The sequence below is a fragment of the Lepidothrix coronata genome, unplaced genomic scaffold (genome assembly GCF_001604755.1).
Source record: "Lepidothrix coronata isolate B3197 unplaced genomic scaffold, Lepidothrix_coronata-1.0 Scaffold90, whole genome shotgun sequence".
NCBI classification, from domain to species: domain Eukaryota; kingdom Metazoa; phylum Chordata; class Aves; order Passeriformes; family Pipridae; genus Lepidothrix; species Lepidothrix coronata.
The window spans coordinates 379,274-495,912 of record NW_016690270.1 but is presented as its reverse complement, the minus strand read 5'-3'; the positions used below and the strand labels follow the sequence as shown (position 1 = coordinate 495,912).

The window sequence follows — 116,639 nt, the reverse complement described above, 5'->3', positions numbered from 1 at the left end:
AGCCAGGAATTCCTTCCCAGTATCCCATCTAACCCTGCCCTCTGGCAGTGGGAAACCATTCCCCCTTGTCCTGTCACTCCATCCCTTGTCCAAGTCCCTCTCCAGCTCTCTTGCAGCCCCTTTAGGCACTGGAAGGAGCTGTAAGGTCTCCCAGGAGTCTTCTCTTCTCCAGGCTCAGCACTCCCAGCTGTGCCAGCCTGGCTCCATGGCAGAGGTGGTGCCCCTTGCTCCATCACTCCCTAGATGAGTTTTGGCTCCCCCATCCCTGCCGTTGCCCTCAAGGAACTGCAGGACAGGACTCCCAGAGCCGACAGAGTGCGGGGAGCCCCAAGGCACCCCATTTCTCCCGAGATTTCCAGCCACACTCCCCTCCGTCCCCTTGCTCCGAGCTGGGGCGGGTGATGCAGCCGGCGGGAGAAAGCTCCGTGCTTGGGAAAACCCCCGAGGATCAGGAGCCCGAGTCCTGCAGGGCCGGCTGGCGGCAGGTTGGAGCTTGCCCGAAATGAAATCAGGTTTCCTCGGAGCCAGACGGCTCGTCCTGGTGTTTCACAGCGCTGGAGAGGCTGCGGAGCCGCTTCCCTCGGCCGACAGCGCGGGGCAGCACCGGACCTCGGGATCGTTCTGTCGCTGCTTTCTGGCTTTCTGTGGATTTGGGATTTGCACGTTTGTTTCAGCTTCTTCCCTCTTATTTTTTTTGTTCGGCAGGCGAAGAGCAACAGCACATCGCTGCAATGCCAGAGCCGTAAGTAGCACGAGGTCCCCTGGGATTCACTAAACCCTCTCCTGGCTGCTCGTGCAGTCTGAGCTTGGAGGGGTTCAACTGGGAGCCTGGCCCCGGCTGAAGACTACTGTGGCATTCCCCTTGCAAAAAACTGTCTTTAAATAACACTTATTAGTGATTTCGATGTCCCAATTCAAACCTTTAAGCTTTCCCGCATCCTAGAACGTGGATCTGAGGTGGGCAGCACCTCACTTGATTTGCTGTGAGGCTCCTCACAGCACATTGTACAAATAGAACATATTCTCTGGTGTGCAGAGAAGGGAGAAACCTCCCTTCAAAGCCCCAGCCCTTCAAACCTGAGCAGGATCCAAACATCCCTGGCTGCTCAGGGAGAGGGTGGATGAGAGTGTTGTGGCCCGAACTGCAGGGACTGAGCTGGGATTGGCAGGGTGGGCACCCTGTCGGCTCACCTGAGGCATCTGAGTGGCATTTTGGCTTTCTGAGCAGTGGCTCTGAGCTCCCACTGCATTTCCAGCGAGCACCATCTCAGACCTGGCTCACATGCTGGTGAGCCAGAAATAAGGAACATTCCAGAAATAAGGAACCAACTGGAATCACACAAGATGCTTTCTTTAACTGTTCCCTCTTTTTTTTTACTCTCACTGATGCCCTGTTTTCTTCTCTTGTTTCTTATTGTTCCTTCCTGGCTGCTCACCTGCCTGCAGGGAGGTAAGTGCCTTTCCCTTCAGGAGTGATCTCGATGCTGCTCTGCGTTTGTTGTGAGTTTGTTTTCAAAGGGTGTTTTCTTTTTCCTCCCCTTTCCCCTAGAGAAAATCCAAGATCACAGCCTCACGCAAACTCTTGTTGAAGGTGAGTCCTGAGGGTTGGAAACTCCCTGGGATTTGTGTTGCTGGGGGAAAGGAGCTGGGGTTGGAGTGCGTGGTTGGGGGGGCAGTGATGAGGAATGGCACAAATATGGGCCGTAGGGAGCAGCTCCTATCCCACCACTTGTCTTCTCACTCATGTGGGCTTTGTGGTCCAAGCACCAAACAAACCTCCCCTCACCTCCCCTTCACTAAGATGGGGAGAGGCTCTGACACCTTCAGCTCTGAAGCCACAGCCCCTGTGTTGGTGCTCCAGCAGCTCTGCAACATAAACCTGGGCGCTCCCCGGGATGTGGCTTGGGATAAACATTTAGTGCCCAAGCAGAGCAAAGAGAGTGCCAACGTCAGCACCCATCGGGACCACAGCCCCAGGGGGTTCTGCTGCTCCCTCTGCCTTTGGGGTCCCCACACAAAAGGTGTAGGGAAGTTTTGATGTGTGTTTGGGCCACAGCTATAGCAGGGAGGAGGTTTGGCAGACGGGACTGTCCCATCCTACAGATGTTGAACAAGTAGGCTCGGGGTGGGGGGAACAAAGGAGCCTGTTCACAGTTCTGCCATTGACTTGTGCTCGTAGAGTTTGATGCTGGCAAAAGCGAAGGAGGAGTGGGATCAGGAGATCGTGGACAAGCAGTCAGAAAAGGAAAGATACCTGTCGGAGCGGATTACACCGCTGCACACCAGTGGGCTTTCCTTGAGCCAGCTCCAGGTATTTCTCAGGTCTAAGGGTCGAGTGAGCTCCTTGGGAGCATGGAGGGGCCTCACTCACTGCTCTCTCGTTGTGCTTGGCCCCCAGGACCTGTGCAGGGAGCTGCACGAGAAGGTTGAGATTGTGGATGAAGAGAGATACGACATTGAGGCGAAGTGCAACCATAACACCCGGGAGGTAGGAGGCGGGACGGGCTGTTTGCCTCTGCAGAAACTCCCTCCCAGGGGGTAGCTCTGGCCTCCATGGGGGTCTGACAGGGACTGGATTGAGCTCAGATGTGGGACATGCACCAGGGTTATCTAAGGGCTGGTGTTTGCTCTGCAAGGCACCACTCAGCACAAGGTCCATCCCTGCCCAAGGGAACTCAAACTGTCCACGGGGTCCACAGGCAACCTCCTCGCTCTCCTGGTCATGCTGTGTGGGTCTGAGAGTTTCTTGTGGTACAGCTGCCATCTGAGCCAGCTGGGATGAGGCCATGATAGCAGCTCTGTGCTTGGGTGGACAGTCCCTTGGTGAGGAGGGTCCTCATGGCTGCAGGAGAGGCACAGATCCCTCTGGGGCTCAGTGTCGGCAGAGACTCCTGCTTCACACACCTTTTCGTGCAAAGCAGCCACGCAGTGACCTCCCACTCACCCTCCTTCCCTCAACCTGCAGATTAAAGATCTGAAAATCAAAGTTCTTGATCTCCGAGGGAAGTTCAAGCGGCCCCCCCTGCGGCGAGTCCGTGTCTCCGCCGATGCCATGCTGAGGGCTCTGCTGGGCTCCAAGCACAAGGTGTCCATGGATCTCAGAGCTAACCTGAAGTCTGTCAAGAAGGAGGACACGGAGAAGGTGGGTGACTCTTCTGGAGGCCGGAGATGGAGATACTTCCTAGGAATGCCCTTGCCCTTCTCCAGGGTGCCCTTGTCATCCCTTGTCAGCCTGAGAAAGAGCCTTGTGAGGCACTGCCCGTTGTGGGATGTCATAGGATCACGTAGGAGCACTTTGACCAGGCCAGGTGGATGGTAACAAGTGAGATTTGGGGCTATGTCCATGGTGCTCTTCCTTCCTAGAGCACATGAGTGTCTTTCATTTGGGCCCCCTTGGCACGACTGTTGAGCTGCATGTGCAGAGAGTTTGGTCTCTGATTTTCCAGGGAACCAGGAGAGCTCCTGTTGGGAGCAACAACATCCAGAAAACTCCCAGGGACCTCCCAGACCCAGATTAGATAAAACAAAGCAGCCCAGCAAGCACACTTGACCTGAGATAAACGGCCGAGTTCCCACCAGCTTGGCAGAGGTGTGAGAGGGAAAAGTCTCAATACCAGTGATGAAGAGGGTTGCCCAAACCTGCCTGGGGTGTGCAGGTGCCCCAACAGCAAGAGTTGTGCTGCTTTCCTAGGGGCCCTCCCCAGAGGGCTTTTACCCTTTGGTCCCAGCTCAGCAGACTGGATGAGATCTCAATTTTCAACTATTCTTCCTTTTTCCTCCTGTTGCTGGTCTAGTACTTTTCCAGTCCTTTGGATAGAAAAGTGTGCTCACAGCCCTTAGCACCAGGTGGTGAATGGATCTGGGTTTATTTTAGATGTCATGAGATGATGTCAGGGCACAGCTTGTAATCTGTGAATGCTGTGGATTGGCAGAGCAGACACCTGCACATGGTCCCAGAGCTGCCATCACCTCCCCTGTCTGCTCTAGAAGTGGCTGCCAGGCTCTCACTGCCACAGCAGCAATCCCAGTCCCCTCTGAAAGCTTGGGGAAGGTGGAGGTGGGTTTTATGGGAGCTGGAAGGTCAAGGCAGGAAGTGAGTGTTTACCTCTGCCCCAGTGTGTTGGTGTCGATCCAAAGTCCCAAGTGCTGCTTTTCAACTCCTAAAGAAATTTTTTTGGGACTTCTGTGACTTCTAGTGCATGAATGCAATCTAGCCAGGCTTTGAGGGAGGAGTATCCACACGAATCCAGATATCTCCAAGGAGATCAGACCTTCCCAGTGAGCTCCACATGCAGGGACACACGGCAGAGCTGGATCTGCAGTAGAGGGTCTCTGCAACAGGGCAGCTGCCTCCCCCAGCTCCTTGTGCTCCAGGGCCAAGGGCTCTGTGCAAGGGGCAGGGACAGCGTGGGGCTGCTGCTCCCCCCATCCCACAGCCCCCACATCCCTGCATCCCTCCTGGCAGGAACGCCCCGTGGAAGTGGGCGACTGGCGCAAGAACGTGGAGGCCATGTCGGGGATGGAGGGGAGAAAGAAGATGTTCGACGCTGCCAAGTCCCCCACGGGGCAGTGAGAGGTAGGGCCCTGCTCCTCCTTTCCCCTGTGCTCCCTGCAGCATCCCGGTCTGTGCTTATGGCCAGGGAAATGCAGAAACCAACCCCACCCTTACAGGAAAAGAAAGGCATCACATCCCCCTGTCCCACCCCACACTTGGGACAAGTATCTGTCCTGCACATCCCTGCCATGGGGCCCCTGCCAGCAGCTGTTCTCTTCCAGCTTGTCCATGCTGCCCGTGTCACACTCGTCCTGTGCATCATGGGCATTGCTAACATTGACTTCAGGCTGCTGAAAGCAGCCCAAAACCTCCTCTTCTGCCCCACTGCTCTGTTTCTTTCCCACAGGAGCATCGGGAAGAAGAGCTGCCCCATCCCTGCTGCCTGCCTCCCTTTCCCTCACTGCCCCTCCGTGCTCTTTCCACCCTTACCCTGAATTCACCACTGAGCTGAAACACGTGGACAACTGTGTGGGAAGGAGACCTGAGCTTCCTTCTTTCAGCACTGCCATCAGCCCTGCTCCTGCTCAGCCCTGGCACAGCAGCTCCCCAGTATCACCTGCACGGGCCATGCTGTCTCCAAGGGCCCACTGGCCATCCCTCCCCTCCCACCACTGCAGAGAGGCCTCAGAGATGGCTCCTGGTCCTCCTTCTCCCCCATCCTCTGGCAGGTGCAGCCTGAGATGTCCCTGTGTGGCTGCACATGTATTAAAGGACAGTGTCCCAGGCAGAGCATCGCGTGGGCTCATCACTGGGGACACTGGTCAGGGGCAGGGGCTGCTCCACAGTGGGGAGGACACCCTGGTCCTTTCCTGACCCCCTGCACTGTCCCCGTGCTGGCCCCCAGGCCAGCAGCACATGCTGGGCTCAGACTGGCTTTGGGCTCATCTCTTCCAGCCCCCAGGCTGCTCCCTCATGTCCCACCATCCCTGCTGAACCCCCCGGTCCTGTGCATGGGCCACCCTTGCTGGGCTCCAGCAATGCCCCAACCTGCCAACCCCCAACTGGGGGGTCTGTGAAAGAGCTGCCTGCTGGCTCCCCCAAACCCCCCTTTCGTCTGGTTTTAGAAAAGCCCTCAGAGCTTGCTCCCCAAGACACCAACTCTCCCACCAGCTGCCCCATCACAGGTCTGGGAGCTGTGGGAACTGGGGCAGCCCCATTCCAAGGCTTCATTCAAGCAGTGTTTCAGGAGAGCACGAGACAAATCCACCTTTCAGGCCAAAAATCTCATGCTCCCCCCCAGCCCCATCATTTCCTGTATCACAGCTCCCCAGACTGCATCTGGTTGAGTGAAAGCAGCTGGGAATGTGTCAGCTCATCCCCAGAGCAGGGCAGGAGGGGTGAATTAGTGAGCATTCACACCATATTGGGTCTTCTGGCTGGTTGCAGTGCAGGAGATGCTCAGGCCCCACAGAGTGCTGGTTTTGGTGTGTGTAGCAGTGCCTTGTCCACGTTCCCAACGTATCCAGAGGAATTACAGCATCCATGGTTTCAAACCCACACCACACTGTGGGTGTGTTGCAGCACACCCCATCCCTTTGTAGTGAGCTTGTAAAGTGCAGAAAATGCAATAAATTGGGAGCAAAGTACAGGTCTCTAGATGGCTGGAGGGAAATAGCATCAAAAAGTATGTGGCTTCCAAGGAACTCAGTCTTCCCAGGAAAACATTAAATTCCTTAGGGATAGAAAAGGGTGTCCCCATGCAGATGGCTCCTGCAGGACTCTCCACAGCAGACTCGTGGCTGACAGTGCAAGCAAGGAAAGGTGGGGTTTGGTTTGGGAGCTGGATTGCTCTGGGCATCACATCCCCTCCTTTGGCCAATTCAGGGATACTGAGCTGAACTGCTCACTTTTGTCCCCGGACACAGAGGGAGAGGGTAGGTGGTGACTGATGGGAACCCTTCTTTCTAGCATGGTCACTGGCACTCGGGCTGCCACAACACCCAGCAGCTCCTTCACAGAGGATTTAAAACCCATATGAAAACTCATCCCAGAATCAGGGTTAGATCAGAGGTGGCTGCCAGCTGGAAAATGCACATTTGTTCCATTAGCAAACACTGATGCATGATCTTTGTCATTCCACCTGACCCTCCAGGCCCTCCGCATCCTCCTGCATGACTGGAGCAGTTGCATGGCACACAGAGCCTTTTCCACCCATTTTTTTCCTAATCAAGCTTGATTTGGCTAAGCAGCTGCAGCCTGGCACGGCTCCAGGACTCAGTGACCCCTTGTCCTCACCCCACACATCCCAGGACAGGCTCTGGGCAGGCACAGCTCTGGGAATTGAGTCTGTGTCTTGGCCAACCCAAGCAACTCCTCTCTCAGAGGTGATCAGATATCGTTCATGGTGAGATCCCAGGATCTGCCATGGCCCAACCTGTCCCACCACTGGAGGCAAAAGGTTTTTTGGCTACGATCTCACCCCTCCGAGCTCAGTGCCCAAGTGGGAACGGTGCCCAGGCAGCGTCCTGGGATCCCGCCGTGTGCACTCTCCCAGAGGGAACTCACACACTCGGCAGCGATCCTGGCACAGGAAGAAAGATGTGCAGGGAGAGGTAATAACTTACCTGACCAACTGGTAAAGCTGGAAAATGCAAGAGAGGATTCATGGAAACGAATCCTTCTTCAGGCCTGGAACATAAGCAGAAAATGGCACACCAAGGGTTGAGAACAGTTGCTCTGAGCTTAGTGCAATTATGCTAATTTGGTAATTAAAGAAAAAAAAAAACAACAAAAAATGGGGTGGTGTTTCTGAGGTGGGGAGGGATGGAAGACATTACAGGTGATGGGTGCTGTGGGACCAGGCCCCAGTTGATGCAGCCAAACTGTGCCAGTGCCCGTGCCCAGCTCATCGTCAGATCCTGCACACCAAGAGATCCGAAACTGCTGCAGAGGAAAACCTCAGGGCTTCCCAGTGTGACTTGAGGGCCAGGCTGGGTGTGCTCAGCAAGGTCCCGGGGCCCACATGCACTCAGTGTCAGGTGGCTTTGTGTGGCTGCCTCGTGTTTTAGATCGAGGGGGAGAGAAAAACCCAACCCCAAAACTCTTCGCTCTCCAAGTTCCCCTACTTTGCCAACATATGATGCTCCCCAGTCACCATGTCCCATTTTCATCCCTCTCTGGTGGAAAACCACACTGACTGTCATGGGAAAACAAAGGTTTATGGATTTCAGTTTTATTAGGAACATGAAAAAAACACGGGGGAAAAAACTCTTCAGTGGGATTGAATCTCAAGGTGAAGATGCCACTGTCTGCTCTGAGCATGAGGCTCTCCTGGTTTTGGATCAGGGGACTGGGAGCCAAGTCTTCTCCACCTCTGGAGCTGCTTCTGTGGCTTTGGGCCAGCTGGGAGCCCAGCTCTCCCCTTAGCAAAGGGGGAAGGTGGAACCTTTCATCCCTGGATGCCCCTGGCTTCCCTCACGCCAGGCCAGCTCTGCAGTCCCACGGTCATTTCCCTCCCAGATGACAATAATCTCAATTTCTTCTCACTGAATTAGAAGGCAACCCTACAATAATCCCCTTTTACTGAAAATTCTGCCCAAATAGGGGATTTACAAGGCTTTTCTTAGGGAGAGAGACTGATGCTGGAGGAGTCACTAATGAAATGATGTTTCTTTCAGTAGAACTGGAAGTCAGTCCTGTTTCCTTGAGCTGAGGAACTGTCCCACAGTTTGCTCCATTGCAGCCCAAAGCCCACAAAGCAAAGCACTGGAAAGTTAGAACTGCACAAATTTCAAATGAAATTGGACAGTAGAAAAAAAACATTGATCAAGCCAATGATTTTCTACTGGAAAAGTTTTGCCAGGACAACTGCAATGAGGGAGATGCAAGCAGCTTGGTCCAATGAGGACCTTCCAGAATTTCCCTCCTGGTCGGTTGTAAAATGGTCCTTTCCTCTCCTACAGTGCTCTTGCTGACCAGCCATGCTTAGAGACATCTGAACTGTGCCCAAATATTTCCCTGAGTGTATTTGCAGCTCAGCTGGAGGCTGGACCTGTGGAGGGAGGATGGGGAGGAAGGTTAGTGGTGATGGGCAACCTCTAGGTGGAAAGGGGTAAAGTTTGTCCCACGGCCTCTGGCTGTGGCTGTGGCACCCTGCCCTGCACAGGACTGACACCAGGCTGCAGTCCCCTGTGGTAAAGGTTAAACAGTACCCCTGTGACCTCTGTGGCCTCTGTGGTGCAGGATTAAACCCCATGACTGAATCAGCAGGTCTTGGCACAACCCTGGGACTTGTCCCATGGCACAACCATCTTGTCACCCTGGGCACTGCAGCCTCCACCCCAAGGACAGGCCGGTCCTGTGTGTTCTCCATGGTATAAAATGGGAAAAAATTGGTTTCTTCACCCCCATTTTCACCTGAAGCCTCCCAGGCTGGGGTGCTGCAGCCCCTGGGAGAAGCAGGGCTGGGTTGGGGTACAGTGCTCGCTGTGAGCGGGGTGCATCTGTCTTGTCCATCTTCCCTTCCTGTGGCCTGAGCCCTCTCACTCCCTGCTCAGAGATTTTTCATGAATTGCAACTAATTCAGTGGTGCCCAGTGACAGGACGAAGAGTGATGGCCATAAAATAAACCACAACAAGTTCCACTTCAACACGAGGAAGAACTTCTTCCCACGGAAGGTGGCAGAGCCCTGGAACAGCTGCCCAGGGAGGGTGTGGAGTCTCCCTCTGTGGAGACATTCCAATCCCACCTGGATGTGTTTTCCTGTGTCACCTGCTCCAGGTGACCCTTCTTTGGCAGGAGGGTTGGACTGGGTGATCTCCAGAGGTCCCTTCCAGCCCCAACCATCCCGTGATTCTGTGATTCCCTGTGCTCTGAGGGGTTCAGTCTGACAGGCAGCTGCTGGCAGTGAGCCAGGCTGGTTCTGTCCTTGACCGGAAAAGTTTACACTGACGTCACTTTTGGGGGATGTCCACTGTTTGTCACTGTTAGATCTGGGGAATCACAGGGGTGCCATCTGCCGAGAAGGACAATCTGCAGGGAATGGAGTGGGAACCTGAAGGATAATTTAGCACCTGTGAGGCACCATGGTGGAATTTCTGAACCAAGAGTTGTCTTTTTTTTTTTTTTTTTTTTTTTTAAGTTAAGTAATAGATAGAAAAAGGCCCTTTGTGAGGTGGGTGTGAGGCACTTTGGACAATGGTTATTCCTTTCCTGCAGGAAAGTCTATGGTCAGTTTTTGTCCAGTTTCTGAGCAAGCACGCACCAATTTCAGGCACTCCCCGACTTTCCTCTCACAGCAGAGGTATCCCTGCACCATCAGTGCATGGCACACCTCTCTCCAAAAGCTGAAGGAATTGTAGTGGAGGAAGGAGAGCCCTGGACCATCCTGGTGCTGCAGAGCACCAGCACAGGGATACAAGGAGAACAGAGGTTTTTGAAGCTGGTGGGACCTTTGGGAGCTGTGGCACCACTGCAGAGATGGGAGGGAGCTGAGCAAGGGTGAAAAACCCCTTTTCATGGCCATTGAATCCAGTGGGGAAGCCTGGGCAGATGATGCTCCTCCACCACAGCAGGTATAAGCTTGAGGAGCTGAGGGAGGAGCTGAGCCACAGCTAATGCTGAGGGACCGGCACAGCACAGAGGGTGGAGGTGGAGGGTTCACTGCTGGGCCTCAGGAGAGGCTGAGGAATGCCCTAATTACAGCACAGTTGTGGAAACTGGAAGCTCTCCACTGCCCTGTAGCCAAAGAAACAGGATCTGTGTCGGGATGAGACACAGGACACTGTTCCCAAGAGAGAAATACCCTCTGTTGAATCTGATCTAGCTCCTAAGTGGGTATAAATGAGTGTCTTCTGCTGATCTGCATCAGGTGAAGGTCTGGCCTCCCTGAGGCAGATGCAGGTCCCCCGGGCAGAGCGAGTACCAAGTGTTTTGGCCCTGGAGCTTTCCTGCTCACAGTGCAGTCCTGTGGTACCCAGAGCACAGAGCTTTCCTCTGCAGGTTGTGGATCTGGAACAGCAGATACAACATTCTGGTGCATGGAGTGGATCAGGATGAACATCAGACTGGTCCCCCTGAGCATCCCTTCCCCCACAAACTCACCCCTCTGCCTTCATTTCATCACCTTCAGCTCTGGGGACCTGCAGGTTGGGCTGGGCTTGGGTGGTGAGCTCAGGGCAGCCAAAATAGCTTTGTTAAGGGAAATCCGGTTCCACAAAGTGACTGGTGTTTGCTGAAGGCATCAATGAGCTTTCCTGAATTTCCAGAAGCAAAGACCTTTAGGTCAGACACAGCTAAGAGGGAAAGTCCAAGCAAAGCTAAATAATCAACCAGCAGATAGGAAACAGTAGTGAGATAACAAACTGCTGCTGATAATTCCTGTGGACTCAGCACAGCAGAGGTGAAGACTGGTGACACAGACTTCAGAAGGATATGGCAGGACTTGGAGTTTGGGGATAAAATGGCAAAGGATGTTTGGAGGAGTATAAAGTAACACATAGAGGGAAAAATCCAACAGGGCTTCATATATGAGACGACAGACTTGGGGCTGGCTCTTGCCTGCTTGGGATGGGTATCTTGGGAGTATGGTGGGCATGAAAACACCTGAGGAACATCAGGGCAAACATGAGCTCCATGGCAGCAAAAATCCCTAACCACGAGAGATCAATGCTTTGTGCTGTTGAACAGCTCAGCAGGACTCATCCAAGTTAAAGGAGGAGTTTTTTCCAGCAGTGAGGAACAGACCTTGGGAACTTCTCGCTGAAGGATATTTTCTGTACGAAAAATTTTCCTGGGTTTGAGTGAAACTGGGCAAATCCATGGAGGAGAAACCCACTGAGAAATCTCAAAGAGTTTCTGAGCTGAAAATAAAATCTGGGGGAGTGTGAGGAGTGAGTGTCACAGAGGCTCATCCTCTGCCTAATCCCCAGACACTAAATGTCCGTCTAGAATTGCTCCATCTTATTAATATGGGGAATCACAAACTGTGAGGTTTTATATTCCTTTGCTGTGGAGATCCTGGCTGGGGGTGTTCTTTCACTGCCACGTTCAGTCTAATCCTTTTGAAAATCCTGCTAAATCCTGTGCTCCAGTGCTATCCTTTGGCAATGAGTTTTGCAAGCGCAGTGCTTGCCATGCATTAATCAGAATGCTTTATTGCTTTATAGTAGCTCAGTGATGCTCCACTGCTATATATAGTTTGTTAGCAATTAGCAGGATGCTTGCGAGGTCATTTAAGTAATTTTTTTCCCCTTTATGCCACAACTCATGGAATTTTCTGTACGTATGAAAACATTTGAAAGACAAGCAGTTGCTGCAAGAAGAAAGAAAGACAGAGAACAAGCCCTGCTCGGAGTGGATGGCTCATTTGACAGGGTTATCTTTTAGAAATGGGATTTTAATCAGGAACCTTTGATTAAAATAGTTGCTCAGGCCACGGTCACACCCCTGTGGGCTGGAGGCGTGCAGGGCAAGCCCAGCCTTACAACCAGTTCCTCGGGCTGGCGAAGAGATGGATCTCCCTGGGTTTAGAGACTGAAGATGTACTCAGGGGGTCCTGGATGACATTTCCTGCAGCAGTGGGAGCACAGGGTCCTGGCCATGCTGTGTGCTTGGGTTGGACCCTGGTAAAAACCAGGCTGGGACCTGCCTCTGCTGTGCCTGGACCCCCTGTCACCCCAATAAGTCAATCACCCCGTCCCCCCAGTAAGACAGTCCCCTCTTGCCTTCCCCCCTGCCCTTGGAAGGCGGGTGTTGCCCTGTGTAAGTGTGGGGGGATGGGGGTCTCAGGGCAAGTCCAGAGGGGATGATGGGTGTGGTGGGCTGGGTCCAAGCATGAGATGAGCCTGGGCACACAGCTCCTCTCTGGCACAGGGCTTTAGCACCCAAAAATTCGATCCCCCCGTGCTTCAGCCCCTTCCTCTGAGACTTTGTGAGTGTTCTCTACTGCAGGAGAGCTCGTAACAGTGGGGAGGCCATGACAGCTCGATCCAAGATATCTGGAAAAGGGCTGGAAGGAGCAGGGAACCCTCCCATGCTCTTTGGAAAGCGCTGGGCTGCACCCAGTCAGAGGTGTTTTAATGACTGTTTTGGATCCCTGGGAGCCAGCCTCCTCCCACTCAGCCCAAGGTAATTCACCTCCTCCACCGGTGCTGGAGGAGTTGTTGACTGGTGGAGGGCGGCTGGTAGAACAGGTTCTCCGCAGGGAGTTGTCTCCGAAACCCTGGGAGACCTGGATGGATCGAGCCCCGAGCGGGGATCTCTGCTCGGAGCCTGGCACGGCAGGAAGCGAGGAGGGAGCTGTTTTTTGCGTGGCACTTCTGGGCTGGGCGTCTTTCGCTCCGCGCCGCTGGTAGACAAATTACAGCCTTGCCTCCGTCAAGGTAGATAAGGAACCATGTGATGCAGCGTGGTGTAAACTGGTGGCAGGCAGGGTAAAGGTGCACAGGGAAATAACCTTGCGAGGGAGTTCTTCCCTCCCTCCTCAGGGGGCAGAGTCTGATCAAACGGCACCTTGGCCTCCATGCGTGCGCAAGTTTTGGGGGCTCTCTGAAACTCCCGGGAAGCAGGAATGTCTTTTAGCAGGAGGAATTGGTCTGATCTCTCCAGGTAGGTGCCGTGGTTTAATGCTTAACCCTTCCCACGGGTGGGAGGCAGGGGGTGAGGGTGGGCTGCTGCACGGCCAGCTGGACAAAGGGGTGTTGGGGAGGATGGGAAGAGGGGCAGCCACCCTGGCGGTGTTGTTTGCAGAGGTGTTGCCAGCCCCATGGAGAGCTCAGCACTGCTGGGGTTTCTTGTGGGTGGGCAAGATCAGAGGCATTTTTGTTTCTGCTGCCGGGGGAAGCTGAGCATTGCATAGGAAAATTACCCTCGAAATGCATTTTCACTCTGTGTGGGATATATTTTTGGTCTGATTTGCCTTTCTTTGGGGCATAGTCTGGCTGGGCTGTGTCTCCAGGCTTGCTCTGGAGATGGCTGGGGGGTTTTACACTCACCCCATGCCCATACAGCTGCTGGGTGTGTGTCCTGGCTCTGCCCCTGCCCATCTGGTGCTGAGCAAGCCCTGATTCAGCGGCAGTCGCTGAGCCATCCTTGCAGCCTTTCCTAAGGAGAGATTATTGGCTCCAATAGGAGCCGGGGTGAGTGAGACTCCTGGGCATCATGGGATGAGTCAGGGGCTCACACAAAGCTGGGGATAACTCCTGACCTCCTGCAGACCCCAGGGCAGCACTGCCAGCCAAGTGCAGGTGGAGTGATGGAGACTCAAACACAAAAATCTCTCACAAATCAGAGAAGAAATCCTGGTTTAAGTTGATGTGATGGCTCTGAGACTTAATTGCAAACCCCGGTAGTTTGTGTAAGAAAGGGGAATCCCAACTGGTTTGGGTTGGAAGGGACTCAAAACTCATCTTGTTCCACCCCCTGCCATGGGCAGGGACACCTTCCACTGGACCAGGCTGCTACAAGCCCCATCCAACACGGCCTTGTACACTTCCAGGGATGGGGCAGCCACACCTTTCTCTGTGCCAGGGCTTCACCATCCTCATTGTGAGAAATGTCCTTATATCTAATTGAGACCCCCCCCCTGCTCAGAGGTTGCCAGCTCACACCCTGCCCTTTCATGAATGGGATGGATTCCAGAGGGCATTCCAGCCCCATCTAGATCCACCTCCTCTGAGCCACAGACCTGCCCAGCCACAAGCCCAGTGGGGTCCTGCACCCTGCATGTTTCACAACCCAGAAGGCACTTCCTGTGCTCTCATTAGATGAGGCAGCACTGAAACAGCAGAAATGTCAGAAATCTCTGCACTAATGATTAACAGGAGAGGACAAGGCAGGGACACTTGCCAAATTTTTTACTCATCTCTTTGAGATTAAAAAAGGTAAGACAGCGAAAAATAAATCCCCCTTTGAAAAGAGGAGGGAAAGGTTGGCGAAGCAAATCCATCGCCTAATGGGTGGATTGCTTAATTAGAAATAACGAGAAGCTGCATGTGGAGGTTACGTGCTGCCTCAGAAAGAGCCAAGGAGGGAAGAGCCAAGGCAGGAAAATCCCATTTTCATTTTGAAGGAGCCTGTCTGTGCGTAAAAACAAAGAAGTAACTGGCTGTCACGTGGATTTAAACCGACATTAGTGCTCTGTGCTGTCACTGCTTGAGGGACTGGAGTGCTGAGCAGAGGCACTGGCACGTGTGTGTGCCCGTGTACCTGCCAGCCTTTCCAGGTGGGAATGTGTGTGCAGGGATTGCTGCACTGGGACAGCAAACACGGCTGTGCTGCCTTCCCAGCCCCTCCGGGCTGTGCACTCAGGGTCAGGGGCAGCCCAGGGAGGGGAGCACAGAGGAGGTGTCCCCACCTGGGGATGCTCATCAGCTCCCCAAGGGCACATCCCAGCCTTTTCCATCCCTGTCTCTCCCGAGGCCAAGCATGACATTAGGGACCACCTGGAGCTCCCCAGCAGTGAGTGTTGGGGTGTGCAGGGTGCTTGGGGGTGTAGGGAGTGATGGGGGCAGTGGGAGGGAAGGGCATCACCCCCCCAGCATTACAGAATCACAGAATCTGCTCAGCTGGAAGGACCCACAAGAATCCAACCCTTAGCCCTGCACAGGATCATCCCCAAGAGTCACACCCTGTCCCTGAGAGCACTGTCCAAAAGCTTCTTGAGCTCTGGCAGCCTCGGTGCTGCGACCACTGCCCTGGGGAGCCTGTTCAGTGCCCGACCACCCTCTGGGGGAAGAACCTTTTTCTAAGATCCAACCTAAACCTGCCCTGACATAACTTCAGGCTGTTCTCACTGCCCTGTCCCCAGCCAGGACCTGCCCCTCCTTGCTCTCCGTTCCGCTTTGCTGGCCCTGCTGAGCTCCCCCGCCTGCCTTGACTGGGAAGAACAGAAGCCACAAATAGTTGCGGGGGGCAATGTGGTTTAATTTATGACCCAGCTCTGATTACACAGTAACTCGTAACCACCGAGAGTCACCCTGTTCACAGCGGGGCTCGCCGTCCTGTGGGCGTGGATGCTGCTGAATTTCACCTTCTTAAAAGTCAAATCCACAGTGCACCCTGAGCCTGGATGACACTGGAATGCCAGGGACAGAGATGGGATGAGGCTCTGGGATGGACCCTGTGCGGAGAAGGCTCTGCCCCAGCAGGCTGTTGGCATGCTGGGAGCTCCATGGTGTTCCCTGCATCTCTTTGAGGCTGATTGAGGTGCTCGAGGTGCATGAACGCTGTTGTGAAAAGCTCAATCTAGCCAATAAAAATGTTTTCCAACACAGTTCATGCACTGGCACAGAGGGTGGGAAGGTTTAGCACAGAGAAAAGACAGGAAAGGTGGTGTTTTCCAGACACCTTTTTATTCAGGATGACATGTTTTAAACCCACACGCATTTGGCTTTTGCAGTATAAAGTGTTCAAAGATGATTATTAACCATGTCTTTTTGGTACAATTTGTGATTGTAAACAATACCCAGTCCAGCCACACGCAGGGAGGAAGAGGAGTTCCTGCCAGCCCTATTCCCAGGCACAGCATCTCAGTGGTTGCCTTCAGCATTTGTGCTTTTGCATCTGAGGCTTTTTCCTCTATAAAAATTAAATTGCCATCACTACAACTTGCTTGCGGGCTAAAATCTTCTGCCACTAGTGGTTACCCTTCCAGTTCATGTGGTTGAGGTCTGTGTGGTGGCTCTTGGGTCCAGGTCTTGCTAAGTTACAGGTTCAATATCCTTCCTCCAGAAGGTTGCTTAACGTAGGGATTCCTTTTGAATGAGTGCTCCCTCCAACAGGAGAAATTAGGAGTTGTAAAGTCAAGTGCTTTTGGTGGGAAATGCCTGCATGAGCTTGGTGGAGTGAGAGCACTTTGCTACACTTGGCTCTTGTTGGCCTCCCTCTCCTCCAGCCCTGTGCAGGGCAACTTCTGTCATCCCCTGGGCCTTGCCCAGCGTGTTTCAGTTTCCTTTCTTGTGTGGCACCAGGGCTGCAGGCTCCTCATGCAGGACACAGCCTCGCCACCTCCTTATGTTTCATCCTAAACAGCCTGGCCAGGCAGAGAACCCTCGAGGATGAAGAAGAGCAGCAAAGGGAGCGCCGGCGAAGGCACCGGAACCTGCTGTCCTCCACATCGACGGATGAAGAGCCTCCTAGCCCTGGGAAAGACCCCAGTCCAGCTTCCAGCAGGTGTGTGGGGTCCTGCTGGCATCAGTCTTGCTCCTGATGCTGACAGCTCACATCTTGCTAACTTGTTTTTCTCAACCTGCTGCTGCAGTTGGTGCGAGTCTCTCCTGGATGAGGGTGGGCTGAGCTGTGGGATGAGCTGGAGTCCTTTGGGCAGAAGGATGGGCTCCACAGGAGGAGTAAAGAGGGGGAGATCTCTGGTGGGCTCAGTCATGGGCCTCAACATGTCCCATGGCACAGGGAGCTGGTGTGCCGTGGTGAGGGCTGGGGCTAAGGCTGAGCTCAGGTGGGTGCTGGCCCTGCCCTGGTGGGGCAGGTTCCCACTTCTGCAGAGCAGGTGAGCAGAGCATCAGAGCTTGTGTGTCCTCCTTCTCTGAACCTTGCAGTTCACACAACAGTGTGACCTTTGCTGCTGTGGGGAGGTGACCCAAGGGCTTTCCAGTGGGGCTCCCAAAGTCCCTGGATGCAGGGAGGTGCTCTGGGACCAGGCTGTCCCTACACAACATGACAAATGCTCTGAACTGAACCTGGAAATGTCCAGTATTTAGATGGGTTTTGTCCACAGAGACTCATGCTGCAGAGTGTTTCTGTGTGTTTCAGACAGGATGGAGTTGGGGTGTTGGGGTTGGATCTGGGTTGGATAGGGGCTGGACATGACTAATATGAACCAGGTGGGTAGGACAAGTCCCCCTTCCCTGGTGCTGGCACAGTCTGCCCATGTGGTTATTGCAATTCAGGAGGAGGGCAATTATTATCCTATCTCCTTCCCAAGCCCTTGTGGATTCCATCTCCATGGCCTTGGCCAGGTGTCCTTCTGCCTCTTCCCAGACCTTGGGCCTCTTTGTTGGTTTGTGAAGGAGGGGAAACAGCTGTTTCACAGGTTGTGTTGGGACTGTGGTTGGACCCTGCCAGACCAGACTGACTTCCAACCAACTCTTCATGCTTAAACATACTGGGATATTTTTCCCAGTCCAGTGAAGAGCCGCTGACACACTTCTCATCCATCAGCAGACCCAGCACAGTGCCCTGAGCCCACACCTCCTTGGCACAGGACTTGGCAGATGCTGGTGTTCTGTGATGAGGCTGCAGAAATGCTTAATCTCTGACACAAAGAGGGGAAAAAAAAAAAGACTTTCAATCCAATCTTGTTCTTGGAGAGCCAGGCTGGGGTGCTGGGGATGAGTATGGCTGCAAGACCTGGTCTGACTGGGGGACTCCAGGACGGTGGTGGGACTTTTATGTCCCCCCCTCAGAGCCTTTTGTCTCACTGCCAGCATAAAAGCCATCCCTCTGGCCCCAGGGTGCTGAGGTTTGCCTCCCAATTTTGTCTCTGTCTCTAGACCTCAGTCCCTGGTGAAACCAGTGTCTCCAGAGGACGGGGAGGAGCGGAAGCTCTCGGAGGTGCTGAAGACACAACAAGGGAGACGGACAAGGTGCCTGCCACCTGTCTCTGAAAAACTGAAGCAGAAGAAAGAGCAAAAGGAGCCAGGGCTGGGAGAAAGCCACACGGAGGCAGGGACACAGCCATGCGTGAGGCAGGAGAGCATCTGGGCGGGAGAGCGGGATCAGGATGCAGCCAAGGGCAGAGGGGACCCACCAGGAGACCAGAACCTGGAGCCTGTCTTGGAGACGAAGGCGGTGGGGAGGGGACGGCTCCGCGACAAAGAAGAACAAGGTGTGGGGACTCCTCGGGGGGAGCAGAGGAAGGAGCTGAGGGAGCTGCAGCAGCCGCCGGAGGTGGGGGGCTGCCGGCTCCGGGAGGTGAAGATCCTGACCAGGCAGGGAAGCCGCAGCACAGAGGAGAAAACAACCTCGGTGGTGACCTCCCCTCTGGAGCAGCAGGTGAGCAGGAATGGACAAAGCATCGAGCCTTGGGGTGTGGGGTCCTGGGCGCGGGAAGGACAGCAGAGAGGGAGAGCCCAAAAGTACCAGGAGGGAAATGGGACCTGAGGGATTTTGGGGAAAGTTTTTCTGAGAGCTGCAAACCACGAGGTGGTGGACAGGGTCCCATCACCTCCTGCCCTCCCTTGCCTGCACTGTTCTGATCAACATGTCCAGCAAGCCCCTACTGACATCACGGTTTCACTGAAGAGATGTTTGGGGCTTTGCATATCCAAGTGAGGCAGCCAGAGTTTGCAGGATTTAAATCTCAAAGTCCTGCCTCCAAACCAGTTCCCACCATGGCTGTTCTCTGCACCTCAGCCTTCTCTGCAGACTCTGCAGGGATGCATCTGATGTCTGCTTTTTCCTCAGCAGCCATCCAGGAATCCCTCAAAGCAGGTTATACAACTGTCTCCCACACAAGATGAACCTGCAGAAAAGCCAGACCCTTCTCCAACTCATGTCACCTACAGCAGCTCCATCAGACGAACCAGCCCAAGAACTGTCTCCTTTCGAGTAAGAGCTGAAGCAAGTGGTGAAAGAACCTCATTGAAGCAGTGGAGGATGGGAGGGAGGAAGGAAGGGTTGCTTTGGCCTCTGGATTATGTTGGCAGAGCCTGTTCCCAAAAGTGTGTTCAAAATCCACCCTTGGGCTGGGCATTGCAGTTCTGCTTCAGTCTTCCCTTCATTTCCATTCTCTGTGTCTGACCTGTGATGATGAACATGCCCACGTTCATATGCTTTGTGCTGGCCAGAAAATTTATGGGAAGTGATGAGAAAACAGGGAGCTCGTTGTCCTCAGAATTTCCAGAGTCACAGGAATTACCATCCACCTTCCAGCCTTTCTAGTCTTATCTGAAAGCACAGGATAAAAATAAAACCCATCTCCCTTCTCGCCCCTTGTTACAACTCTGAGAATATATTCAGTTTCTGCCCTCCAAAAAAGATCTGTGGAATAAAGTGGTTGGAGAGGCTGGGAAAACCCAAGAACTGTTGAGACCCTCCCTGCTGTGGATCAGGGCTGTCTGGCTGTGCTTAATTGACTTTCATGCGGCTTTGTTGGGAATAAAACTGTTATCGCTACAAAGCATCTTTAGTCTGGGGAGCTTTGAGATAGGAGATAAGCTCTGGTGTGGGTGCAAATGGAGCTTGCTTGGAACTGGGGGAGATAGCAGAGATAGTTTGTCCCATGTGTCTCTCTGATAACCAAAGCTGGCTCTGGTGTCTCCTCTCCTTGTGTCTTCCAGATCATGTCAAGAAAGCAGAAAGAAGAAAGCCAAAGCCCTCTCACAAGGAGGTCAGCACCTCCACCATGACAAGGGGGTCATGGTACTTTGGTCTTGCTGGGCAGGAATTGTCCTCCTTCGTTTTCCAAGGGAGGAGGAGGAGGTGATGGGACCTGGGAGTTAGTGAGTGCCCTCGAACAGGTCCCGGGTGCCTGGCTGACCAGGCAGAGGACAGGACAATGTCCAGTGTGCAGCTTGCATCTGTACAAGATCACGGAATCACAGACTGCTTTAGGCTGGAAGGGACCTTAAAGATCTGGTTCTACCCCCCTGCCATGGTAGGGATATCTTCCACTAGCCCAGGTTTCTCCAGCTTCCCCCCAGCAAGGCCCTGCTGTCTCTTGGGTATTGTAGTTTCCTGTCATCGCTCATGTCTGCACAGGAGGGGTTGTGTTGAGTGGTGCAGCACCACAACAGGGTCCCATCCGTGGGGATATCAAAACACCCCTGCAGGTCCACGAGAAACATGACCTGGCTTTGGTGGACAGACCAAGGCATCTTCCACATCTCCATGGGAAGGTTTGGCCAGGTGGCTTAAAAACTGGAGGAACTGAGAGCTCAGATGTGAACACAGGGAGCTGATAGGATGCCCTCTCCTGAATGCAGGGCAGGGGAGTGGGTGTATGGACACCTGGGCTTGCTCCTGTGCTGTAGGCCAACCCAGACTGGTATCAAGGAGGATGCAGTTCAGAGCTGGCAGTGGTCTATTCAGGGATGCAGGGCAAGTTGAGGAGCTCAGAGATGCATTTCAATGTACAGTGTGGCCCAAGTAAGACAGTGAGACCCAGAGATCTTGGCCACCAGCAGGGAATGAGTTGCCTGGGTTCACTTGGCAGATGGATGCAGGAGTGCCTGGGTGGGATGGGGTCTTCTCCTGCCAAGTGCAGTCCCCCAGGACCACGAGCTGAGTCCAGGAGATCCTGAGGGGGCTGTGTTCAAATCTTCCCTCTTCTTCACCAGTGCGAGTCTGAGGATCCCAGCTAGCAGCAGCACCATTGGGGAGAAGCTGGAAAAGTACAACTCAGCCGTGCAGGTACCAAAACCACTGGGCATAGCCTGGCTGGGGCGGGAGGGACGTGCAGGAAGAGAGAGAGGTGGCCTGTAGCTGAGTGAGGAGGGGAAGGACTGAGCTACACTGAACACCAGAGCTAATGGGGTTGAAGAAGATGGTCCCAGGCAGAAAAAGGAATTGGCCTCAGGGTTTAGGAGCAGAGATGTTTGAACTGATAGAACCACAGAACGGTTTGAGTGGGAAGGGACCTTAAGAATCATCTCGTTCCAACCCCCAGCCGTGGGCAGGGACACCTCCCACTAGACCAGGTTGCTGCTTGCCTTGGGAAGGGTCTGCACAGTCCTGCTGGGGGGAGGCAGTGGGGCAAGTCTGTGAGCTGGTGACGGGAAGGGAAGGAGCAGACCCCAAGGGGCTCAGGGTGTCAGCCAGAAGCAGGACGTTGCTTTTTACCCCTTGGGGTGCAGCACGGCCCCGCTGACGCCCCTCTCTCTTCCCAGCGCTCGGAGGGGGTGAAATCCTCCGTACCTGTCCAGAAGAGCCGCCTGCTGTCCTCGGAGGGGGTGGCCAGCAAGCGCAGCTTCTTCGAGGCGAGCGCTCCCAGCAAGGCGGAGCCTCTGGCCGTCAGGAAGGTAAGGGCGGGAGCTGCCCGAGCCAGGACCTCCCGGCAGCGCCCTGTGCCAGGGCAGGCACTAGCTTTTTGGGCAAATTTTCCTCTTTGCATACCAACGCACAGCCTGGCGGGCTGCTGCCGGGACGCGGTTTGGTGGGAGTTGGGTGCCTGTTGAATGGTGCCAGGCAGGGCTGGGCTTGGGCACCGAAACTCCTCAGTCAGTGTGTGGGTTCCTGTCGATGTGCTGGTATTTGAGGAGCTGGGATGGAGCCAGCATGTGGGCTGGTCTCTGCCTGTTGCAGCTTTGCTCAGTCTCCCCGTGCCCTGGGGACTGTCCTGGGTTACATTCGTGCAGTGGGAGAGCTGGTGCTGTAACCCTGGTGTCCCTTTCTGTGCTGTAGGACAACCTGAAGATCCCAGGATCAGTGACATCTCGCATTAATCTGTGGATCAGCCGAGCTCAGGAGCCTGCCAAGGAGGACAATAGCAAGGTACCAGCTTGTGCCAGCTCCTCGGGTGAGAGCCCTGAGGCCAGGCAGCCTGGCAGGACAAGGTCCTGCATCTGGGGTGGTGGGGCTTGAAGGGTTGATGAAGTCTTGGCTGAACCCATTAAAGGGTTTGAGAGGAGTTTAGCCAGGTTTGGAGGTCTGAGTGCTGCAAGGCCACAACGATGAGGTATCGAGGCTCTAATTGTTGCTGTGCCCTGGCCCCAAGCCCCAAATGCCTGAGACAGCTGATTCCAACCTTTGGTGAGGTGAGGAGGGAGCAGGTGCCAGCTGGGTGTGCATCCCAGGACATATGGGGTACCTGACCCTGTCACCTGTGAAAGAGGTCACCCCAGCATGATCCCATCTCTACCAGTGTCTGGAGGACTAGCTCTGGTCCAGGGGCCACTGGGAGTTGAGCTGTGTTCTGTCCTTTTGCACTGGGCTCTGAGGGGCTTGGACACCTCTGTGTGCTCTGAGAGTCCTGATGCATGTGTGATCTGGGGTCATCTGCACCCCCGTGTGTATCCCAGTCTCCCAAAATAGGGTGCCTTGTAGCTGTGGGGGCTCAATGCCCAGCTAAGGGGCCTCAGAGGTCATCACTTTGCCCCTGTGGCTGCTCCATGGATATGGATGCACTAGAGACAGACAGGAGAGTCTTTGGCCTCGGGGTGGTTTTACTGTTCTTGGAAAGGCTCAGCAAGTCCTGGGCAGGTATCACTGCTTGCAGCAATGGGGTGTTTGGCCACTGCTTGTAGCAGTCTCCTACACCCACTGGGGTTCAGGACCAGGAGGGGCAGCTCCAGCCCAGCCCCACATCCAGGGAAGGCAAGCCTGGGCACCCCCAGTGCTGAGCTGCAGAGATCAGCTCTGCCCAAACGTGTCTGTACCGGGCGGCTGTGCTGGCTCGGTGTCTGCCAGGAAAGGGTTTGCTCTGGGGTCACTCCTGGGCAAAGCTTGGGGCTCCTGGATCAGTTTTCCTGTAAAAACACCTGCTTCCTCTCTGTGGGCTGGAACTGCACTTGGTTTTGAGGGTCCACCAACATCTCAGAGCTGGCTGGTTTTACCTGAACAGTGTGTGCTTCAGGGTTTGGTTGAAGTCAGACTAAGGCAACACTGCACCTGATACATGGAGAAAACCTTCCCATGGCACTTATGACTCTCCTGTTTGCAGGAAATCAGGAAAATCAACAGCCTGCCAAAGCGTGATGTCTGGATAAAGCAGCCTGGAGCCAGCCCTGAGGACACCAAGGTAGACACAGAACTGTTCTGGTGCATCCTCTCGAGCCAGGGGCAGAGCCAGGCCCTACCTGCTGGTGCCTCACCCATAGGGCAGGAAAAAAACAGGCTATAGGGGGAGAGGGAACATGAGGGTCATCAGGACCCCAGGACTTGGGGGAGTCAGCAGGAGGAGACAACTGGAGGCATCTGTAAGGGTGAGAAGGAGTCTGGTCTGGGAGAAGAAGGGAAGTGGCATGTGGTAGGATATAGGGGATGCCTGCCTGCCCCATCCCCTCTTAGGTCCTGGTTAAAGCAGCTGCCTTTGGGGGCTTTGCAGCCTCAGGCCCAGCCTCACTGGTTCTCACTTTCTTTTCCAGTTGCAATAATAGCAGTTGTAATATCAGATGATCTGGGAAAAACTGGTTTGCTCTGAAGAACAAAGCCCAGCCCTACCCAACCGTCCAACAGCTCACTGCCATGAGTCCCCCATGCCATGTGGACCACCGGGCTCCTCTGCTTGTGGGATGGGAAGGAAGAAGGCTGGAGGAGTCTCCCTGTGCTCCTGGTCCTCATTCACTGCCTGCCTGGGGTTGTCCAGGCCTGGAGGCTCCTTGCAATGCTGAAGGCAGACTCTTGTCTTGTTTTCCCACAGCATTTTGGTGTTCTGCTCCTGATCTCTGCCTGTGCCCCATAACTGCCCTTGCAAAGGGGATCAGCCCACATGTGTCCCTTGCAGCTGGAAGATGCCAGCAGGGCAAGAAACTGCCTGGCCAAGGGAGTTTCAGCTGCACATCCATGGACATGTCCATCCCTTCTGCCTGGCCCGTGTGGGATGAGGTGGGGCAGGCAGATATTCCCCCCCCATCCCAGGATGTCACTGCCAGAGGGACCCAGCCAAAGGCAAATAGTGTTTGCAAAGTCACACAAGTGCTGGTGTTGCTCAGAGATGCCTCATGGAAGAAGGGTGGACCTGGTTGCCCTGCTGCTTCCCTCCAGTACTTCTGCAGCTGAACCAGAGACTTGTCCTTCTCCCTACCTCCCCTGCCCCTACAAGCAGTGACCCCTCTCATTTAGTGATACAGGGAGGGTGGGCTGGCCCTGACCCTGGCCATGGCCCTGTTTTGGGGGTTGCATGGAGCTGAGCACCCTGTGCTGGGCCCCATTTACCTCTCATCCTTCCCCCGAGCCCTTTGGCCAGTGTTATGCAGGCCCTGATCCTGCTCTGGGAGCTCACCCAGCAGGGATGCAGGATGCTCTCTCAAGGATGGCTTTAGGGTGCCATGGGCAAAGGGCTCAAACACTTGTGCTGGGGCCATTGTATGAGCTTGGGCTGTGCCTTGAGCAACCACTGCGGTGACGAATGTGGTGTGGGACTCTGCTGCTGCCCCTGGATCTGAGCTTGCTTTCTGGGCTTTGGAAAGGACTTGGTTTTCTCTGTGCATTTTTTTTTTTCTAATAAAAGTTGCTCTTTCTAAAACACTCCTGGTCACCTGTCCTCCTGGGCTGGGATGGAGAACTGTTCACTTCCCTTCTCCTGACAAGGGGAAGATAGGGAAAAACCTGAAACGAAAGAGTCCTGAGAGGGTAAAAGCAGCCTGAGAGTCTTCCCTTCTCATTAGAGCATCTCGAGCTCAGTGCAGGGGCTGAGTGAGCCGGGGCCGGGGGTTCCAAGGAGGGTCTGCTCCTCCACTTGTGGCAGCGCTGCCTTATCAGCATCCCCGGCCCTGGGTGACAGCTGGGCTGGCTTGTGTCAGCCCCTCGGGCACTCACGTATCTCGGTACGGAGGGTTTAAAATAGCAAATCTCTGAGGCCACACAATAGCTTGGGCTTATATGGGCTCCTGGGGAGGAAGGGGGAGCGGCGGAGGGGGCCGGGGCCGCGGCTGCCGAAATAGCAGCTCACAAGTGTTGCATTCCTCGCTGGGCGCCGGGCACATTCCTCCCGGCGCTGCCCGCCCCGGGGTGGGCGCTGGAGCCCCCTTAAAGCCTCCTGCCCCCCAAGAGCATTTCCCAGACACCCGCCGGCTTCCCCTCGGCTCCCCGGGACCTCCCGCGGCACAGGTAAGGCTGGGGCAGCCCGCTCCTGGTGTAGATGCTCAGTAGAAGGCAGCACTTACAGACCCAGAAGTGATTCGGCTCGGGGTTCACGATCCTCCCCAGCCCCTTGCTCTGGGCTGTGTTTTTGCCATGAAGGCATTCCCATGGAAAAAGCATCAGGACCATCTCCAGCCCGCTGTGTTTGCAGTTTGTCCAAGGCCTTTTGAACCACCCTGATGTGTGCCAAGGTGGCTGAGATGGATCTTGGCTGCCCTGGTTCTGGGGGAATCTCGTAGATCCCTGATCCCTGTGTCTCTGGAGGGAACAGAAGGGATGTGATGCCTGTGGGAGGGTTAGGCCAGCCTGGCCCTGGCTTGCTGGCAGCCCGTGGGGTGGGATAGGGGTGGGATGCTCCTGGGCATGGTCTGACCCTGCCAGGCAGGACTGGAGCAGTGACATGACCCACAGTGGAGAAACGGTGGGAAATGGGAGCTCCATGTCTGGGCAGCCTGGAGGAAGGGAGAGACTGTGAACCACGGATTAACTCAGCCCCACAGGTGTGACCAGCCAGCCCTGAGCTGAAGGAGAGGGTGATTTTAAGGAGTGGGAGGAATATCTGGGTTGTTTAATACACAGCAAATGATGTGAGATTTTTTGCAGTCAATAATATGTGCAATGTTTCCTCTTTAACTCTGTACTATATCTGCTGGCTCTCCTAATTCTATCAAAACAGAATTTCAAGCTTTAATGGAAAAGTTTATCTGTTTCTGTGCAGAGGATGGATAAATACTCCCCAGAGCCACTTTTTTCTTGTATACTCCCATAACAGTCCTGGGTTTGGTGCTGTTCCCTCTGCTCTGTGGGATCTAGTGATGTATGAGATAGGAGGGGAATGGAAATGTAGGAATAAACTTTCACAGGTTTGCACTGTCATGGCCAGGAGGGGCCCTCCACTCCTGTGTCTTGAGAGGATGATATGAAGCCTTGTGCTTAGAGGCCACATAAAAGATTTGGCCAAACTTGAGGTTTCAGAACCATGCTGAGCCTGGGGGAAAAGCAGGGCCACGAATTGATATTTGAGGGGAAGTGGAAATTGAGGGGATGGTGCTGGAGGGGGTGCTGAGGGCCAGGCCCCACATCCATCAGAAGAAAGAGAAGAGCAATGTCAGAAGCAGGAGGTGATCCCAAGGCAGACAGGGCCGACTTCGAGTCCTGACTTCGTGTGTCTCCAAAAGCCCCTTGTGAGTCATCGCCCAGAAGTGAGATTTGACAACCCCTGGAGCTGTGGGTGTGCCCAAACACCCCTCCTGTAATGCCTTTCCCATGCCTGAGGAATCCAACTCTGGATTCAGCATCTTGAATAAGCAATCCTGAAGCCTGTCCTACCCATCCTGGGTAATAAAATGCTCAACAGATGCAGTCAGGACCAGTTGTTCCCAGAGTCGGGGCAGCAGGAGAAGTGAAGCGTCGTTGCTCTGGGAACAGGTGGTTTAGCACATGAAAGTTATTTCTAGAGCTGCTTTGTGTTGTCCTGAGGCATCTCAGCTCTGCTGAGGTCTGGCACGATCATGAGCAGTGCACAGGCTGGGCAGGGGATGGGGCTGATGCCCTGGGCCGCTCCAGGATGCCCAGGGATGCTGCTGGTCAGTGCAGACCTCACAGTGGAGTGTTGGGTGAAGGTTAGATGAGGTGGGACGATGAGCAAAGTCCTCCTGACCACAGCTGGGAACATAAGCATGGCCATTGCTGCAGAGTTTTTAGTCCTGTTGCTAAACCAGACTGTGAATTATCCCTTTTAGCTGACCTCAGGCCCAGAGCCAGCATCAGGAGAGAAATGCTCCTGCTGAGCCCAGGTTGCCTCTTTCCAGAGCACTTGGAGGGCTGGGAGATCTCCCTGAGGACTTGTGCTGTGCCTTGGCTGTAAATCCAAGATTACAGGTCGTCCCTGAAAGCTTCAACTGAGCTAATAGGAAGCAAAACAAGCTGATCATTATAGGGGTGATTTTCCTGCCCCCTGAGCAAACACAGCCCCCTGAGAGGGCTGAGGAGAGGGGAGCTGTGCCCTGGACATGGCTCCTGACAGAGTTATCAGTGCTGCATGAGGCTGTGTCTAATCTCCTATTTGAGGCGAGCTGTGATCCTGGGACAGGAGGGGAGGGGGGAGCCTTATCTCTGCTAAGATAACACTGTCACAGCCCAGCTGGGGACAGCTCCAAGCTCCAGGTCCTTTGGAGAGATGCAACATCTCTGTGCCCGTGTCCCAGCACTGGAGGACGGACTGTGCTTGTCCTTATCTCAGCTCCTAACCCTCACTTTTTCCAATCTGCCTTGAACTCTGCCAGATAACCAGGCATGTCGGACACTGAAGAGGTCACTGAAGAATATGAGCAGTAAGTGGTGTGTTTTTAAACACACTTTCTTTCCCCCTATTCCCACTTTCCCAGAGTTGTAGTGTTGCTCAGAGGTGCCATTCAGAGGGTACTGGCTCTTGAGGGTGCTGGCACCCCAGCACCCAGCATGAAACCCCCCAACCTGTGCCCATCTACAGCACTGCCCTGGCAGTGCCAGACCCCCAGCAGGGAGGAGTTTTGGGTTAGGAGCTGTATCCACACACATGGATGGGACAAGGGATGGTTCATATATTAAAAAGGCTGCAGTGTAAATCAGTGAGATAGAGCTGGGAAAACCTGATGCCACCAGTCTGTTGCCGATGGGGTCCTGCTGCCACGCCCAGACCATCAATCCCCAAGGCCCAAATTTGAGAGGAGTTTTTGCTGGTGAGAGTTCCTGGGCCATGAGACGTGTTCTGGAGAGATGGGGCTCAACATCTGCACTACACAGTTACAGGGATCAGTGTGAACACAGCTCCTGCTTCTCATCCACCAGCTGAAAAAGCAGATTTGCATCCTTCTCTTGTGTTTCAATGCCACGACAAACTCACATGTCAGCAGCCTGCCCCCTGGGTACACCTGAGAACAGGCTGTGCATCTTCCCCAAGGTCAGAGAAGGACTTTGAGGCAAAGGTGGGATGTGAGATGACTGTTTCTGGGATTACAGGCCATGGTCACTCAGTCTTCTCAAGCTGCAAACTGGTGGTGTGCTCTGACCACTGTCAAAGTGTCAGTCCTGCTGTCCACAGCCTGCAGAGTGACCTGGGTCTTGTCCCTGTCCCCACTGCCACCTTAAAGCCACCCACACAACAGTCCTTGCCCATTGCTATGAGAAAGGGGGAGCATCCTTGAGGAAATTCCAAGTTCCCCTCCCGATGGATGCACGTGCCCCGTTACAGCAGATTGGTGTAACTCCAGATATTTGTGTTGTGCTTTGCAGGGAGCAGGAAGGTAAGAGGACATGGAGCATCTGCAGCTGCACCTGGAGCACCTGCAGCTGCCCTGAGGCCAAAAAGTGATCAGAGAAACTTCAGTAACCGCGTCTTCTTTCTCTTCTCTCTCTCCCGTGCCTGTGTGTGCTCTGTGAAGAGGAGTATGTAGAAGAAGGTAGGTGTTTACCTGCAAGGACCAAGAGACAAGTGCTGTGGGTTCAATGCTTTGCTTAGGGGGCTGTGGGGGTCAACTCCTTGGCTGCAATGGCCAAATCGTGCCCAGGAAAGGCGTGTTCGAGATTTCTCCACCCGAAACATCAGTAGGACCAAAACCAGACTGAATTTTCCCAGGATCTCTTTTGTCAAAGCGAACCCTTGACTAAAAACAGGGGTGGAAATGCTGGACACGGGTATTGGCAGAGGTGTGAGCCCAGTAACCCAGCGGGAGCTGGAGCTTCAGCTGGATGTGTGTCGGTGATGCTCAAGCACAAACCTCCGTCTGCCTCAGCTCGATGAAGACACAAACTGCCCTGTGCACAGAGCTGCTCTGGGGCACAGCTGAGCTGGGCTTTTGGGCTGGGCTGGGGAGCTTGGCTTTGCTGAGCCTCTTGCTGCTTCAGGGCACTGCCAGGCAAAACACCCTGAGCATTAAGAGCAAAGAGAGGCACAAAGGGGAAACGACTGCAGTGTTTTAGTCCTTGTCTAATGCACACCAGAGCTCCACAGCTTCATGGCCTCCAACTAACTCTGCGCTTATTCCTTTCCCTCCTCCCTGGCCCAGAAGAGGAAGAATGGATAGAGGAAGAAGACGGTAGTTATTGCACCTTTCTTTATTTCATCTCTCCACTGCTGCTGTGAATATGTCGTGGGTCATGTGTCTTTTGCCTCTCCCTGGCTAGGAAATGGTTTTCTTTCATTCTTCCACTTCTCTCTCTTGCTCCTTGCACTCACCTCTCCTGCTGTGCTGTGCTGTGTGTGGATCTGCTCCTGTGTCTGTGGCTTCTCTCTTACATCTGCCGATCAAATGCACTCACGGTTTGCTCTCTTTACTATCTTCTTCCCTTCTGTCTTGCTGTGGGACCACAAGTCTTCCCAAGACCTGCAGGCCCCAGCATTGCTCTGACTCCAGTGGAAGACTCTTGTGGGGCCACTGCTCCCTCCAGTGGAAAAATGCTCCAACAGTGTCACAAATAAGATTGTGAAGGTGCCGAAGGCAGGTTCTCTAGTGCCAGCCAACCCTGGGCTTCGCTGGCTAGAGGAGAGCGATGGAAATCACCCCCCCCTTCCTGGGGTGTAAGGGAATGATAGCATGAGAGGGAAGGAGGGACAAGCCAGGAAGTGGCTATAGATCCTTTAATTTCATTAATTTATTTTTTTTTTCCCTGCCTGAGGACAGAGCAGCCCTTGGGTAAAGGTTAGAGCAAAATCTTTTGCTTTCTGAGCCTCTTTCTCTCTCCTGTGGCTGCGTCTCCTCTGTTCTCTCAGTCGGCTCCGTGACACAGTTGTCCCGATACCAGGATGTGTTGGGAGCCAGAGGGAATGGTGCTGTTGGACTCACACTGCCCTTTATCCCACAGGTCAGGAAGAACAGGTAGAGGAGGTGGAGGAGACGACCAGCGAAACCAAGGCAGAAGGTGAGTGGTAGCTTTGCCAGGGAGCTCCCATGGATTGGCAGGAGCCGTGGGAGCTCCAGTGCAGTCCCAAAAAGGGCCTGAGATGTCCCAGCACAGCCTGTGACAGGGGTCAGTAGAACAGAGGGGCAGCTCTCCCCCAGATCTGTGGTGTCCAGTAAGGGGAGTATCAAAGCTGAGATGCCCTTTCCTGATCTGCCTTGGCCCTGCAAGCATGAAGATGTTTGTGTTTTCTGCTGGTTGCTGATCAGTTTGTGTCCAGCCCTCTGAAATAATGCCAAAAATGAGTCAAGCCTGTTCCATCCTGGGGTCCCCACAGGTGGGGTTTCCAGAGCAGGGGTCATGCTCTGATTTCTCTCACCGTCTAAAGAGCACTGGTGTTCATGGGACAGCTTTGGAACATTTGGGGTGGCCTGATGTGTGACCCCATGCTGTTACAGCTGGTTGAGGGGCTCAGATCTCAGCTATGTCCCCCCAGGTTTGAGTGCTGGGACCCCTCTGTGGTTGTCCTAATTCATATTCTCCCCATTTCTTTTAAAACAGAGCAAGAAGATGAAACAAAGGCATCAGGAGAAGGTAAAGCAGGAGCAGAGGAGAGATGGTTTTGCCCATTTCAGTCTTGACCCCAGTCCTTCAAGATACTGGGCCCTTGGAACAGTATTTTTGGTGTTGAATTCATTTTCTGCCAAAGGGAGAGAATCTGTGGTAAACAGGGCAGAGCTGCCCTGGCCTTGTCCTGCAGCAGAACAGGGGCAGCAGGAGGGATGGCTGTGTGCTGCCTAGGAAAGAAATTCACCCAAAATCAGAGAACCAGAGAATCACAAAATTATTTGGGTTGGAAAAGCCCTGTTCCAATTCCTGCCCTGGGCAGGACACCTTCCACTAGAGCAGGCTGCTCCAAACCCTGTCCTACCTGGCCATGAACGCTTCCAGGGATGGGGCAGCCACAGCTTCCCTGAGGATCCTAGAAGGACTGAAGTACAATTTTGAAGTACAAAATACAAAAGGAGAGGGTGGCACTGCTGTTTTTTGGACAGTGCTCTCAGGGACATGGTGGGATTGTTGGGGTGTCCTGTGCAGGAGTTGGACTCGATGATCCTCATAGCTCCCTTCCAGCTCAACATATTCTGTGATTCTATGACTCTGTGTTTTCCACAGGTGGAGAGGGGGACAGAGAGCAGGAGCCTGGGGAAGGTGAAGTATCACACTCATTCCTTTCACCTGTGTAAGGAGGTAGCAAAAACTGCTCTGCCCAGCCAGGAGCACCAAAGTATGTCCTGGGTTTTGGCACATGGATGGACACCTCATTGATGGAGGATGATCCACAGTGCAGCCTGTGCTGCTGGGAGAGAGGGGGAGCTCGGCTCAGGGTGGTGGGTTTGGGTCAATGTGTGAAGGAAATGCCTCTGTGACCCTGACCTTGTCTTTCTGTCCTGCTCCTGGGGACCTGCAGGTGAATCGAAGCCAAAACCCAAGTAAGTGTCAGAGTGTTTTTTCTGGGGAAAGGTCTGAGCTAGGAGCTGTGCCAGGGCAGAGGCTCCATGTGATGGGCTTAGCACCCTGATCCATAAAGGGCATGGGACAGTGAGGCCTCCAGAGCATGGAAACACAGTGGGACTGGGAGATGGAGAGAAAAAGGGAGAGAAACAGATAAACATGGAGCATGAGGGGATCCTGAGGATGAAGTCTTTAGGCAGTTTTGAAGCATTTTGTGTGCTCCCTGGGAGAAGTTCAGCTGCCCTGTGGGCCTGTAGCTGGAAAAAAATCTGTGCACCACAGCCTGGGATAGAGAGTCCATGGCACAGCCAGGGTCTGGCTTCCGCAGTGTGCTCCTGGCCACAGCATGAGTGCCAGCATTCCAGGGACAGAGCACCTGCCCAAAGGAGTGGGGCTGTAAACCACAGCCAGGAACCTGTGAGTCCTCATGGAGCCCTGGAATGCTGTGGTGTGGGAGGCAGATCTGTCCTCAGCCATCATCTCTTCATCCCTTTGTGTCTCTGTGTGCCCCTACTGAGCATCTCCTGCCCTCCCTCAAGCCCACAGAGAGGATGGTCTCCATCTCCCTGTGCCAGGTCACACTGGAGCATGTGGTTCCTCTGTGCCCTTTTGGGTGAGCAGTGGGTTGGCTGCCAGCCCCAGGGTGCTGGCAAAGGGTCGTGGCCACATTGTCTGCAGCTTGCACAGTTATTCCAGCCATGCAGGCGCCTTGGAGCGCTTCCCGGGAATGCCACAGGTCTTCCTCTGAGGCTGTCCAGCTGGCAACTTCCAGCAAGAAGTATTACACTTCCCTGACCCGCAACTGTGATCACTCTTCACCCCTGGGGACTGCAAGGCTCAGGGAGGAGGGCTGGGTGGGTCAGATACCTGCTGTAGGCCCACCATCCTCCTGCTCACCTTCCACTGCAGGGTCTTCATGCCAAACCTGGTGCCTCCCAAAATCCCAGATGGTGAGAGGCTGGATTTTGACGTAAGTTGTGCCCTCAGTTCCCATTCCCACGGGGTGATCCTCTCACGTTGCTCCCCTCACAGTGCCCAGCAGCTCCCCAGCTCCTGGAGGCTCCGCTCATGGGCGTGTTCCTGTTTCTATCCTGTGCAGGACATTCACCGCAAGCGCATGGAGAAGGACCTGAACGAACTGCAGGCCCTCATTGAAGCCCACTTTGAGAGCAGGAAGAAGGAGGAAGAGGAGCTCCTGTCCCTCAAGGACAGGATTGTACGTCTTCACCTTCCCCCTTCACCACTATAGCCACCCCCTCCCCTGTGGGTACATGGCCACCATCCTGTCCTCATAGTCCTGACAGGAAGATCCCTGCAGGACAGAGCCTGAGATTTGAGCCAGATTTTGTACCTCAGTGCCAGGAATTATAGAATCATAGAATCTCCTGAGCTGGAAGACACCTACAACAACCATTGAAGTCGAACCCCTGGCCCTGCACAGGACACCTCAACAATCCCACCCTGTCCCCGAGAGTGTTGCCCAAACGCTCCTGGAGCTCTGGCAGCCTTGGGGCTGTGACTACTGACCTGGGGAGCCTGTTCAGTGCCCAGCCAGCCTCTGGGGGAAGAACCTTTTCCTGAGATACAACCTAAACCTCCCCTGACACAGCTCCAGCCATTCCCTCAGGTCCTGTCACTGGGAAGCCCCTGGTCCATCTGCTGTGGTGCCTATGACGATGCACCTTGCTCGTGGTCACTGTCCACACATTCCCTTGGGAGATGTGGGAGCAGCAGATCCACCCTTGGGGCTCTCAGGGCTGTGAGAATCAGGGATCTGTCCATAGGGACAAAGAGGATGCAGGTTCCCCGGGGTGCCCAAGCCAATGTCCTCTCCTTCTGTAGGAAAAGCGGCGAGCGGAGAGGGCGGAGCAGCAGCGGATCCGCAGTGAGAGGGAGAAGGAGCGCCAGGCCCGGATGGCCGTGAGTGTCTCTGGGGAACGGGGGGCTCGGGATGGGCTGGGGGGGCCTGGGAGCACGAGCTGTGTGCTGGGTGCAAGACAGTCCATGATGTGTCCTTCCATCTGCTCCTGACCCACTCCTGACCTTGGCAGGAAGAAAGAGCCCGCAAAGAGGAAGAGGAGGCTCGGAAGAGGGCTGAGGAGGAGGATAGGAAGAAGAAAGCTCTCTCCAACATGCTGCATTTTGGAGGCTACATGCAGAAGGTGTGTAATCCTACCCCAGGCGGTGCCAATGAAGCTGCTGGTGCTCCTGGGAAGGGCATCACCACGGGCTGACCTCACCCAGTATTGATAGACTGTGGTTTCTAAAAGCAGAAGTCAGGTCACCGTTTCTGGGTCACAGCAGAGGTTACGGGGCCAAAGTGAGCTCAGAGCTGCTGTGAGCTCAGCTTTGCTGTGCAGATGCTGGCCAGGGCAGCTCCAGCCTTGCCTCAGGGACAGGGACAGGGATGGGGATGGGAACAGAGGTGTCTCGTCCACTATTGCCAAAATTTCCTTAAAGACCTCATGTGCTTCTGGAACCCCAAAAACTGAGGGTCTTGGTGGCAGAACTTTGGATGGAGTAGAGCAAAGGCTGGGCAGATTTCCTTCCCTCCAATGAACTGATGGTTTCCTCAGTCAGAGAAAAAGGGTGGGAAGAAGCAAACAGAGCGGGAGAAGAAGAAGAAGATTCTCAGTGAACGGCGGAAGCCCCTGAACATCGACCATCTCAGTGAGGACAAGCTGAGGTGAGCACAAGCTGCAGGAGAGATGTCCAGGGCAGGAGCTTGGTGTTGGGTCTCACCTCCTGGGCTGGAGAGGGATGTCTGTAGCACGATCCTGGCTGTGAAGGGATGTCTGTGGCAGGATCCCGGACTGGGAAGGGATGTCTGGGGCTGGATCCCATTCTTGGAAGGAATGTCTGGGGCTTGCAGCCCAGACAAGAGGGTGATGGCACAGATGGAGATGGGCTCTGACACCCCTCTGGGGACATGGCTCCATGGCTCTGCCGGGCCACCACAGCCAGGCTGCGGCTGGTGGCACCAGCCATCAGAGGGAGCCAGGCTCACACACATGGGACATGTGTGTCCCAAGGGAGCCAGGCTCACATGGGTGGGACATACGTCCTGAGGGACCCACTCTCACATGTGTGTGACCTGCATGTCCCCCTATGCACCGACCTCCACCGTGGCTCTGGTCCACGTGTGGGACTGGCATCACCACCTGGGTAACACATTCCTGTCTGGACAAGCAGCCTCCAGAGCAGGGGAGGTGTTGGCATCACTCCCGGTCCCCTGGGAGCCATGTCCCTTTCCTGCACTGTCATCAGCTGGCTCTTCCCATAGGGAGAAGGCCAAGGAGCTATGGCAAAATATCCGTGACCTGGAGGCTGAGAAATTTGACCTGCAGGAAAAGTTCAAGCGGCAGAAATATGAGGTGAGCCACCAGGTCCTCTGTGACTTGTTCACCCTCCGTGTTCCTGGCTGCTCCTTCTGCTCCCCAGCTGGGAGATGAGGTGGGTTGTCCAACTGGCCTCCCAGCTCCTGCTTGGCACTGCAAGAGGCTTCCTGCTCTGCTGCACAGCACAGCCCCGTTCAAGGCCAGGTTGGACGGGGCTTGGAGCAACCTGGTCTAGTTGAAGATGTCCCTGCCCATGGCAGGGTGTGGGATGAGATGAGCTTTAAGGTTCCTTCCAACTCAAACCATTCTGGGATTCTGTTATTCTAAACCCCACACAAGAACTGCTGGGAAAAAGAAAGCAGTGATGCATCTTCAGCTCGACCCTTGTCCCCAGCCAGGCGTGGGGCCTCTTGCCAGACCTCATCACCCACCTGCATTTTTTCTTGCAGATCAACGTACTCCGAAACCGTGTCAGTGACCACCAGAAAGTGTAAGTCCCTGGGCAGGCTATACCTCCCTTTTCAACATCTCCTGTCCTTCCAGCTCCCTGCAGTCCTGTCCCTCTCTATCTCCCCACTCTCTCGCACCCTCGCTGAGCCACCTCCTCTTCCTCCCACCCCTGCCTCTGGTCCTGCTGGTGCCTGATGTTCACAGACCTGCAGGTCTGGCCCAGAGATATCAGTCTGTGCTATTCTGCTCCCATTGACAGACCCCATGACTTATTACCACCACCAGCTTCCCCCTGTCCCAGAGACCCTGGCTAGGGATGGACTCTGGGGAGACCCCACCTCTGCATGGGGAGCCTTGTGTCCTGTGAGGTCCTTCCAGCAACTCCCATCCCTGCAAGGGCTCTGCCCAGCATCCCAGGAAAGTGCTGGAGATCCCAGCTTGTCTAGGAGGGGAAATCCCATGGGCTATGGGAGCTGTGCAGCCCTGCAAGGGCAGGGGAGCCTGTCCCCATATCCATGTTCCCTGCACGTGACTGGGGGACCCTTTGTAGGAGGGTGGAAGAAGGTGTTTAACCCCCACTCTCAGGAGCTGCTCTCACATCCCCATCCCAACCTTTCTGTCTCCCATGGGAGATGCGCAGCCCACCCCATGTCAGGTGCAGCATCTCCCACCCACTTACACCATCTCTCTCTTCTCTTCTGCCCCAACATGGCCTGTTCCTGCAGCAAAGGGTGAGTACAGGTGTTTTCTGAGCGTTGTGTGTCTCCCACTGCTCGTGTGCTGCATGGACACTGGGACATTGGGGAAGCAGCAGGGCTGAGGGACAAGGCAGTGCCAAGAATTGGCAGCCAAAGCCAGAAATGCCCTTCACTTTCCACCCAAGCCTCCTCCTCCTGCTCCTCCTCCTCTCTGCTGACTTGTGTCCAGAGCAGTGCCTGTCCCCCTAAGCTGGTTAAGGAGAGTGATGTGGTGGGTCCTGAAGGATTCTGCAGGTGTTTTTATCCCTCTGCAGCCAGAGATCCAACTCATCAATTCTTCTCCAAAGGACCCTTAGATGGGGAGAAACATGGGAAGGGAATTGGGGCTCCTTAGAAATGCCTGACAAATGCATGAGCTTGTTCCTACAGAGCCCCAAAACACTTGACTCAGGCCCCAGGGTTTGACCTGAGGGCACTGAAGACCTTCATCCCCATAGGGCAGTGAGCATCAATGGGAAGTATCTCACTCCTTTGCAGGACTGCTGACAGCACCCACCTCACCCCTCCTGTCATGGTCACTAATGCCTTGTACTGCACGTGCTCTTCTGCTTCCCTTCCAGGTCAAAGGGTGCCCGTGGGAAGACCATGGTGGGCGGCAGGTGGAAATAGCTGACTCAGGAGGCACAAGAGGCTGAGCCACAGGGAGGGGCATGGCCTTAGGGCTGCACCACGTGCCCACCCGCCCTTCCACTGCATGAGGCCCTGGCTGCAGGTACAGGGCGGGCTGGGGGGGCAGATGCTTCTCCAGGTGCCGTTTCTCATCTCCACCCCCCAGCTGGTGTTGTGTCTGTAAATAAAGAGAGCGGTGAGGGGGTGTGGGTGTTGTCTCTATCCCGACGCTCTGAGCCCAGAGGGAACAGGCACAGGACAGTCTCAGCAGAGCTCGACACAACCAGCACGGTTGCACACCTGCTCCAACCACCCAGGACCTCCTGAATAACATTGCCACAGAATATTCTGAGTTGGAAGGACCCACAAGGATCATCAAGTCCAACTCTTAAGTGAATGGCCCATATGGGGATCGAATCCACAATCCTGGAGTTATTAGCACTTTAGTTCCCTCTTTTGCTGTACCTGTGCTCCTCTCTGGTCATCTCTATCTCCCACAGTCCCTTGTGGGGCACTGCTCCCAGGTCTCTTGGTCCACGGAGTACTCACAAACTCACCCTCCAGGCCATTCTTACTCCTATTTCCACCACTTGTTACAGGGCCCAGACCAACTGGGTTTGACTCCTCTGCGTGTTTCTGACAACATCCAGTGAAGCCTTGAGATAAGTCACTGTGGAGAGGCCATTTATCTGTGCCTTAGGGGTGTAGATCTCTTCCATCTGGCTGTGGGCATCTCTGTAGCACGTTCACACGTGCAGTGCCTGAAGTGGCACATATCTGGATAACCCCAAGTGCTCCTGGTGGATCTGGACTGTAAGCCAGCTGAAGACACCAGCCTTCCCTGCCCATTTCACAGGGCAAAGTGGCCCATGGTGTTGATAAACAGTATCCATTAAGCATTTCCCAGAGCAGTGAGGAAGGGAGGGACGCACAGGGTGGTGGATCTTCAAAGGCTTCTTGTCCCTCAGCAAGATATTTTGTCTCCCCCTTTGCTGGGGCTGCCTGTCCTCCCCTTCCCCTCCCCAGTGATGTGGGGCTATCCTGCAGGTTGAGCTCCTGTTGGAGGATGATTTATTTTGCCTAATTCAACACGACCATCAGGTTTTGGGGAACAAGGCTCTGGGAGGCCTCACAGTCAGTGAGGCAGCAAATGGAGAACAACCAGCTCCCTGTTGCCCACTTCCTCAAAAATGGGGTGTGAAGGGCTGAACGTGATCCCTTACTGGGACAAAAGGGGAGAGCTGGGGAGGGTGGCAGCGCTGGGACATGAAATGTCTGAAGGTGGCTGAGTGATGGTCCAGCCAGTGACATTTCCACCCTGCCTGACACATGGAGAGAGGAGCACTCGGGACAGACAGCGGTGTCTGGTTTGGAAAGAAAACACCTCATTTTCCCAGGCTCGGAAGGCCCATTCCCCAAACTTTTCTGGCAGGTAAAGGCTGGTGCCGGTGCCCGGTGCCGCACAGCGGCACTGCAGCCGCTCTGCCCGTCCCTGCGGGGCTGGCAGCGCCCAGGGCGGGGGTACCCGGGCACTCCCTGCTTCCCACAGCGCTGCCTGTCTCGGCAGCTCCTGGCTCCTCTCCAGCCCTGCTCCCTGCGCGCCGGGGCCGAAACCTGCGCGCTCCCTCCACGCCCGGCACCTCCCGCCCCGCGCCCGGTGCGCGGTGGCACAGCCGTGCCAGCGCGGCTGAGTCAGCGCCCAGCCCTGCCACCGACCTGCCCCTGCGCCCCCTCCCACCGTCAGTGGGCACGGCAGAGTGCGGGCAGGACGCGGCGATCCTCTGGGACGTGGCAGAGCACGCCGGGGGCTTCCCCGGGGGCTTCCAGGTGCTGGCATCGCCCCAAGCGTGGCATGGGCTGTGTGACGATGGCAGTGGTGCAGCGAGTTGTGCCAGGGATCGCTGGAGCGTGGCTCGGGTGCTGTGTGCTGGTGAGCAGCTCTGCTTTGTCACCCCTCCTCGGGGTCTGCAGCTTTCTCCCGAGGGGCAGCACCGGTCTCTGCTCTCTGTGATCAGCGACAGGACCCGAGGGAACAGCCGAAGCTGTGTTAGGGGACGGTTAGGCTGGATATTAGAAAAAGAATTTTCCCCCAGAGGTTGGTTGGGCACTGACCAGGCTCCCCAGGTCAGTGGTCACAGCACCAAGGCTGCCAGAGCTCAAGAAGTGTTTGGACAGTGCTCTCAGGCACGTGGTGAGATTGTTGGGGTGTCCTGTGCAGAGACAGGAATTGGACTCACTGATCCCTGTGGGTCCCTTCCAACTCAGGATACTCCGTGATTTTATGATCCTGGGATCCAGTCCAACCTGCCTGGTCAAGCAGGGTCCCCATGGCATGTTGGAGCATTGCTTCCCCCAACAGGCACAACACTCCCCACTGCAGGATGGGGGACCCAAGCCCTTTAGGGCTGGAGAGGGGGTGCAGCACAGGATAATGCATCCCCCAACTCCTGAGCCCATGGTGGATCGTGGGTGGCACACAGGGTCCCCCACTGCCCAGGCACAGCCCACCATGGGGTCTGTGTTTTGGGTGACATCCAGGGTGTCCAGGGCAGCACAGCTCTGTGGAGCACAGAGTGGGTGGTACTGGATGCCATCCCTGTGGGCATTGCCCATCCTTGGAAGTGTGCCGTGGGATTCACCACTCCCACCATCCATGAACTCAGACACATGGTGGCCACACCACACTAATCCACTGTCCCCAGGTAAAGTAGGGGGTGCCCAGCCTCCAGCTCAAGCTAAGGCCAAACACCAGCAAAAGAATTGCAGAAAATGAAGTAGTACAACCCCTGATTTCTTGCAGATCAGGGCCAACAACAACCTGTAGTTTAAAAGACTGAAAAAGGATGTAAATGCTGAATTTTGAAACACCTTCCAGACGTGGAGCTCTCACCTTCAGAGTTCCCAGCCATCATGTTGCTGTGCCATGGCCCTCCCCAGCACACTCCCTGCAGGGCAGGCCCATTTGTGCAAGTACCTGACGTTTGCAAGTTTCTTATGATTATTTTTAAATGCCTTATAAAACATCAAGTTTCGTGGAATGTCAGCCCTGTAAAGCACTGCCCATAGCAACTCATTCATAGGTATCAATTAATGGCCTTTAATTGGTTAAAGTCAGCCATGGTTTCTGCTGATTCCACAGCTGTGTTAAGTCATCAATGAAGTCTTTAAAGCACTGCAAATATGGTTTAACATCCACACAATGACCCATGTCTGTGAGACAAGTCTCGCTGACACAGCACCCAGCGATGATCTGGGATGGAAAGGAAGAGGCTTTGGCTGCTGTCTGGAAGTAGCATTTTACTGGCACTTAGTGGAAGGAAAAGAAGCTTCCTGGTGATGTCTGAATCACTGTGTTTGCATGTGCTCTCATGCCTCAGTTTCAGTGCAAGGCCTAAGTGTAAACTCTTGCAGCCACCACTGGCGGAGCACGGAGGTGTTGAGTCATAACAGGAGCTGGGACCTGCCCTCTGCCCAGCACTGGATCCATAAGGTACATGACTGGTAGAGGTGGTGCCTGCCCTGACGTGGTGCTGAGCACCAAAGCTGCAGTGATGCTGCAGAGGTGGCTCTGGCAGTCCCAGGCCAAGACATGGCACAGATCTAGGGAGCTTTGGAGCACTGAGGGAATTGGTCCCCAGTTGCACAGATCCTGACCCATCTCCCCTCCCGAAGGCACTCGGAGACCAGACTCACCCCAGTTTAGCTGCAGCAAACAGTGAGCTGTGAGAAAAGAGCCAGAGCCTTTAGCATCATCTCTCTTGGTATCACCTCTGACAAACTCCTCAGAGCCAGGTCTCAGAGCCCACGTTCGCAGTTCCGAGGCCAAGTATCACCAGAGCATTCCTGCCTCTGCTGCTGCCTGACACAGCCCTGCTACCCAGAGAGGAAGGGGCTGGGAGCTCCCTTGCATACACACACATGTGCAGAGTCCCAGACACATGTGCACAAACACAGTCACAGGTACCTCCGTGCACACCCACACAGAGCTCCCAGTGCCAGACACCTCCAGAGGAAGGTGGAACAGCAGTGGTGGGCACAGGGCAGTTGTGCCCCTGGCACCCCCAAAGCACTGCTGGTGGGTGGGCTGTCCCAGGACAGGGGTGCCCAGGGACAGGGGATGCCTTTTAGGGTGTCATTCATTTACAGTCACCTGAGTCCGTGCTGGGCAGGGGAAGCTGAGGGCTTGGGAGCTGTGCTGAGCTGGCCCAGGGGAGCACTGGGCAAGATGTGTCAGAGATGCAGATAGGGGAGGCTGGTATGGAGGGGATGTGGATGCAATGCTGAGTTTCAGTTTTATTCCCTCTGATCCTCTCAGGTTCCAAGTCTGTTGATGGCCAAAGACCCTCCATGAGTACATTTAATGAAGGATGTGATTTGGTTCACAAGGCGCTGTCACCTCTGCTAAGGGCAATGTCCTGCATGCTGTGCTCTGCCTCCATGAACCCCCACACAGTGTGTGCCCTGTTCCACATGAGCTCCAGTTTGGGTCTGTTGGAATCTGAAAGAGATGGAAATGCCCAGGTGTGAACTCTCAGGCTTTGCCTTTAGACCTGACATGACCCAAGCCTGGAAAAATCCTCATTACCCCAACAAGTCCCTTTGTATTTCCCATGGGAAATAAATACACAAGAAGCTGGGCTGCTGCAGATGACTGAAGTGCATCACCAGACACAGGAGTGCCTGACCCGTGCCCTGAGATGCCACCATACCTCCCTCATCCCTGCCTGCTCTCTGCTCATGTTGCTGCAGCCTGACCCTGCTGAGCAGCTCAGCACTTGCACAAACTAGAGAGAGGTTTTGTCCAGTTTGCCTGAGAGCCTGAGCCTTAAACAATAAACAGGGAAGGAGGGAAAAGCAGCAGAGGAAGGCAGTGCATCTCTTATCTCACAGCTCAGAGGTTACAACACCTGCTGGTGAGGTGGAAGATTCAAGTTCCTGTCCTTGTCTGATACAAGCAAGGCTTTGAGGTCTGGGTTTTAACCCTCGCTGAGCTGCAGCACTGAGTCCTGCCTTTGTGTGATGCTGGTTTACCAGAGAATCCCAGAATGGTTTGGGTCGGAAGGGACCTTAAAGTTCATCCAGTCCCACCCCCTGCTCTGGTCAGGAACACCTTCCACTACTCTGGGTTGCTCCAAGCCCTGTCCAACCTGGCCTTGGACACTTCCAGGGATGGGGCAGCCACAGCTTCTCTGGGCAACCTGTGCCAGGGCCTCCCCACCCTCACAGCCAAGAATTTCTTCCTAACATCCAACCTAAATCTCTCCTCTTTCAGTCCCAAGCTGTTCCCCCTTGTCCTGTCACTGTCTGCCCATGTAAAAAGTAGCTCTTCCTCTCTTTTATAAGCCCCCTTAAAGAATCAAAAGATCACAGCGAGGTCTCCCCTTTGTATCTCAGGTTTATAAAGCTACACAGCCATGTCAGACTGTGGCACAGGCAATACTGAAATGGCTTTGTGGCCCGTGCTCTCCTGGTTTCGGAAGCGCTGTGAGCCACTCACACCTTTTATCTGCACCTGTAAACAAACACAGTTGTGGCTTGGCAGAGTACCTCTGATATCGTGACAAAGAGGGAACACTTTGATCCGGGGAAACACTTTGATCTCTCACTGTGAATCAGATGCTGTTGATTAGCTGCAAAATTTCGGAGAGCAATTACCAGAAGTTTTCCTGTGGCGTGGCACTGCCTGTGCCACATGGCCTGCCCTGTATTAGCTGTGTGCCAGGCCACACCTCAAAAGAAAATTGACAGGACATGAAATTCAAGTGATATGAAATTTGATTGAATATAAAATTCAACTAAGTTATGCCATTCTTAAATTCTCAAATTTTTGGACCAATATATTCCGGAAAAAGAACATTTGGCTTTGAGAGGTTTTCTGCTTCAGGGTTTTCATCCAGGCCACTGTTTCAAGCACTTTGATGTGATTACAATCAGCAGCATCCTGGAAAAGACTAGGAAGCATTTCTGAGTGCTGGAAGAGGTGCTTAAAGGCCCTTGAGGAGGACAGGTCTCCTCCCTTGGGCTGAGCATCTCAGGGATCTCCCCATCACCTCCTGGCTGCCTAGAGCTCATCCTCCATTGCTGACAAGTCGAGTTGGCTGCACCAAGGTCTCCACAGGGAAGAAGGCACAGCATGGAGATCTCACCATTACTCCAGATCTTCCCACAGGATCCCTGGATACCATCAGCTCAAGACCTGCTGCCTCTCCACACGCATGGAGTAAATCAGGCACAGTAGGTCCAGACTCATCCCAGCTCCCAGTGACTCTTAGCAGATGGCCTGATTTCAATTCCAGGTCTCTCCTGGCAGTGGGTAGAGATAAATATCTCCAGAGCGTGGTTCAGTGTTGTGTGACGTGGCAGGGCAGAACCAGGATGGGGTCCTGGCTGGAAGGAGCACACCGAGGTAGGATGAGAACCACCTCTGGTTATTTGCCCGATGGGGCAATTAGCTCTGTATGTTCCTAAGCCCTGTGATTAACTGCAGCCATCCAAACACCTTCATTGGGAAGGATGAGCAACTGAAAGATTCTGGAAATTGTTGGCATTTCTTGGCGGCTGCAGAAAGATCCCAATTGCAGCTCGAAGGTCCTTGGGCTACGGGCAGGACAACCTACAGATAAACAACTCGGAAGGAAGAACTTCTCTTTTAGGAAGAAGGAAAAGTGATGCTAAAGTCCCCAGAGCTTCTGCCCACCAACCAGGTGAGGAACCAACTGGGAGGGATCATTGTCTGCTCCAAGTCCCAGCTGTGGGTGGCTCCACGCAGGTGGGATACAACATAAATACCATCCCGGATGGTTCATGAAGAATCAGGCCCTCAGAGGCACAAAACTCCTCCACAGATTCCAGACCCCAGTGTCCTGAGATGGATATTTTGGCCATCTGGCCCTGTGCTCTATGGAAAAGCATCTGGCCCAGAAGATCTGCCTCAAGATATGAGGGTTACAGCTACAGAGAAGTTCCTCTGAGGCACCTGAATCTTCAGTGGAAGTCGCAGCTTTGAACTGGGCTTTCTAACACTGCAGACACCAGAGAGGAGCAGCAAGTTCTTCATGGCAGGGTCCTCAGCAGCCTGCACATTGGGTGGGATGGATGCCCATGCTCCAGCCACGAGGTTCTGCGTTGAAATACAGCCCCCTTGGGACTGAGGTGTTGTGAGATGGGGCCTGGCATCCCTGAAGGGTGTCCTGGAATTTGGTGTCTCCCTTGGAGAGGCACCTGCCCTCGAAGAAGCCCCATGGCTGCATTTCCTCCCTAGCAGTCCCATTTCCTCCCCAGCAGTCCCATTTCCTCCCCAGCAGTCCCCCACAACCTGAAATTTGCTGAGGATCTGGGAAAACTGGGTTTAATATGGGCTGTCATTCAGAGGTTCTTCCTCAGAGGCAGTCCAGGGATGTTTCCTGCTGGAAATGCAAGCAGTTAGGCAGGAGTGTTCCAGACAAAATTACTGGCCTGAAATCTCTAAATTCTTCTGAAGGGCTGGGTCTCTGACTTCATTTGCCCATAGAAAAAATCCCGATGTTCCCATCTCTATTTTTCCCAAGTAAATGTGACCTACATTCCCCAAAAGAAAGGACCTGCAAGAGAAGTAACATTCTTGTGGAAGCTCAAGAATTTGCCCAAAGCAAGGAACAAGAGAGCTGGGACTTCAACACAGCTCCTCAAGCTGCAGACACAGCTCCAAGGCCAGGTTCACAGCACCCATGGTTATGGTAAAGGAAAGTTAATCCTCCACTAAAGGACACTGGTAAAGTGTTTTCATTCTGAATTAATGGATTTGGGAAAAGGCTGTTTGCAAACAAAGCCTTCCCATGTGGGGCGGGATGAGCTTTGTGGAGCTGTGCAGGGACTGTTAATTCAGCAGTTTCATCTTGCCTGCAAATTAAAAGAAGGAAGCCACACAGTTGGTTTTGGGGCATTCCTGTCAAGGTGTTGCTCTTTTGAAATTGGTGGGGCTTCTCCTGGGCTGGGTCCATCCGTCTGTGCTGCTCATCCCCCTGGAACGTGGATTGGGGCGACCAGTTGGGCCAGTAAACAGACCTTCCTCCAAAATGAGTTTTTACTGAAAACTTGCAAAGAGCTGTTGCAAGCAGATTGACTCACATGGTTTCTCAGCTCTTAGTCATGAGCTTCTGCTCTGGACAGTTAATTACTTTGTTCTTGTGGAGCTCTTTGAAGATGCAAAGCAGGCTGGGAAAGTGAAATGTTATTAGCTCATTACCTGCAATCTTTTTTTTTTTTTTTTTTGTGTCACAGAGCAGTGAAGTCCAGGCTCAGCCTAAGATGCTTCACAGCACTAAAAACCCAACTGTCCACATGCCCAGCTCTGTGCCAAGGCTCAGTGACTCTTTAGACTAAAGCTCCCCAACAGCAGCCAGGCAGAACAGGATGGTTTAGCATCACTGCCCGGGTACTCAGCAGCAACTCTAGGATTTAGCCTTACCCTGACAGAACTATTGAAAATTTGGAATTTGGATGATTAATTTCAACCTTCTTCCTACTCGTTTTCACTTGGATGCAAAAAGGGAGAATGAAGCTAGTAGATTTTTTTCATAATTTATACCCTGATGTGCTGATGGCAGAGGGTATTTGGGGTCAAGTTCAGCGTCTGAGAAGTTAAATCTTTACAGAGGAGTAAAATTAAGCAGCTCAGAAAATTATAAACGAGATGAATTAGCAGTCTGCACAAAGCAGCTCGTGTGTGTGCTGACATTCGAAGAGAAGAAGCAATATTAACAGTATTATTGTTGTGTCTGCAAAGGGAAGCTGTGGAGTGCAGCAGCTCCAGCAGCTCCATCTGCATAGCTGGTCACTAATGGTGCATCAGGAAATTTGGTAATCTCACCACAGGCACTTCCAGAGCCAGGGGGATGTGGGGCTGCTGGAAGGAAATGTGTCCTCACAACCGGGAGCTTCAACTCTTCTCACCCAGTTTCAACCGCCTCCCATGCAAAACTGGGCCTCTTGTTGAATTCTAGACCACCCCTGAGCATAATATCCACCTGTTTCTTAGGGAAAGATGGCATGTGGGCTGCCCTGGTCAGCCTGCAGACCTCCAGCTTGAGCCTCCAGCTTGACCTGAACGTGCTCCAGCAAAGCCACAAGCACTAATTCTGTGGGAAAAGGCCGGGCTGAGCCATGAGCATCATCCTTCAGGCACGTGGAAGTACCTGAACACACACACACACACAGAGGGGAGAGAAGATCTTCCATGACACAAATGTAAATTAAATACCTAACTGCTTCTGCTGGGTGCTCACTTCCAGACTGCAGGTTTCACCTGATAACATCTCCCCACCCTGACCAACCAGACTTCCAGTGCTCACCTTCTCCAAGAGTCTGTGTTATGAGTTGTGTTTCCTTGTGTTGCTGGAGGAGACTGAGGGGAGACCTCAGTGCAGGTACAACTTCCTCGGGAGGGGCAGAGGAGGGACAGGCCCTGAGCTCTGCTCTGGGGGGACCAGGGACAGGACCCAGGGAATGGCTGGAGCTGTGTCAGGGCAGGGTCAGGTTGGATCTCAGCAAAAGGTTCTTCCCCCAGAGGCTGGTTGGGCACCAAATAGGCTGCCAGAGCTCAAGGGGTGTTTGGATGATCCTCTGAGGCACAGGGGGTGACTCTTGGGGCTGGGCCTGTGCAGGGCTGAGGGTTGGACTGATGATCCTTGTGGGTCCCTTCCAACTCAGCATATCCTGGGATTCTGTGACACAAATGATGAATTCATATTATTCCTTGATACCATAATGAATTCATGGTATTCCTTGTTTGGGGAATAAGATGTCTCATTTTCCTTGCCTTTTGTGGCTACTGGCACCATTTATACAATTTCCAGCTCTCATTTCACTGCTGGGTCACAGCACCACCAAAAAAGGCGAGGCTGCACAAACAGATGAAGCTTCCTTTGCCACCCAACCCTTCTCTACCTTGCTGTATGTCTGACCAGAGACAGTGAAAGCAGCCACAAATTGCAAAGAAAATCCAGTTAGAAGGGTTTCCATCCAAAGATGAGCACAATAAACCACACTCAGAACATGAGTCACAGCACCCAGCTATTTACAGTGAAGTCCTCTTAATCCTCTCCATAAAGATACATTACCCTCCAGCACATGGGCGGTGCTGAGCATGTCAAGCTCTTCTCTGAAGGCTTTTGCCTGCAAATAAAAGAAAGCAAATGTCCTGGGTAGCTTAATGACTCCAGGAAGAGGGGTTTTCGGAGAAGTGGTGATGTCAAGACAAAGGTTGGCAGCTCTGTACTGGTGGGTGCCCCTCAGGCACAGCAAGAAGCTGCAGGAGCATTGCAAAGCTGCTGTGGTTTCACCTTCTTTGTTGGTCTGACACCAGTTTCATGCTATGTCAGAAGGACATGAGATGTGTTGTTTGCTATCCCGTTCTGCCAGGGTAGAGCTGCTCTGACATCCTGGGAAGGAGATTGTTCAACACGGCGTTAGAATGGGTGTTGCTGTGTCTGTGCTCTCCCAAGAGATGAAGGGTGAGGCCCAGGCCACCCAGCTACACCTGAGCACCACCTGTCTTAATCTGCACTTCCTTAATCAGCAGTGGAGGTAGAAAACTATTAATTTTCCCCTCTTTCCACCTTTGCTTGATGATGGGGTGAACCTCGTGCTGGGCAGACTATTCCTTTCCACTAGCCAGGCAGGGAACCCAGAGCAACTATCTTAGACTTCAGTCTCTGATTTTAAGCTGCCCAAGTGAAAATCAATTGATTCTTAGAGATTCCTTCTAACAGGGAAGGCCAGGGAGGTAGGAAAAGCTTTTTAGATGCGGTTATTTAGCTCAGTTTATGGAGAGCTGGTATTGGCAGCGAGGAAGTTGTTCTGCCAGTCCTGCAAAGCCCTGCAGATGGGAAGGCAGGTACTTGTGTGCAAATGCCCATGGCCAGAGGGGAGGGGGTGGTAGATCCTTTCCCTCCACACAGCTGCCCTGCACTGCACCACCACTGCTACCACTGCTGGCAGATTTATTATGCTTGGAGATCCCCAAGACAGCTTTAAAAACAGAATCATAGACTGGCTTGGGTTGGAAGGGACCTTTAAGATCAACCAGTTCCAACCCCCTGCCATGGGCAGGGACACCTTCCAGCAGACCAGGTTGCTCCAGGCAGGTATCTGGGGGTATCACAGAGCACCTGAAGTTACATGAGAAGTTTTCTGCCAGGATTTTTGGGAAGGACAATGAGCTCTCAGGGATGCTTGAGCTGCTCAGGACCCAGGCAGGCATCCCATGCTAATGGCCCAGGACGCTCTCAAAACCAGCAGAAGGGCCAAAATATGCACCTGTAAGTGAGATAAACTCACTCCTCGCTGAGCTAAAATGTTGAAGGAGAAGATGAGGAGGTAGAGAGACCACGAAGGATGGAGCCTTAGACAAAGACCATCATGGTGGCAGCACTGGTGTCTCTCTTGCACCCTGCTTCTCTGCCTTCTGTGGTCCCAGAGGAGGGTGACAGGGTGGTGGCAACTGTCTGGACAGTGGAACCTCACGCTCCTGGTCATCCTGGGAAGGAGGAGCAGCCCAGAGGCACATCCACAAACATGGACAGAAATAGCTGCAGTGCTCTCGCATGGGGATTGTCCCTGCAGCATCTTCCCAAATGAAACCTGAAGACACCAACTATTTTGGCCTGGCTCCTCCTCAAGGTTTGGCTTCAGGTTGTGCCACACTGGTGCTCCTGTGGTGAGCAGTCCAGCTTTGCACTGGAGGGCATGGAGGTGCTGCCCTTGAACCACTCCCAGGAAGGCTGCATTCCCCTTTGGATAGTTTATGGAAGGTGCCTGTGGCTCTGCTGCTGCCAGATCACACTCATAATTCCATCCTTGGCATCGAGAATATATTCCCACATCCCATGCTCTTGGCTCTTTCAGCACTGGGCTCTGTTTGACCCATCCCAGGGCAATGCCAAGCAGTCAGCTCCCAGCCCATGAGTATTCTCATGCTCATCCCATCCCTTTCCTGCCTGCTGGAGCCCTGACAGTCACTGTCAGTCTGTCCCTGTCTCAATTGTTGGAGGAAAAGCTCCTCCATCCACCCTCCTCACCCACCATCTGCCCCGTTGGCTAATCTGGGGCACAGCCTCATCCCTGGTTTAACTGCAGTGCCTGGGGATGGGTCTGGGGGCCCCGTGGGTAGGAACCACCCTCTCATGTTCTGCCTTTCTCTGGATGCCTCTCCACGGGCTCTGGTTCCTCCTGTTGCCAGCAAGGTGGGGCTCTGACTCACCTGCAGCTGGGTCTGGCCGTGCGCAGGACGTGCCGCGGCTCCGCTGCTGTTCCCACGGTGGCTGAGCCCTGCAGTGATGTTGCTGCTTCACCCAGGAGCCTGTGGCTGGAAGGCTTCAGGGGCAGGAAGGCCATGGGTGTGGAATTTGCTCCGTGTACCAAGGGAGTCATCACTTCCAACGGCATAAACACTCCTGGAGCCATCTCCTCCTTCTCCCCTTTCTCCCAGCTCCTTAACCTCTCTCCTTTGGTGCATCCTGCAGGAAATAATTCCTATGTTGCTTCTGGGCTACCCTTGGGGAAAAAAAAAAAGTATTTGGGATAGGCACAGCCAGTTTCTCATTGCACAGACAAGAATGAGAGAAACCATTTAGGAGATGTGCTGCTGCCTGGGAAATCCAGAGTCTGGCTGAAATCCTGCCAATGACCCTGCCCCGATCCTTTCCAAAGTCTTCCCCCCTCCTGAATGTGTCTCCTCCCACGAAAAGAAACAAGAATCAGTTTTCATCCTGGGTAAAACATGCTAAAGAAAAGCTAAGGGTGGAACTCAAAGGCGGAACTCAGATAATCTCCAATTTTTTCCTTTACATTTTTTGAACAATTCTTTCAGCCCTGCTGACGTGAGATGATTTTCCTGTTCTGCCAGGAGAGACCCTTGCTGACTGAAGCAGGAGTTACCTGTACTGTGAGATAAAGAAGCTTCCTGGGGAAAGAATAGAAAACATAAGGAAGAAAGCAATAAGATGCACAAAGCAAATCTCTGGTACCCTTCATTGTACAGCACAGTCTGGGGCATCTCCCAGACTGAAACTTGGCCTCAGGACCCAAAAGCAGTTACAGTTATTGCCTGAGCTCAGATCTGTTGGGAAAGATCCTGCAGTGCACTTGTAAGGCTTTTTGTGCAGAGAAGTGCCAGGGAAAGGCAGAAGGAACTCTTGTTCTCAGGGAAACTATTTGGGTTTTGCAGTGCCAGGAATTTCCAACAGATTTATGACCTTCGAAAATTTCTACCTGCTCTTTTTCCCTTGGGAAGCGAGACACGTGTCTGCAATGAGGGGGTTATTCACTGCTGCCCAGGCTGGGGGTATTTTGGCCGTTTTTCTCCTCATTTGCAGAAGTGCAGCCAAGGCAGGTCTCCTGCAGGCTCTGTACCCACGTATGACAGTGTCAAGGTCTGGAGAAGCAGAAGCAGTGCTCAGATCTGGCCATCTCTCAGCTTTGGGACACCTGAGATCTCATCCAAGACCTGAAATATTGACCAAAGCATTAACTGGGACCAGATCTGCTACCTAAAAATGACTGTCAGCAATCCCACTCTCCCAATGACACTCCCTAGCACCCTGCAAAGTTTCCTGCAGTGCTCTTCCTTGTGCTGAAACTCTTTCTTGGTCATCAGCTGGGATGAGGAGGCTGGGAACACCAGGGATCTCATTTCTGCAGCAGGGATCTCATTTCTACAGCAGGGATCTCATTCCTGTCACCACGGAGGGCGGTGCAGGAGGGGGGCAGCAGGGAGGGAATGACATGAAAAAATCTTGTCAAAGCCTTTTCTGCATGAAATTATCAAGTTGCAGAGAGCTGTGATGGGAGTTGGAGCTAAAGAAGCACTCGTGGGGCTCAGCTGGGGCTCAGCAGTGGGTGCCACATCCTGACAAACTGCACACAGTTTACTTTTCTGGGAAATGTTGCTCTGGTTGTCACTAATGGAGAGGATGCTGTCAAGGCTCAGGTAGAGCTGCAACGTTTTCCTGCATCCCAGCAGTGCAAAGTGGACACCCCCTGGTGTTGGATGAAAGGGATATGGTCCTGCTCTTGGGATGCCTTATGGGTGTCCCTCAAAAGGCTTTCCTGAGACAAAGCCAAGCTTAGAAAGCACCAAGAAAGGGGCCAAGTCCAAGCTTGGATATGTAACAACTTCCCTGCTCGGGGAGATTCAATCTGCAAGGATTGTAACTGTGGGGAAGATAAAAACGAGGGTTGTATGATAGAGGAGCACAAAGCCCTGCACATTCCAGGGCAGGTAACGAGGGAATGAGTCACTGTGCCTCACACAGGACTCATCCTGACCAGGCCCCTGGGGCAGAGGTGCCCTGGGGTGTGGGTTCATGAGGGCTGGGGCAGCTCTGGGCTGTGGGTGCCATGTACATCACAGAATCCCAGAATCCCAGAGTATGCTGAGTTGGAAGGGACCCACAAGGATAATCGAGTCCAACCCTCAGCCCTGCACAGGCCCATCCCCAAGAGTCACCCCCTGTGCCTCAGAGGATCACCCAAACACCCCTTGAGCTCTGGCAGCCTTGGGGCTGTGCCCATTGCCCTGGGGAGCCTGGGCAGTGCCCAACCACCCTCTGGGGGAAGAACCTTTTGCTGAGATCCAACCTGAGCCTGCCCTGACACAGCTCCAGCCATTCCCTGGGTGCTGTCCCTGGTCCCCCAGAGCAGAGGTCAGGGCCTGCCCCTCCTCTGCCCCTCCCGAGGAAGTTGTACCTGCAGTGAGGTCTCCCCTGTCTCCTCTGCTCCAGCTGAACACACCAAGTGTTCTCAGCCCGTCAAGGCCCTGCACCATCTTCGTTGCCCTCCTTTGGACACTCTCTAAATGCCAGAGCTCTTGTGCACATGCCTTGCTGTTTGGGGCAGGGCTGTCTGGGCTGGGCTGCCACGTGTCTCCCAGCAGTGCCCGTGTGGGATCGTGGCACTCCCACGTTGTCTGGGATGCCACAGTGGTGCCTCTGTTTGGGGTGATCCCACCCAGCACGTGGGAACCCTCTATCTCAGGATAGAGGGACTTGGTTGAGCGAAATATGTCCCAGCAGGGCCTTTGTGTGTCCCACTGGGAGATGTTGGTACTGTGGGGTTGTTGGTGCTGTTGTGGTGTGTGGCTCGGGATTGGTGTTTCCTACGAACGCCCCTCAGTGCAACGTGATCTCTGTGTCGTGAAACTGGGAACTGCTCTTGGCTGAGAAGTGGTGATCCTCTGGGATGTGGCCCGGGGAAGGCAGGAATTTCTGAGCATGGCTGGGATCTGTGGTGAAGGTATCCCATGAGCATGAAAATGGAGAGTGGGGTCTGCTCTGAAATCTGCTTTATCACGGGCAGGGATAAAGGACTCAAAAGTTGTACTGTGGGATGGGAGAGGGGCCACGCTGGGACTGTTTGCCTGGTAGGATAAGGCTTTGCTGGTGGAGTCCTGTGCATTACTTGAGATCCCATGAGCTGTAGGACCTGTAAGCTTTCCAAGGACCTAGTGCTTGCCCTGTTTGGGACAAGGAGTGCTCTGGGGATATTCTGCACCCTGCAACATCCATTGTCTTCCCTTGAATCCTGCTGCAACACCAATCCCATTTGAGCTAAGTCGGTGCACCCACGACTGTCTGACCCAGGCTCTAGAAGTGATCCATTTTTCCTCACACTTGAATCACACGAGGAGCACCTTGGTTGACTTTTCCTTGCAACCTGTCCTGTGGTCTTTGTGTGTGTCTGCAGACCACCTTGTCCAAAAATGGGCTTTTCTTATGCATTCAAAATAAAAAGACATACTGATTTCTTGGTATTCATTTTTCCATGCTTTAAATAGATTCATAGATTCATAGAATCATAGAACAGCCTGGGTTGGAAGGGACCTTAAAGATCAGCTTTGCCATGGGCAGGGACACCTTCCACTGTCCCAGGTTGCTCCAATCCCCTTCCCACCTGGCCTTGGACACTTCCAGGGATGGAGCAGCCGCAGCTTCTCTGGGCAACCTGTGCCAGGGCCTCACCACTCACGAAGTAAAAGCTTTTTTCCTAATTCCCAATCTTAATCTACACTCTGTCAGTGTGAAGCCATTCCCCCTTGTCCTGTCACTCCAGGCTCTTGTAAACAGTCTCTCTCCATCTTGTCAGCTCCCTTCAGGTACTGGAAGGCTGCAGTTGGGTCACCCCGAAGCTTCTCTTCTCTAGGCTGAACAATCTTCATTCCCTCAGCCTTTCCTTACAGCAGAGGTGCTCCCTCTGGGGGCTTCTCCCTGCAACAAGCTTTGGATTCTTACAGCAGGGACACAAATGATGTTATACATAATGGATTTTTTTGGGGGATTGAAGTGATGGTCATAAAAGTTCATGGGAGAGAAACCCAGTGAGGATGAAATCATAGAATCTCAGAAGACCCTGACCTGGAACAGACCCACAAGGATCATCCAGTCCAACTCCTGGCCCTGCACAGACACACAGACACAGAGAACAATCTCACCCTGTCCTGAGAGCGTTGTCCAAATGCTCCTTGAGCTCTGGTAGCCTTGAGGCTGTGACCATTGACCTGGGGAGCCTGTTCCAGTGTCAGGCTGGAGGAAATGGGATTTCCAGCTTCCTTACTCATATTGGATAAGGCAGAGCAGTCCAGACTACTCACTGCTGCAGGATAACAGGTTTTTTCAGACCTTTCAACCAGATGCTTAATTCTTTCCTAACATTGGCAAGGCAACCAAAATAAAACCATCCAAAATGGGAAGCTTGAAGAAATTCCAGCAATTTTTATTGATTTTAGCTTTTCCAATGAAGCAAATACATACAGTACAGCCAAAACAAAACTCTGATATATTATTCTCACATACCTCTATCTTACAGAATACACTGTATAGCTATGGACCTGTAGGCTGAGTTGGTCTCAAACTGGTGTGTGTTCAGAGAGGAAGAAAACTGCCTACTGCCTTCTACTCGTCCATGAGGCTTCTGAAATGCTGGGGTGGGTTGGATTGTGCAGACACAAAACAGACAAAGCATTTATCAGAAATTAGACCAAAAAAGCTCTGTTACGCCCAGGACAAACAAGTGTGGTATTTATATACATGGTTGTGTGTCCTGTGCACAAATCAGGCCCCAACTGCTCTTATTTCTGCTGCTGGCAGAGCTAATGGTGCTGCTGGTTGTGGTCCTTCCCTCCTCAGAAATTCTCCATCTCTACATCCCAGAGCATGTGCCTCAGACCTGCTGGTGTCCCTGTCATTGGGGGTGTGCCCCACCTTGGCTCTTAAAGAAGCAAGAAACAGCAAGCCAGCTCATCAAAGAGGATGTCACAGTTAAAAATATGCCTTTAAGAAGGAATACCTCCCTGGAATGAAAAAAAAATAAATCTTAGAGGTGAAAACAGCATTAATTTATGATGGAAGGAACTCCACTGAGCTCCCAGAAGTGCTGGTTATGAACTTCCAGTAAGTCTGATTTTCTTTTCACTGACTTGGGTAGAGTCTGTAGTCCAGATTTTAAACAGAGAGACTGGGAAGAAAATAGAGTTGAGTATCCATTTCTAGAGAATTTTTTGGGGAAGAAATAGCTGCAAAGCAGCCCTGGGATTGCAGAGCAGTTACAGTTCATGCAGCCAACTGCTCTCTTGAGTTAGCTCTGTTTTGAGGTATGAAAGCAGTAAAAAACAGCATCATAAAAGTAATTCCATTGGAAGAAACCTCTCTGGTCTGCCCAGCTCAAGGGAGGGATAACGTCGAAGCCAGGTGAGATTGCTCAGGGCTGTGCCCAGTCACGTTTTGAAGATCTCTGAGGATGGAGACAGATTTTATTTCTATCATTTTATTAGCTTTGGGAAAACAACTGTAATAAGAACAACTGTAATAATTTTTCTTAAATAAAATTTATGTGAATGACGTATCTGTCTCTTGAAGTCTAAGACTTCCTAATGAAATCTCCAGTACTTGTAAATTTAATTGTGAGCTGATGATCATATAGCTACGGCTCCTTGTGCCTTATACAGTGATTCAGTAACTGCATCACGAGTGAAAGCAGCAGCAGTGTTTTAAAATAAAGCCTAAACAACAGCCAATTAGAAAGAATTTCCTCAAGATTCCATCGTTCCATTTTGTAGTCAGGTTCCCCCAATTAGTTTTACAGAGAAAACCATTAACTCCCAGGACTCCTGTTGAACATGTAATTACAGGAACAAATCTGAACGCAAAATTGCACCCAACATACTTTTACACCAAAACTGAAACAATCCTGGGGATGCTGCAACAACTTTTGGACATCTGGAGTCTTGGGTTCTGCCGAAAACATTTGGAACTGTGCATCTGGGAATACACATCCAGTGAGGGAACTGCTGGCAAGGGCCTGCCCAGGGGCTGGGGCTCCTGAGCTGCTATTTAAACGCTCCTGAAACTGTCCTACCAGATTCTCCTGGTTCTAACTCTCCACTTCAAAGGTGCTTTTTTCCCTTTCTCATTTGACTGCGAGCTCAGCGCAGAAAGCTCTCGACTGAACGTGGGTGAAGGCAGGCAAAGAGCTGCTGCTCATTAAAGTGCACTAGATTAAGCCACCCTTTGTAGTCCAAGAGGAAAACCAACTGGTAGATAGTCTCCCTCTGTGTACATGAGCTCCCTGTGCTCTAGAGGGGGGACCAACAAGTGCTCTGGAGCTGTGCCAGAGCAAATCCGAACCTCATGGATGGTTCTTCAGTTGGCACTAATCACCCCGTGGATGTGAACAGGGACAGGCTGATTCCCACTGATTTAGGAGTCTGACACCTGCAAAAACTGAGACCATTTTTCCATTTCTAGGCTAATAATCCATCCATCCCAAAGCACATCCTGAACCCCTGATGTTTGAAAAGTGGGGTCCTGAGCCCCTGCACAGTTTGAAGAATAACCATCACAATAACCACATGTGTGGGACAGCCAGCAAATGCATCTTCAGCTGGTCCTCTACCTGTGGATCTGAGCTGTGTTCCCTCCAGGGACACGTAGAGGATGTTTTTCTCCTGGAGGGACGACAGTCATAAGAACTGGGTTGCCCTAAAATGAACTCAGCAGTCCCCTATCACAGCCTCAGCATCACAGGGAGATTCATGCAATTAAAGATCCCAAGAAATAAAAATATTTCCAAACCTGACGTCACACAAATGCTTACATTCCTTTGCATATTAATACTACTTCTTTACATCGATCGTTAAAACCAAAATGTGATTAAAAATCCCTCATTTTTCATTCTCGTATGGCAGTCAGTGATCCTGGGGGAAAAACCACTTTGCCTGTCCTGCTCTGCTTCTCAAATGCCACGTTTGTCCAGGTACAGTCACGAGATGGAGTTGTTCTGGTGCTCAGAGTGGATCAGGACCCAGGAATACTCCTGCTCTGCAGATGTGTTGCAACTGTCCCCTCATATTCAGCTTCAGAGAAGGGTTACTGAGACCCGGGAGAGTATTTGCAGGTGTCAATTTGCTTCTTGAGACAAAGAGTTCACGTGACAGGAAAGAAAAATACTAAATAACTATCAGAGAAAAAAATGCTAAGCGGAGAAGAAACCCATGTTCATAAAGGTTCGGAATAACCAGCCTTGGAAAGAAGAGCATGGATGTGTGTGTGTCTGTTGATAACAGCCATGAGCAACGGGGGGAACTCGGCCTAAAACTGACTTTTTTTTTTATTTGTGGATAAAAATGGGTCGTGACAGATTTGTAGTGTGGCAGTATTTGGTGCATGGATTGGGTGGAGTTGGAATAAAAGTCTGCAAGGGGGTTAAACTGCACGATTTTGGGAGGAGGACAGGGGACTAAGCCTGTAGGAAGATCCTACTCACGGCATGTGCCCGTGTGCTGCCTGCACACACATGCACAGCACAGACTTACTCAGACACACTCTTGGCAAAAAAAATAATTATTGACCTCAAGAAAGTATATAAAAGTCCCTTCTCCCGCTAAAAAGAAGAAAATGCTTAAAAATATCAGTATCATCCACATGAAATCCACATGTTTAGTTTGCTTTACAGTTGAGTTAAACTCAGAAACATTCTACACCTTTAACTTCCTAAGTAATCGTGGAAGGGTTGTCTTCTTGGACATGAACCAATTCCAAATTCTGAAACGGAAAAAAAAAAACATACAAAGAAAACTGAAAACCCAGATAATTAAAGCATCCAAGAAATCGTTTCATTACATGAAACCCCAACTTTTAACCTTTTTTCTTAGCCTGTGCCCAGTTTCTTGGCTGCCCATAGCTTTGACCCTGGACTTTCATGCTCCTGAGAGTCTCAGTGGGAACAAACCCACAGAATCACAGAATGTGATGAGTTGGAAAGGACCCACAAGGATCATCGAGTGCAACTCTACATCCCAACAGAGCAAGAAGTGAAATCTGTACCTGGGCAGAGGGAAGAAATGGGCTTTGGCACCATTTTCTCTTACACCAGGACTGTGCTTAGCTTGTTCACAAGGAGCATGTTGGGGAAGGGAGCAAATAATTAATTCTTGGGTAATTTCATCCGCCACCATAGAGACATCCGGTATTAGCAGAGTGCTTAAAGCTTTTCTCTTCAGTGGGAATTATGAGTGAAAAGTGCCTTAGGGATTCAGTCCTCCTTTCACACTGAATATAAAGCCACAATGATGCCCTAAAAATTCGGCCCATGATTCCTCTACCCTGGTTCCTCTGTTGGGGTTTTTCAGTTGACAGCACGTAGTTCTCAACTTTGACACGAGGCTTACAGGTGGATTAAGGGCTCAAACAATCCCTAAAGCCATAGCAGGGGCTGGAATTAATTGCACATTACTGACATTATCTGGATAACACTGTTCATAGTTCAGGAACGAGAGCACTGACAAGGAGAATCCTGTGAAGAGCCTCTCCTGAGAAGACTTGGAAAAATGCAACAAATCATTTACTGCTTGGCAAAGTAAGTGAGAGGCACAGCCACATCCAGCAGCTTTGTCTGTCCTGTGACATCTGTGTGGAGCATCTCTGAAATGCACAGCTGGGCAACATCTGCCCTCATCCCAGGGACAGCACAGCTCCTGCCCTTCCATTGACACAAATGCTTTGCAAACTGGGCTGAGAAGATCTGGGATGACAATCCCCCAAACATACTTTAGGGATGATTAAAAGTAGCAAAAACTCATAGGACTCCTCTGCCCCAAATCCACCCGTGAGGGCCCTGTTCTCACCTTCAGCCTGAACGTGCATGGAGAGGCTCCTAAAATCTGGAAGAGAGGGTCCTGAAGGTCGTTCCAGCTAAAGATCCCATCATGTTCTTATCAAACCCTTGCTGAAAAAGCAGATGCATATGAAGTGCAGTGAGTGCATATCAATTTCCAGAATCCTATAAATATATCTATATATCTGCACACCTATATATCTATATACGACACATATCTATTGCCTTCCTGCCCAACTTCAGCACCTGTCCTCCCTTTACAAAGTGTGCTTCCTTCTCAACCAACCTCCACTGTCGGCCCTCTGTGTGCCTTTGTCACGTCAGCTTTATGGAGGGACTTCATAGAATCACTGAATCATGGAATGGTTTGGGTTGGAAGGCACCTTAAAGCTCATCTCATTCCAAGCCCCTGCCATGGGCAGGGACACCTTCCACTAGACCAAGTAGCTCATCCTTGCATTGCTTCCCATTGACCAAGAGCTGGATTTCTCCAGTTGTTTTTTTTTTTTTTAAGGAAACCTTTATTTAATCATTCTTTGAGTATTATTCGGGTTTGTTCCTCATCCTGAAAAAGCAGCACAAGTCGATGCATGATGCATGTTCCCCTTGCAGATTCCCATCCTTCTCATCTCATGTTTACCCACGCAGTGAACATCTGGTGAACACCAGAGTGGCTCAGTCATATCACAATGAGTTGGCACAGGCTGCTGAGCAGAGCCTGGCACAAAGCTGCACCAGCTGCTGTGCAGAAAGCCCCTAACTGTTAATATGAGAACCATGTTTGGATGCTCTCTCCCTTCCTGCCCCCAGGTAGCCCCCTTTGGGGATACTGATCCTTCTCTTTAATTTGGCCCTTTACTCTCTGCAGGTGCTGCTGCTCTTGAGTTGGAAAAACCCAGCTTATTCAAAGCAAGCCACTGGGAGCTGGGAACTCAGCCCCTGTCTGGCTCTGCACTTTCACAGCTTCTGTTGCAGGGAGCAAAACAAATCCTAAAATACTCCTCCTCTTTGTTTAAAAGCTTCCCCTGACTGCGGGGTGATGTAACCACAGGGTAGGGTTATGGGCACACTAGAAAATGGGCGGAAAGAGGGAAGGAACCTTGCCAGGGATCTGCTGGGACATGCTGATCCTACACGATGGGCTGCAACGAAGGGAATCTCCTAAACTAGTGTGAAATGTCCAGAGCTGTCCCAACCCAGAGCAGGGCTGTGCACACACACCCTCCAACCCCAGGAGAGAGGTGGCAGAGCCCACCTAAAGCAGCATCAGCCCCAGGGAGGAAGGTGCCCAACACAGGCACACCCCTGTCTGCTTAGCCCCTAAGAGCAGCTGTGACTCACAGATCCTCCTGCTTGGATCTCAGGTGGTGCCAAAGTGCTGGGAGCATCGTGGTCCTCCCACCACCCCGGGCTCCTCCCAGCCCCTGCTGAATCATGGCCTCTGCAAACTCACCAGCTTCAGCAAATGAGTCAGGACAGGGTTGTTCCTGTCTCCCAAAAGCACAAGTGTTCTCCTTACCTGCTTGAGCACACTCTGGAGCTCCCTGTTGGACCAGAGATCTGTCAGGAGGAGGCGAGCGGCTTCGGCTGCCTTTGGACAGGAGCTGGGAACATGAAAGCAACCCCAGTGACTTATGGCAAGCCACAGAACAGCAACCTACAGCCTCTGCCAGCAGCCCATCTCCAGCTGGAGCCTGGCTAGACACGACGGAACACTGTCAATAAAACCCTCCCTGCTCTCTCAGCAATATTATGGGACAACAACCTCTGGGAGCAGAACAGGACAAATGAAAAAGAGGGAAGGATGTGAGAGGGAAAATGGGCACTAAATTGAGCTGAAGGAGTGTTTCTGAGTGTGGAATTTGAGAGAGTGAAAGAGAAGGGAAATGGTGCCAACCCTTCCCTGGAGTGTGCAGGGACAGTGTGGGTGGATCTGCTGGGAGGGCAGCAGAGGAGAGGGCTCCGTCTTCCTGGGGAGGACGAAGGAGATGGGAACATTTGTAATAACAACATCTGCAACCATAAGTCCTTACTCAGCACAAGTTAATAGATACTTGCTCATGTAACAGCTCCGAAACCGTGAGTCATAGCAGTGCCTTTTATAATTTTGGAGCATTTCATACAACCACCCAGATCTAAACCTCCTTGCTGGCTCCTATCACCACTCCTCATCTCCTGGACCTCGTCCTGTCTGTGGGAGACTCTGATCTGGGCTCAGGGCAACAGCCCCAGCCTGTCTCAGCCAGGGGGATGGAGAGGTACAAGTCCAGGCTCAGGCCCCTGCCTGTATGATAGAGCTTCACAAAACCAGTTTGTCCCCTAAACATCCTCACCAGGCTACGAGAAACGGGACCGTGCTCGTGAAGAACCTGGGACCTCAAGCACCATACTTGGAGTGTGAGAGGACAGCAATGTAACCACATTCAGCAAATTCTGGGGCTTTTCTCTAACATGCACAGCAGCAGTTACCAAAGAGATGATTAAGTGTGACTTTGGGTTCTGTAGCTCGTGGTGATGTGTAGAGGGCTTGGGGCACAACCAGAAATCCTTGAGCAGTGCTTTGGGACAAATAAAACTGGGTTTTATTGCAAAATCTGTTCTCTGGTTGTAACCATCTGATGATCTGTCACCAGAATGACTATGTTTTGAAATATTTTTTGGCTAAAATATTAAGGCCCAAAAAACCCAAGGGTTCCTGTGATTAAATGGTCAGTGCATGTCCTGGACACTCTCTTTCAAGAATATGTTGTTTCATGTAGTTTCTCTCTTTCTAAGGCAGAGTAATTTTCATTTATTTTTTAAATAATTTACTTCTAATGATGCTAAATAAAATCCTTTTTGCCGTTGTGTCTCCAGAGTAGCCCTCAAAAGTCTTTTAGTTTTCAAACCAAAATGACCAACATCTGGTGCCTGAGCCATTTAAAAACTTAGACAAAAGAATCTCGAAACACTTAATTTGAAGGACTGCTGCTGACTGTTTCATACAGCATCTACTCTACACTTTAGGTATAAAGAGATTAGGCATGAGCTGCTGGAGCTGTAATGACAACTTCAGTATATAAATAGTATCTCCTAATCAAAAGTGCTGGGAATAGTGTGATTATAGCAGTGGAAAACATGGAGCAGAGTATCAAGGACAGCTGATTTGGGGGAAAAAATATTAATAACAAGTTGCCTGAAAATAAAAGTTGATTTTAAGGACAGACTGTTTTTTTTTAAAAAAAGAATTATTCATTAAAAAATGTGGAAAGAAAACAGGGAAGACGTTCACTGGTGGCAGTGGCAGGAGTCATCCAAAAAACAAAGCACAAACAGGAACCTAATCAGGAGGAGATGGTGGGAACTGGGGGGAAAACATAAAGGGGGCAAAAAAAGACAAGAATTTTGTACATAAATATCAACTAATGGGAGAAAACAATTCTTCCTCAAAGGAGAAAAGTATAAAGAACCTCATGTATGTCACAGAACATGCCAAGGAATCCCCAGAAGAAGGATTTCTCCAGGATGTCATAAGTGTATAAAATTTATATCAAGGTGAAATCTCTGGAAGAAATGGGAAATTGGAGATGAGTGGATGAGAACTCTTTTCCACAGGAAAGAATCAAGGGAAGACCTGAGTTTCTTGAAAGATTAATTTGAGTAAAATGCTGTGGAATTAAAATCTAAAATAAAATTTTGCAATAGAAAAGGGGTGAAAAGTGAAGGAACAAAGAGGAACAGAAATAAATCTGTGATAAAGGGACTGTGAGGTGAAAAATCTGCAAATCTGATGCTCTAAAGTACAGGGAGAGATTTTGGAGAAAAGCTTTGACTGCAGCCAGTAGAATTATTGAGAAAAATTGTAATTTTATTAGTGAAAAAAGTTGCTTAATAATGAGCAGAAAAATGCTTTTCAGACAGTTGGAGAAGAAAGGTGCAAAGGAAACCAGACATCACAATAAATCAGGTACAGTAGCTTGATTTTTAGAAACAACAACAAGTAGAAAATATTCAATATTTTGGCAACTTGGTTTAAAAATAATGAAGAGTGAATGAGCACCATCATGACCATGAACCCCAAGTCATAAATGAGAGTAACTGCAGAAGACAGAGACAATTATTTAATTGGGATGCTCAGGAAGGAGAAGAAACCACATCTATCAGATAAACTGCTGAACCATTTATTGCCTTTCACTCAGAAACCAGCTACAAGAAACACGAAGAGAAAGAAACTTGGGAAGGGAGAAGAACATGGGAAAGGCAAAGATCTGTAACTTATTTGTTTAGGAATGGATGAATCCAAACCAAATTTTTCTTGTTGATCTTCACAGGCTACACAAGACAGTGGGAAAATACAGAATATAGCTCCCTCATGAACTAGCAAGTGTCCAAGTGCTCTTTCACATCTGCTCTATGGGGACAATCTCAAATAATATGGCTTGAATAAGTAAGATTAGTCCTGGGTGTAATTTTTTTTTTTTTTTTTTTTTGAATAAGTAAGATTAGTCCTGGGTGTAATTTTTTTTTTTTTTTTTTTAAGAATTGAACAGCATAAAAATATTTGGGGACAAAAAAAAACAACGAATAATGGAGGAAAAGGAACAACTCGAGTTTTGGATATTTTAAGAACTGGGGAGTTTCTCAGGAGGAATTTGTGATACAGACAGGAGGGACATGCTGAAGATACCTCAAGAGTTTAGTAACTCCTCACAGTTTAGTGAGTCACTGCAAACAAAGCTCATCACACCAAGCAGTGAAGACAATTAAGGTGAGCACAAGTTGGGCAATGTGGAGCTGAATTAGTAAATTAGCTGACAACTGGTCTGAGGCCTCCAAAGCGGGACTTTAGGCACGAGTAAATACCATTCAAAACAAGGAAGACTTAGAAGAGGGCTGGGTTTCATGTTAATTGGGCTTGTTGTAGAGTGGAAGCCCATAAAAGCAGCAAATAGACCAGTGCTCCTTGGCCCAGGCCCAAACTAAACAAGGAGGCCACGTCTAATGACTGAGAGCCTCCCTGCTGCCATGAAACAAGTGGTAGATTGGAAGTGGTTTATCAAAGGATGATGAAGGCATGCAAATGCCTTTTCACAGCAGAAAACAAAAGGTTCTCGTAGAAGGCATTTTAAAACAAAGGCAGATAGATGGTAGGAGAGATGAAAGTCCAGGAAGGAGAATACATGGTCAAAGCTAATGCAAGTCTAACACCAGTTTGGCCAGAAATGAACATGGAGCTTGGCAAGGCTTGACAGGCCTGTGCACAGGGCTGTGGGGAATATGGATAACAAACAGGACAGAATTGCTACCACCAAAACCCAAACCAAGTCCTAAAATAGAAAGCAGCAAAATACGTTGTGATGGCTCAGCTGTTGTAAAATATCTGAGTAGACCAGGGGAAGTACTTATAGCAATTCATATACACCTACCCTCCCAGGTACAGCTTGAGGAAGGTGTTTCAGCAGAAAGATGAACAGATCTGAACGTAAAAGTTAAGCACAATCCTTGTATTCCTGCAGTGTTGAACATCAGACCTGACCTTCATGGTAAGGTTTGCAGGAAGCCCAGGAGCCAGGAAATCACTGCCATCCCCTGTTCTGAGGACTGGGATTTTTCATAGATCAGAAAAGTACAGAATGGTTTGGGTTGGAAAGGACCTTAAAGCTCATCTTGTTCCACCCCCTGCCATGGGCAGGGACACCTTCCACTAGCCCAGGTTGCTGCAAGCCTTGTCCAACCTGGCCTTGGACACTTCCAGGGATGGGGCAGCCACAGCTTCTCAGGGCCTTACCACCCTCACAGGGAAGAATTTCTTCCTAATATGCAGTATAACTCTCTCCTCTGTCAGTCTGAAACCATTCCCCCTTGTCCTGTCACTGTCAGCTCATGTAAAAAGTCACTTTCCCTCTTTTTTTATCAGCTTTATAAGTACTTTTTTAAAAAGCTTTAAAAATGTTGGTGCTTCAGCTCTTTTTAGAATTTCCTAAAAATCAACCAGAAAATTTCCTGAGGCTCCCCTTTACAAATCCCTCCCTGGATGGCTCCTGCCTGGTTCCAAGAAACCAGTGCTGAGGATTCCTGTCTACCAAAATGCGGGGTATATTTTAGTCTCATTTTACAAGCCCAGGGAAAGAATGATGCTCTACTATGGCTCCAAAGGTTGTTGGGAAGGCTCTGGGGTTAAGCTGGCTTTGCACAGAGTGTGGGGGCTCAAAAGCATCTGCACCTGATCTTTTCCATGCCTCCTGCCCCAAACTCACCCATTTCGGCACAGGCTCACTACATTATTGAGCATGTTGCTTGACAAGTAAGACTTTCCCAGGTGGGGGTTGGACATGATGAGGTTCCTCAGAGTGTAACAAGCTGATGTCATGATCTCTCCATAGCTGCTGGTGTTTCCAGACTGGAACGACAGGAGACGTGATACATCTGGGAGCACCTGGTGAGCTAAAGAGGTGGAGGGAGGAATGTTCCAATCAACAATTACATCAAACCTCACACGAGTGAACAATAATATTTGTGTTAACACTATTCAACATGAGAATGCTGTGCTGTCTCTGGGAGGAGGCACTGATGGTGTTGGACAGCAATGGCATAATATTCATCACTTGATTTTTCCCAGACAATATGGGGGGGGCCTTTGGAAGGGCAATGTTGGTGGTCATGGGCAGTCAAGTCCAACTCACTTCCTAAAACAGTGTCACCCTCATGATCCTGCAGATTTATCACCACCTATGAAATACACCCCGTGCTTCCAGAGAATCTGAGATGGCACATTCCCTTAATTCAGCCTGCAGATACCACTGATCCTTCTTCTGGTCCTTTGGGCCAGAAGAAACGACGCCGCTTCAGCCAATTTGGGAGCTTGTCTCAGTCATCTTATGGGGTTTGCTAAGTGAGATGGGCAGATATCACACAGCTAGGAACTGGGCATTGTCCTGGAACCCACCGTGGTGGAAGTGACTTACCCATGGTTTTGTGGAGAACAGGATGCCGGGACATGTTGCTCAGCAAAGAGGCCCCAGACCGGACAACTTCGGAGCTGTTGGACTGGAGGAGCCGTGCGATGCGAGGCAATCCCTTCTCCTTCAAGCCAATCAACTGGCTCATTGCGTTGGACATCTGGGAGAGAAAACAGAGATGTCTCAGGACTCCCCATGCCAGGAGGACACAACTGGAATGATGTGCAGGGCTGGAGAAACACGACTGTACTGTAAAATAGGCACCTTTCTCCTGCTGCCATAATCCCACTTCCTTTGTCATTTGCCTCTCTTCTCCACAGTTATGTAAGCCTGGAGAAAAGGAGGCTCAGGGGGGACCTTCTTACTCTCTACAACTCCCTGACAGGAGGGTGGAGCCAGGGGGGGTGTCAGGCTCTGCTCTCAGGGAACGAGGGACAGGACAAAACGAAACAGCCTCAAGTTGCGCCAGGGTAGGTTTCAAGTGGATATTAGGGAAAATTTCTTTACCAAAGCAGTTGTTAGGCCCTGGCACAGGCTGCCTAGGGCAGTGGTGGTGTCACCATGCCTGGAAGCGTTCGAAAAACCTGTAGATGTGGCACTTGGGGACATGGGTTAGTGGTGAACATGGCAGTGCTGGGTTCACACTTATTCTCAGAGGGCTTTTCCAACTTTAATGATTCCACGACTCCATGGCATTTGAAAAGTCAGCCTCATCTTCTGTGATACAACTGGTACTCTTTCTGGACCCCGAGTGGGAACAGCTGATTGCCCAGCTGATACTCCCAAAAGCTGGAGAAGTTTTACCTTCATGTCCATGTTGCCTTTGCCCTTCACAAGACTCCTGCAGCTCCCTGCCATGTCTCAAGTAACAACTAATGGTTACCCTTAAAAAGGAGTCTGATGAACAAAAATACTCATCTTAGATCCTGATCTTGTGCTTGCTTATGTGAACCTAGAAGATCCCAGGATGTAGCCAATGCAGATGAGTTGAAGCACATACCCTGAGTAAATTGCCCTCCTACTGACAGGGTTTAAACCGAACTTCTCAGCCATTCCCCCATCAGAAAGGCTGCTAGAGAGTGTTGCACCACCAGTGACACATGTCCATCAACAGTAACATGAGAATGGAGAGAACAGGCTGGAAAACAACCCTCTTCCAGTGGGCTGAGATCCAGTTTTCTTCCCATGCTTCAGGAGGTACTTGTGCCCTCCTACAGTTACACACCAGCAGGACTGGGATGTGTAAAGCAGAGTTGAAAGAGATTCAGAGCCATCCTCAATAAGCTAAAGGATCACAGCAAGCTTTGCAAGCTTATCCCCAGCTTCCCTCTCCATCAAGAAACATCAAACCCAGCAATTCACCCCAACTCCAGCTCTGAGCTCCCTTAAAGGGAGGAGCCAGTTTGTCATATCCAGACAAATTTCAGCCATTCCATTCCAGAAGGCTGAATTAAGTTGCTTCAGCACTGTCAGAGCAGGGTTTTGTTTGTTTGTTTGTTTTCTTCCCCCATGCCCAAGAGATATCCTTGTGCAATGATGTCAGTTGTTGAAAGGCTTTTCATTTCCATGGAGCACAGAACTCCAGCTCCACTTCCCTGATCAGCTCTACCCAATCTGGGACAGCCTCTCTCCACCTTCTGGTTAGTGGCACTGCTGAGTTAAACTGCAAAAAATCAAAGTTCCCAAAGTATTACACATAGAAATGCTTGTAACAAAAGCTCCCAGGAGACTGGAGCTGGCAGGTCACGGCTGTCCCAGCAGTGAAGGCTCCTCCCGTGAGTCACCCCGTGTTTCTGGGTGGAACACTTCACACACGTGACACACCTCTCCTACGTATGAAATCATTATCTCCTTATCTCCCCATCCATCTTATTTAAATGGGAATTGATGAAGTTCGGCACAAACAGACAAGTCAAGATTTGCCCACGTGAAGGCAGCCTGCGAGGTCATGCCCATGGCAGCGATATTGGGCACGGCAGAGCTGCTGTCGTGACGCACCCCTCGCTCCTGCAACATCCCTGCCATCAAACAGCCCATGTCACCTCCACGCTGCCATGCCCACGGGTTAGGACATCTGTCAGAGCTACTTTACAAGCAGCTCTGATGTGAGGACAAGCCACAATCCACAGAACAACCCACCCTTTAATTAGAGCCACCTCCCACTTGGAGAACACTCACTGGCAGTGGCACACACACAGCCCTTCTCACTCCTTCAGTGGCATCTGTCCACATGTGCACATCTGGGCACATCCTCACTTGGTGCCCTGGGGGGAGGGTGTCAACACCAGCAGATGCTGGTAGAATGACCAATAGACTGGGGAAACCTGGAAAACAAGTGTATGGACCTGGGATAGACTCTTGGGGTACTGATTATAGCTGCCCACAAGACTCCATTTTCGGAAATAATAAACATCCCACTGGAGCATTCCCTGGCCATGGTGCCCTGAGGTTTAAGGAGGGCATTTTCCTTTTTGGTGGCTGTAAAGTGATGATGATGTAAGTGATCTTAGAGGTCTTTTCCAACCTTTCTATTCTATGACTCCACGCTGACACATTTGGCTGCACACGTGCAGAGGACAGAGAAGTGCTCACCAGCCCTCGGCTCGCAGTGAGGTTCTGCAGAGCTCCAGCACAAGCTTCCAGGGTCGCATCCTTCTTGCTCTGATCCATCAGGGACAGGTAGGTGCGGATGGCATCGGAGTGGTAGAGCCAGCTGGGTCCTTTGGGTTTAAAATCCTCCTCGGGAAGGGGGACACCATACTCATCATTCTACAAAGAGATGAGAAACTGGAAGCTCAGATCCTGCTCTTCACTTGCAGCCCCTGCCTGGGGCTGAACATCACATTCCCAATCCCTCTGTGGCACATCTTACCTCCATTTTCCCACTCCTGCTGTTGAAACAGCCTGTGAGAGTTTTGTCCATGTAAACGCTCCGGGCCATGTGGTTGAGCTGGGTGTATTTGTTGGGAACCTCGGCATCCAGGCGGTAGGAGAGGTTATGCAGGATGCAGATGCAGTTCTCCACAGACTGAATCACCCCCAGAATAAAAAAATGCAAACATCACATTAGGCAGAAAAATATGGAGCAGCACCTGCTATAGCTCCAGAGAGGACATGTCCCACGCCATAATCAGCTTTTTTAGCTGTTGTGCCATATGCACTCCTGATCCTGCTTTGGGAAGCAGTGGATGGAAAGGAAGAAGGAGGTGGAGTGGACATGAAGGAAGACCACATAGCCCAGAGGCTGCAGTGTGGATCTCAGTGAGGTGACTGACTCAGTGAGCCTTGGTAGGTCTCACTGCCACAGGCAAGTTGGCAACAGGAAAGGAGAGTGTGAGGGTGGTTACACCAAACTATGAAATGCCAAATCTTCCAAGTCCCCCTCTTGCCCTAGTCAGCTTTCAATTACTTTATCCAAGTCACAGCTACAGATCAGGTGACACTTTTTACCAAGAACACACTTTTAAGCCTCCTTTACCTGATGTCAGAGGGGCCAATGGAAATAGAATTTTGATGGATACCGTAACCAACACCAAAACATGTGGTTCCATTTCCAAAGGGCTGTGTCCTATATGTGCTGATGAAAGAGGATCCCTAAAAGAGGATTTGCTCAATCCTGAGATAATTCAAAGTAATTTTGGCACTTTCCTAGACATTGAGGACTTCAGGGTGCTGAACTCCTGAAAATGTGGCTATAAACATCATTTTATCAGGGTCTGGCAGAAAGATGCCAGTTCCTGACTTCTTGCTGAACATGATGATAATCTAGGGATTATCCACTTGAATCCTGCTGGATGAAGAGATGCCGTGATGGGAAGAGCAAGAGATGGAGATTAGGATGCTGGAAGGATCCCAAGGTGGGAAGGGAGTAAAAGCATATTGGGGGCTCAGTATTTTGGCTTGTCTTTGTGTTTGGGAACGGAATATTGTAAAACCTAGCTCTACGTCAGTCCCAGATCCCAGAGGACAAGAGATCCCACTGGGGCTCAGAAGGACAAAAGCAGCCACAGAGAGTCCAGTCCCCTCTTGTGTTTGTTTGAAAGGGATTTTGAGATATTCCCAAAGTTGCAATTATTAACCACAGGGCTGAACTCCAGCAAACAGCTTGGGGGAAGCATCTGGTACCTTATCATCAGGTCGGTTGGAAGCCACACAGTTCTGGGCATAAGTCATGACAGAATCAATCAAACCAGGGTAATTCCTCATGGTCTGGCGCCCCATGTCTGCAGAACTCAGGTTTCTGAAGGAAAGCCATCGAGGAGCATGTCAGGAGAGAAGGAGAGAGGGTTAGTTGGGCTCTGTTCTGGCTGTGGCTGTCGCTGAATTCAGGAATTTTTTTGTGGATTCAGCAGGGCTGATCTACTGCTCTCATTTTGGAGGCCTTCTGTAGGACTGTGCTGGTGCACAGCTCTCTTGTTGCTCTTTAGGACTGATTTAACCTGGGGAAATGTCCTGTTAAGGAGAAGACACTCTCCTAGTGAGAGTAGCCAGCAGGATGTTACCTTAGAGGCTGTGCCTGTGCCATCACACCTCATTGCCTCCTGCCAAAGGGAAGACTGGCTAAAGACCATCTGGGATTATTGTGATCACCAGGAAGGTGCAAATACTTGTAAGCTCAGAGCTACCAGGGCCAACAGCAGTGTCTGATCCTGACACAGGGCAGAGGTGCTGGAGAGCAGCAATAGCTCTGACCAGAGGGACTGACTAGTTTGTGAAGTTGTAATGGATTCCTGGGCACTGGTGGCTGCCTGGAGAAGGGAGTTTTTCCAGTAACAGGAAATGTTTTTTGTTGTTTTGTTGTGTTTTTTTTTCCTTCCCTGGTTTATTGCCTTGTAGCTTGCAAACGAAAAACAAAGAGAGGCTGGCAGTCGTTGTGAGATATTCACTCTAGGCGTTCCAGAACTGGATTTGAGTTCACTGTGATTTGCAGCCTCCTCATTAACATGAATTCATCTGCAATCCAGAAATGCTTGAGCAGCAATGGCTCGAGCCCAGGGCAAACCCAAGGCTGTTCTCATCTCTGTTTTATGATGTGGCAGGGCAGTGAGTCACAGCAATCCTGGCTCACCCCTCAGAGCAGGGGCTCCAGACTCAAGTGCCCAGCTTTCCTCACTCTCCTTGCTCCCCAGTCCTGCTGCCTTTGGCCTTTTGAACTCCCTCTCTGGCCTGCATCTGCCAGTCTTCATCGGGGGGTTGGACACTGCTGCCACAGGCTCTGGTAAATCTCTGCAGACAGAGCCTGCCTTGAGTGGAACTCCACAGAAAGCTCCTTTTACAAGCTGTCACCACACTCCTTCCCTCATTTTAATGGAATATTTTGTGGCATTGGTGACTTGAGATGGTCTTAAAGTCGAGCACCTCACACACAACGCACACCACACGTCCCCATGTGCAGCTGCATGGAGATGGTGCCCTCGGCGACAGGGAAGGGACCAGCACCCACTGCCTGTCAGGGAACAGCACCCACTGTCTGTCAGACACGGTTCTCAGCCACAGAAGACGATGGTATCACGTCTCCAGAGGCCCCTGCTGCATTCACCCAGTTCGTTTCACAAGCAAATACAGCTCCTGCAAGCTGCATGTCTGGGAAGGGCGCGGCCAGCACTGCGCTCCCTCGGGGAGAGCTTCCCTTGATGAAAGTACCTAATTATGCAGGGACGGTTCTTTTTCCCCACTTGTTCCCATTGAGACAAGGAGCTCCCATCCAAGTGGAGGAGGGTGGTAGGAGAAACAGCAAGTCAGGGCAAAGATCCTCTACAAACAGGCTCTGGCTTTCCCGTGAAAAAAATAAACTACTCTGGGCTCAGCCTGTGCCTCGTGTTTTGTAGCTGAGCTGCCTGACGAAAAGAGACAGGAAAAGTCCAGGGTGTTGGGACTGATCTGTGCTAAAACAGTTATTAAAATAAGTGGGAAAACGCTTGTTTTCCCCACACAGAAGATTCCGTCTTTTTGTCACTTAATGCCCAAACCGGTTTGTTTTCTAGCCAGTAAAATTTTCTCTGGAAGCCTCAAAAATCTAAAGGCAAAATGTGCCCGGTTTCCTGGTCTGAGCTGAACACTGACGGGTTTCAGTATTGCACAAAGCAACTTGCATTTTTCTGAGAAAAGTCTTATCAAGAACAAAACTCTTTTTTTTAAAAAATAAATTAAATAAAGAAAGCTACTCCAAAAGTATTTTACATGTAATTTTTTTTTTTCCGCCTCCTCTGAGGAAAACTTTCTCAAGGAGAATTTCTAATTAACGCAATTGCAGCGGGCATGTCTTCAGCTCATTGTTAGAGGATTTAGATGGCTTCAGCTTTTGCCAACAGACATAAGCTGCAGTAAGTCCCTGCTTGGTGACTCACCTCAAACATCCTGTGGCATTGAAGAACACCTCTGGGTCAATAATTTCTCTTGTCCTATTGCAGCTGCTGTCAGACCAGCCAGAAAAAGGGATGATAACACAGTCTGTCAGGACAGGGAGGGCCTCCTGTATCAATTCTTCTTTTAATTCATCAGTGGAGGAGAGGTTCCAGAGCAATCCTAGGATGGAGGTGGGAGACAAGCTCAAGCGGAGGGTCACCAGGCATTAGGAACTGTCTTTCAGTCAGAGTGAATTCCAGCACCAAAAGCCTTCCTCACTTCACCCCTCTTTGAGCTAAGGGTGCAGAGGCTGCCTTAAACCCAGTCTCTGCATCCCTATGGGAGACAGACAGGATAGGCCCCATGTGGAGATGGGCATCCAAGCACCCTCCCTCCTCCCAAAATTGGTGTTTATTGCCATTAGGTTGCAGGGGGAAGGCATCTCTCTAAGGACCTCATAAAGGCTTGCACTTAAGACCTCAGACACAGTTGAGTGTGATCCGCACCAAAAAACTCACATCAACCCCTCAAGGAAAGGTGAGACACGAGTTAGAGAACCTGCCCAACCATATTGGGGTTTCCAGCACCCTTTAGTCCTCCTGGGAACATCACAGTGGCCTGGGGTGCAGGAAGGCATGAGGGTGGCAGGGTGACCACAACTGCGGGGAAAACCTGGGGCAGGTGCTTCCCCAAGGGGCACTTCTGAAGTGAGGAACCCTTATGGGACATTGAAGGGCCAGGCCCTCCTTTGCCTTTCTGATTTAGGTCACCGTTTGGTGCAACAGGAACATAAAACACCCCTTTTGTAGTATGGCAGCCCCACGGCTACGGGGCCTTTGTGTGCTGGAGCAACCCGGGCCACAGGCTGCGGGAGCACGGTCCTGCTGAGGGCTGGGCAACTGTACCTGTCAGCTGTTTCTGGATTTCGGTGTTCCCTGTCCTCCGGAGGAGGCTCACACACTCCCTTATCCCGTTCTGCCGCCGGGTTTCAATCTTGTTGGTTGGATTCTTGAAGACCAGGTTCCGGAGGGCCCCGGCTGCTGCCCGCTGAACGTTCTGGTTCGTGCTGCGGAGCAGCTCCACGAGCTTGGCGATGCCCCCCAGCCGATAGACCTGCACCAGGAGAGACAGGCTGCCATCAGCTCAGGGGGCTGGGACAGGGACACCTGGGACTGCCATGGCAATGCTGGGAGTCACAGGGCACTTCTGGTACTCCTCGTACTCAGGGCAGCTGGAGAAGCAGATTTGGCCGGGAAGGATGGCCAGAAATGGCATGTCACAGAGTCACATACTCACGAAATTACACTCACAGAATCGCAGAGTATGCTGAGTTGGAAGGGACCCACAAGGATCATCAAGTCCAAATCCTAGCCCTGCACAGGTCCATCCCCAAGAGTCACACCCTGTGCCCCAGAGGATCATCCTTCAGCTCTGTCAGCTTTGGGACTGTGCCCACTGCCCTGGGGAGCCTGGTCAGTGACCAAACACCCTCTGGGGGAAGAACCTTTTCCTGAGATCCAGCCTAAACCTCCCCTGACACAACTCCAGACCATTCCCTGGGGTCCTGTCCCTGGTCCCCCCAGAGCAGAGCTCAGTCCTGCCCCTCCTCTGCCCCTTCTGAGGAAGCTGTACCTGCACTGAGGTCTCCCCTCAGTCTCCTCCAGCTGAACACACCAAGTGCCCTCAGTGTCCTCACACGGCTTCAAATCAAGGCCCCACACCATCTTCGCTGCCTCCTTTGGACACTCTCTGATGGCTTTAGATCTTCCTTATCTTGCAGTGCCCCAAACTGCCCCAATATTGCAGGTGAGGCTGTGCCAGGTCAGAGCAGAGCGGGACAATCCCCTCCCTCGCCTGGCTGGTGATGCTGGGCCTGATGCCCCCTGGGACACACCTGTTCAGGCCATAGGTCATGACCACAAAGCTGATGGCCTGGAGGTTGGAGCTTAAAGCTCTGTAAGTAGATGTCTCTGAGTAAAGGCCATGGACCGAGTCCTTTGCTGATGTAAATGTGCTCTCCCAAACTTTCACCAACCTCCAGTTTGCATCAGATGAAGATGTTGCTCTGCCCATCTGAAGAGGCCATCTATAGCCATGTAATGACATGCTGTGGTAATGTGCCTGCATCCTGGAATCACGGGCTGAGCTTAGAGGGATGGTCATGGCACAGTGTCACCACCCTCGAGCTCAGCCTCTCCAGCTGCTCCAGCACCAGGAAGGGGTGTGAGCGCAGACCTGCAGGACACCACACATGTGACAGAGAGGTTTGGAGGCAAAGTCCTCCAGCTGAGCTCTCCAAAATGATAAATGATGAGTATTCCTGCTGTAGGATGTCCTCTGTACCAGGACATGATCCTGCCTGGAGCCCCTCCTGGCACAAACCAACCCCACTGACAAGAGACAATGAATGAACACCTTTCAGAAAACAAGTGTGTGCTCAGGCAACTCACAGACCTACTCTAACACATCTTTTCTGGGAAGCCACCAGACAGGCCAGTGCTCAGAAAGTGTTTTCAATGGTAAATGAAGGGTGTGGGCACCCCCACAATTAGCCCTGCTAAGGTGGGCTGGGGGACCTGCCCTTGATTCAGACACAGCAAAGGCACAGGGGCACAGCCCCACGTATGCCAGCACAGCCCCACATATGGAGCACATCCAGCTCCACTGTTGGGCCAGGAACTGGAAAGCCACCTCTGTAGGGTTGGCATTTTGATCACCCCATGTTTGCATGACTGCAAACACACCAAGGTGGGGATAAATTTTGGTAGTGGTCTTGCTGCAGCAGATCCATCCTTCAGGCTGCCTCCCTTAATGGATTTTGGCAAAGTAATTGAAGAGCAAGAGCATAAGAAAAATAACCTGTGCTGTAAGAAGGGCATCTGTTTGATCAAATATCATAGAATGAGGGAATGGTTTGGGTTGGAAGGGACCTTAAAGCTCATCTCATCCCACTCCCTGCCATGGGCAGGGACACCTTCCACTATCCCAGGTTGCTCCAAGCCCCATCCAACCTGGCCTTAGACACTTCCAGGGATTGGGCAGCCACCACTATGGATGTGCAAAATCTTTGTACACAATCCCAAATTAATCCATTGGCTCAGGTGGCTGAAAAAGGCTGGGAAATGGCTGCAGAGTCACTGGGAATGCCCACTGAAAATCACAGTGGGCCTTGGGGCAACTTTGTCTGACCCTGACACGGCAGCTCTGAGACAGTGAAAGATTTATGTGGAACTGGGAGCAATTGCACCCAGAAGAGGACACTGGGTGGCTGCTTCCATCTTGCCAGACCCCATCAGCCTGTGCCACAGCAGCTTATGGTGATAAGGTGAACACAGTCCTCTGTGTTAAAATCCTGACTAACTGCTGTTGTCAGAAAGTGGCCACTAATAGTTGAAAAGGTGAAAAAAACCCACCTAATTAATTCCTGAACATGACTAGTGAGGTATAAGCCTCCCTGTGGGTCCCTTCCAGCTCAGATTCTATAATTCATGAAAATTAAGGATCCTTGGTACTGGGAAAAACCAGCTCCATCCATCTCTTGTGCTGTCATAGCCCGCATGCCAGCAGAGCTCAGAAGGGGTTTGCTCACCTCTTGCTTGGCAGACTCATCCTGGAAGCAGGTGTGCTGGAGGTAGTAAGCACCCATGGCCTGGTATTTGTCGTCAGAGGAGCACAGGAGCTGTATGGCTTTCTGGATGGTCATTGTCCCGGCATCTATCTCATCACCACAGATTCTGTGTTAAAGAGAAACATGGCACTGGTTGAGTGCTCAGCTAGAAGAGCTACAGCAGTACTTTGAGTTATTGGGAAGGAATCAATGATAAAATGTAAAATATTATCACATTCCCACATAAAGCACACACAGTTCTCCCCTAGAGAATTTCTCTGTCTCAAAAAAAGAAATGGTAAAAAGTGGAAAATACACAGTGGAGGGCACTGAGGCTAATAAATTACAGATCCAGTCTATCCAGAAGCAAAGGAGACAGAAAATGAAAGCTCACTTGTGGTGCTAGATGTCTAATCATGTCTCAAGTGGAAGGTTTAATGAACAGAGAACCAGTCTTCACTGTTCCTCAATAAAAGAATGAGTGGACAAGAGTGAAACCATCCTCCAGGTTATTAGGACAGTGCAACATAGGCAGATGATTTTCCCACAGTGTGTGATCCTTTGATGTGAGATGTGGTGGAAGCAAAAATGTGAGAGCAGCTGATGGTCTCAGGAGGCCTGAGCAGATCCCTTAGGAAAAGGCAACAGGCACGTCTGGAGTGATGGGGTGGACAAATATTGAGTTTATTAAATACTAATAACAGCATTGAGACATCCTGCTCCCAAGGTATGTTCACTTTGGTGATCTCCATGCTCTCCATAAAAGCTGACCACTGTCCCCATTCCCTATTAGGTAAAGAATGTGCCTAGAGACTCCAGAGGAAGGATATGATACCACTGGCTTGGGGCAGGACTGGAACCTTGGGAGAAATATAAACACTGGAATGTTTGTCCACTTGTTTAGAAATATGAAGGTCCTGCTCTTTTTGGCTTGTAGTTATTTAGCATCATCTCTGATGTTTTAACCACACAAAAGTGGAAAAGGGTCCAAACTTTCAGACTGATGAAGAGGGTCTGAGCTGCAAAGCTTGTCTATGTTTCCAGTTATAGGAATTAATCTAATTAAAAGTTGCCCTCTCCTCTCAGCTGCAGCAGGATCTGTGCTCATTGCAGCAGTGTCTGAGTTCATTTTCATCACAACAACAGCCCCGGAAAGTTCAGGACTGAGAAGAGTGAAAACCCAACCTCCTGTTTGGTTGTTACTGCCAGCAGTGACAGGGCACAAATGGGAAATGCTTCATTAACAGTGGGCAAAATCCCAAAGTGTGAGGGCTTTGCTAGGCCAGCTGGGCCTGACTGATGTTATTCCCTGTGTGGGACCCAGCTGGGACTGATGGTGAGTTAGTTTTACCTGGAAATCAGGAAACCAGTTCCTGTTTGAGCCTCATTTATTTATATATATTTTTACTCCATGTCATACCTGTGAGTGACTGTGTAGGGGGGATGATCGTACACGTGGCTGATCCTCTTCAGACAATCCAGTAGACTAACAAAACATAGTGATTCTGAAGAAGTTCTTCAGATGAGCCTATTACATTTGAAGTATTGAATATCACTACAAGAGAGTAGCACTCCTAGGCATGGGATGTAGAGTCATTTTGACTGTGCCAAAGAAATGTTAGGAATAAAGGTCTAGAAAGGACACCCTCATGTGGTCACCACCCCCAGCAGCTTACAGTGAGATAAAATATTGTATTCTTAAAGATCCAAAGGTTCCCTTCCTCACAGCACAGAGCAGTGAATAATACCCACAGCTGTATGGCAAATTTCATACAAAATATCAAAAGCCAGCAATGAGGCTGTGACATGGGAAGGCAGCATGAAGGACTCGTCTCCACTACCTTCACTGGCACTACGTTGCACACAGTTTACGTTGCTCTTTTAAGCACCTGTGGAGCCAATGGAGAGAAATAGGTGCTTCCAAAAACCATTTTTCCTAAGACAGGAAGGCCTGTCCTCTGGAGATATCTTTTTCTCTCTTGGAATGAAGGAATGATAGACAACAGCCTTGGATTGGACCTTAAGCATTCAATGAACCTCATTCCACTTCTGTTTCTACACTGACAATAAAACATCACTTCATTATATGGCTTTTCATCAGTTTGAATCTTCATGAAAACTTGGCACCAAGAAACTTCCCTCAAACTTGCAACAAGGAGACACAAAAGTGGAGAGACAAAGTTTAAACAAGAAATTAAGGAGCCCCAGAAATCTTTGGTTTGACCCAGGATGTTGGGATTTTCACTTCAGTTTTTTTCATGCTCCTGAGACACGATAGAGCTGAGACACTGATGGATCCTGCACCAGAGGAACTTTGAGAACTGGGACCTGGACTGGCAGTGTGGGGAGGGAGGCAGGTTAGTAAAAATATCAGGTCAGTGACCATGTAAATCATGGTGATTTTTTTTTTCTTTATAATTTTTTAAATCAAATGCACTTTTTCTAAGAAACAAGGATCTCCACTTGATCCAGCTACTCAAGGAAGGCAATTTTCTTCCCACCCACTCCATAAGAGGGCCAAACCCTTCTTCAGCAGGGAAAAACTTGGTATTCAGGTGTGAGAAAAGATGGAGAAGGTTCCTTTTTCCCTCCTGGCTCATCAGCAGGAGAAGCTCCAGTGGGTAAGCAGCCAGGCTCAGAGATTTCTCCTTGCTGGGAATGTAATGACCCTGGCAAAACCCAGCTAAAAGGAGACTGTTCATCAGCCAGTCAGGGATATGCCTGACCAGATCTACACTATGGGAAAAACATCCTGCTCTGAGACAAACTCTTGAAAAGTGGCCATTTCCAGCCTGGGCCAGTGTGCCTGGTAGGAAGAGCTCCAAAGGTTGTTCCTCTTCCACAAGAAAGAAGCAATCAAAATAGGAAGTGATTTAATGGAGGCAAATGGAAGTTATTCAATGGAGACAAAAAAGATGATCACACTCGGGGATGGAAGGGAAACAAATACTGAAGAGGATCAGTATCACAGAAGGGCAAATTTCCTTACGTTGTGTTAATCAAATCTAAGTCTCTATCCTGGTTGTTGGGGCTACAAATCCCAGGAGAGGAGGAAGCCAGAAAACTCTTAGCAAATTCCATTGTTCATTAATAACATCAGAGTGAAAACGCTCAAAACAGAGTATTCAGCACGTCCAAGCCTTTCAAAACAAAGCTGCACTGGAGCAAACCCGACAGCCAGGCCCCATGCCAAGCAGCCACATCTATCTTTGGGACATGGCACTGAGGTTTTGACACCGCTGAAAGCTCAGCTGGAGTTTCCCCTCAGGCTTTGCTCCATCTCCCCAGGGGAGATGGGCCCAGAGTGACACTGGGCCGGCTGACAGGGGATCCTCCCCATGAGCAGTGGTGGGAACCCTGCCAGGACAGAATCACAAACAGCTCCTCGGCACCTGCGCTGGATGCAAACACACAGCTCAGACAAGTTCACAGCACAAGGAGCCAGACTGTGAAATGGTCATTTTTAGAGGTATTTTGTCCCAAATAAGAACAAACCAAAATGAAGGTGCCTTTCGTTGTACACGGTTCTGCTTTCATGAAGTGGCACAGCCCTGGAGAATTAATGTTTTGATATTGATCACCTTTATTTATCCCAAAAGACTGGAGATAGATCAGAAAACACCCTCAGTACCTTTTCTGACTATTTCAAGAACCTCAGTATGTTTTCACTGTCTGTAGAATTTCCAGGGAGGCTGAGCTCAGCCAAGGAGTGGGAAACTCAGTTACTGTCTCTGAACTTCACTCACAGAGCAGAGAAGCTGATGCAGCTCAGCTGGGACCAAATCGGTGTCACCATAGACAAATATGAACCCAAAGAAAACCCAAAGGGTTGCCCCAGCCTTTACTGTCTTGTCCAGCAGCCAAGGTATCCAAGACCTTTAGCAGAGCAGCAACAAGATATTACATATTTCCAGGTGCCTTGAGAGTCACTTGCTTTCACATGATCTCTAGTGAGGTGTTTTAGTCTCTCTCATACACAGAGAACTCCAAAGGGAAATGTATCCACATCTTAAAAGGAGGCCAAAGGTGCATGTGGGATTGTAGGTGTCCATTAATGGCTCCTGATCTGTATCAGCAACCCTTAACCTGGGGAGTGTCTGCAGACACCCTAGCTCACCTCTTCTTCTCCCCAAACGAGAACACCCTGAATCCTTCACAGGGCTGGGGTTAATCTGGTCTCTCAGTAACGTCTCCAGCTCAGACACCTGGGGTTCCCCTGGAGTCAACAAGGGCACTGAGTGTGTTAGGGGGGTAACTCAGTGACTGAGCTCCAAATTCAGCTTCCCTGGCCACTGCCTGAATCTCTGCAAGGGCACCAGGGGTCCTCAGCTCAGATACAGGCATGTCCTAAAGTGCTGGAACCAGATGACCAACCGGCCCAGGGCTGGTCAGTCCCAGGAGGCACCTGAAGCACAGAGTGCAACACGTCTACAAACAGAACCAACATAATGTCAGCTGGTGGTAGACACAGGGGTTTTTTTGTACCTCAGGTTCCAGCTGAAGCAGGACAAAGGCTCAAAAGTTTCTAGGAGGCGTTAAACATCACCTCCTTTATTCCTCTTCTCGTTATCAGTACCTAATGGCCAAGCAAGATGTAGAAACTTTTTTCCTGACTGGGCATAAATGACATAAATAATATTGCAAGATGTTATTTAGCTAAAAGCTGCCGAGCTCAGGGTGACACCCTGTCACTTGGAGCATGTTGCAAGTACCACCCATCAGAGGAAGTGATTTAAAGTGAGCACATATGGGTTAAGTTCACCAGCTGCTATTGCTGAGAGTTTCCAGATCTGAGGGATGTCACAAGAAAGGAGAAGGGTTCTGGGGGGATGAGGGAGCCCTGGACACCAAGAAGACTGCCTCCAGCTCCATCAGGTACCTGGACTCACTCCAGAGGGCTGTATTTTGGCACCATTTGAGTGCTGTTCATTGAAAACTGCCACCAGAGTAACCCCAGGACAGATGTACTGAGCTTGGAAATGTAGATCCAGATATGACATAATGCTTCCAAAGGCTTAAGTCCCTGAGTGGTTATAGAGAAGTATGTCTGGAATCACAGAATCATTTAGGGTGGAAAAGACCTCCAAGATCATCAAGTCCCCCCTGTGCCCGATCCCCACCTTGTCCCCCAGCCCAGAGCACTGAGTGCCACGTTCAGTCATTCCTTGGACACCTCCAGGGATGGGGACTCCATCACCTCCCTGGGCAGCCCCTGCCAATGTTTACCTAACCTTTCCATGAAGAAATTCTTCATGGAAGAAAGGAAGGGGCATCAGAAGGAGCATCCTGCTCACTGAGGCAGGATCAAAACAACAGGGCCAGTGGAAGAGAATAGATTTCAAGAGGAGTTTTCTCCAAGCAAGTCACTACTGCTCAACCTCCTGATCTGGCAAACAGTGCAAAACTCAGATTTCATCACTAGAACCAATGCTATGGGGTGAGTAAAAGACTATGTCATGGTTTAGTTTATCAGAGAATCAGAGAATGGCTTTTCCTGAAAAACATTTAGGTGTTAAACCACTCATCAGTGAGCTGGAGGAAAGGTGCCTTCATCAGAGTTGCTGTTGTAAGAGGAAGGACTCTCTGAGAGATAGTTATCAAAGAAACAGCTCTTCCATGTCTCACACAGCCAAAGCCAGCTCAATAAAAAGCAGCAATCACACAATCAAGAATAGTTCCAGAAATGAAATAACTTTGTGACCAAATGCAGAGGGACTGTTCAGTACAGTATTTGACACTCAGTCAAATACTTGTTGCACACTCAGTATTTTGGTATCTCCACACCATTCTCACTACCTGAGAACACCCAGTCACCCATTTTTCATCTCACACTATCCAAAGAGATCAGATCCATAGCAGAGGACATCTTAAAAGCACCACTTTTGAACCAGCAATGACACTGTCCACAGCCATTGTATTATAGAGGAATTTTGTGTGGCAAACAGACCCAGTGGATCACAGGTCGCACTGCAATCACTCTCACAGCAATGGAAATCACTACATGGATCACCTTGGAAAGCATGGAAAGCATCCAGCCCTTCCCTGGCTCATGCAGGTGGTTTGCAAAATTGCAGACAAGACATCCACCCACACAGGAGATTTACAGCACAAAAACCCAGCACAAAATTATCCCTGTTACAAAGGCACAAACTCCACCTGGAGAACGACTAGAAGAGAAGGACAGAGCCCCAAACTGGGCACTGCAGCAGCTGTGACCCAGCTGAGCCCTGTCCTGCATGCACAGGTTAGTAATGGCATACCTACAAGCAAACCTCTCCCTACTCAAAGATCAGGTGACCCAAATGAATACTGAGATCTCCGAGTGGAGAATCCTCCAAACACAACAATCCTACACAGCAAGGAGAGCCCAGACATGGTCCTAACCCACCCAAAGCACACTGCAGAACAAGGCTAACAGTGACTGCCAGATACTTTCTAGGGGCCAATAGTCTTCCAAACAAGTAATTTTTCCAAAGAGGAAAACTTCTTCCTGTGCTTCCAAGGCTTTAAGGACAACTGCTGCCGACCTCATCTCCTTTGAGCAGAATTCCTTGCACGAGCTGCCCTCAGCAGTAGTCCAGCTCTGCAGTCTCAGGTGGAGCAGGGGGTGTGCCCCAGCCAGATCAGATTTACTCAGGGGACACAGCCCCAGCTGAGCCTACGACTCGGAGCCGACATTTCCACATCAGAACCAGTTCTGCCAGATGGGCCATGCCCCAAGCCAGGAGAAGTGTATAAATGGAGCCACTCCCTAACCAAGGGGCATCCAGCACTGGAGAAGGTTCCTCTCACAACAGCATTTCTCCTCCTCAGAAAATGCCATCATTCTTCAAGTGACCTTTTCAAAGCAATGACCAAGCCCATAACCACGAGCACTGTGCAGAGCAGGGCTTGGCTTGGTCAGAGCCTGCCTGGGACTAACTTCTCAAAAGCAGTGTTCTCCCCAGAAGGCGGCAGCTGCAGCCACGTGTTTAGCCATCCTGCCATCCCTCCCACTACACTTTTATGCTCTTTAGTCAGAAATTCCCTAGAACAAGTTATTCCCAGCTAACGTAACATCTGTTTCCTCTTCCAGAGGATTTACAAAGCTGCTGACAGCAGCAAGGCATTGCCACCAGTGGTCTGGGTTGGCCAGGGCTAATTCTGCACGTGTTAAACAAGAAGTAACTGAGCACATGGGTAGCCAAGGTTTCATGATAACATGCTAATGGGTGAGTGATGTTTCTTGGCATACATGCCCTGGGACACACTCCTACTCAATACAAAACCAGGGAGGCTTAGCCAGAGAAATCTGGAACATTCAGATGTGAAAAGGGGCCTGATTTGGCTCCCAAACTGCTGACTGTGAGGGGGTTTTCTCAATATCTACATAATTCCTTGGGGCAATGGCTCAACAGTTTCTGGCCTTTGGTGGGAGTTATGACAAAGTCTATGAGCCCTTTAAAATAGTGTCACTCTTGTGCTGCAGTGTGCAAATTCTCTTTGGGACCAGGGAACACCAGGAATGAGCTTGGGAGCTTCTAGGGTTTGTGTGACAAGCTGTCACATCTGTCTGGGAGTTGTGAGAACTTCTGGGTGGGTGCAGAGCAAGCCATGTATGATGGTGGTGCAGCAGAAGTAGTGCAGTAACCCCTGGAAAACGCTTGTGGAAGCTGCAGACCCTCCTTCAGCCCATTAGAACAGTGTTTTGCAGCTCAAAACATGGAAACCACAGTCTTCCAAGACTTCCAAGTCTTCCAAGACCATGACTTGTGCAGACCAAGTCTATTCCAAGGCTGCAGCAGAACATGGTTGCTGCTGCAGAGCTGGAGGCAGCTCGGCCTATTGGGGCAGCTTTCAACCAAGACCCCAGTAACACCACCCAAACAAGGCTGATTTTCAGTGGGAGCTCTGCTGCATTGCCCAGTTACGTTCTTGGGAGTGTCTGAGCTCCCTGGGGTGATTTGTCTGCCCTGTTGCTGTAGGCAGCTTCTACAAGAAGGTTTCTGATGCTGACATATGGTGGACCATCCTCCACCCTTACGTATTTCCTAACCCAAAAGGGACTGGATGCTCTGGACAGCAAGGAATTAACAGCTTCCACTGATTCCTCTTTCCTGACTAGACAAATTATTCCAATTAGGGTATTTATTTCAATTTTGGACTCAATTTTTTTCTGGAACCCAAATCAGGCCTTTTGGGCAGATGAAGCACAGGCAAGGTGGAAAGAAAAGAGGTAAATGCCACCACTCAGCAGGTTGTCAGCTCTGCTCTGAGTCAGACCCTCAGGAACCAACTCCTTCAAAGACAGTTGGTTTTTTTTTTAGGTATGTTTTCTGCCAAACTGAAGCAGCCTGACAGTCAGGAGAGGCACCCAGACTGCACACCAGGCTTTCTGCTCTTCTCCTCCCCACCCTCATCCTGCAAAGGTGCTGTCAGTTAATGCCACCACAGGGACTGAGGCATCATCTTGCCCAACACGACACAGCTACAGCAGAGATACCTACACCGAGCCAGTCATGTTGGTTTCTCAGTCATATTGGTTTCCCTCCACAGCCCAGGAAGAGAAATAAACCCTTCAAGAGCGTGACTCATCTGACCCACTTTGCTGCGGGATGCGATCAAGCGTGGGGTGCACTGGGAAGAGATCTCCAGTGGCTGTGGAGCAGCTCAGGTGACCGGCTCTGATGGGCAGGCCTCCCCAACACATCTACGCTCACTCAGATCACAGTGAACTTACTTGGAGCTGGACTGAGCCTGCCCATAAACCGCATCCTGCTTGCAGCTCATCATGGGCTGGGCATAGACCACGTCGGGCTTGTTGCTGGAGGGGCAAGAGAGGGCCCGTGCTGGCATTTTTTTACTTGTCCTGGTAGTTCCTTGCTGGGTGCTGCAGCTGCTGTAGATGCTCTGACGGTTCAGGGTCGTCTTGTGCTCTGCCCGGCCCCCGACCTGGCTCTTCCTGAGGGTGCCCCGGGGGGGTTCGCAGTAGAGGTCGGGCTCGCTGCGGCTGCTCTTGATGTTCTGCACGAAGCAGTAGTCGCTGCCGGCCCGGGGGCTGCACACGGCCTTGCCGTAGTGTTTGTTGCCCCAGCCCTCCATCTGGCTGTAGGAGCTGTAGCGCCTGTTCTCCACGTCCCGCTTCAGGGTCCCGTTGTACAGCTGGACAACGACAAAACAGGGCACAGAGCTGTTAGGAAGGAGCTGCAGACCCGTGTGGCCAAGCCCACTCCTGTGTGGGCGTGACAGCTGCCAAATCCCTGGGGCTCTTAGGTGTTTTTGTGGCCCCAAATTTGTGGGAGGTTGTCCCATCTGCAGCCCTTACAAAGGTATCAGACCCTGCCTTGATATTTCACAGGATCCCAGGACATGCTGAGTTGGAAGGGATCCACAAGGATCAACGAGTCCAACCCTCAGCCCTGCACAGGACCATCCCCAAGAGTCACACCATGTTCCTGAGAGGATCATCTTGAGCTCTGTCAGCCTTGGTGCTGTGCCCACTGCCCTGGGGAGCCTGTTTCAGTGCCCAACCACCCTCTGAGAGAAGAACCTCTTTCTAATAGATAACTTAAATTTGGGACACTAACCTGATTTGAGACACTTACTGATCAGGATGTGGCATCCAGGAGCTTTAAAGCAGAACTGAAAGCTCAAATATGACCCTGACAACAGAGAAAATGCCTTACTGCCAACACACACAGGGTCTAAGGAGCTCACAGCACATCTCTTGTCGTCACAATTGATGCCACCTTCTCACCTTCCAACAGTGCCTGCATTTATTTTTAATTTCCTAATGCTATTGTCTTTCCCTCTCATCTAGTTGTTCCTTAGGAAGGGAGTAAAGGGAGTGAAAAATGAGTAAGAAGTGATCCTTGAATCAAACTGTGCCAAGAAACAAGTGGAGACAATGAATATCTGCTTATGAGTTACAAGGTGTGTAGCATCAGCTCACATAATGGGATGCTCTGGGAACAATGCGGGATGTGCAATAAAAAGTGAGGTGACTAAGCCAGGAAATAAAAAAGAAAAGATAAAAGATGGTAAAATAAATCATCTGCAATTAACAAAACAAAAAATGGCTTTAGCTGTTCAGCTGTCAGTTCAAAATCACTGCACCACTTCACCAGAATTCCTTCAGATTTGCATCGTTTGCCACACCAAGGATGAATTCAATATTCTTTTGCAATATTAAACTTTCTGGATGTCAGTGCTGGCATCTAGAAGCTTACAGGGTTGTATCCAAATGAGAGACAAGTCACTAAGCTGTGTACTCCACAAAGGAAAATAAATACAGCTATTTTATTGCTGTTTGCCCCACGATACTGAGTTTGTGCCCTGCACTCCCTCCGCACTCTGGGAAGCAGCTCTCCAAGACATGCAGCAAACAGGGATAAAAAGAACTAAAGAATAAAACTGCCTGCCCCATCCCCCTTTGGTTTGTCTGGGGAAAGCTCATCTGTGGTCCCTTGCTGGGTCAAAGTGGTTTTTTCCCATCTAACTCTAAGCAGTGGTACTTCAGGTGCCTCTTTCTGCTAAGGCCACCCAAGGGTCTCTTTGGCTGGGAGACAAAAGTCAACACTGGCACCTCACTATTTCCATGGAGATGTGAAAAGCCTGTGCCTGGTGTAATAGTTCATGTCACTGCAAAAAAACTCATATTTCCTAACCTAGAAACACCACATGACAGAGAAATGGGAATTCTCTGCAGGCGATCCCCAAACAGCTGGTGATGTGCTGGGCAGCTGTTTCTGGGGGCATCTAAACAGCTGAATTGTTGGAAGGGGAGGGAAGGGGAGCAAATTCTCTTTGCCTTTACTGCAGAGGACACAGAAACAAACCTGCTGGTTCTGCAGCACCGTGGGTCCGGGTTTGGTGCCACGGGTTTGGGAGAACAATATGGATGTGATAAGAAGAGCAAGGATGAGGCACATGTGATGGGTCTCAGGGGCTCCCTGGCAGTGGATCAAGTCCTCTGGAATCTATGAGGAGCAGCTGAGGGCACTTGGTGTGTTCAGCTGGAGAAGAGGAGACAGGGGAGACCTCATTGCAGTTCCAACTTCCTCGGGAGGGGCAGAGGAGGGGCAGGACTGAGCTCTGCTCTGGGGGGACCAGGGACAGGACCCCAGGGAATGGTCTGGAGCTGTGTCAGGGGAGGTTTAGGCTGGGTCTCAGGCAAAGGTTCTTCCCCCAGAGGCTGGTTGGGCACTGACCAGGCTCCCCAGGGCAGTGGGCACAGCACCAAGGCTGCCAGAGCTCCAGGAGGGTTTGGATGCTTCACAGACACATGATGTGACGCTTAGGGATGGTTCTGGGCAGGGCCAGGAGTTGGACTCAATGATCCTTGTGGATCCCTTCCAACTCAGCATTATTCTGTGATTCTGTGAAATGTCCAGGATGGACATGCGCACAGGTTCTCTCCATCCCAGTTTTGCTTGGGATGCAGCACATGCAACAACAGCAAAGTGACCTTTCATGAAGTCATGATGTACTGTGTATGCCCTTCTAAAGTGACATCATCCTCATTTTTAATTCATTTTCCCATGTTTATAAGCCCTTAGGACAGTGAGGGATGGGACAGGGCTGCAGTGGGAAGGTGCAGGGTGGACTTTACTGCCCATGGAGCAGGGAACCCACTCCCAGGGCTCGCCACTGGCAGCTGCCGCAGGACAGACACCAGCTTATTAGACGTGAGCCCTGTTGGTTTTCTTTATGAGTCAGTTTAAGCTGGGTTTATTTTGTAGGGCTGTCAGAAGCTTGGCAGAGCTGTGGAGCCCCTGGGCATCTGCTGAAACTGATTCAGCCAACCCTGGAAGAGTAACCTGTTTATCTAAGGCTTTTGTTTGCTCTGCAGAGCTCTCACACTGTGGCAGGGCGGGTGAGGGAAGGTGTGAGTGTGTCTCTGTTTATTGGTACAGAATTATCAATTCTAGATTTCCTGCTGGGTTTTTCAGTGGCCGATTGAATTGTTCTCTTCCTTGCCAGCCCTGGGATGGGTGAAGCAAAGCCACTGCCTGTTTGGAAAGACACCTTTCTGCAACACAGGGAGCCCTGAGTGGCAAGTCAGTGCAGGTCCTGGAAGGGCGGGGAAGCCTTTTGCAAACTCATGGGAAAATAGCTGCCGTGTGATGTGAAGCTCATTACCAAAGTCAGTGCATGACTTTTATTGCTGATTCTACCAGATGCTTGGCTGAGCCCATTTTAATCTCTTTCAAGTGGCATGGACCTAATTGGTATCTGGGAATTCCTCTTTGCAGCAGGAGCCTGATCCAAGGCCTCCAAATCGATGAGGGGTGTCCTGCCAGCTTCAGTGGATTTCAGACCTGTTTGCCAAAGAGTCCCTATGAACCCTTGGAGAGACTGAACCCTTCTTGATCTCAGCAAAGGGCCATGTCTGTGCCTTCAGAGCAGCTTTCTCAGACTGAAACCTCTCTCCCCATTCTGGATGCTGACCCAGCTAAGTCAGAGACTGTCCCTGGAGCAATGGTGGGAAAGGCAATGGAATTCCCAGTGCTGTGATCTCTTCCCTGGCTGCAGCGATCCCTGAGATAGGAAGCACGGCACAGAAGGAGCGAGGCAGTGCCTGTCTGGAAAGATGACATCTCTGAAGGTGAAGGTGATCCTATTACACAGTCTGTGGTTTAAGGAGCCACCTGACAACCGTCTCACAGCTTTTGCTGATGCCATTCTGCATGCAGGGTGAGCTTTCCCTCTGAAGAGCAGCATTAGTGAAAGGAAATAATCAATCTCTGGCCTTCAAACCTCATAAGCTGCCGAGGTTTCCTAATAGCCCGAATTGCATCTGCCCACTGCTTGTGGGTGTTTGCCTGGTGTGCCAGGTCCACACCTCCGCCCTTCAGGAGTGGGGACAAATGCTGGAAAAGGTGAGGAAGTCCCTCAGAGTGGGGTGGGGACAGAAAGCAGTGATTCCCTCTGCACTGCAAGATCTGGAAACAGTTTTGGAGGGCACAAGCTGTCACCAAGACTTCTCCCCATGGGAAGTGATAAGTCAGGGCAGTTTGGTAGGTCTCTCCTTCCAGCACACAGTTCCTGTGGTAATGTGAGTTTGCAACCCAGAAAGCCAATGGTGTCCTGGGCTCATCCCACAGCGTGGGCAGGAGGTGAGTGAGGTGACTGTCCCCCTCTACTCTGCTAAGGTGAGACCCCACCTGGAGTACTGCCTACAGTTCTGGTGTCCCCAACATAAGGACTTGGAACTGTTGGAACAAGTTCAGAGGAGGCCACAAAGATGATAAAGGGACCGGAGCACCTCCCCTATGGAGACAGGCTGGGAGAGCTGGGGCTGTTCAGCCTGGAGAGGAGAAGATCGTGTGGAGACCTCACAGCACCTTCCAGGATGTGAAGGGGCCTGCAGGGAAGCTGGAGAAGGACTGTTCATCAGGAATTGGAGTGACAGGACAAGTGGGAATGGCTTCACACTGATGTAGAGTAGGTTTAGATTAGATATTATGAAGAAATTCTTCCCTGGGAGGGTGGGGAGGCCCTGGCACAGGTTGCCCAGAGGAGCTGTGGCTGCCCCATCCCTGGAAGTGTCCAAGGCCAGCTTGGACAGGGTTTGGAGCAACCTGGGCTTGTGGAAGGTGTGGAAGGTGTGGAAGGGGGTGGAATGAGATGAGCTTTACAGTCCCCACTACCCAAACCATCCCATGATTCTCTGATTCCAGCCATTCCACCTCGCACTGTCCTGTAGGATTCAGGAGGACGCTCATGTGCAGCCAGGCAACCCAACATCCTGAATTTTAGCCTGAACTTCTCCTCCCTACTGTGAACTGTTTGAGGCCAGGCCTTGGCAAATGTTCATTCATAGTAAAACAAGGAACGGAGGGACAGGAGGAAAGGCAGCACTGGGAGCACTGGTGCTCCTGCCAGGCCCAGGCAGTAAGTGCCTCCCTGCACTGGCAGCAGCACAGGCCTGCCTGTAAATTAATAAGCATTTGTGGATCACCAGTTCTCAGCCTGCAATATGTTTCAGGAACAACAGCTGGAATATCCAACAGTCTCACAAAACAGGTGAATAAACATCTTCAGCCTTTTATTTCAGCTGGAATACAACTGGTTCTAAAGAGAAAGTCAAAACGCCACTGTCCCAATCATCGGTCGTGAGTCCTTTTCTCTCTTATTCTTCCATAAACTCCTTTGCTTGTCAGGAAAAGTCCCTCCCCTCCTGCTGCTTTTCAGAGAAGCAGAAGCACAGAGCAAGGTGCACCGGCCCCGGGAACGCTGCTCTGATGCCAGCTCTGCCTTTCCATGGGTGTTTCTGCCTCCTGCATCTGAGGACGCGATCAGTTCATTACCTGGCTCTCATTTTTTTTCCCCCTTGCAATTTGTTTGTTTCTAGAGCAGCAGACAGGGAGAAGTGAAGGGCTCCGTATAAACACGTCAGGAGCAGGTTTCTCCCAGGCTGGAGGGCAAAGCACAGGCGGTGCAATATGACAGGTCCCACCCTGAGTGATGGGTGGGGAAAACTCTGGGTGCTGCTTGCGAAACGCTCCAGCTGCTGCCTCCTGCACTCTCCATCGCAGGGAGAAAAATTGCAAAACCAGCAAATACATTGTTTATCTATTTCTGAAATGCTCTTTCCCACCTCTCCTGGGTGCTGCCTTTCGCTATGATTTTTCATTTGTTGGGTTTTTTTTTTTGTAATGCAGCTGAAATTTAGGTCTCGGTTGTTCAGTTTGTTCTGTCCGGGGAAGGCAATGTCCAACTTACTACTCCAAAGTGTGAAGCCTCTTGCAAAACCTCACAGGGACACCAGGATCTGACCAAGCAAGAAGTGCAATGACTCTAAATCTTGGTTTTCTTTGACAAGATTGCCCAAACCACTCTATTTTGGGGTTCTTTTAAACTTGAATGCGTCATCACAGGAAATGACACATTTGGACCTGAAATTCCAATGGAACAAAGCTCCCACTGACAATGGGAGATGTTTGTCCATGGAAGCAAAGCCAGGCAGGGATAGCAGGAAGCGATTCTGTCCCACAATGACAATGCACATGCAGATAAAGCACTTGGGAGAGAAAGCTGTGCAACCTTCTCCCACAGAGGCCATTTGGTTAAGAATTTTCAGTCTCTAGAGCAGAGGGATCACCAAAGTGTGTGTTTTTCATTAGTGCCATAACTGACATAATTGCTACAGGGACCCAGCTGGGGGGGGCAGGGCAGGACAGAGCCCGAGGCTCCAGCAGTGGGGCCTGGGGGAAGCAGTGGTGAGCACGGGTGGACCAGTAGCCACTGGTCCCCACCTGTTCTGTGCCAAGATCCAGCTCAGTTAACTGCTTTAATTGGAGCACCATTAGGCCTGGCAAATATTCCTTGGTCTGGGAGCAGGGCTGCTCTCAGAGACATTCCTCACTGAAGTAACATCTGAGCCCCTCATGACAAGAAAGACATTGAGGGGCTGGAGCATGTCCACAGAATGGAAAGGAGCTGGGGAAGGGGCTGGAGCAGCAGGAGCAGCTGAGGGAGCTGGGGGGGCTCAGCCTGGAGAAAATGAGGCTCAGGGGGGACCTTCTGGCTCTGCAACCCCCTGACAGGAGGGGGGAGGCGAGAGGGGGTCGGTCTCTGCTCCCAGGAAACAAGGGACAGGAGGAGAGGGAACGGCCTCAGGCTGTGCCAGGGGAGGTTCAGGTTGGACATCAGGAGGAATATCTTCCTGGAAAGGGTGGTCAGGCATTGGAAGGGAAGTGGTAGAGTCCCCATCCCTAGAGGTGTCCAAGGAAGGACTGGACGTGGCACTCAGTGCTCTGGGCTGCGTGGCAAGGCGGGATTGGGCACAGGCTGGACTCGGTGATCTTGCAGGTCTTTTCCAGCCTTAACAGTTCTGTGATTCTGTGAGAGCTCCAGGCTGAGGTCAGCTCTGTGGGGATGAGGGTCTGCTCACCCTGTTGAAGGCAGAGCATCCCAACACCCAAGATTTCCAACCCAGCACACCAGGGGCTCATTTGCCCCTTTTTTGGGGCAGTCCTGGGGGGACTTATACCCACATCAGACCAGTGTGTTTCCTTCTTGTGGAAGCAGCAGCACAGGGAGCCCGTGTGGGTTTCTGCACCTTGTCCTGGTACTGCCTCATCTTGATCGTGCCAGGACAGACATGGGACTTGGGAGTGCCTCTGACTCTCTTTCAGGGATGGACTTGCCAATCCAGCAGACCCAGGCAAGTGCAGGGTGGCAGTTGAACTCAGAGGGTCTTTGCTGATGGCACTCCACACTCTGCCTTCTGTGGTGTTTGGGGTTTTGCACCACACATGCTGCAACTCAGGGACCACCAGGCTGTGCCCTTGGCTTTGAGCCCACTCCTTGAACAGACCCTATTGAAGGGGTGGTATTGAGGTGTCAGAGTCAAGGGGGCAGCTCATGCTGGGACTTCTCCTGCCGTGATTGCACCACTCTGGGTGCCCTAGTTCAGCTTCCTTAAACCTCCCTCAGGTTTGTCTGTGTAAATCGTGGTGGTGACCACTGAACCTCCTGTGGGACCTGTGGCATTGCTCAGGCCTTACATCAGGTCACAGCACACACAGCTCCTGCTGGATGGCTTTGGAAACTGGTGGCCACTCATAACTCACATTGTCAGTAGGGTGACAAATGTCTCTAGGGGTCTTCAGGGCTCGACAGCACCTGGATTGAAACATCACCTAACCCATTAGTGCACCCCAGGATGGTCCCTCTGCAAAGGAACCTTCTTGAAGGTCAAACATCCCTGAAGATTGAACATCCCTGAAGGCTGAGCCAACCCCTGGCACATGAGCCAAGGAAATGCTGCAGACAAGTGCAAACCTCTGCTGTCCAAGTGCCTGTTTCTGCAGTGGCACTGATTCCAGTGTTGCCTACTACTACTACTACTACTACCACTACTACTACTACTACTACTACTACTACTATTAGTACTACAGTGAGTACCTACTTGAGCAGTTACTCACTGCAGTGCCAGGTACAATAAAGCTGCAAGCAAGGCACTCCACAAGAGGAATAAACAGAAAGTAATCTTTAATAAAGGGTAAATCAAAGGTTTTAGTCAGCAGTGTTAGAATAGAAATATTAAGTCTATGGCTTTTCCACAGAATTGGAAAAGCCCTCTAAGCTCATCAAGTGGAACCATTCCCCCAGCACTGCCACAGTCACCACTAAACCATATCCCCAAGTGCCATATCCACACATTTTTTGCTCTGCCACTGCCCTGAGCAGCCTGTGCCAGGTTGACTGATCCAGAGAGAGCTCCTCCTCCAGATCTATCATTTCTTTTGCTCTAATATTTTAACATCAGTATCATAAGGTTGGGAAGAAAACACAGAAGCAAAAAGGAAGACGCATTTTCAGGAAGACACAGGTCAAGACAAAAGGAGGAAGCCAGGGATAACAGCTTTTAAAAGCTGTGGGTGAGACAGGAAACCTCCTGTCGTTTAACATCACCATCTAAGGCAATGTCTTGGATTAAGGCAATTTAAGGGCAGTGTCTCAGTTGCAGGTGCTGTGGAGCGACAACATGGACATGGATTGCCTGCTACACCTTTTTAGCTCCAGGGGCATTAAGAGTAAGCAATTTTCCTCAATACAAAACTAGGTCATTTCCCCGAAGTATCTGAATTTGCCTCTGCACCTCAAAGACTCTGCTACTTCTGAGGCACATTTGCAGCTCCAGGTCCAGCTGGAAAGAAGTCCAGCAATTTCATTCTTCAAAAATAGATTCACTTTATCTTTGTTTTCATGCCTTACAACCTGGGGATTGCAAACAGGAAACATTTTTTAGAAAGCCTAGGACCTACACAGACTTCAAACAGGTCTGTAGACCAAAGCTCAAGTTAACCCAAGCTGGAGGCTGCTGATGGAGGTGTGTAAACCTTTAATACTTTCTGGAAAGAAGCAAAATGGAGGAGGTTCCTCAGTGTGGTTGGGGAGTATGATGTCTGTTAAGCTTGTTAAGCAGATTTAGGCTTGAGGTTATATTTTCCAATGTGCCAATGGCACTTGAGACTCATCGCCCCGAACTGCAGCCTGTTATGTGACTGCTCCCATCCAGCTCCCAGTGGCAGGAGATAGGAATCCAGAGGGGCTGATTCATCCTGACCTGACAGATCTCCAAGATACGGGAGATGAATCACCTCCTCATACTTCTCTCTTTGTTGGCCAGGGGAGGAGGCCAGACGACTTGTTAGGACTAAATGGCTGATTTTCAGATAGACACAGTTAGGTAAGACAGATTTTACTGTGAATCCTTCACAAGTCCCAGTCCTGAACAGTAGCCCAGGTCCTGAAGACCTTTACCAAAATTTTCTAAAACAAAAGGCTTGTAAGACACTTAAATTTGGAGAGAGACCTTCTCTCATCCATAACAGCAGAAGAGACCTTCAGAAAACAGCCAAAGTCCACAGTGAACCACAAGTGACTGAAATTCTGTGTCCACGGGACTCTGGTGTCTAATGGAGGCCCTGATCTTCATCATCATCATCTTCCAAGCTGTTCACCAGAACGCCACCATTGCTGGCTGAAATCCCCAGCAGCCAGTGGCATTTCTACCTACCTAGAATTTGTCCAGATGTCACAATATTTGGGAAGAAGATCAGGAATTAACAAAGTTAAACAATAATCCTCACTCCAGCAACACTGACTGCAGTACCATGTTCCCAGCATGAACATGAGCATGAGCTCAAAGGGCTGTTGCAGAGCTGGGCTGAGCTTCTTCTCTCTTTAACAAGAAATCCATCCAGAAACTATTGAAATGGCTGAAACAGAGCATTTTTGCTTACACAAAGCATAACAAACTCCATTCAGGAATCACAATAGACAACAGCAATATATCACTGAAACAAAACATCACAACCATTTCACTTCTGAGGCTCAGAGACTCCACCTCTGCCTCAGGAGGTGCCTCAGCTGCAAATTTCTGGTGGCCACAAAACCCCTGCCAGTTTACCATGCCCCGACCCTTCTGCAGGGCCCCACCACTGCCTTAGGGATGGAGAGAGGACAGTTAAATAAATGGGCCTTTGCTCTGACCTGAATCCCAGACTGGTTTGGGTTGGAAGGGACCATAAAGCTCATCTTGTTCCACCCCCTGCCACGGGCAGGGACACCTTCCACTAGCCCAGGTTGCTCCAAGCCCTGTCCAACCTGGCCTTGGACACTTCCAGGGGTGGGGCAGCCACAGCTTCTCCGGGCAGCCAGGGCCTCCCCACCCTCCTAGGGAAGAATTCCTCCCCAGTATCCCCTCTGACCCTGCCCTCTGGCAGTTTGAAGCCATTCCCCCTTGTCACTCCAGTCACTTGTAAATAGTTTCTCTTCATGTTTCCCATGGGCTCCCTTAAGGTCCTGGAAGGCCACAATTAGGTCACCCCAAGGCCTTCTCTTCTCCAGGATGAACAGTTCCAATTGTCTCAGCCTTTCCTCACAGCAGAGCTGCTCCATCCCCTTAGTCAACTTGGTGGCCTCCTCTGGACTTGCTTTTCCAGTCACAGTCACTATAGTCACCCTTTTGGTGGCAGAAACCCCTCTGTCTGGGATTTAAGCAGTGCAGCACAAGGCACTGAAACAAGACAACAGACAAGCTGTAAATAAAAATTTCAAAGAGACTCCAGTGCTCCCAGTTTTCCTGTTGAACATGCAGCAAACCTAATGATGCAAACCCAGCAAGAGACATCACTGCCTTGAAGCAAGTGTGCTACACCAAGGCCATTGGGAATGACACAGGAATCCTTCTGAAGCTGAGGAATGCTGTGAACAGGCAGAGGATCCAGCAACTACCAGGAAAAGCTGCAACCCTCTGTCTGTGTGCTTGAAGCCAACAAAAGCACCTTTCCTGGTTCAAGCCTTTGATAGCTGACTCAGAGCTGCTTTGCAGTCCCAGAGTTGTTGAAAGAAGCCCTTTCCTTTTCTCATATTCAAATCCCAGAGCTGAATTGTTCCTTTCTACTTCAGAGCTGATGAAAAGCAAGGAAAAAATAGAACACAGGTCTGAGGTGGAACATGAGCACAAGTTGTGCCAGTGGACTGTGGAGTGGTTTGGAGTGATTCCTTGTGTACCAAGAGTCTGTCACCAAGGACAGGACCAGGACTCTGTGGGATGTCCTGCACAAAGACAAGGACTATCTCACCTATGCTTTTTCTGGCGATCTGTAACAATTTTTTTGGAAATCACTGCGGGAGAACTGGACAATGTTTTTTTTTTCCAAGAACAGAGAATATCTAGCAAGGGTCTGCACTAGCATGAGATTGGGAATAGCAACACAGTTTTAATGCAGATCCCCCGGTCATCACCCCTCAACCACATTAATGTTATTCAAAGGGACATTTTGGTGCACAGAAACAAAAGTGGAAACTGCTCCAGGTGAGCAATGGATGTGCTTCAAACTTGAACTGAGCTTTAAGAGTCTGAACCCAACACTGATCCTTCAGACAGCTTCAAACCCCTTTCATGTCCGATATTAATCCACAAAACCAAACTACATCTTGGCCACACTGAAGTCCCCAAGCACAGAAGACATAGATGGAGGGTCCTCAATCATCCTCCTCCGTTGCACTGAATCACTTTCTAAGAGAACATAGTGATGCAGAATCTCTCTTGGGCAAGTTTCTGAAGCTCTGTGACCTTTCTAAAAGACTGTGAGAGGGTTCTTTCTGTACAGCACCTCAGAGCAAGCCACAGTTCCCAGATCAAAGAGTATCTTACCGGGTATCCCCAGTTGCTGTTCCCTGTTTGGGTTTTGGTGTAGTAGCTGCCCCGGGATGTCCCGTAGCCATAACCATCAGCTAAACCATCATACATGGAACCTGTAAAGGGAAAAAAAATGTGTTCAGCAGGAGAAAGTATGCCCACTGGACACCTTTCAGAGCACAGGGCTCTTTTTTTCCAGCAGGTTTATTTACAGAATAGTAACAGTTATAAATCTCAACAGGAACATAGAAAATACAGGCTGTAAGTTGAGCCCTTGCCATTGCAGGCAACTCATAGCAGATGTTTATTCCAGAAGAGCTCTTGGAAACTCCAGCTCTCAGACCACAGGTCTGACCTAAGGTAAGACCACCCTAAGGTTTTCAGCACAAAAGACCCAGTGCCATAAAATCTACAGCAGACAAGCAGAAGGGGTCAGAGACCAGGCCAGTGTCTTAGGTCACACAATCACAGAATCATGTAATGGTTTGGGTTGGAAGAGACCTTAAAGTCCATCTCATTCCATCCCCTGCCTTGGGCAGGGACACCTTCCACTAGCCCAGGTTGCTCCAAGCCCCATCCAACCTGGCCTTGGACGCATCCAGGGATGGGGCAGCCACAGCTTCTCTGGGCAACCTGTGCCAGGGCCTCACCACCATCATGGCAAAGAATTTTTTTCTAATAGATAATATAAACCTACTCTCTGTCAGTGTGAAGCCATTCCACCTTGCCCTGTCACTCCAGGCCCTTGTGAACAGTCTCTCTCCATGTTTCTTGTGGGCTCCCTTCAGGTACTGGAAGGTCACAATTAGGTCACCCTGAAGCTTCTCTTCTCCAGGCTGAACAATCCCAATTCTCTCAGCCTTTCCTCACAGCAGAGCTGCTCCATCCCTCTGATCAGCTTGGTGGCCTCCTCTTTGCTATATGGGAGGAACTTGATGATATTTTGTGCTGCACAGCCTGGCAGGTCTGACCCTGGAACACACTTCCCTCGTTCTGACTTGGAGATAAATACAAATTCCCTCTCTGGAGGAAAAACCCATCCCTGACCCTTTCCCTGGTCTACCTTTCTGTGTCTGAATCCCAACAACCACATCAACACAAGCACCCTGAGCAAGGCTTGCTAAAATCAATAAATAGCCAATAACAAACACAATGGGTAAAGGATGATCAAATCTATTTAACACATGGGGATCTAAAATAGTCAAACACTAAAAAGCCTAATTTCACTGCCTTAAATTTTAATGTCATCTCTAAAAGATCACTTGGGGTGTTTGCACTTTCTTTCCCTGAACATGTATCAAGCTCCATCATTATTTTTGGGATGATGGCGAGATAAATGAGTCTAGATCTCAGATATGCTTTTTAAACATCTTGGATCAGGAGGAATCCATCAGCCACTTCTACTATTCCTCAGTGCTTTAACCAGGGTGTTTGGATTTACCTATCCCAGCCCTTCCAAAAGCTGTCTCTCCCCAGTAGCCTTTGGCAGTGCAAACCTTGGATCCATCCCAAAAATATTCTACTCAATGCCACGTTCATCACTACAGGGAAAAATGAAGCGAGTCATTCTCTTTCCACAGTGAAATTTCCTTAACCCCCTTCAGGTGGTCCAAAAGAGTTCAAGGTCATTTAAGTTTCATTTTCAAAAGTGCTCAAGAATTGTGGCATCCAGGTCCCGTTATGAGGAAATGCAAACCCTACACTCCAATTAACTTCCAGGGGAAGCTCTGAATGTCTAACAAAGTACAAAATCAGGACATACCTGTCTCAGCTTATGCACCTAAACTGGGGGGTAATGTCAGAAATATCCTAATCTTTGTGATTGTTTGATAAGACTCATCCCTTAGATAAACTGGATGAGCTCAACCGCAAAGGCCCCGAAGCCACTCCAGTCTTCTACAGCCACTGATCCTTGGAATAAACCTGATTTATTGCCTTGCCTGAGGCTCCCAGAACCTGTTATGGTGATTTAGTTTGTGGCTAAAAATTCTTGCATTTTCTCAGGAAGATGATTCCTGTGGATAATAATGAGATTTGCTTTCTGTTGTCAACAAGAGAGGAGTGAGTCTGGAGGGATGGGAGCACCTGGAGAACATCACCCAGTGCAGATTAGGCAATAGTGAGGTGTTTTCACCTGTACAGGAAACCACAGGACCTTATTTTTCATAGGCCAGAGCCTTGGTGGGCATTGCTCTTTTTGGTCATCTCTCTAGCCCTGATTGTTTTAGGTATATAAAGCTGCACAGAACTTGCTGATAAATCATGGACATGCAATGGGACATTCAGCCATCTCCTTCACCTTGTGCTCCCTCACTGCTCAGGGATTCCCAGATCAGGAATTAGTGTTGGGCCTCAGCAGCAGAAAGGCAGGGATGGAAATGGGAAGTTTGGGCCAGAGTTACCTAATAGCCATAATTCTGAGCACAAAGATAATTTCCTGGGAATTCCTTCTTTGAATCGACCTCTTGTTCTCTGTAAACACCATGTAACTGCAGGAGGGAGGACCAGGGAGTATTTTGCTGACACAATGAGGGAGCAGGTGCAAGAAAGGGTTTTTGGGCATGACTCGCAGGTCCATCTGACCAGTCCTCCCTGGGGACCAGGCTTTTCCTTTCAGGATCCGTTCTTGCCATGCACTGCACTCAAGACTCAAGGACTTTGGATTTGAGCAAGGGGACACCAAAAAATAAGCCAGTTTAGGCACATCTCTGATTTTCTTGGATAAATTCACCGCTACGTGGCTGAATTCAGGAGACTGGGCCGTTCATGCAAGTTTATGTCCTTCAGTTGTGGAAGAGTTGCCTTCACCTCGAAGAACTTGTATATAAGAGCTTATAAATACATAATTATATAGAACCTCAAATGTTCAAGGCATTTTGAAGTCACCTTGCTGGTTGGAGAAGATGCTTCTCTTGCCACCACACAACTGTGATTTTATTGCTTGGAGAGCTCAGTCTGAAGGGCAGGAAGGACCTGGGAATTTTCTGATGGAGGTGGCTAAAGAAAACATCATCTTTGTTTGTTTCTGAAAGTTTAGACACTTCTTTGCCAGGTTCATCTTGAGAACCAGCTTGGAGGTGTCATCAGCCCTCAGGGAGAGGGAGGACATTCCTCTTTTCAACCACCTCAAGGGTAAAGACTGTACAAGCTGGTCACAGGTCCTCAGAATCTGGGATAAAACCAGACAATCTCAAAAAAACCCACATTTTTGCAGGGTGTGGAAATGCTCTTTGGGGGAGGTGACTCCCTGGTGCTTTTTTCTAGCTATGTCCATATATCTGTGTCCCATTTGTTGTCATCCAACCCAGCTGGTTGGGTCTCTGAAGTGCCCACGTGCACTTGAACAAACAGAGAGCCAACTAAAACCACGATATTCGTAGTAGATAACAGAGAATCACAGAATCATTCAGGTTGGAAAAGCCCTCTAAGGTCACTGAGTCCCACCATTAACCCAGCACTGCTGTGGTCAGCACTAACCCATGTCCCCAAGTGCCACATCCACAGGCCTTCTGAACACTTCCAGGGATGGTGACTCCACCGCTGCCCTGGGCAGCCTGGGCCAGTGCCTGACCATCCTTTCCAGGAAGAAATTCCTCACAAATATCCAAGCTAAACCTCCCCTGGCACAACTTGTGGCTGTTCCCTCTTGTCCTGTCCCTTGTTCCGTGGGAGCAGAGCCCGATGCCCACTGGGCTCCACCCTCCTATGAGGGAGTTGCAGAGCCAGAAGGTCCCCCCTGAGCCTCCTTTTCTCCAGGCTGAGCCCCCCCAGCTCCCTCAGCTGCTCCTCGTAACAAAGGACCACTCAACAGATGGAACAGAGGCAGAAAAGACATGGTTAAAATCCCTCAGATGAAGCTTTAGCCTCCCAGCGACCACACTGTGGACAGGAAATCCCCCCGAGGGCTGCTCAGGCTCTCCCCCTCCCCAGGTTATCATTCCCCCAAGACATTTCCTTCAAAACCTGGTCAATTTAAAATCTCATTGACCTTCAGTGGGAGAATCCATGGGGGTAAAATCTAATTAAAATGGGTAAGAATTGCAATATCTTGCACTTTGCACCCCTGTGGGCCCCCACTACATTCTCCCCTTGCCCTAATCCTCTTCTGTATCCCTATTATGGATCATTGCAGAGCAAACTGAGACTTCCACCTAACCCAATATGCCTGTTCTTGATGAGTTCTTTGCTTTCTTCAGAGGCAGCTTTCCTCTCGAAGCTGAGAGCTGATGGCAAGGAGAAGAATTGGGTTCAAAGTGCCATTTTCCAGCAGAACAGCAAAGGCTTCAACTGGACACGCAAAGCCAACACGGAGCATTGTGGAAAAGGATGCATGTTAATAAATATTAATCTGTGGCAGGGAAAGGCAAGACAAGAACCTGGCACTCGTAGTGCAGGCTAGACAAGTTAAATCATAAACTATGCACGGCTTTCAAACAATAAGGATGATTAAACATAGGAAAAACACAGTAAGAGAAGAGAGTCTGTGGGAGGCACAAAGCAAAGCCTGGATGCCTTCTAGGAGAGAGGTGGTAGTGAAATCCCAGACGCTGAGATTCTTGCAGGAATGACCAAACTTCATTTATGCCTTCTGGCCTATGAGATAAAGAGTTTTGGTACTTTTTTCTACCCCAACAATGTGAGGTTTGTGGAAGAGTGGGAGGCTTTCGCTGAATCATGCTGGGGGAAGGGTACAGAAGTCTTCAAAAGACTTGCTATCCCCAAAATTTCCTCCTCCCTTCACATTCAGTGTAATCTCCCCCATTGAAACTAGGTGGGATCCCATCAGAGCTCAGTGGGATTTCTCCCCTCTCAGCCACAGTCAGCACAGGAATCCTCTCAATCCCAGCTCAGCCATGAGACAGTTGGATATGACACTCCTTGTGACAAGTCACAGGCAGAACTTTTCTTTAGCCAGAGGACTTTGCAGACCAGCACTGTTGGCTACAAGGAACTGGCTCAGCTTGGCCTGGCCTTTTCTGCTGCTGTGCCAGTGAAATTCATTTTCCCTGGAAATTTGCATTACTCACAAATTCAGTGGGAGCCATCCAGTCAGGTATTCCCATGGGGAGAAGGACAGATACACCCTAGGGCAGATACCACAGACCCAAAACCTGAGGAGAACACACCCCACTGATCCAAAACCCAAGGAAGGCACACCCCAAAGAACCAAGAGACCCCCCCAAACCCCAGACTATGCAGTCATCCTTGGGAACACCTGTAGCTGCTGTGCTGAGACATGACCCATTGTGGGTGCAGGCAACTGGTTTCTGCTCACTGTCCTACCCCAGTGCACACCATTTTGAGCCCAGACTGATCACCTTGCCCTTCTGTGACTTGTGCCACATACTGGGTGACACCAGATCTTCAGAGAGAACCCACAACACTGTGACCTGCTGGACTCCAAATAACCAACTCATTTTATTGTATCCATCAATCAGCAGGATATTGAGGGAGGGTGTGCTGACCTTCCTGAGGAGCTCTAGTTATGGGATACACCACCCCCCTCCCTGCTACATGCAAGAGGGTTCCATGTCCATGCTTGGTTCCTGAAGCTGGGGGAAGCTCTGGGCTGTGCTTCAGCTCTGGCTCAAAACACAGATCAAAATGCAGCAACAGACACCTGGACCTGGACCAACACCTGCCCAGACACACACAGGGAACTGTCTGGGTGCAGGGGGAACAAAGCATGTGGACATTAAGCAAGGGGCTTTGGGAATACCTTGGCTTGGGCTGCCTTTGAGGAGCATCTCTGAGAAATCCCAGGTAGCTGGTGTTGGAGGAGCATTTGGGCAGGCAGGATCCATGTCTGGCAGACCCATGTAGCCTGTTTGCAGGAAGCATTAATTTTCCTTCTCAGGCCTGCCCAGCTAATCTTTGGCCAACAGCAGTAAAAGCCAATACCTGAAAATTCAGTTTGACCAGCTCAGGCACCAATCAGGAGAAAAACCTGAGAATAAATGGCAACTTCTCACCCTTCTGGGATTCCATCCAGAAATTCACTGACAGAGCAACTGCTGGAGTGAATCAGCCACCAGGACCTTCATGCTGGCCAATCCCCCCGTGGCAGGAGTGGGACAGCCTCGCCCTCGTGTGTGGAGGCAGCTCCTGGGAGTGGGCTGAGACTCAGCTTCCCTGGGACACAGAAACCAGAGCTGCACATCTCCATGCAATTCCCATTCCCAGGCATTCCCAAAAGTGGCTGGAGGAGGGGTTTAACTTGTCAAGCAGAGATGGGCAGCTTGGGAATGTACTGTTTTTCTTTTTACCCTGTCCCATAGGTTTCACTTGGGCTCCTCTCCGAAGAGAATAATCCCATGCTGCCTCCCTTCCATCCTGCCTGTGGGCAGCAGTGGGAGATATTCCTCTGCCCAATTCCCCTTGAAATGCCCCTCCACTGAAAAGGGAGGCTGGCAGTGCCCTGATGCTCATCCAGAGCCCCTCATCTCATCCTGGCTTGTATTTTATTTTGTCAGGTCTGGCACCTGACAAAAGCAATAAGCCCTCTGGAGGTGGAAGGAGATTTGCATCTCCCACTTTGGTGGCAGAAGAAAGCTCTCCTTGCCCCAGCTCCCCCCTCACCCCTTTGGAGTGCCCCAACATGGGGCACGTTCCTACCACCACAGGACATGGCACACATGCCCTCCACCATGAGCCTGCTCTGTTGCCCCCATCCCAGCAATTCCAATGCCTAGAGCCAGGATGACTCCCATAGGAGTACCACCTCCACACTTCACCCAGCAGCCTCGTGCCATCCGGCTTCTCATGGCAAACCAGCCCAAAACGTGTGTCTGGACCACAACACCTCACCAGTGCTGGATTTGGCCTCACAATCTAGCTTGGAAAAGCTGCCAGGCAGGCATAGTTCCCCAAAAAAAGTACCAGAGCCTGGCACAGCTCTCCCAGCTTTCCAGCAAACTCCCTCTACACTCTGTTCACTCCAAACACGGCTGAACATTCAGTCTTAGCCTCCGCACACCTGTCCACCCCCAGAGCCTCAAGCTTTCCTCTCCCTGGAGGACTCAGACAGGTCAGAGCTCTCTCTTGCTGCCAAAGCACCTCCAAGTTCATGAGATTTTGCACTGAGCTGTCTCAACGCTCTGAGTTTGCAGCTTCCAGCTTTACCTCCACACCAGCTTTCTCCAGGCACAAGGATGGCAAAGAAAATGATTTGCCAAGCCTTGAGCCACAGAGGAAGGTATTCCAGCAGGAAACCTGGCTCCAGGACTCAGCTGACTGCTTGTTTTCTGTGGCACAGTCTCAGTGCATGGAACTGGAACGGCCACCCAGACCCCAACACCCCTTTTTACTCCTCTGCACAATGGAGGGGGCTTTGAAACACCCCCACCAAACCAACGCCAGGGACACTTCTCTGAATTCAGCTCCTTCCTGCCACTCACACCAGAGTGACCCAGAGACTCCCACACTTCTTAGCCTGAAAATGGCCGACGTGTTGGGAGCTCCAGAGGCGAATCCCAAGTCGAGGTTTGTGCCCTGTGAGTGGGCACAGCTGCCTGCTCTTCACCTGCCCAGCGCTCAGGAGGCAGTGAGCCCCGGAGTGTGGCCAGTTCCAGCCCCATGGCACCGTGCAGGAGCAGCTCTGTTAGCTTTGCCCATCCACGGGAGGGGATGGTGGAGAATTCCAACCGCGGAAGCACTTGCAGAGGAAGGATTTGCAAAATTAGGAAGCTACTCCAGCTTTAGACCCAGGGGAAAATTGGTTAATAGCACCACACCAAAATGTCCAAGTGCCTCGGGGATGTGGAGCAGTGAAGCACTCCCGGGGGATCAGCTCCACTGGGGAGAGAGTCGAGGTATCCAGCTCCAAGTCTTGTCCTAACTCTTCCATCCAGTGCAAGAGACCTTGGCATCCCCTGCTTGGGGTGACCATGAGAGACACAAACCAGTCTGTCCCCCACAAAAGAAAACCCCGCAACAGCTCCCCAGAGCATCAGCCCTGTCCCCAGAGGGGACCCCCTCACTGTCCAGGGTTTTACCTCTGTTCGAGTGGCCCACGCTCGATGACACGGACGACTTCTGCTTCTGCCGCTTCACCGTCATCATCACCTGCTCCTGGACCCGCTGTTTTCCCGTGCCCTTGGTCTTCAGCTTGTGGTCTGAGGGCAGAGCCAGCGTGGAACTGGCCTGGTCTTGGAAGCATTCATATGCCAGGGCTGTTTTCAGTGGAGAGTGAAGCATGGCTGCAATCAGACCGTGGGGCTCGGGGGGACAGGGGGCTGCACTTCACCTGAGCGTGCACGACACGGGGCGACCGCGAACCGGCTCGGACTGGGGTTAATCTGCCGAGCCCCTCCTTGCCATACGTCCCCTGGCCGAGAGTGTCTCAGGGCTCCTACTCCCAGCTCGGCTCCCCGGCGTGTGAGCAGGCACACCCTCTGCCAGACTGGATATACAGCCCTGCTCGCACACACCCACGCGCTCCCGCCGCAGCTCCTCGCGGCCCCCGCGCCGTCGCTGCAGGGCACGCGGCTCCCCGCGGCCCTCACCCCAAAACCGCCTCCCCCAGACCCTGCCAGAGCACAGCGGGGCGAGGGGGATGTGTGGGTGCCAACGGGGAGTGGGCAAGGCTGGGAGGTGCGAGGGTTGGGGATGGACGTGGCCGTGCCTGTCGCCGCCAAGGGCTCGTGGGTGAGGCTTTGTGGGTCTGGGTAGGAAACGGTGCTCTCGGGCAGCCGGAGGGCTGGAGAATCTCCCACACAGCCTGCACGTCCTGAGTTCTAGTATTTCCCTCAGTCTAAACTGGATCAAAATGGTTTCTCAGTGCCAGAAGTCTGGGGACACCCCTACTAGTGGGAGGCAGCATTGCACAGGCCTTGGGTCAGAGGGGCAATGCTGCCCACAGTGCCCATTTCTGCCTGGGGTCCAACCTCCGGCCTGCCAAGGTGCTCCTGGCTCAATGTGTGCAGCTCCCAATCTGCAGAAACCTTCCTCTGCCTGCACAGGTTGCAAATCCGTGCCTCTGAACCCAGGATTGCAGAATCCCTGCAGAACACCCAGCACGGGGGTCAGGGAGGGTCCTGAGGTCCTCAGGAGAGTCACGGTGCTGCCCCTGGGGGTGAGACCTCTCCCCAAAGGGTGTCCCAGTTGCTGCAGGGACAGGCCTATGGACAAACCTGCAAGGCAGAGTTGGGGCAATCTTTGCAAGCAGCTCGGAGTAGCAGGGAGAAAACCAGGACATTTAGCAAGCAGAGTAGAAGATAAAATGGCTGTGCAAGAAATGACATGCCAGGTTATGAATGTGAGCAGAGAATTTTCTCTCTGCCAAGCCACACTGCAGCAACTCGTTTGCAGAGAACTGAACACCTTGGTGCTGGTGTGACCAGTTTCAGGTCACAGCAAGCGCTGACAAAGCTCCTGCCAAGCCACAAGAGGCTGATATGGGAGAAGAGGCAGAAACCTCATCAGGAGGGAGGCCGAGGGGAGGGTGCCCAGGGCAGAGGATTCTTGGGTCCCCCAGGACCAGGTCCTGGGTGTTTGTGCCAGCACACAGACTGGAGAAGGGCTGGGAGGAGCAGAGCCCTCTGTGCTGCCAGATGGAGGGTGCTAGAAAGGTAGAAGGGTAGTAGAAAGGACTTGTGTGGTTTCTCTCCAGTGAGAATCATTGGCACCCAGGGCTTGGCTGTCTGCAGATCTGGTGCTTTTAGCTCACAGATGCTTTATTTCATTCCCATCCATCAGGTTTCGTGTTTCCCCTGGTGGTTTGTGTCCACCACATTTTGTACGAACAAGAGCAGTCTCAGAAAGCAGAGGGCAGGCTCCCCAGGAAGATGAGTGTTGTGCAGTGTCCTCTTCTGATGCTCCACAATGCTCCTCCCAAGAGCAGAAAGCCAGGTTTTGTCGATGAGACACAGGACTAGAGCAACTGGAGGGTATTTGCCTTTGGTCTCTTCTCCCCTCGTTTCCTGACACCTCATCCAAGGGATGCAGAGGCTTCACTCTGGGCCATCACCCAACCTGCCCAGACTTTTAAACCATGCCCAAGCAAGTCCAGCCAGGAGGAGAGCTGAGTGCTGCCCAAGACCTGGTGGCTGATGCCCAGTGAGACAGAGTGGGTGGAGAGGATGCCCTCCTTTTCTGCTGCTCCTGAGCGTTTCACAGACTGGGGATAAGTCCATGCACTTCCAGTCCAGGTAGGGAACAACAAAGCAATACCTGGGTGTTGTTTTCCTCTGTCCTACTTGTTTCTCCTGAAAGCTTGTTATCGATGCCAAACGATGTTTTCGCAAATCAATGACAGGCTGTCAGCGTCAGATGGCTCCTGCACAACAAAGTGCCCAGCTCTAACAAACCTGTAATGTCATTTTCCCCCGGGCAAGGAACAGCCCTCACCCTGTCCCCGTGCGGGAGAGCCGAGTGTTTATCACAGCCCGTCATTTGGCTCTGGCATCTGCCCTGTTTCATAACTCGCCCAAAATGCTGAGCTGGGCTGCGGAGCTGCGGACAGGGAGCTTAAGAGAGGCTTTCAAGAAACAATGGTTTCTTGGGGCGAGTTTGCGCGGTCTAGCCCAAGGGAGGGAATCTCCCAGGTTTCTGCAACAGACTCCAGACCTGGATCTGGAAGAGCAAAAGGTGCTTAAACAAAGGAGTTTATTGCAGCTTTATGCAAACTGCTGTTCTGCTCGGTGTCGGGGCTGGAGATGGTCCCTGAGCAGGGCACGGGGAGTGTCATCCCCAGCGAGCCCAGCGCAGACCCGGTGCAGAAGCAAAGCCTGTATCCACCAGCGCCCGGAGCAAATTCCCTGTCTGCCAGTCTGTCTGGAGCTCACGGGCAAAGCAGGGAAGGCTGAAAGGGAAACAAAACCCGCACCGAATCTGGAGTGCGATAGGCAAAAAGATCGGAGGGTTCGAAAATCCAGTTGAAATGCCTGAGCGGGTGGTAATTTGAGGGCGAGGGGGATTCGCTGCGGTGCCGGGGCCGCGTGTGCAACACCCCGAGCATCTCATGGCAATGCCGTGACTCACAGCGCCGCACCCCACACGGGGACACGCCTTGTGCATCTGGCCTCTTCAAAGCATTTTTGCGCGAGTTCCTGGGATTCCTGCCAGCTGGCTGATCCCAATCAAAGGGCTCGCTGGCCCAACTCTGCTCCCGGAGCGCTGCGGGTGCGCTGTTCCAACTTGTCGGGTGCTCCTGAGCTGGAAGTGTCTGTGGAGGAGAAGAATTGCCCCCTAAAACTGGTGTCAGGGAGTCCAGCTTTGGGGGTTGTTTTAGCACCGAGGGTTGATTCTTCCTCAGGGCTGGTGGTCGCAGGAGGGGCAGAGGTAAAGGTGCTGGGAATTTCTTGTATTTCCCGGGATAATGCCATTTTCTGACAAGTGACTCAGCCTCACCCTGGCACATCTGAGACTCTGCAGAGCCTGGCAAGGTTTCTCCAGGAGGAAACCTGGATTTGCAAACCTTAGTTTTGCTCTGCCTGCCTTGAATTTCTCTCTTTCTTCTGTGGGGCCAGAAAGCACCACAAGAACAGGAGAGATGGAGAGCTTAGATCCAACAGGGCAACCAGGATCCAGCTGAAAGACAACATGGAGCTGCCATGTTGAGGAAAGCCACTCAGGAGCCTGTTGGGACATGTGGGCAGGTTGTTCTTGAGCAAAAACCTTCCCTCCACTCCTTGCACACGTGTGGCACTGAGATGTTTTTGGGGTGGTGCTGTGGGAGGGTGAGAAGATGACAGCACCAGGGAGGTCATGGGCTGGCCCTTGGCAAAGCAGGAACTTCACCAAGCCCCAGAGATCTTCCAGTGGGCATGGGAGCTTAAGGGGGGAAAGTAAGGAAATCCCTGATTTCCCCATGAAATGGAGAAATTATGCAGAGCAGCCAAGAGGCTCCGTGCAGCCTTGTGTCATGGAGATAAAGCACCTGGGAACATCATTAAGGTGCTTCCTAACAGAAACATGGAATTGATTGGGATAGGAAGCAGCTGCCCCTCTGCTCAAAGCAGGGTCAGCTTTGTTGAACTGGGTCAGGACACAATTGTTCCAGACCTTGTCCAGTGGAGATCCCAAAGCCTCTCAGGCCTCTCTCCCAATATTTGACTATCCTCATGGTGAATTTTTTTCCATGTATCTAAGAGAAATTTCCCCTGTCCCAGCTCGTTCCAGTTGCCTCTTCTGCTCTCCCCATGCACCCTAGAAGGTGTGACTCCATCTCCATTGAATCACAAAATGGATTGATTGGGTTGGAAGGGACCTCAAAGCTCACCTCGTTCTATCCCCCTGCAATGGGCAGGGGCACCTTCCACTAGCCCAGGTTGCTCCAAGCCCTGTCCAACCTGGCATTGGACATTTCCAGGGATGGGGCAGCCACAGCTTCTCTGAGAAATCCATCCCAGCCCCTCACCACCCTCCCAGGGAGAAATTTCTTCCCAATATCCCATCTAGCCCTGCCCTCTGGCAGTGGAAAGCCATTCTGACTTGTCTGTCCCTCCAGGCCCTTGTCCCAAGTCCCTCTCCAGCTCTCCTGGAGCCCCTTTAGCACTGGAAGGGGCTCTAAGGTCTCCCTGGACCCTTCTCTTCTCCAGGTGAACCCCCCAGCTCTCCCAGCCTGGCTCCAGAGCAGAGGGGCTCCAGCCCTCAGAGCATCTCCATGGCCTCCTCTGGACTCGCTCCATCCTCTCTACCTGCTCTTGTTCATCAGCTGCAGAGAGCTGTGAGATCCCTCCAAACCTTCCCTTCTTCAATCTGAACAAATCCAGGTCTCCCAGCCTTTTCTCGTGAGTCCTGTGCTCCCCTCCTGACCATCTTGGGGCTGAAGGGGAAGCCAAGCCCTTGTCCTTGTCCACTGGACCTTCACAGGGTCACACTCCTCATTCCCTGCCTTTACTGCCCATTTGTGGTAGGTGGCACATGTAACCCACTCAAGGGGGCACAGAGCAGGACAGGGTGGGCTGTGGGCTGGAGACCCCCCTTACAGCCCTGGGCAGGAGCCTGCAGGTGCCTGACAGCAGGCCCAGACTCAGCACTATCAAGGCTGAGATTGTCCCTACTGCCCCTCCCTGTGCTTGGACATCCCCTGCCAAACAGTCACATCCCGGGTCCCACCTTTGATGAGCAACAACATCACAGCTCTGAACTGCTGACAGCTCCCAGGGCTGAACAGGGTTGTCAGCAGAGAAAAAGGGACGTGGTCAGCAGGTCACTCTGGAAACAGGCCCCAGGAGTGGCCATGCAGCTGCCAGGGAAGGGCAGGCACCAGGGAGGTGCCCTGGGAGGGGAGGATGGTGATGGAGAAGGAAGGATCTCTGCTTCCCCTCCAGAAGGCCATCCAGTTGGCCAATCCACCCAGTTTTCATCTCCTTGTTTCCCTGTTTCACCTGAGGATCTTGAATGGATGGAGGAGCTGCTGTTCTCCTCCCATCTCTACCCAGTACTCTCTGCCAGGGCAATGCCCAGGACAGGGTGAGCTCAGCCTGCAGCTGTCTCTTCACCCAGCTCTGTGAGGGGGATGCACACCCAGACTCACCACAGGGACCCTGCTGGCCAAGCCCCTCCTTGCTACAGACCTGGCCCAGCAGCCCAAGGGCAAAGTTTGCAATGGCGCTTGAGTGAATCTGGGAACAAACCCCTCTGTAGTCCCAGGAGGCTGCAGAAGATCCCAGCTCAGGATCTCTGGGGCTGGCCCTGTCCCAGGGACTTCCCTGGTGCTGGTGCACCTCAGTGGCAGGTTGTGACATCCTCAGGAGGGGACACGTGGGAGGGGATGGGTGCAATGAGGAACTGCTTGTGCTCATGGCACTTAACTTTGGTGATGCAGCCTGTTCTCAGGGACCAATTACGTGGTGATGCTGCAAGAGGCTTCCCTTGAAAGTGGGCAGTGCTGGTGAGGTCAGCACGGGGGCCTGGGCTGTGTCCATGTTGTGGTGCTGCCCACCATGTCCAGCCCTGTGCTGGATCCCCCTCTGGGGTCTCCTGGCTGCCTGTGAGGATGAACCAGCCCCTCAGCAAGGTTGTGTTCTCACGACAGGCTCCAAGTGACAGTGAATCCTGCTTGACTGTGCCTGGAAGACCTGACAGGTCTCCATTTTCTCTCTCATTTCACCTCCCTGCTACATTCCTCCAGGTCTTGCGGACCATCCAAGGACCTGTCTGGTGCCTTTCTTGCTTCTAGATGTGTAAAGGGTTGAAGAGTCTCCCCCTCTTTGTGCCATCCCATGTCTGGCAAGTTCATAGGGAGCTGGCTGTCAATGGAGGCAGTGCCTGAGGATGGCTGTGGTTGGAATAACCACTCTCAGACAGGGAAGAAGAGCCCACACTCCCATGAAAAAACCCTTAGATAAGCTAAGAGTGCTCTGGAGGCCCCCATGGGGTGCATGAGCATTTCTTGTGTGGTGCCCTGCAAATGCAGTCAAGTCAGGTCCTGCCAGGGGCATCTGGCAGAGGTGATGCTGCCAGGCCCAGGAGCGTTATCAGTGCATGGCACAAAAAGTCAAGGACAGGACTCGTGCCCATGGCCACTGCAGGTCAAGACAGAATCCAGATGGGTGTTTGGAACCAAAGAGGTGTCAATGGTCTCCCACAGGTGGGGACCCAGGGGGAAGTGTACCAGGATGCCACCTGAAGTCTTGGCCTCCCTGAGGCCGTCACAGCCTGGACCAGATCACAAATACTTTAGTGAAGGGAGAGTTTGTTCTCGCTGTGAAAGGTGCAGAGGTGACAGGACAAAATTTAGGAAGGGAGCAAGTGTGTAAATGGTGCGAGGATGCCCTCGATTCCACGGTGTTGTGAAATCCCTGCATGGCTGGTGGGGGAGGAAACCTCACAGACCAACTTATGTAATGATTTAGCAACATGTTCCAGTGTGACCCAACTTGTCACAGCAGACCCTGGTGTGAGCAGGGAGGGGGAGGTGATCACACCACAGTCCCCTGGGCCAAATGGGGAACACAGGCTGTGACCTTGGCCCAGGACCCCTGTCATGTCAGACACCAGGTTATGTGTGTCCACGTGCCCACACCACACCTTGGCAGCACCACGTGCTCTGCAGGGAGGTGCAGGCACTCCTGGCATCAGTGCTGACTCTTCCCTCCCCTGCAGAGCATTGTTCCAGTGCAGGGCTTTGGGAGAGGGACAACCCTGTCCTGGGGGGCATCAGGCCCAGCATCACCAGCCAGGCGAGGGAGGGGATTGTCCTGCTCTGCTCTGACCTGGCACAGCCTCACCTGCAACATTGGGGCAGTTTGGGGCACTGCAAGATAAGGAAGATCTAAAGCCATTAGAGAGTGTCCAAAGGAGGGCAGCAAAGATGGTGTGGGGCCTTGATTTGAAGCCGTGTGAGGACACTGAGGGCACTTGGTGTGTTCAGCTGGAGAAGAGGAGACTGAGGGGAGACCTCAGTGCAGGTACAGCTTCCTCAGGAGGGGCAGAGGAGGGGCAGGGACTGAGCTCTGCTCTGGGGGGACCAGGGACAGCAGCCAGGGAATGGCTGGAGCTGTGTCAGGGCAGGGTCAGGTTGGATCTCAGCAAAAGGTTCTTCCCCCAGAGGGTGGTTGGGCACTGAACAGACTCCCCAGGGCAGTGGTCACAGCCCCAAGGCTGTCAGAGCTCCAGGAGGGTTTGGATGATTCTCTGAGGCACAGGGTGTGATTTTTGGGGATGGTCTTGTGCAGGGCCAGGAGCTGGACTCAATGATCCTTGTGAGTCCCTTCAAATTCAGCATATCCTGGGATTCTGTGATTCTATGAGGGTTTTATTTCTCCCCACACAGGGAATCCTGTCAGTTTGATCTCAGCTTAAGCACAAAGACACTGTTTGCCATTGGCATGGTTGTCCTCTCGTGGGGAGGATGAGAGCAGTGATCCCCAGCCTGAGCACTGGAATTACTGGTGATGCCATCTCACTACCTGTCCTCCAGGCCTGGCCTCTTGCCTGCTCTAATTCCAGGAGGATTTGTCTGCAACTGCCAGCGTAGGTGAGTCCTCTCCAGATGAAAAGGTTGCACTGACCCCGAGCACAGTGTCCTCCACCGTTAACCCCATGGGGCACCGGTGCCCACTGGGAGCTGTGGGGTTGAAAAGTCACACTGAGGCCATACTCATCCCTTTGGAAAAGCAGCTGCTGGAGGACTTTTCCTCTCCACCCTCCTTGCTGTCCTGCATTTGGGAAGGCTCTGATGCCTGTACAGCACCTGATTCCGCCCTGGAGTGAGATGCACTGGGCTATGATGATGGAGACCCTCCTCCACCTACACTCAGGGCTGTGGCCTCCCACCTGCAATCCTTGAGGAGCCCTGGACAGGGAGGAGAAGAGAAGATGATTGAGAAGAAAACACAGACAGACTCCCACGTTACTCCCAAGACCAAGTGAGTGGCACCAGAGTTCCATCAGGAAGGGCCCCGGGATGCCATGGGCTGTCGTTCTGCACCACACTGGGGACACTTACTGGGAGCAGATCTGACCCGTGGGGACTCATCCTCCATCTCACCCCATTCCAAAGGCCCAGAGGTCCTGTGATGCCAGGGGCAGACAGCAGGAGAGGGGATGAAGAGGACACATGGTTGTCAAGCGTGGGGTAGAGGTGATTCTCACAGGATGTTATTTACTCACTTGGCATCTACTTAGGGGTGCAGGGAGGGACTTGGATGACAATAATAATGCCAAGATAACCTTGAAGCTCGTTCTATCTCCTAAATAAACTAAGAAACCTGCTAAATAAAGACTGCTATGAACCACTCAATAGATTTATGCAAGTCTAACATCATTTCTGAAGGATATGTTTTATTTTAACAGTGAAATCTAACACTAGTGATTAGAGATGCTATTTGAGGCTAATCAGCACATGTCATGCAGGGGTTCTCTGTTTCACTCGTGCCTGCTCTCCAGGACCAGTCCATCCTGAACTGGGTTTTCAAGATGGACAAGTATTCACATGTTCCCCTTCAGACTGAACAGGGATAAACAGATTTTTTGAAGTGAAATTATGACCTGCATTTATGAACCATCATCAGGTAACAGTACTAGAGAAGAGGCAAAGGGTCTTCCCTGGCAATCAAGATTTTCAACCATCCAAGTTGTGCCTGCACACTGGGTGCTGATCCTTGCATGTCCTCTGGGTCCCTTTTGCCAGGTCACACCTTGCAAAAATCCACAACTGGAAACGTGCTGAAGCACCAGCATGGTTTTTGTTGTTCTGTTCTCTATGTGTCGGGGGTTGTTGGGCTGCTCTGGGAAGCCCAGCATTGCCAGTCCAGCACCCCTCCCCATGGGGAGCAAGCACGGATTGGGACAGCCTGACCTGGCTCTGACACCAGCTCCAAGAGCTCGGGGCAGAGCAGGTTCACACCTCCCCTTGGCCTTGGTTTAAGGACGCAATTTATTCCACCTCCCAGCCTGTTGGCTGAGCTCCTGTTCCACATCCCAGCAGCCCCAGGCACGGCAGAGGGACTTGGTGACACTCCCTGGCAAGTCCAAAGAGGAGTTGGAAGCAGAAACAGCTCTTGGCCCTTAGCTGGGGTCTGATGTCTTGACTAGGGCACAAAATCAAGGAGGACAAGAGGAGGCTCATCCTCCAGAGTGTATCCCTGCCCTCCTGCCACGCTGCTGGAGGACAAACACACCTGGCCCTGGTTTGTAATGGAAATGAGTAATGAGGTGCTCCAGGCAGGAATGTCCCACACAGCCATGCCCTGGTGCAGAGAAAGGCTGTGCTTTGGGGCAGCTCCTCCCACCCCGTTTCCAGGCTGCCAAAACCCAAGCGAGATATGTCATTGTCAAGGGATAAATTAGAAGGAGCTACTAGAGAAGGCCCAGTGGAGGCCACAAGGGTGGTGAGGGATCTGGAGCATCTCTCTGATGAGGAGAGACTGCAGGAGCTGGGCCTGGTTAGTCTGGAGAAGAAAAGAGTGAGAGGAGATCCCATCAATCCACACAAATATCTCCAAGGATGGTGCCAGACTCTTTTCAGTGACAAGGAGTAATGAACATAAACTAAAACACAAGAAGTTCCACCTCAACATGAGGAAGAACTTCTTTCCATGGAGGTGGCAGAGGCCTGGAACAGCTGCCCAGGGAGGGTGTGGAGTCTTCGTCTCTGGTGACATTCCAAACCCACCTGGATATGTTCCTGTGTCACCTGCTCCAGGTGACCCTGCCTTGGCAGGGTGTTGGACTGGGTGATCTCCAGAGGTCCCTTCCAACCCCAACTACCCTGTGATTCAGTGAGATCTCCCTTTCTCAAGTCTTCTGCAGGATGTAATGAGCTCCATGTGTGGGTACTGGTCACTGCCCTGCAGGACAGGCAAATTGTGAGAGATTCAGGCTGTCAGGGACTTTGGGAGGCCCTGAGCCCAACACCACATTCAAAGCAGGGCTTGGGTCACTCCAGCCCTTGCCCAGTTGAGCTTTGAATGTCCTCAGTGAAGATCCCATCCCAGGGCTGCACATCTCTCACAGGAAAATCTTTTTCCTTATGTACACTTGAAATTGTTCCCTGTTGCAGCCTCTGCACGGTGCCACTTGTCCTTTTTCAGTGCACCTTGGAAGGCTCTGGCCCTTCCCCTTGGTGGGGGAAAACCACTGGGTAACCTCTGCTTCTCCAGGCTGAAGGCACCACCTCCCACCATATGTGGTGTTCTCTGGCCCCAAACATCTCCCCTGAGAAGGAAAAAATGTGGTTTTAGGTTTAACAACAACTTCATGGACTTGCAGAGTCTTTCATTGCACAGACTAGGGGTGAACACTGCACAACCAAACTGGCCAAATATAGTAATTTCTAACTACAGAGTCCTTCACAAGATCCAGGGGACTGCAGATCCCCCTAGGAGAGGGTGGGAATGGGTGGTCTGAGAGCTAAAACACACCTGACTCTGGGGTCACCACATTTGTGGGCCATTTCTGCAGAACTCCAGGCTCCTGATGTGCAGTGGAAGCCTCCAAGGTGGCAGAGGAGGTTCACCACTTCTGTGACACCAAAGAGCACTTTCTCTTGTCTTTAAAGGCACACCAACTGAGGTTAGAACACACGTAATTTCATTAAAATCACATCATTAAGGACTGTTCTGCTGCTTAGGAATGACTGAAAAAATCTTACCTTGCTTCTGTAGATCAAAGTGTTCCTCTTGTAATCAAACAAGGCTGACATTTGTACAAGTGTTTGATCTAGACAACCAGAGAGGATGTTTCAGTAGTTACCAAGCAGCAGCTGTCCTGAATGATTTTTAATCTCTTATTTAAGTCAATTTGACAAAATACAATAAAATTTAGAGCTTTCTGTGCAGAAACTGGTTTTAACACAAGTTTTCTAGACACTCTATCCCATATTCCACTTGAGGCCTCATGTCCTGGAAATTTCCTGCCATTGTGGGCAATTGAACAGAAGGGGAAAGGGCCCCTTGCTGTAGCCCAGCAGCAACTTTGGAAGGAGGGAACCTCCTTGGGAATGGAAACTACTTGTCCTTGGCACAGCACATGGCATCCAAAGCATTTACCGTGGCTGTGGGAAGGCAGGGAAGACACATTTGCAACTGGGACACTTTTTCAACATTGCTGGTACAAAAAGTCCTGTCCCAGTGCATGGGACAAAGAAGTGTTGGCCAAGGGGACTCCCACGCTCCCCATGGGTGTCCTGAGGGTCTTCCCTGATCAGCAAGAGTGGAAGTGTCACCACAGGTAATGCAAGAGGGGCAGAGACTGATCCCTGGTCCTTGGGCAGGTAGCAGGGATGGGGTCCTGACCATCCTGCTGTGGGACATCCCCCTTCAGAGCAGGTTTTATCTACAGATCCTGCTCCCCAGACCCATGTAGTGACCCATGACGTAATTACTGTTCTCAGAGGGATTTTTCCTGTGTAACTCAAGTGTCAGAAATAACTGGAAGGCAGTGGTGGTGTGGTGTTTTTACAGCACGAAACCCAGGCTTTGTCACAGAGAAGGATAGTGGTGGTCTGAAAAATAAAAGCTAGACATGATCCCAGTATGGGGAAACTGGAATCCTTTATTGAACACAAGAACACAATTTTAAAGGCATCTGGGGCTGGACATGTTAATGAAGGGGACAACCTATGTTAATTGGGGAGTTACACAAGTTTTTACTGCAACTTCCAAATAGTTAATTTTTCTTCTAGTAGGATTACATGGGGGATAGAGGGATTGCAGGGATTTAGACATGGTTTTAACAGTCATCTCAAAAAGTCCTTTCTTAATTCTTCTTGGAGCCAGGTTTATATCTTCGGGTTGCACATCAACAGGTCTCAGGACAAGGGTCCAAATTTCTTGAATCACGAGATGTTTGTCAGCCTTGTTTTCCAAGGTTTGTGATTCAACTTTACCAAGCTTCCTTTTGCTGAAAGCTGGGTTTGGGCTCCCATAAAGGATGAGTAGAATATCTTGTAACAAAGCTGGACTGGACCTACTCCCTGGAACCCCTTCCTTGGCAGCACAGGTACCCCAAGACAGGTAGGTCACACTCATGGGACACCAGCAGAGGATCCAGGTGTGGTCCAGTTTTCTCCAAGGCCCCCAGAAACCCAAAAAGCTCAATATCCCCAAGACAGCTGCTGGAATTACCTCAACAGCACCACAGAATCTTCCCTCAGTGCCTGGCTGTTCCCACGTGGAAACATGAGTGTCCTGAAGGCTCCACATCGTCCCAGGGTCTCACAGCTGTTGTTGCTCCAGGGGCAGGAGGCTACACCCAAACTCTCACCTGCCTTGGCTGCTGGGGACGGTTCATGGAGAGGACAGTTCCTGGACTCTTCCTAGCCCTGAAAAAGGGGTCTTGAGGGGGGAAAAAGCAGCTGTTGATAATTTGAAGCAAGTACCTTTTACCCCATGGAGCCTGCAGCAGTGGAAGTCTTTCAGGAGAAGACAGACACCCCATTTGAGGCAAGGCCAGTTGCACTGTCCTGCACTGGAGCAGAAAAAGGACTTTCTGTGCCTCATTCCCACCCTGCAATGTTAAAATCCTGCCCTACCTTAAGCACCATAGACTCCCTCCAGTGCAGGTGGCCAGCAGCCAGGGCAGTGGCACCTCCCAGCAGAGACAAGGTGACAGGGAAGGGTATCAGCTGCAAGACCAGCTTGGCAGTGGCCAGCTGATACCCTTCCCTGTCACCTTGTCTCTGCTGGGAGGTGCCACTGCCCTGGCTGCTGGCCACCTGCACTGGAGGGAGTCTATGGTGCTTAAGGTAGGGCAGGATTTTAGCATTGCAGGG

The 116,639-nt window shown here is 51.4% G+C and overlaps 4 protein-coding genes across 5 annotated transcripts; 3 read left to right on the top strand and 1 right to left on the bottom strand.

Annotated features, from left to right (window-relative positions):
- The first annotated feature begins 674 nt into the window (after positions 1 to 674).
- On the top strand, positions 675 to 5,284 carry TNNI1 (troponin I1, slow skeletal type). The gene is made up of 7 exons (XM_017821317.1): positions 675 to 746; positions 1,550 to 1,591; positions 2,180 to 2,311; positions 2,399 to 2,488; positions 2,966 to 3,142; positions 4,466 to 4,576; positions 4,902 to 5,284. The coding sequence occupies exons 3-6, from the start codon at positions 2,186 to 2,188 to the stop codon at positions 4,571 to 4,573; spliced, it is 501 nt and encodes a 166-aa protein (XP_017676806.1). The 5' UTR covers positions 675 to 746; positions 1,550 to 1,591; positions 2,180 to 2,185; the 3' UTR covers positions 4,574 to 4,576; positions 4,902 to 5,284.
- Positions 5,285 to 12,668: 7,384 nt separating this feature from the next.
- Positions 12,669 to 24,638, top strand: LAD1 (ladinin 1). Of its 2 annotated transcripts, none has more exons than XM_017821311.1 (10): positions 12,669 to 13,103; positions 16,527 to 16,667; positions 18,005 to 18,506; positions 18,921 to 19,061; positions 19,793 to 19,842; positions 20,792 to 20,864; positions 21,341 to 21,472; positions 21,855 to 21,944; positions 23,113 to 23,190; positions 23,537 to 24,638. In XM_017821311.1, the coding sequence occupies exons 1-10, from the start codon at positions 13,066 to 13,068 to the stop codon at positions 23,543 to 23,545; spliced, it is 1,254 nt and encodes a 417-aa protein (XP_017676800.1). In that variant the 5' UTR covers positions 12,669 to 13,065; the 3' UTR covers positions 23,546 to 24,638. The 2 variants fall into 2 exon arrangements, with proteins under 2 accessions (XP_017676800.1, XP_017676798.1); XM_017821309.1 differs by having other exon boundaries at positions 18,918 to 19,061.
- A 501-nt stretch (positions 24,639 to 25,139) lies between these two features.
- TNNT2 (troponin T2, cardiac type) lies at positions 25,140 to 36,834 on the top strand. The gene is made up of 17 exons (XM_017821315.1): positions 25,140 to 25,220; positions 27,539 to 27,586; positions 28,527 to 28,537; positions 28,676 to 28,693; positions 30,096 to 30,152; positions 30,693 to 30,725; positions 31,308 to 31,343; positions 31,603 to 31,624; positions 32,556 to 32,616; positions 32,746 to 32,862; positions 33,489 to 33,566; positions 33,698 to 33,808; positions 34,223 to 34,332; positions 34,930 to 35,020; positions 35,434 to 35,474; positions 36,160 to 36,165; positions 36,753 to 36,834. Exons 2-17 carry the CDS (start codon positions 27,549 to 27,551, stop codon positions 36,799 to 36,801), a joined length of 879 nt encoding a protein of 292 aa, XP_017676804.1. The 5' UTR covers positions 25,140 to 25,220; positions 27,539 to 27,548; the 3' UTR covers positions 36,802 to 36,834.
- A 19,631-nt stretch (positions 36,835 to 56,465) lies between these two features.
- On the bottom strand, positions 56,466 to 103,672 carry PKP1 (plakophilin 1). The gene is made up of 14 exons (XM_017821300.1): positions 103,471 to 103,672; positions 95,492 to 95,592; positions 83,555 to 83,976; positions 74,818 to 74,962; positions 72,134 to 72,341; positions 71,231 to 71,408; positions 69,009 to 69,123; positions 67,756 to 67,911; positions 67,476 to 67,652; positions 64,890 to 65,043; positions 64,182 to 64,368; positions 59,465 to 59,549; positions 57,956 to 58,056; positions 56,466 to 56,873 (listed from the first exon to the last, which is right to left on the bottom strand). The coding sequence occupies exons 1-13, from the start codon at positions 103,670 to 103,672 to the stop codon at positions 57,985 to 57,987; spliced, it is 2,202 nt and encodes a 733-aa protein (XP_017676789.1). The 3' UTR covers positions 56,466 to 56,873; positions 57,956 to 57,984.
- Between the last annotated feature and the right edge of the window lie 12,967 nt (positions 103,673 to 116,639).

Coding starts and splice junctions, on each gene's coding strand:
- TNNI1 (XM_017821317.1), top strand. CDS start 2,186: ATGCTGGCAAAAGCGAAGGAGGAGTGGGATCAGGAGATCGTGGACAAG. Junction 2,312..2,398: donor TTTCCTTGAGCCAGCTCCAG/GTATTTCTCAGG, acceptor CTTGGCCCCCAG/GACCTGTGCAGGGAGCTGCA. Junction 2,489..2,965: donor GCAACCATAACACCCGGGAG/GTAGGAGGCGGG, acceptor CTCAACCTGCAG/ATTAAAGATCTGAAAATCAA.
- LAD1 (XM_017821309.1), top strand. CDS start 13,066: ATGTCTTTTAGCAGGAGGAATTGGTCTGATCTCTCCAG. Junction 13,104..16,526: donor AATTGGTCTGATCTCTCCAG/GTAGGTGCCGTG, acceptor CATCCTAAACAG/CCTGGCCAGGCAGAGAACCC. Junction 20,865..21,340: donor AGTACAACTCAGCCGTGCAG/GTACCAAAACCA, acceptor CTCTCTTCCCAG/CGCTCGGAGGGGGTGAAATC.
- TNNT2 (XM_017821315.1), top strand. CDS start 27,549: ATGTCGGACACTGAAGAGGTCACTGAAGAATATGAGCA. Junction 31,344..31,602: donor AGAGCAGGAGCCTGGGGAAG/GTGAAGTATCAC, acceptor GGGGACCTGCAG/GTGAATCGAAGCCAAAACCC. Junction 33,809..34,222: donor TTGGAGGCTACATGCAGAAG/GTGTGTAATCCT, acceptor TGGTTTCCTCAG/TCAGAGAAAAAGGGTGGGAA.
- PKP1 (XM_017821300.1), bottom strand. CDS start 103,672: ATGCTTCACTCTCCACTGAAAACAGCCCTGGCATATGAATGCTTCCAA. Junction 67,653..67,755: donor GCAGGAGTGGGAAAATGGAG/GTAAGATGTGCC, acceptor ATCTCTTTGTAG/AATGATGAGTATGGTGTCCC. Junction 65,044..67,475: donor TCACTGCGAGCCGAGGGCTG/GTGAGCACTTCT, acceptor TTTCTCTCCCAG/ATGTCCAACGCAATGAGCCA.